General features: G+C 39.9%; 2 protein-coding genes across 2 annotated transcripts; one reads left to right on the top strand and one right to left on the bottom strand.

Moving 5' to 3' along the window:
• Positions 1 to 17,395: 17,395 nt before the first annotated feature.
• Positions 17,396 to 67,207, top strand: STK26 (serine/threonine kinase 26). Its single transcript, XM_070605667.1, has 12 exons — positions 17,396 to 17,616; positions 17,716 to 17,866; positions 45,954 to 46,184; positions 54,164 to 54,220; positions 59,122 to 59,230; positions 59,322 to 59,479; positions 60,800 to 60,985; positions 62,097 to 62,245; positions 63,567 to 63,660; positions 64,107 to 64,169; positions 64,252 to 64,388; positions 65,411 to 67,207. The coding sequence occupies exons 2-12, from the start codon at positions 17,825 to 17,827 to the stop codon at positions 65,433 to 65,435; spliced, it is 1,251 nt and encodes a 416-aa protein (XP_070461768.1). The 5' UTR covers positions 17,396 to 17,616; positions 17,716 to 17,824; the 3' UTR covers positions 65,436 to 67,207.
• A 1,037-nt stretch (positions 67,208 to 68,244) lies between these two features.
• On the bottom strand, positions 68,245 to 92,490 carry FRMD7 (FERM domain containing 7). Its single transcript, XM_070603389.1, has 12 exons — positions 92,175 to 92,490; positions 91,224 to 91,328; positions 90,362 to 90,404; positions 88,403 to 88,436; positions 85,426 to 85,523; positions 77,865 to 77,979; positions 77,527 to 77,674; positions 74,668 to 74,763; positions 72,857 to 73,020; positions 71,486 to 71,554; positions 71,295 to 71,370; positions 68,245 to 70,212 (listed from the first exon to the last, which is right to left on the bottom strand). Exons 1-12 carry the CDS (start codon positions 92,277 to 92,279, stop codon positions 69,118 to 69,120), a joined length of 2,148 nt encoding a protein of 715 aa, XP_070459490.1. The 5' UTR covers positions 92,280 to 92,490; the 3' UTR covers positions 68,245 to 69,117.
• Between the last annotated feature and the right edge of the window lie 49,912 nt (positions 92,491 to 142,402).

Here is a 142,402-nt window from a genome sequence, read left to right on the forward strand (position 1 = left end):
AATTTTTAATATATCTACTTCATACTATACACCATTCACTATGCATAAAAGTTGTACTGTCTCCTCAAATATAGAGATAAAATAATATCTATGTCACAGGACTACTGTTAAAAATTATATAATAGCAGTGACAACACTCTAAAGCACAATACAGACATAGCAGATGAATATTATTGTCATAATTAGAAAAGTCTTTCTTCTAGAAAATAAGAATCATATATACAATAACAATCCGACACATGCATGGGACTGAAAAGTGTTAAGAAGAGGAGTAACATGATCAGAGCTGGGTTTTAGAAAGATTACTTTGGAAGAAATGTGGAGACTGAATTGGCAGGGGATGAGGAGCATGTTAGAGTGGGACCAGGGGAGAAAGAGAAATTGGCCACAGGGAGACCAGTTATTAGGATACTACTAAACAGCTCAGGCAAGAGGTGATGGATTCAAGAGACATTATGGAGGGTAGAATTAATAAGTCTTGGCAGTTAATCAGTGGGTGGGCTGTTGAGGGGAGGTGGATGAGAAGGAAAGGAAAAAATGAATAGTAATTCTTCATGTCTGAGAAGTAAGAATTACTAAATAGTATATACTATAAACCATCACTTTTCTTCCTTCTCTACTTTGGACAATATAGAAATTCAATTGGCTCCTCTGTATATAGCCGTTGGGCAATCAAACTCTTTCCTTTCCATTTTTTTTCCTGTTGCTTCTGAGAGCAGTATCAAGGAGCCACAAATCTCTCAAGTCTGAGTTCTGCTCCCAGGACTTGGTGTATCAGGCCGCTGCCTTCCAGGGGCCTGTGTAAAAGTATTAGGTCCCAGGGAGCAGGTTGGTCCCAGTGGGACACTCATCCGTGAATGCCAACAGCAGTCTAGCCAAGTGGGGAATTTGATTATTGGCCAACGAGGACTGCAAAAAGTTCAAGTTGGAGAAGTAATACCAAGTGCCAGGACCTAGGGTGAGGCAAGGTGGTGAGAGGAAAAATGAGTCACAAGGTCAGAAATTAAAACAGACTGAGGAAGAGTCAGGAAAGAATATGAGATAAGCTGGGGTGAATGGTTCAGGACAGAAGCCATGAATTCTGAAAGAATGAGGGAGGCCTGTTTTCACACAGCGTGGGCAGGTTGGTACAGGCAAATACCTGATAGCTTAAAGGCACTAAACAGGCCCAGACACCCTATGTGGAGTCCCTAATACAAAGTATCTCTGCCTCAAGAGCTAAGGAAACTTACATTCTTATAATTATAGCAGTTTCCTATTTGTGTTTCGGTTTCCTAAAATGTGCCATAGAAATACATATTTCCAATACGTAAGACCACAAGTTCTTTCTCCCCCTTGAAATTCATGGGACAGATGATTTCTAATCCAGAAGTCTAAGTCCAAGGCGATCTTTCTCATTCTATCAGGTTACTATTTTCAAAGACAAATCCTCTCATTTATAAACACAGACTGCTTCATTAACTGTGTTTAACAGGTAGCAGAGGCTTAGTTACTGACAACTGCCAGGCGGTGACTTGGAACACAGCCCTTGGTTTTCAAATTTGCTGTAACATGATACAGAGCACAGAGCACATATTTTACTTCAAGAGAGATGTCTAATTTCGTATCGCTCAACTTTTTGCTCAGGCTGCTATAATCTGTGCTTTCTGCTCTGGGCTCTCCAAGAAGCTCATGTTGACCTTGTGATTGACCAAGAGTAAAACAAGGGAGTAGGAAAAGTGCAAAAGGAAAATACAGTGAATCTGTCCCCCACCCCCCAAAATATAGTCGTTGTAATAAAAGGGATAAAAAGCTTAAGCACAAAAAAGCTTGTGAGGGAAAATCCAAGCTGGGAAAGGCTCAGAAATCACAGCTGTCTCTGATTCTTTCCCGTCTGAGTTTTGCATTTTGTTCTGCTCCAAGGCATCTCCCCAGCCTTCTAGCTGAGGCAGTCATTGCCACCACCATCCCAGGTTTCCAGCAGGCTTCTGATTGCCTTAGCTCTCCTGAACCAGTCGTGGGCAATTCCCCTTGTTATACCAGAACAGGATTGACATTTTTAAGTGGATTTTTACTAAGAAGGAAACAAAAGCAAGGATGGCTAGAACTGGACAGGATTCTTTATTCTGAGACAATGATATGTAAAGTGGGCTCCCAAGATCAACGGTATCAGCAACACCAGGGAACTCATTAGAAACGCAAATTCTCAGACCCCAGCCCAGATCTTCTGAATCAGAGACTCTGGGAATGAGGCCCAGCCATTGTCATTTAACAAGCCCTTTAGGTGATTCTAACACAGGCTCAAGTTTGAAAACTACTGTTCTAAGGAAACTGCAGCCTAGTCTTGGGCAGCCTTGACAGCTCCCCCTGCAGAGCACATTAGCCTCCTCTCTGTTTCCTTGCGTCAACCATGTTTGGTTCTGTTTGCCTATGGCCTGCTCACAAGTGGCTAACTCTACCTTTCAGCCAGTGGACTCCACATTCTGGGCTGGCACATGCACCAAGTATTACTACTACTAATCATTCCAGGACTTCCACAGTTTTTGCCTGTTTCTCACGTGTTCTGCACTGTGAATGTTTCACTTAATCCTCACAACACTTCTATAAGGTGGGCATTATTATCTGCATCTTCCAAATGAGGAAATGCAGACTCACAGAAGGTGACTTGCCCAAGGGATGCCAGGAAATCAGGGGCGGGACCAGAATTCATACCTAGGTGTCTGTGACTCCAAAGCCCACACGCATAACCTTGACTCCATACTGCCTCCACACTGCCACATAGCTCCCATGCAAGGCACCATCATCTAGGCAGCTTCTGTCAAGATAGTGAGCTTGTCAACTCACTGTCTTGGCTAGCTGACTGGTCTCCTTATGCACTGGCCCTTTCACATATCCCAGGACAAGTTACTTAACCTCGCTGAGCTTCAGTTCCCTTTTCTGTAAAATGGAGAAATACTCCTCACCTCAGAGGGTGGCTGTGAGGATCAAGTAAGTAAATGTATACGAAAGTGTTGGCAACTGCAATAGAAATGAAAGGTATTATTATCTCCATTCTCCAGATGAGGAAACATAAGGTCAGTATGGTTGCCCGACTTAGACAAAAACTGTTGGCCTTCCACCTGTTATTTCAGGGTGCAAGGAGGCCCCTCCTCCCAAAATATCTCTACTTGCAACTAGAAGTAGAGAGCCATATTTAATAAGTATTCTCTATTAAGATGAAAATGTTCTCAGACCAGGGTAACAAAATGGGTAGAACACAGATTTTGACCAAGAGGGGTGGGAATGGCCTAGAACCAATGGCCTAGAACATAGGGGAGTACTAGCTTAGCCACTAGCTGCCCAAATGGGCTTTGGGCAGCCAGAGGGCACAGGGTCAGGGTGAGGAAAGTGAAGAGAGGGCAGAGACTCTACTATGAGAAGTAGGAGAGTTCAAAGGGTTGGGCAGCTTCACCATTTTGCTTATGGCCCAATTATCCATATTACCATTTAAATCCACATTTAGTTGTATCTTTTTAAACAATTTTTAAATTGTAGTATAATATACTTCAGAACAATCCTGTCTTTTCATTTGTCCCTTTCCCCTTCCTCTGTTTCTCAGCTTTTCCATTTTTAAAATTTTTCTTTTCATACTTCCTTCCCACAGATAAGGTTAGTAAACTAGACATTCACTCCTACTCTTTCTTCTCTTCTGTTTCTTTTTCAAGATGTACCCAGAGCACATACAATGCTTCAATAAGGTGGAGGTCACCAAGCCAAGTGAGGATATTGGTGCATTTTGTGGAAACTAGCAGTGTTACACCAACAAGACAGAAGAAGCCACAAGCAACACTAGATGGGTCTGTCCTTGGGTTTTGTGAGGATTGCTGTGACAAGAAAAGCACTATGCAAATTTTCATGGGATGGTTTTTACACAGGGAGACTCTTTCAAGCAACCTTCCTGTTTTTCCTTGTATGAAATGTATTTTCTCTGTAATGTAATTTCTTAAAGAAATATGGCCATGAAATAACCCCAAACAAATGCTGACTGGAAGATGGATGTTAAAGGGAAAACCCTCTACCTGTTCTCTTTGTGGCAATTCATTCTTCTGCAAGTAATTTTTAAAAAGATTCCATTTCTACAGGGCAAAGCTTTGCTTTAAACAGGAGTCTGTGTAATTCAGGCTATCAATGAAAACAGATTCAAGCACAGCATAAATTACAACCATATTGAAATATCCACAAGGAATTCAAATACCATTCCTCTACTTATGTCATAATTAAAAAGGAAAAGTCAGACTTGTTCAAATTTCTGGTCCATCCAGCCCAGAATTTTTAGGGGCGGACTGTAGACATGTTGGCAGTAGGAGTGGAGATTGTGTGGTTGTCCTCCTTAATGACAATTTCAAAGGTTAAAGACATTTCTCAAGATTCTCTTAGTAAGCTGTCTTGGTTTTATCTTCTACAAATATAGTTTAAATCTATCTCGAATGTCTTTTCAGCTCAACTTGTACTGTCGCTTGAGGTGGTGAGTTCTGTAGGTTTTACTGCCCACTGTATAAAGTCTCACTTCCTTTTGTTTGTCCTGGACTTGACCCTTTTGAGTTTCAGGGTCTGTGCTGAGCTCTGGCCAGTAAATAGCTTAGATCTCTATTTACTCTGTACACACCCTTTTTGATGCTTTTATAATGAGGGACCTACCATATCGGGTTAACAGGTATTGAATGATTGAGTACATGTCAAGTGCATAGACCTGTGCCAGGCACAGAGTGAGTACTAAGTAAGTGGTGATTATGAGTAGTACAAGTATTAGTATGAACTTCGGCCATTGCCTTTATCTTCATCTTTCTGGGTTAAAGAATCCTAACACTTTGAATCTGTCTCAGCATAGCTCCCTCTCATTCCTTCATTCTTGCTGACCATCTCTACACCTCCTTGAGCTTCATTTTGCCTTTTCTGATTTATGGCTCCCTGAATTAAACATTATGTTCCAGATATGGCCACACTAGGTTTTAATTTTTTTTTTTTTCAAAAATAAGATAATGTGTGGGGCCGGCCCGCTGGCGTAGGGGTTAAGCTTGTATGCTCCACTTCGGCGGCCCGGGGTTCACTGGTTTGGATCCCAGGTGCGGAGCTAAGCACCACTTATCAAGCCATGCTATGGCAGGCTTCCCATATATAAAGTAGAGGAAGATAGGGGCCAGCCCGGTGGCACAGCGGTTAAGTTCACACGTTCCGCTTCTCGGCGGCCCTGGGTTCACCGGTTCGGATCCCGGGTGTGGACATGGCACTGCTTGGCATGCCATGCTGTGGTAGGCGTCCCACATATACAGTAGAGGAAGATGGGCATGGATGTTAGCTCAGGGCCAGGCTTCCTCAGCAAAAAAGAGGAGGACTGGCAGTAGTTAGCTCAGGGCTAATCTTCCTCAAAACAAACAAATAAATAAATAAAGTAGAGGAAGATAGGCATGGATGTTAGCTCAGGGCCAGTCTTCCTCACGAAAAAGAGGAGGATTGGCAGCAGACACTAGCTGAGCCTAATCTTACCCCCAACTCCCGGCCCCCCAAAATAGGATAATGTGGTATCCTGTTTCTAGTTTGTTTTCTACTGATGTACAGCATTTTGTTGACCTTTCCACCCAAAATGGCACAATGAGGTGAAATTGTTCCAGAAATATCTACAACTCCTAGATCTCTTTCCAGAGCCATAAGTAACAACAGATCTTATTATTTGTATTGTATAGTTAGGATTTTTTTTTTCTGTAAATGCTTTACCTTGCTGAGATAATTTATTGTTCCTTTTTTCCCATTCTCCCAATTTTGAGAGATTTTCTTGCCATTTATTCTACCAGCTTGCTATTTCACTACTGAGAAGAGTTTAGTGCCAGCTACAAACACAGGAATACCACCATATATAGCTTATTTTACACCACTTATTACGCTTATACAACCCTGGGACCATGGGAATCTTAATGCTGACAGTTCTCTATCCAGAGAAGCACCTACTTTTTCCTATCCTCCATCTCATTCTGTAAGTTAGCTCACCTTCCATGAGAAAAAGCTTCCCCAAATCCCATAGGGACTCATTTAACAACAACAAAAAATCGACAGTGTGGAAGCTTGTTAAAGGCTTTTTAAAAGTCTATGTAAATTCTATCCCCTGGTTCCTCCTTGTCCATATGTTATTTACTTTCTTGAGGAGCACTAATAGATTAGTCAGACATGATTTTCCCTCACAGAAACCCTGCTGCCTTCCTTCTGAAAGGTCATGTTTGACTGTGACTCTAGATTTATTATTTGGCTATAAAACAATGGTTCAGAGATTTCCAGATTTTGCTTTTTAAGCATTTTTTTCATATAATCATTAAATGTCAGTGCTAGAACGAACCTTAGAGATGGCCCAGTTCTCTTCATTTTACATTGAGGAAACTGAGACCTAAAAAGGCTTCTGACAAAATTGTTTTTCATTTATTAGTCTTTTAACAATTTGAGTAAAATTCTTATTCTGGATTGTGGTAAAATGTTTGGGCATATGCTTTCTCTGATAGCTCAAATGAAATGTATTTTTCTTACCATGGAATACAAAATAGACATAATTTATAGAAGCAAAATATTTTTAAGAACTCTAACATTTTTAAAAAATAAGCTTGTTACATTTAACTTTTTTGTCATATGCTTTAGCTCACAAGTTAGATTTTTATCTTGTTATTCCTATTAAGAATTCTACCCCCAAAACATACCTGCTTTCTTGTTATTGTTAAAATCACATTGTCAAGCTTATACCATGTTTACCATGTGCCAGGCATTGTGCTAAGTGTATTACATAGATCCTCATTTAAAGTTCAAAGGTAGACAATACGAATCCATAATGTTCAAAGACAAGGAAGTGGATCCATTTGGCATCAAGGTGACTTCTGGGGTGCAGGGGGTGTTCTGTTTCTTGATCTGAGTGACAGATACATGAGTGTGTTAACTTTGAGAAAATTCATTGAGCTGTTTGATGCTTATTATTTGCACAACTTTCTGTATATATGTCATACTTCAGTAAACGTTTAATGAAAAAATAACATTCTTTTAAGCCCTTAAATCAACTTGATTACATAGGTATTGTTATTACCTATATTTGACATATGAGGAAACTGAAGTACAGAGAACTAAATACCTTGCTGAAGATCACAGAGCTAGTATGTAAACAAGACTGGGATTTGAACCTAAGTAGTCTCGCTCCACGGTTCATGTTCTTAATTAGCATACTGCATACCACCTCTCAGAATTGATATTTTCAAATACCAATGTTATTTGCTTTCCAATCTTACAATGACTTTGTATTTGACCCTAACTGTACTTACTTTTGTATTTCCTCTCATTATATATCACCACCCCTTGCTTCAGTGAACATGCACACACGTACACACAGAAAAAAATGCTGTAATGACATAATTTCCTTGCTCTTGTCATCTCTTTTCATGCCTGTGTCCCTCAGAGATGTCCACGGTGAGTTTTCCCATGAAACTAAAGTATATAAACCCCAACTTGAAACTCTAAGAACACTCTCAATGTGAAAAAAAAAGCACCCTAAAACTCCTTCTACTAATGTTTAAGAGCAGAAATCATACTGTAGTCTTTTGTTCTAACCTAAACATTTTAGGGATTCAAAAGATAATGGAAGGAAGGAAAACATTTTAGGCACTCTGGGTTCCAATTGACTATACCTCCGATTGCTATGTAACTTCTGGGCAAGTCAAAATGCTTTCATAAATAAGGGTTAGATTTTCAAAGATTCATGAGGGTTGCTGAGAGTAGCAGAGGCTCAGAGGAAGAGGCAAATGGACAGAGGAAAGGAACTCTCACTATTTGTGAAGTGTCATTTCTGTACCAGATATCACATTAGAGCAGTTCATGTTCATTATCTCATTTAATCCTCACCATCACCATTCGAAGGAGGCATTGATAATCCCCGTTTTGCAGATGAGGAAAATGAGGCTCAGACATCAAGTTCACAGAGCTAACAAGGTCTGTCTGGCTCCAAAGCCTATGTTTTTTCCATTCAATTGCACTACCTCTCAAAAAGTAGATGCCCCTTTGCCTGTTTTACAGTAAAAATATCAAAGGAAGAGAGAAGAAAATAGTGTGAGTAAATACACATTTTTCTTTTAAAAAGCTCTTACTAAAAGAAAGCTCTTACTCTTTACAAACAACACAAAGCTGCATTGTGAAGGAAGAGAAAGTTGTTTTGAACAACAGTACTGATCAGTTAATTCCACTCATTACAGTGAATCGCACTTTTTCTTTAATCTCTCTCCTGGGAGAACATTGAAAGAAAAATTATTTCAAAAATGTTACAGATCTTATCACTTTTAAAACAAAAGTTCTCACCAAAGTACTGTGACCAAATGATATTAACTATTGAATTAAAAGAAATTCAAACTTATAGACCTATGATCCTACCAATGAGATATTCATTAGTCATGATTTTTTTCAGTATTCCAGATATAGACAATAAAGCACTCTACTCTCCCTTCCTTATAATCAGTAGAAGTATAGTGGCTAAAAGCATGAATTCTGATGTCACACACCCCGGGTTCAAATTCTGGCTCCACCCCTTAATAACTATATGCCCTTGGCTTGAGGGTTGTCGGATTTAGTAAATAAAAATACAGGAGAGCTAGTTAAATTTGAATTTCGGATACATAAAATTTTGAAAGTATAAGTATGTCTCACATAGAATTATTCATCACTTATCTAAAATTCAAATTTTACTGGGCATCCTGTATTTTCTCTCACAATCCTACTTTGTATGAGTTACTTAATATCTCTGTGCCTCAGTTTTGTCAACTGTAAAACAGGAATGATATTATGATAGTAGTACCTAGCTCATGGAGTTCTGGAGAGGATGACATGAGAATATATGTAAATCACAACCACGCCTGACACAGAGTAAGAACAATATAAATCATAGCTCTTATAATTACCTAATTCCTCCATTTATATTAATATGAGTTTGGCTTGGGCTTTCATTTTAAGAAGGACAACGAAAGAATTACTTTATACCTCATTTACTATGTGCAGAACCAACGCAGAAGAGCGATACTGAAGTGTATTGTTAAGCATACTTACATTGAATACCTCACTTTTTCACTAGGAAACATATTCAACAACTCAGCATTTTACAACCTAGACACAGTTTCTTTTGTTATTGTTCATATAAATTACCTTTCCATACAGCAATAACCTTTTTATGCTTTGGGAGTCTGGAAGAAAATGAGAAAATATCTTTTTTAAGTATATATTTCATGAACTAAATCTATCCTTCACAACACAGTAAGCACTCATTTCTTTATATTTGCATAGCAGGAATCTGTATATTGTCAGATGCAAAAGTAACATGAAAATTTAAGAGCTGATATATTTCAGTTTCTTGTAACACCTGAGAAAAACCCAAACACATAATAAAATGCGTTGTGCAAAACATTTAAAATATAATCTATTTGTATCTGCTTTCATGATCTCAGATTGTAAATGTCTATCACTATTTTCACAATTTATGTGAAAAGCATGATTTATCTATGTTAATTTCAAGTTGGCATTTAGCCATTTGAATGCTTACCTTCACACATGGTAAACTATAGGGATGTGTGAAGTTTCATAACAGGTCAATAGCACAGAAAGAATGGAAGAACCAGAACAGTATGAATTACTCCGAAAAATTGAAGAAATATTAACTAAAGTTGCTGTGCACTTTCACAGCAGGCAAATATCATGACTTTGCCAGTAATCTGTGCTTTAGATTGCAATAAATTGTTCCTGTTTTTCTTTCCATTGTAGAAGACACTAACTTGGCTTCATGAAACCAGGCATGCATGTCATCTCCCACCTCATTTTCTTTTGAGTGTAGGAGGGGAAATATAATACAAACTGCTCTGGTGCACAATAATCTATTTTACAGTTGCATGCAAGAAAACCATCCCAGAAAACCTGGCAACACAGCATGCAGATCTCTTCACATCATTTCTGTCCCTTACTCCATTCCTTTCTTTACTGTCATAATCTTGCATTCAAAGGGCCATCTATGTATGTGGGAACACAGCAGAAATATTTAGTAATACAATCTTATAGACATGAGATTAACAATGATGACTTTGAAGAAAATGGTATGCTTTCTGCAGATAGATATGATGTCAGCAGGCACAGCCAGCATTGACTGGACCAAAACATAGGACAATTATTTAAGAAGTGATTTTCTAAATAAGAAGTGAATGGTTCCAACTTGGTTTCTATTTTTTATGTCCTTTATTGACACCTTGCGGTGAGGTTACAAAGGATTTCTCTCTGCAATTCTCAAATCTATATTTGCAATCTGACCTCTTGTCATTTTCAACTGCCTCTGGACATCTCCACTTAGATGTCATATAAGCACCTCAAACTCAGTGTACCCAAACTGAACTCCTTATCTTTTCCCCAAACCTGGTCCTCTTTCGGTATTCCCTGGCTCAGTTCCAGGCAACAACATTTACCCATTTCCCTAAGCTAGATGTCTCTGACATTTTAAACCTCTCCCTCTGGTCCATATCCAATCAACCAAATTGTTTCTGGAATCTATCCCCTTCTCTTCATTCTCATAGCCATTAATTTAGTTCAGGCCCTCTCCTGTACTTTCACAATGGCCTCTTTATAGGTCCCTCTGCTTCCAGTCGCTCCCATATCCAATCTATCCTCTACACCAGAGTTTGGTGTTGGGTGTTTTGTTTTGTTTTGTTTTGTTTTGTTGAAAATACAAATCTGGAGCAAATTACTCTTTTCCTTAAAACCACTTAGTACTCCCAGGAGCCTACAGGATCAAGTCCAAGGTCTTCAGTATGGCATACAAGGCTCACAGTCTGCCCCTCACTTCTTCCAACCTCATTGGTGGGATGCCTCATGTACTATACGTTTCCGCCTATTAAACCAACTACCAGCTAGTCCTCAAAGAAAGCTTGTCATTTCTCCAAGCTAGTGGTTCATAACCAAGAGGACACATCATAATCATCTTGGGAGTTGTTTTTTTTTAATAAAATGCAAATGCCCTTTCTCCATCTCAGACTTACAAAATCAGAATCTGTACAAATGGAGCACAGTATCTATTTCAATCAGGTCATTAGGTGATAGGGGATACACATGCCTGGCTTAGGCATCTGTTCATGCTCCTCCTTATATCTGGAATGCCCTTTCTTCTCCACTCCCTTTCCCCAATTCTCTACCTGGCAACCTCCTACCCATTTTGCAAGGCTTAGCTCAAATATCACCTCCTTTGTGAAGCCTTCCAGGATCTACACAGGTGAAATGAATTGCTCTCTGGTGCCTGCTATTGTAGCACTTTGTAATATCCTGCTACTATAATCATGGGTCATTTTGAGTGCCCCCTGTTTTTTATGGTGTTCTCCTGCGAGAAAGCAAACTCCTTGCATTTCTTTGTATTCCCAGCACTTAGCAGAGTTCCTGGCACTGTGCTCAAGAAATATGTGAGAAAGAAACGAAGGGAGGAGAAAGGGAAGAAAAAGGGGAAAGGTAGTGTGGCCTAGACTGGCTCTGGGGCCCAAGTGAAAGTATAAAATGACATTCTGTCTTCTGTTTCTCAGCAAAAATTCTGTTACAGTCTACAGTTCAACCCTTGGAGTGGGCCTTATGGTATAAACACACTGAATTTTAACTAATCTTAAAATATTGATTTGGCACAGGAAAAAAATGAGTAGGGTGGGAGCTTTGCTTGTCTACACTGTTGTTTCTGCCCCTAGAAACTTCTGGTGGTGCCTGATAACAGTCCTGCAAGGGGTGCCTGTTAGTCCCTTGCTCTTTTCACGTTCTCTTGAGTACAGCAGCAACAAAACTATGGCAGCTTTTACCACAGAACTTCAGCAAGCGAGTTGAAGGGTGGTAATTTTACACAACTGCCTTTCTTAGAGGTCCTGGCAACAACTTCCTTTTCCTCAGTGTGAGCTGATGGCATAGTCACTTCCTATTTGGTCTCAACTGCCAGTTTTTTTTTTCCTGTTTTTAACTGCCACCTTTGACTAGAACTGGTTTCTTGAGAAGCTTACAAGTTAAAGAACAAATGGTCAATTCAATACATTTTAAAGAGCTAATTCAGAGGGAAAAAGTATCACCCGAATTGGTTGTTTAGCATCATTTTATGGTAACACATGAAGGGTTCTCCTGTGACTAAAAACCACACGCTGGAGAGCAAAGAAGTTACCTGACTTCAACACAAAGAATGTAATGTCCCAAAGAATCTCTCCTAAGAAACTCCCCAGTCTCTTCATGTATCCCTATTGGCAACACAGAACTGTCATTATAGGTGCAGCAAGCAGTGGTTCCATCACCGTTGAGTAGACCGTGAGTGAACGCAGGCTTCTGAGGGCCTTCGCCCTGGGTCCAAGGCAACTAGAGATCAAGCGTGCAATTCTGTGAGAGTTCAGGCAGGCAGCAAAACTGAAACCAGGAAGCTATCTCTTAACATGCCATCTTTTGACTCCCACCTCTACACCTTAATGAAATTGTCTGGGTCACATTTACCCCTCTCGGTTCTGTAACCAATTGGTGAAGGCAAGAAGTAATGAGCTGGATTCTTTTGGTAGCTAAATGCAAATATTTCAAAGTGAGTGAGGGTATATGTAAAGAAATGGTATAAGCAGGAAACCACTTAAGCAGCATCTGCTTCCACCCACCTCCTCTGTTGCTCTATTCCCCTCTGTAGGGTCAGGAAGTAAAGCTTGCAAGAAAATTCAGCTGCGCCGAGTCTTAGATACTAGTTTTTGTTATAAATGATACTATGGTAGAGTACTGTGCAGCCCCAAAAGGTGCAAGCTTATTCAGGAGAATTAAGCAATTACACAGGTTTAATGTTCCCTGACCAAGAATTGATTCAATACGTTTTTCCTTGGGATGCTTTACTGGAACAATAGTGAGGACACAACATCTGCAAAAACTATTATATCCTGCTTTCCAATTTGATACCCACAGAGAGCAAAGAGGAGATTTGAGGTATCACATACGCTTATATATATATATAGGCTCTGAGGATACAGCATATATATATATATATATATATATATGACCCCTGAATGTTATACTTCCAAACATCAGTACAGAGTCTAGTAGCTTGAATCAAAATCTTCCCGTCACTGGATGGTGAGCTTCTAGAATTACCCAGATAACTTCCTTTAGTTTCAAATATTCAGATAATTGAAAGAAATTCAGATAATTGTATCAATGTGTCCTTATACTTTATATATTTTTACACTTTATACATTTAAGTGTAGTTATTAGGCCCAAATGTGAAAGTCCAAAATGTTAAACCCTACCTTTAAATTTTGTGAAATAGAGTTAGAGGTCAAATGTATCTCAATGAGGTAACATATTTGGAGGCTCCCAGGTAATGCCTGGTACCTTAGAACATGCTCCATGACTAAATATTTTTTTAATCAAATCATTAAATTTTTCTTAAAGTTATTTTCTGTTCAATATTATTTTTCATTAGGTGCTATTCATTCTTTTGAGGGAAATGATCTATGGTTTAGTACAAGGTAACATAAAAATACCGCTTTGTTTCCAGTACCCACTTGCTGTGGCCCAATGTCTTGTGGGTTTTTTTTTTTGGTTTCTTTTTTGGCCCCAGCCATCACATTCAACTGAAATCCTCGGGAAACAGTGATTCCCAAGTTAGTAACTTCTATTGCAAAGAGTGTAGAGCATGGTTTCTCAAAGTTTGGCACCACTGACATTTTGGGCTGGGTAATCCTTTGCTCTGAGGGCTGTCCTGCGCATTAGAGTATAGCCAGCAGCATCCCTGGCCTCTACCCCCTACTAGCAGCACCCTTTCCTCCCCATGTGTGACAACCAAAAATGTCTCCAGGAGGCAAAAATGACCGTGGTTGAGAACCATGACCCTAATGTATTACCTCACTGTTGCCTACATTAAAATTTGGCTATTTCTGTCTACTTACACTTTAGCTCTGAACCAGTCCATCCAGTAAATATTTATAAACATGGTTAAAGTCAAATATTTAACATTGAGGGTATGACAAATGTAGGAAATTAAAACCAAAGATCATAAATTTAAATTATTAAACTTTGCGGGGCTCAAGGACACTGTCTAACTTGGAATTCACTGACTTCAGTTAATCTTTATACAATCTCACTTTATTTCTATGGTTATTAAGTATTCATAGCTACTCAGGCCACATCAATCAAGCAGGTACCAAATGCTCCCTGCAGGACTATGTTACATTCTGTGGGGTTACCAAAGAGCATAAGATGTAGTGTCTCCCCTCAAGGAACTTCTTCCATCAAGCTGTGGGAACACCTTGTAATATATTATTATACTCTGGGCTGACATTTGAAGTAAAATATTCAAGTGTCCTTCTTGAGGGGGAGTACCAAAGCACACTTGAATTTCTTAACATGGGGCCAGCCCGGTGGTGCAGCAGTTAAGCGCGCACGTTCCACTTCGGCGGCCCGGGGTTTGCAGGTTCGGATCCCGGGTGCGGACATGGCATCGCATGGCAAGCCATGCTGTGGTAGGCATCCCACGTATAAAGTAGAGGAAGATGGGCACGGATGTTAGCTCAGGGCCAGTCTTCCACAGAAAAAACAAAAAAGAATTTCTTAACATTTTATTTAAATTAGAAAAAATACATATATGAAAAAGCATAAGCAAACCACAAGGAGCTCCATGTAAAAACTCAAGTTATCTCTATCAATAATAGCAACAACAAATAATTTGTTCAATAGCAGTAGGCCTAAATAAGGTCAAAAGTTGCTAAGATCTCAAAGAAGTGTTTTTAAGGAAATGTCTCAATAGATCAGGTCTCAAAATTTAGCATTCAGTCTTCCACACTCTTTCAAAACTCTGGCCCAGAATGATGCCAGGGAAAGTCACTTCAAAGACATACTTAATTTACTTGTTTATTAAAGTTACACAACACACTCTTAGGTAGTTGTGAAATTAAAGCAACTGGAAAGAATTCAGAAGACAAAAAAATGGGAGGTGTAACATGTTATAAAGTGAACAATTTAAAGATTCAGCAAGAGCAGTGCCTAGGGGTTTAACCAGGCAGCAATAAAACATACAGTGTACCCATAGCGTGCCCAGCACTATACCAACCTCAGTGAGGAATTCAAAGGGAATCCATTCATTCATTCACTCAACAAATATCTGTTGAGGGCTTATTACATGCCACATACTGTTCTAGGCTCTGAGGATACAGCAATGAACAAAACAGACAAAAATCTTGCCCTCAGAGAGCTGACATCCTACCTGGATAATCTTCATGTAAGAGAAGCTGGATCTCTGGCCTCAAGCACTCAATAATCTTGTTGGGCAGACTAAACAAATGAAATGCATGAAATAAGAAAAAATTACCATGTGAATGTAATAGGAGAATTTTGAAGGAGGGCTTGGAGCAATGAGGAAGGCTGAGTGGGGGTGGGCCTTGAGATGAGCCTTAAATGATGGAGCTTGATTCAGACCCTTGCTACTCAAAGCATGATCCAAGAATCAGCAGTATTGGCACCATGTGATAAATTGTTAGCAAGGCAGAATCTTGGGCCCACTCCAGACTTCCTAAATCAAAATTCGCACTTTAAGAAGAATCCCAGGGAATTTCTATGGACATTAAAGTTTCGGTGGCACTGCCAGTTTCTGGTTAGGCTGACATTGTGAAGTGTGAGCTGGGCTGGTGGGAAATAGACTGGATTGGGGCCTATCATCAGGTTAGAAGGAGCAAGGGCCTGGAATTGGGGAACCAGGAGTAAGGGAAATGCAATTATATCCTTTATCGTGTGAATGGATAATGAAAATGTGTTGTATATACATGCAATGGAATATTATTCAGCCATAAAAAAGAAGGAAATCCTGCCATTTGTGACAACATGGATGGACCTTGAGGGCATTATGCTAAGTGAAATAAGTCAGAGAAAGACAAATACCACATGATCCCACTCACATGTGGAATCTAAAAAAATACCAAACTTACAGAAACAGAGAGTGGACTGGTGGTTGCCAGGGGCAGGTGATGGAGGAAACAGGTGAAGGTGGTCAAAGGGTACAAACTTCCAGTTAGAAGATGAGCAAGTTTGGGAGATGTAATGTACAGCATGGTGACCATAGTTAACAATACTGTTTTGTATACTTGACAGTTGCTAAGAGAATAGATCTTCAAAGTTAGACGAACCTGGGTTTGAATTCCCAACTCTATCACTTCTTAATTGTGTGATATTTGGGTCAAATTATTTAACTTCACTGAGCCTTTTTCTTCTTGTGTAAAATGAGGGAAAAGCAATACGACCTCAGAGGGCCCTTGTAAAGATTCAATAAGGTAACACACATATAATACTTAGCAGTCCCTGGGCAAAGAAAATGGCATCCGTTAATAACAACAATATTGATAACAGTAATATGTTATCTTTTGAGAAAGATTCAAAAGGAACAAGAGAAATATTTATTGAGCATCTACTAGAGCCCCAGCACTGTGTTGGGTACAGACCTACAGCAACTTGCAAGGTAGGGAACTTCATCCTCATTTTAAAGTGGCACTCGGATATTACATTTTTAAAATCTTATTAACCCCTTGTAGATTCCCAAAGGTGCCTTCACAACGAGATTCCTGTAATTACTATTATTATTATCGTTACTGTTGTTATTATTAGGGTACTCTCAAAGGAGCTTGTCTCCCTCCTGAAGTGGAACTTAAAATGGGGTGGAGGCTGGGAGTTGCCGGAAACATTGCTGTGTATGCTGAGTCCAATAATACGGACTGCTAATGATCCGATCTCATTTCCCATGCCTCTATTATCCTCATTAACTTTTCTGCCGCTATACCAACTGTTTTCCAATTTCCCTCTCTGTTACACGTGCGAACTTGCGGCGAAGAGAAGCCTCAGTCTGGCCGTCCCCCACCAACTGAGAGCCCAAGAGGCAGGTGTAGCCTCAGGTTTAAGTCATCTGAAGCACGTCTGGGGGCAAGGAATCCGGAAAGCAGGACAGTGGCTACGGACCCGCCCAGTGGCGCGCAGCCCTAGATTGAGGAGATTGGACCCCGCGAATGAGCAGGGGTCCACTGACTTGGCGGCTCTCTGTGCCTCCACCCTCGACAAGATCGGGGAGCCAAGAAACACTTCCAACACTCCCCGAGTTTCAACTCAAAACGTCTCCGAGGCTGCGTGTGCCCCAGTCTCGCGCGCCTGCCTGCAACGTGGCCGCGTCCGGGACGCCCTCAAACCCCCAGGGTCACCCAAACTCTTCCATTCTCTCTCCAGGCCGAGCCGTGTTCCAGGTTCCCCAGGCCCCAGGTTCTCATCTCCATGTGCAGGGAGAGTCTCCCCCTTCTCAGGTTCCAGCAACTCCAGCCAAACCCCTTCACTGCGTGGAGCCTTAGTTCTCCTGACACCGCCCGGCTGCGGGGCGGGGGCAGGGCCAACGGCGGAACCGCCCCCAACCGCCTCCCGGGCCAGGCGGGCGGGCGGGTTGCTGGGGCGCCTCCACCTCCTCTTCCTAAAGCGGCGAGGCGCAGACAAGCGGCATCACTGGAGCCCAGGTCCCAGCCACCGCCACACACAGCGCCCCGCATTCAGGAGGAGAAGCGGCAGCGGAGGCGGCGGCAACAGCGCCGGGCGGGCGCCAGAAAGGTAGACTGAGTCCCAGGGAGCCGCGCCGCGAACTGCCCACCTCCCAGCTCGAGCTACGCGCCACCAGCCCGGTAACCCTACTTCTGTGTGTCCTTCCAGGCCCCGGTCGAAAAGCCAGGGAGGGCCGCGGAGCTACCCCCGGAGGAGGAGCCAGTCCGAGCCCAAGGCGCCACCGCCGCCGAAGCAGTGTGGAGCAGCAGTCGCCTTCATGGCCCACTCACCGGTGGCTGTCCAAGTGCCCGGGATGCAGGTGAGGAAGCCCAGGCCTCCCCCGCCGCCCACGTGACGGCCCGGGAGCCCGGTGCGCGCTCCAAGCTGGGCACCGGCGACGAGAGGCGGCCCCAGGGCTCCCCTCAAGGCAGGGCCGGGTGCTCTGGCCAGGTGACCCAGGAAGAGGGCTCTAAGTGTTTCTTGGCGTTTAGGCTAGGTAGTGCCCCGCGCTGGGAAGGCGGGGAGGGACTGGGGCGCGCAATGAGGTGGGAATGGGGGGCGGGGGCTTATAAAAATAGGCCAGAGCGAGACACCTGCGCCTGCTGAGCGTGAAACGATTGGGGATTGGAGTGGGAGGACGTAATTTAGGAGAGATGGAGGTGCCTCGGAATTCGTGGGGTAAAACGCCAGTCGTGCTGCCCCACCACACACACAAGTTGGGCCGGAGCAAGACAAGAGGGTGTCTGTGGTGGCGGCATTGAATTGGGCTCTTCCTGTGTGCGTAGAGCGAAGAGCGAGGTGACTTCTTTTCCCCTTTTGGTGCTGCTTCTGAAGGGCAAAGTTGTATCTCGCTCCCCCACCTGGCCCAGCCCATAGTGTGGCGTGAGAAATGCAGGGTCCTATGTCACAGTCGCCTAGATGATGACTCCCCGGTCCCCTCCCCCTGCCTTTCCCACAAGATGACTGTTGAATGTACTTAAAGAAAGCTTTTTGTCCTGGACAAGGGACTACAGCATGGGACCCAATTTGTTACTCGCGATCTACCCAGCCCCTCATTATATTTTCATTTTACTAAAGAAGAAATAAGCTGTGTCCATACACTTTTTATGCTGTTATGTTTTTAGATCGGTGCATTTCAAGCTATCTACTAAATGTTATCCAAGTCTACTAACTTTTAAGCGTTCACATTTTTTTTCCGTTGCTAGATAGCCTAAACAACCCATTTATGAATAGGTCAGAGGCTAGAAATACTAAAGCCGCAGTCCCTCATTATCTTCTAAAACTGTGAAAGCAAACTTTTCAAGTGCAGAAAAAATGTTTAGAGTAGTAAACAGACAGCTTATGTTTCTAGTAGAAATCAAAGCACTATGCATTAGGGCCTCAATTTACTAACTGATGCATGGAATTCATCCTGTTTTAGCAGTTGGTCACATTTTATGCATGGCCACAAGACAGTGATTTTAAAAATACTTTCCCAAAAAAGGACCATTTGTGTCAGACATATATCTGACCTATGACTCCCGTGTGTCTAAGCACCGGGCCTGTTCGCTGAATATGGGGCAAGTCTGTGTTCAGTCCCAGGAAGTCGGTGTGTATTTAATAAAGAAGAGAGGGGGAAAAGGGGAAATGAGAAATATTAGGGCTTTTTAAAAGGTTAATCCATTCAATTTTTGCAGAATGCCTCAAACTTTTTTCTAAGGCCGCCCCCCTCACCATCCTTTCCTCCCTCTTTCTCCCATCCATCCTGCCCCACACCCCATTCATTCAGCCCTGCCTTTAATTGTATCAAGAGAATTAATAGTTTGCAATAATAACTACAGTTTTGCTCTTTCTGGTGTATAAGAAAGTGCGAAAGTTTTCCCACCGTGCTCTCCATCATGTGGAGAGCAGAACGTTACAGATGTAAAATTTGTCTCTGAGGGTCTCCATGTTTCTCTCTCCATTGTGTACGCGCTCCTGCGTGCATACGTGCAGTGCGTCAGCAGAGTGAGTGCCTCCAGTTCATCAAGTTTGTGGTTCTAGGGAACCTGTGTGTTGAAGAGAAAATGGTTTCTGGTCTTTATTTCATTTGTCTTGACGTTATTTGATTTATATGGTTTCTGGTCCTTATTTGATTTGTTTTATTTGATTTATGGTTTAGGAACTGCTTACTGTTCAGTATTTCTTTTTGCTCCCTGCTTTTTAATTATCTGCGTTCCCTATCACTTGAATTTTTAAATCTTAATTAAGGTGGCTTAGAATGTGAATCACATATTTTAAATGTCAAATTCTGCCTTTTCAGTTTATGCCTTCTCAAAGTTGCGAATACTTCTTCCAACCTAATTTGGGGAGGGCAGTCATCTCAATATTAGCAAAGAAGAAAGGAATATTTGTCATTTTCTCCAACTTAATGAAATGGTAAATTCTTAAATTCTTATTTCCGTTTTCTTAGTAGATGTGGTTCTTAAGCATTTGGTGCAACACAAAAGTTTTCCACAGTTAAAATTGTACAGTACCCTAAAAATAAATTTAATAGCATGCAGTGTGACTCTTGAGCCTAGTCTACTTTTGCTATTTTTTTGTTCAAAAATATAGCAGATGAGATGCAGAAATATACCAAGAGCTTGTAAAATTCTCCTAGAGTTTTCTTAAGGAGTTAGGAGCAACTTTTAGACCTTTTGAGTAGTAAGAAAACTCGAGTTAGCCATGTGTTCTTGAAATTAATGTATAGTATTTCCACAAATCAGGGTGAAGTGGTCGACCAGCCTATAACTTTTTAACAGTTTATTTTAGAGAATTATGAAGATTGATGGAAAAAATGATTTTTCCAGAAATAAAAACAAAATTACTGTACCCACAGTGTTTTTCTCCCCCTGAGGAGAGACGTGAAGTAGAAGCTGAGTTACCTGTTCTATCACTTAAGACTTCCAGCGTTCCTGACTTTCAAACAAAGAAATTTCTGTTGCCACTAGTTTAAAATAGAAAAGAAACTTGGAGTGACGAAAGAAAACCCAGGATTTGGTCCAGTTCAAACTCTTCCTTATGAATTAGTTATTCAAACTCATATTGTTGATATTTCTTAATATTGTGGTAATGAACATTTTTGCCATATTACACCAAATGTTGAGGGTAGGAATTTTTCTTATACTTAATTTGTGCTTACTTCTTTAGTATATAAAGGAATTTTCCATACCAGGAGCTAAACTCTTGAAAAATATTTAAAGCACTAGTTTAAAAAAATAAGCCAATAAACCTGTTTCTTTCCGCTGAAATATTTACTCCTTAATGGTTTAAAACATGTTTTTTTCTTTGAAGTTTTCGGTTATAAATCATACTTGAGTTTAAGATATTTCCCCTTAAAACCTGCATTAGTATTTATGAAGACAGTATTCTAAATAGGTTGTTAAATCTTTCATAAAATGTAGGTGGGAGAACAAAGTTAAATGTTGGAGTACTAAGCATTATTGTTATGCTTTATGTTATGCCTTTTGTGAAATAATTTTTTTAAAGTTCTTACTGAAGAATTTTAAAACTAGCCTTCACATATCTTTAAGTATGATCAAGGTGATAGGTGATACACTTTTTAAATGGTTGTTATTTGAGATGTGAGATGGAAATGAAGTTTAAGGATTAATGAACACTTTATTGAAGACTTTTATCTAAGAGGTGGAAAATATTGCCTTGCATTGGTGAACCTACTTACTGGGTTCTGGGAAGGATGTAGAAGTACACTACATAATCTGTGCCCTTAAAGATCTTAAAATGTTGTTGAGGAGTTAAATCTAGCTCATGAAATATCAAATAATGCAAAATCTGTGATACTCACTCTGTAATAGAATTTTCTGCCTAGAAGAGTTGAAGGCTTACAGAAGGTAAACTGACCCCAAAGGATTGTTAGGCTCCATGTTGGAGAGGGCATTTCCAGGCAGGGAAATGCCCTGAGCAAAGCCATGTGGACAGAGAAGGGCCCACCCACAGGCATGTGTGCACACACAATCTTTGAGAATGGAATAAAATCACTTGGACTTTGATGAAGAATTCCTGTAGAGAAACAGTAGGGGGTAAGATTGGAAAACTTGATTGGGTCCAGATTATGGTCGTTCTTGAATGTTAGGGAGAAATTTTGGCCTTTGGACTAGCCACTAAACATTTCTGAGTAAGGGAGATTTAATGAACAAAGTTCTATTTAGGAAGAAAAATCTCAAGACTGGATGAATGGATGAACTGGAGAACTGAGAGACTTGAGGCAGTTTGATCTACCGAGGCTGTTTCAGTGGGACAATCATATCTGTACAGATGCAATGGACCTTGCACTGAGTGATTGCCTTCTATATGCCTAGTACTGTGAAGAGAAAAATGTAATTATCAGACTTAATAATTAGCTAGTTACAGAAGGAGGACTCAAAGCCTTTGTGGTATTGAATATGGGGAACTGGGAAAATTATGGTACATCTGAAAGAAATTGGAAAGTCAGGGGGAAGAGCCAATTATGGTAGGAAGTTAATGATTTCTAGGCTTGTGAAGTTTGAGGTAGCAATGGGATGACAAAGTGAAAATGTAGAACAGTATGTCTATTACCTTGATTGTAGTGATGGTTTCACAGGTGTATGTGTGTGTCCAAACTCACCTAATAGTGTACATTAAACATGTACAATTTCTTGTTTATCAATATGCCTCAATAAAGTTGCTTGAAAAAATGTCCAGCAAATACTTGAAGACATAGATCTGGAGCTTTAGTCATTCATCAGACATTTAGTGAGCATTTACTATATACCAGTCTCTTTACTTGAAACTGAAGGATGGAAGCCACCAACCAGGGAGAGGTTCATAAAGCCAGAGAGAATATGTGGAAGTGAGGGCCCTCGTGAGACAGGAACATAGATGGAGGATTAGCTTGTAAGAAAAGGAAGGGTGACTTTAAGAGGCGTGGTTGGATGAGAAAATATGTCAGTATCAGGATCTAGAGGGAGTTAACTGGGGGGAATTCTTGAACTGTTTAACTCTCATCGTGAAACCTAAATTGGAGTAGGAATTCAGTTTGGTTCCAGAATATAGTATGTGGAGTTCTTACTTCCTTTATACCTTCTGAAAGGACTAATCAGCTTTGCAATTTGAGGTGGAAAGCATTGCCTTGCATTAATAAACTCAAACCATTGACCTTGTTGGTACGTGATTGATACAGAGATGTTGAATATGCTAATAATAATGGCAGAAGACCAGCTGGAACAGAATAATCAAAGACAACTGTTAGCTGGGAGAGTTGGGGATAGTTGGAAGGTATGGGGTTAGAGGCTAGGGGCTGTAGGGAGAGTAAATAGGAATTGGATATCATAGTGCATGTGCCTTGAAGACTAATGAGGGTCTAGAAATGGCACTTGAGGACAAATGTCCATCATGTCCCACCCTTACTTTAGTCATAGAAAATAAGAGAATGTAATTTAGCTGGTACTTAGGAACCATTGAACATTGTGATACTGTGTTTTTTTATTCTGCCTTTCATTTATTGAGTAACCTTGAGCAAATCATCTACAAAATGGGGAATAATAAAAGCTTCATTTCCTTTGCTTCAATGAGATGTTATTAGGATGAATTAAGTATCATCTGTGGAGTATATTTTGAGCTCCTTTATAAAAGGTGTTATGATGTATATGGGCAATTCATCCTGCAGAACAATGCTAGGCTAATCACGTGAAAACATTGTCATTATCTCACCTCTCTGCTGCTTGATAACCCACATTTTTCTGTTGAAGTCCATCCCCCCTCCACCACACACCCTGCCGCCAGACCCAAAGTCCTCTGCTCAGCTTTCCAGACTTTCTGTTATCTGGCTTCTCTCTACAGATCTAAACTTCGTTATCACTACTACCCACCAAGAAATTTCTTTTGTTGTACCATGCCAGTTACAATTCAATAATCACTGACTAGCCAAATCCTACCTGGTTTTCAATGTCTCCATTTTACTTTCTCTATGAAATTTCTCTGAATGTTCCAGGCTACAGAAATCTCACCCATTTCCAAGCACTTATTATATCTGTTGTCGGTAGCAGACAGTCCAGTCAATTTATTGACTGCCTTAGATTTTCTCTAATTATATATGTTATTCTTGCCTCCCAAACTTAAGTTGTACATTTCTTGAAGGGACCATGTACTTTACTTTTCTTTGTACCATTAAGTATGAATTATATGTAACAGTGTTGGCTAATGAATGTAGTATAAACTAGACTTTTCTAACTTTTTCCCATTGTTTCTTTAAATATATTGTGTAATGCTTTAATTCGTGTAGATCATGAAGGCTAATTTCTGTGTGCACAATGTAGACATTTTATACTTACTAAAATGATTTGAATGCATTATATGTAATATGTCTAACAAAATATACTTGTAACTAATCAGCTGTCTACACACTGAAGCTCTCATTCCCTTGCCTTCCCAGGGTTTTGAGAGAAAAAGGAGCCTCATTGCTTTCCTAGTAACTAGGGCTGACTTCAGACAAATTTGTGTCTTTGGGAGAAATAACCTCTTGTCCCTTCCCTCTGTCCCCACTCTCCCCCCACCAAAAAAACCCAAATAAATAAAAGAAACTTTTTCAGTTCTCTATCCCAGCTATCACACTAAAATGAAACTGATGAATTTCATTCATATTAAGGTGGTTTTGATTAATGCCTCAGTGTGTGACCTCTCCCATGGATGTTCACATTTTACAGGGAATAATGCCTTAAAAAAAGGAAATCTAGTAGTAGAATTTCAGACAGCTTGATAGTTTTTGACTGAGTTGTGTCTCCTGAAAGAGTGGTGGTTTTACATGTTTTATTTGATGCTAGAAAACGGAGTTAGGAGAACAAAAATGAACACTATTACTAGGTGTGATGCAACAAACTCCTTTTCATTTCTCATAATTAAGACCCAAAGAATTTCTGCCACATGTACATATAAAACAATGTCTCTAGAGGAATGCCATGAAGTAACTCACTTTTAAAAGAACAGAAATCAGTAAAATGTGCACAACTAAAATTTTGACTTCATCTTGTGTACATTTCTCATTTGGTCATCTGCTGCCGCTTTAGACTAAGGTGCTATATGGCAGAGACCACATCTTTGAGTTAATGCTTGTAGGAATCAAACATTTTATAAAGATACTAACTAATTCTTCTCAACAATTCTATGAAATCGGAAGAGTTGTCCAATAGGAAAATGCCTTCAAATTTGGATTTAGAAACTCTACCCATCATCCTCTTTATTGTCCCTCCCCCAAATCCCATATAATTCAGGCAGGTCACCTGACATGCACATGCAGAGAAACCCAGAAACCTAGTACAGAGAAGAACCCATACTTCTCTAATCCTGCCTGTTTCCCCATCACCTTTCACCAGCATTTACCTGACTGGGGATAGAGCTACATTCGCCCTCAGCCTTTTCTGGACTTGTTCCAGCATCCCCCTGACAGCAGCCCTCTGGCCTTTCTTTTCCTTCGTTTAGCATATGATCGTGGATTACAATGATCCGTGTCCTAAAATCTCAGATTAGTCGTTAGTATGGCATAGCTTTAGATATTCTAGCAAAATTAGAACAAAATTGTGGTTCATACTTCCTAGGGACTAGAGACAGCTTAAGTGAAAGAGTTAAAAATATTCTAATTATCTTTTATAAGTGCCCACTTTCCTCCTTTTTGGTCAAGTAACTTCAAAAATGTGCTGCTGAGGAAATTCAAGGACTGTGTTTTTGTCTTTTTCTCATGGAAAATGTTTATAGGAAGAGCTTTTCAACCTTTCTTTGTGATCCTTATAACAGAGATTGTGTGTTCTTAGTGGTATTTTTTCCCCTCTCCGTCTTTCACCCGTTTTTAAAAAAGCGGGGAAAAGAAATCTGTAAAACCCTACCAATTTAAAATGTAAAGGACTGAAAAAAGTAGGTTCAAATCAACCATCATTGAATTTTTAAATTTGTTTATCACAGAACAATAGAGTGTCTAGCTGAAGAATAACAGTTGCTTTGAATTATGGAAATAGCTTCCCAGTATCAACTTAATGAAGTTTTACTGGATTTGAAATCCATACCACACTAGATGTGTTAGGGAATTTCTAAGCATACTAGTGAATTACTCTACCAGGTTTCAGTAGTGCCTGGTAACACAATCCTAGCAGTGAATTTTTGGCAAATGGAGGAAATACTTCAAGGACATCTAGACGCATCCAGATTTTTCTTTGAAAATGCATTTTTGAGTTGCTCTGGTAGTGCCTTTTTATCCCCCTCCCCCAGCTTTCCATTAAACCATTGGCTTCGGGACATATCACTTTACAGTATGTTATATTAAGCTAGGACTTTACTGCTTGGTGCACTATAGTGTAAATAACAGCAGTGGGTGATGAGGAAGGGATGGGCAACATAGATAATCAGGTGGGACATAGGTTGTTATTAATGCAAGAAAATTTGGGGGACCTGAGCCAATAGAAACCATAAAGTCATAATTTCTTCAAAAAGCCTCTGCCTCATCATCATTGCTTCCCGCTAGAGCTGGGAAAGTTTCTAGACTCCCTGGTCTCAATTTCCTGCTGCCTGCCTTAACTTTAAGCAGAAGCACAAAAGAAACTAATCAGCAAAGCATGCACACATGCTACTAAGTATGGTGATAGAAAATAGAACTTTGACCTCTTGTGGTTAAAGAGACTATAGTCGGTGTGTCTAGCAGCCTCAGGGAAAGAAGCGTATTTCAGATGTGTGCTTTTTAAGTGCTGCTGACCCCATGGGAAGCACAGTTAGGAAACTCATTAATTAGGATCCTGTTTGCTTCTCTAGCTTTAGTTCAAATCCTTTGTTTGAACTTAGCTCTGAGCCTTCCTATGTGCCTGTCAGTAAATGGTAATATATTGGACTTTCCCAAGTTGGACACTGGTGATCCAGGTTTAATGGTTTTACATACTTAGTCTTCATAAAACAACGAGCTGTGATTTAAGCTAGAAAATTATCAGCAAAGTTTGGAAGGCCCACTTTGTGTAGGACATGGTGCTTGATGCCTGTCTTTGAGATGCAAAAAGTATGAAAGTCTCAGACCTCAAGAAGTTTATGCTGTGACTGGAGAGACTGGACACCTGCACATTTAGGAATCTAAATGCAGAGCAATAGTGATGAATCCTAAATGAGACAGAAACTGCTGTAGTAGCGTCTGAGGCAGACGGAACGAAGGAAGGGAACTATCGTTTACAGAATTCCTTTATGCTAGGCACTCGTGCTTTTGCCACTGCTGTACTTTGCTTCTAGGCAGGGCAGCCCTCAACAGACCCTTAAAGGAGAGTAGGAGACAAGCAGGAGAAAAGGCACAGAGAAGCATGCACAAGGTTCCTTCTATAACAGACGTTTGAGGTAGGTACTTATTGCCATGAACTGTCTTAGGGCCAAATTATAAAAGGCCTTGAATGCCAAACTGAAACTGTTGTTTTTAACCCAGTCTACGAGGAGATTTTCAGCAAGAAAGTGAACTGATGGAAGCAATGACTTGTTTGTTTGTTTTTAGAAGATCACGTTAGACTTTCAACCCACCAGGCTGGGTTGGAGAAGGGGAACACTGAATGTAATAAGTGGATATTGTAATTGCCCAGGCTTTAGTTGATAAGGGTTTGATCTAGGGCAGTGATGGTCAAACTTGAGCAGGTATCAAAACTAACCGGAGAGGGGGCTGGCCCCGTGGCCGAGTGGTTAAGTTCGCGCGCTCCGCTGCAGGCGGCCCAGTGTTTCGGCGGTTCGAATCCTGGGCGCAGACATGGCACTGCTCGTCAGACCACGCTGAGGCAGCGTCCCACATGCCACAACTAGAGGAACCCACAACGAAGAATACACAACTATGTACCGGGGGGCTTTGGGGAGAAAAAGGAAAAAATAAAATCTTTAAAAAAAAAAAAAAAAACTAACCGGAGGGTTTGTTAAAACACAGACTGCCAGGCCCCCCATCTCCAGAGTTTCTGATTTAGTAGGTCTGCAGTGAGGTCTCTGAATTTGCATTTCTGATAAGTTCCCAGCTGCCCTGCTGGTCTGGGGAGCACTCTGAGCACCACTGAAGGAAGACTAACAGACCTTGGGGACTCATTGGATATAGCAAGGGGGGAAACATGATGGGAGAGTAAAGACCCAAAGATATGGCTGAGTTTGGGAGAAAATGGGTTCATTTTTACAAGTGTTCAATTTGAAGCACTGGCCACATATCCAAACAGAAGTAATTAGGAACAGGTTTGTTCAGGAGTGAAGATGGAGATCGGAGGTTCTACATGGAGGTAGATAGTAGATGAAATTGTGAGAAATTAAAATAACATGATTTTCAATTATCCCTCCAAGAGACTGAGCTCAATTTTGTGTTAAGTTCTACAGCTTCCAAAATCTCAGTCACCCATCACTTCTGTTTCCCTTCGTCCAGGTAGGTGTGACAGCTCAGTAAATGCTCTTATCTTCAAATGCAAACACTTTTATTAAGAAAATGAAATCTATTTATGCTTATAGCTGTGAAAATGCAACTTGGCTAAAGTGAAATAAAATGCCAGTAAGTGGTAATATTTCCCCCAATGGTAGATATTTTTAAGACTTTTTCCGATTGTGATACATCTCACCAATTTTTATTGTTCAGAATCCCTTTCCCCCACCCTGTTATTACCCCCTGCAAAAAATCCTATACTTGATAACTCTGAGCTGCTATTATGTCAAAAGTACCCATTTACAGTCATGACATTCCAAAACCAACTCATGTTTACATATGTAAATTCCTGGAGAGGAGAGGAAGTTACTTCTGAATCATTAAGGAAATATCAAACCACTTCCTAAATGGCCTTTCTGACTCCAGCTCCTGCTCTCTAAAATATTCTCTATACCTGTCAGATTAATGTATTACCATTTGCCAACAAGTACCATGTAGGAAAATTCAGAGTTTAGTTCAAACAAAGGATTAGAACTGAAAAGAAGAGAAGCAAATAGGGCCTCCCTAATGAGTTTGCCAACATCAAACAATGTGAGCAAACCTGATCACCCACCTCACTCACTAGCCTTGGATCTAAATCTCTTTTCAATTTCTAAAATGAACACACAACAAAACCGAAAGTATCCTTCAGAGTCAAAGATTTGCCACCAATAAGGGTGTTAAGAAACATGTGTAGAAATGTACCTCTAAACCATTTTAAGCAATGTTTAATTATCATTAGAATAAAGTCTTTGAATCTCTAGGTGGCTTGCTCCCCCTTTAGGGAATACAATTTATTTGGGTGTAAAAATTCTAATATGTTTATCTTATACCTCACACCTCTTATGTGGTAGCTGTCTCGCTTCCTGGCTACTTAATTACTCTTGTGACCCACTTTTCATTTTCTGGATGGTAGATTAAGTTTTTGTTGGGGAAAATTGGTTGGGGGATATATATGCACAGGCAACGTGTATTGTGCGTGAAGTATATTTTGTGTTTGAAAACGCTTTTAATCTATTCAAGAAAGTAAGACTCAACATTTGCCTTTAGTTTTTAATGAATTGTACCAATTTTAGACGTAATTGTTTTTAAGAAGTAGAAAAGTGCATTGTCAAAACAAAAATGGGCAAAAGATAGGACGGTCACTAAGTTCAAGAAGCAGAAAATTATGATTTGGCGATGTCATTTAAGAAGGTCTGCGTATAAAATGAATTCAGTAAAAATTATGTACTCAGTAAAAATCATGGTATCCATGGATTTGCTAAATATTTTTGTTAGACAAAAAATATATAGAATTATTTATTGCCTTTAAAATATCTACTTTAAGGTAAATACATATATGTATATCTACCTATCTCTAAATACCTGAAAGGTTATCAGGATTTTACACGTTGCATTTTTATCATGGCTGGTTCGGTTTGCTGCTTTTAATATTTAAACTATTATTATTATTATTCAAGAAATTGGACTCAGAGCAATCCATTCCATATAGGGTGCAGATCATGGGAAATGACTTTTAATGAAATTCAATACCAGTATTAAGCTGTTTTGGTGAATTAGAATTGAATTGTACATTATGTAGGATTATATTTATCAAGATTCTCAGTTCTCTGCTTAATTTCTTCCATAGAATAGTCTTATAGAGAATCATTGCATCAAAGGAACTGCTTTTGATAAATTTAACCGGTTTACCTGTTAGTAAAATCAGAGGCATGTGGGTAGTGTACAGATGACTTGTAGTTAACAGAAACTTGTGATCATTGTCTAAGCTCTCATTTTGAAGCTAAAATTGTTATAGATATTTTACACTGTAGATTCTAAGGTGATAGAGAATGGAAGGGATGGGACATTGGACCCTGTTTCAGTGACAAGCAGAATCTTGTATGCAGAGAGCTGCTTTTTTTAAAACTATTTATCTCTTCATGAAAAACGGTAACTGTCACCAAAAGATCTTTTTTACTCTTTGACAAGCTTCCCAAAGGGCACATAAAATGAAAACGTGGGATTTGACTAGTTAAATAATGAATCAATTTCAAGGTTTTAGCATAGGTGACACTTCTATGGTCGTCTTTTTGGACTGTGATTTCTGGTAATAGCAAGTGAAAAAAACTCTTACCGCTGTTGCTATGGATCTTCTATCTGCTGAGGTTCAGGCATCGTTTTGGAGGCTGCAGTGTAAACCCTGCTTAGGGAAGGTAGAATTTCATAATACCAGAGGATTACTGCTGCCTCATGAGCAAACAGAAAATGTAGGTGAGGGAAAAGGTGTTGGACTCTGGAAGAAGAGAAAGACAGTATTTCCAAGGAAGGGGAAAAGTAGTCTTTTGCTTGAAAGGTTGAGAATTCTCTCTTTATTTTTTAGAATGGGAAATTTCTCTACTTTCTGCAGAGAGGAGAAAAAGCTAACAGAAAAGGAAATTGGGGAGGTAATAGTAATTCATTTCTTTCTTGTTCCTTATGACTTCTGTGATAAAAGTTACATTTACATAATTGATTTGTTATGGCAAGAAAATGTCAGTAAAGAGTCTTTTGGTTGGGAGAAAGCTTGTGAAAGATCAGGGGGAAGAGCTGACATCAGAGAGATGGTGATTTAAGCTGCTTTGCTGTTTAAGATATGCAATTTTGGTGGCGTGTGTATTGGGCCAATAAATTGTTTCTAGACACTTGGAGTCATTTTGGGTGGCCTTTTTTTTTTCCTCTGTAGGCAAGATGAATACTTTTCATTAACAAGGAAAAGTGCCAGATATCACTGGGTTACAGCTGGCTAATTTGGACTGTTATTTTGGGGGCGGAGGGAGGCTAAAGAGAAGGAATCTTTCTTTCAAATGACTGGACTTAATATTGTTGTTACTTTTCCAGTAGGTTCTGGCCTTAAAACTCTCCCTCAGGGAATGATTAAAACAGTTCTTTGGAGCGTTTCAAGGCTGAGTAGCATCTCAGATTTACTTTAAAATAAGTTTACTTAATGACTTTTTAGCACCACTTGATTTATGTCTCGGCTGAGAGAAGACTTCTAAGTAGTATGTAGTCCAGTTATTTTTTTTCTAAGAATGCTTAGGGATGCTAAATACTGTATTATCCTATTGTTAGCTTTCAACTTTCCAATAGTTTAAAAGGTATAAATATCCTCATACAAAACAAAACAAAACATTGTGTTCTGCTCCCAGGAATGCAGCCCCCTCTCCAGGTTCCTGGCTAGACACAGGTCTCTCCCGTTGTCCATTCACATGCCTGTGTTCTCTGGGAGGGTCCATCTGTGTAACTGTAAGCATTTTAATATGATTGGTCTTGTGTGTATTTTTTGATGACAGTGTGTCATGTAGTTAGAGTGTAAGTATGATCCTGATTGAAAGATCAAGCACATTTTTGGAGGATTTTTTAAAAAACTCCTTTAACTGAAAACTTGATCTGTATATTATGAAAGAATATTCTTGTTTAATATGACCAAGTGGTTCCAGAGCTTGAGAATTTAATTATTTTTTCCTGGTAGGACACTAAATTATTTCCTCCTAACTACTAGAATGAGGAATGCAGTGTATTCTGTTCCTCTATACTATGTAATAATGCCTGCTTGCATCTCCTCAAATGTAAAGTAAGGGGATTGTATAGGGAATCCTTAAGCTCTAAAACTGTGAGCTTTGGGGATTCTGCTCAGGAGTCTGGACTAGGTTATTATTTATGAAAGATAAGGCATACACAACTATTCATATATTGAAGGCATCAGGTACTCATTCCAAGTAAATTTTGAATTAGGTGTAATTAATTTTCTACTGAGGCAATTTGTGTGTAATTGCTTTTCCACTATGTGTAATTAATTTTCTACTAAGAGGTAGTGAAGCTATAATGTTTGGCTTATGCTTTGGACAGAAGGAAAGTTTTGAAATTTTGGATTTTAACTTCTTCCTGGTAAATATTTTTTGACTGCCTGTACTTTTTGAAAATAATAATGATCACCTTCTTTGTTAATCTAATGCAGCCTTTCTCATCCTGGATTGTCATCTGAACCACATAATAAAGCAAATGATTTGAGTTAATGTTTTCTCAATTCTCCCAAGAAGGACAAGTGACTAAGACCATTCTAGATCTACTAGAGAGGAGTTCATTTAGTACATACAATGGATTCCTTACAGCAGCAGTCGGCAAACTGTAGCCAAGGGCCAAATCCAGCCTGCAGCATGTTTTTGTGTAGCCTGCAAAGTAAAAATATTTTTTACATTTTTAAAGAGTTGTTGGAGGCTAAAGAAGAAGAATATGTGACAGAGATTGCAGACTGTACCTGGCCCACTAAGCCTAAGATATTTACCATGTGGCTTTTTACAGAAAAGTTTGCCGACCCCTGTCTTAGGGCATGCAACCACATTGAGAATTGCTGATCTAAAGAAAGGAAGCATTTTATAGCATTTTCTCCAAATTGGGGATACAGTAAGATAATAGGAAAGTTTCTCTTTATTAAGGTAACTGACTTGTATCTTGGTCCCATTATTGTAATGCTTGATTCAAGGAAAGACTCCAGATTATAGCAAAGAGGTAGACATATTTTTGTTTTCTAGACATAGATTTTGATGGTTGAATTATATGGAAAGTTACATTGGTAATAATAATGAATGGTAAATTATGTGTGTGTGTGTTTTTCTTAATTTCTAGAGCAAGAAAATAAAAGTGGGCAAATTTTATACAAGCATGTAAGGGAAGGCATTCATTTCTTTTATCGCTATTTTAAATTGAAGGGCCATGTCTATTAAAGAAGGAGAGTGAATAGAGAATGTTAAGTGTCAGATATAATCACATTTGTTTCCTCCTTGTACTGAATAAGTGTCTTCACCCTACAATTAACATCTCAGGTACTTTGTCAGCAGTAAGAAGAATAGTACTGTAATCAAAAATGCATTAAAATTATTAGATCATAGCATATGAAATAATCAGGCTCCACCAAATGCCACTTAACTACTTGATTTAGTGGGGGAGGTGCCATCAGCCATAAAACATATATTGGTAAATCGCAAAATTATCAAGGAGAAAAAGACCACCAGGCATTATTTGTCATTTGCGGCTGATTTCCTTTATCTCCATGTTCAGTTAATCATGAAGTTCTATCAGTCTTTTTTCCCAGAAAATGTCAGACATCATCCCTTCTTTTATCATGCCGTTCTGGCCTTTGTCACTAGGTAGACTCGAGGCTACTCACAGACATGATGGAGCTGCCTGACACACAGACTTTATTTTTTCACTCATCTGCTGAAATCTTTCAGTGGCTCCCTACTAGCCTGATCAGAAATTCCTGGGGAAGATGAGTTAAGCCAGTCTGCTGAGATGGGCAGGAAAGCCGTCGCTGGGTAGCTGAGCTGGCTTTAAGACTAGTTGGGAAGAAGGGAAAGAAAGGGAAGGAATGAAATTAGCCAAGGCAAGAAAGACACACAGAGTTGTAAGGTGGTATTTTTCAAAATGTTTTGAGTCCTTTTCGGGTGGGAAGTGAGAATTTGTTTGATGAGTGGTACTTTCTCCCTGGTTAGAGCTGTAAAATGATAGGGTACAAGTCAGCTGAAGTTGTAGATCACAGATCATTTTGGGTAGCACACTGTTCAAAGCATTTTAATTACTTTGAATTGCTCATCAAGCTTATTTTGGCGATGGCAATTCAAGAACTAATTAAGGAACTTTGTCATTTGTCTCTATCTTGAGGTTGCTTGTTTGTCATTGCCCTCCCCACCCCATTACCAGCTAGAAATCCCTCATTATAAAATCAGAAAAGCCAAGTATTTTATAAGGGTCGCTTCCAGTTCTAAAATGCTATGACCCTTTAAAGTTCCCAAACAGACTACATAGCAGGTTTTTTTGGAGGAAAATAAATCAGATTTTGTGCATGTATTCAAATTTGGTACTGGATGTTGATTATCCTTATTGGAGAATTATAGTTTTGCTAAGTTGATTGCTAAATGAACAAGGACTATAAATTTCGACTAATAAAATATATTATCCTAGCCATAGTTGTGTGGAGAACATTTAAACAACCTTATGTTTATAATGGTATTTGTTAAAAATTGGAAGATTCAACTCATTTTACTAGATAGCTCATAATTTCACTAGCATTTTCCCCTTCATTTGAACATTTAATTTATCAAATATTTTGCTTTGGTAACATGAACAGATTTCAGCACAGGTCAATGGGGGTAAAAACTGGTCAATCTGTACCTTTAGGAATAGAGATTAGGAAGTTCACAATTGCTATTGACAGTGGGGTGTAGAGTAGGATGGAGATTTATTTGAGAAATTTCAGTTCAGGAAAAGTTGGCGAAGTTCGAGGGAAGATTAATTTATAGCAGAAAGCAGAAGAGTTCTCTAAGCTGAAATTCTTTGGGAAAAGGAAATATAACAATATTTAGGGCATTTTTTTTTTCAAATGAACTGGCACTCCCTATGCAAGGGAAAGGGAATAAGTATAATAAAGTCATCATCAGTGAGGATGTTGGAATCCAGTCCCTGTTTTGTTAATGTAACGAATTTGTTAACGTAAGCTAATTTTTCATATATGTTGGGTGTATCATGGTGCTGAGTACAGAGCTAACTTTTATGCCCATTTATAGTAGTTCTTCTTAGCTTAGGTTTTCAGGACTAACTATCACACACACATCCCATTTTACTTGGTTTCTAAGTGTATTCTTATTTATTAATGCACTGCTCCAAATCTTTTAAAGAAGTAGATAGGGCATAAAAAATAACAACAAGCCTTATTCTTTTAGCCCTTCACCCATAGACACACATAAACATACACACTGATGATGTTTTTTGCTTTGGGTAAATGAAAATACTAGATTGTTGAAACTATTAGAGACCATTCTTTTAGAGTATTCTATAATCTCTCTGCTTCATTCTTAGTGTTTGCCAAGATTAAAATAGTTTTCTATTGACGCCATCGTGCCATCAGTGTCATTGTCTTGGGATCATAGAATGTTAAAGACAGCAGGACCCAAGAGATAATTTTCCTTAGTCCTAAGATTCCAATGGGTAACTCCTTGCAAAGGCTATTTGATTAAATTCGTTCAAAGTATAGATTTGGTTAAAGAGGAAAATGTTGGAGGAAAATTATTCTGCAGCCACTTTCTCATTAAGAATGAAAAGGTAAGTCTACGTAAAATTCCACTTTTTCAATCAGTGTTAATTTTCTAAAAGAACTCATGGTGTTAATAATTTAGTGCTGTGCTTACAAGCTTCAAACCTATTGATTTTAATTGGAGTTCCACATCTAGAAGGAAGATAGGCAGTGAGCAAATCAATTTTGTTTTAATCCAATGCATTTTAATAAGTGTGCTGAAGATTCACCATAACATTACCTGTAATAGTTCGATATTTGCTATGAGTCCTCTGCCTCAGATTCCATCCAAAAGTGTTTATTTCTGAAAGTGCTCGAATGACATCCTTTTATTTTACCTCCAGGATGAATAGCATAAAATAAGGCTGTGTCCATCACGTTAAAGTGCCCTGTGTGGGTTTGATTGAATAATGGCCTGAATAAATTAGGATACCTGTTTTATCATTTACATTTTAGCAGAATCCTTGTCTTCCTTTCATTGTATGGCCTTATCCCCCTTCCCAAATAAATGTTTTATAGTTAGGGCTTGTTATCAATCCCAGGGAATATTTATGTAACATCCTGTCTAGTCAGTAATAATCCCTTTTATTTTAATATTAATGCTTATGGTTAAACCTGATCCCTGATTGAATTGTGTATTTCTATATGTGTTTAGCCCAAAACAATTCAATAAAATTTACAGCAGAGTGATATACAGACTGTGGCTCTTCGAGACTTCTAATCATTGCATTAGAGTCTGAAATCGCCCTAGACTCTCCGGGACATACAGTAGTCACGCGGCTTTGGTTAATAGTGATTGTAGGTATGCTTCCAGAATCAGACTTGCATATACCACTGATAATGCATCCTCGTGTGTATGGCCACTACCAACTCTCCTTTGGTATCCATATTATTCAAGAACTGCTGTTTTGCGACCTAGAGAGCTCTCCAGTAGAAAGAAGAAAAATCTTGAAGTTGTCACTTTGTAAAGTTTTTATTATGTTAATCACATATGAGAATAAGGATTGACTTAGAATTTCGTACCTATTTTAACATCCTTCAGTTTATTGAATGTGATCTCCCTTGCACCAAAAGTCAGAAATCAAACTGCAAATGAAAGGATAACCTTATGCCGAAGATTGCATTGTAGGAGGGCCCCCAGGTAAACACTCTGCAAACATCCAAGGGCCACAGTATACAAAGCACTGTACTGGGTGCTATGAGGGTACCTAGTGTTTAGTGAGACAGAGCCCCCTCCTTATTGAGCTTACTGTTGAAAGCAGAAAGGTCATGGCAATGAAAGAGAATGCAAAGATGATAAAGTGTGTGCAGTAATGGAGGTGCGAACACAGTGGAGGCTGCAGGAGGGCAAAGGAGATAGTAATTGATTCTGTTTGGGTGATCAGGTTCCCCTGGGAGTTGGGAAGGTTGGTGGGTTTTTTCTTTTAAATTAGAGGTACAGGATTTTCAGAGATGGAGGAGAGGTAGGGTATTGTCGACTGAGAAAATGGCATCATTCAAAGGCTCAAAACAAACAAAGTAGATTTTTCCCCAATGAAGCATTACATTTAAGTTTGTGTGTCTAAGCTCCTAATCACTGATGCACTGGGTTTGAGATATGGTAAGATATCCTTGAAATTTTCCCTTTAGGCACCTAGTTTTGTTGGATGTTCTAGTTCTGTATATGGACAAGTATAATTATGTTACTTTCTGAATGCTACTTTACTTTCTGAATGAATTTACTTTACAGTTAAAGAAGAGGAAGACTAATAGAACCTTAAGTCCTGTATGAGCTGAACTCCTGGCTCCCCTTGACTTCCTTGGAGCAGTCACTCATATATAATGGGACATGGCCAGCGTGAGAGGCTAGAGATCAGTCTGGGCAATAACTCTGCTGCTCTTTATCCATCTATCCTTGGCTTCTGAGCCTACTTCATTATAGTATCAGAGAGTTGGGACTTGAATGAAGCCTATGAGTGATTCGAAATTTCTTGCTGGAATAATGGGATAGTACATAGTTTTTGTTTGACTATAGAATTGACCATTTGGCCAGTGCCAGTTCATCTCTTGCCTTAATGATTGCTTCAGAACTAGAGTTGGCAAACTGCTAGTGATAGAAGGAGGGGAACAAAGGGATTTGGCTTCTAGTACTTCACAAATTCACAGTGTCAGAACACTAAGGGATTTAGTGATCATTTAGCCCACCTCTGTCTCTCTCATACAGATGGTGAAGCCAACATTTAATTGCTGATTTCTTGTAATTTCCAGGATAAACAAAATTAAGCCAATTTTGCCTGACCTCTCTGCTCTCTTTACTTCTGTAATACTTATAAGAAACCAGACCTCCCTTTTCCTTTGGAATGGCTGTAAGGTCAGAGAGAAATGAGCTAAATGATGCAATGGAATTTGCATCCAGCATTTATTGTGATGATAGCCTTCGCTTTTGGTTTATTGAAAGAAGAGTGTGATTGTTTGCAGGATGTTTCCTTTCCCTTCCCCATGGATATAATTAAAGATTTAAGGGAATTTCAGATCTGAGAGAGTTAGTCAAAAAGACAAAATTAGTTATTTCATTTAATTTAAGAGCTCTTAGATCCAAAGATGATTTAGCTGGCTGAACAAAATAATCTGACATTTCTACTTTCAATTAAATTTAAAGATCTATCTGGGAAATGGAGCTAATAAAAGTGTTGCCTATTATGACTTTGTTTCTTACTTGAGGATTTCTAAAAGTGGGGGAAGTTATTAAATTTCTTCTCATTCTTTATTTCATTTTTCTTTAGAAAAACGTTATGTGGTAAAATGACAACAGAATCAAATAATTGTTTCATTTTTCTTTACTCGATTGTAAATTCAACTGTCTTACAAACATATGTAAAGAACTGCGTTCTTCACATCCCAGAATGTGTTCTCCTTCCTTCATTGTTCTTTTCCCCTGCCTCCTAACTTGCTGTTCTCTATGATCTGTTGAGTAGGCGGAATTAAGATGAAGGAATATTATCAATTATTCTTTTGTTCTTAAAGAGGAAGTAGATGCAAAATTATTAATCAGGATAAACTCCTCAAATGGCTGTGTTATTCATGCAGCTATGTCAAAACCTTTGTAATAATTTTAATGAAGTTATCCTTTACTAAAATATTTGCATTCTAAGTATTTTTGCTAATGAGGTACATTTAAAAATAGAAATAATAAAATAAAGAGAAGATGAAAAAGTACTTATAAATCTAATTATATATTTGCCTGATGAACACATTTTTCTTGTTGCTAGGCACAATATTGCTGAAAGTTTAAATTGTTGCCTTAAGAGTACAAAATATTACTGCATGAGACCTTTGACTTTATCCTTTGCCATTAAGACCAGGGCTGCTTTGCTGCTCAAAACTGCCTTTTAGGTGAGTGAGTAAAGACAGGAACTCAGCTGTGAGTTGATAAAATGCTGTCTGATGACCACAAGGAAGCCCAGGGTTGTTGTAACTACATTTCTGACTACGTTCATTTATCCCATTGCATATATGTAAAATGAGACAATTTGACTTCCACTTTATGTTGCAAAAGCAGGTTATAATAACCTTTGAGAGAGATGTAAAAATGTGAGTATGCCATAAAAATAGGTAAACTAAGAATATTTTCTTTATGTGCTTAGATAAATATTTTGAGCTCTCATAAACATGGAAATGCAAACTCAAATGACTGACCACCCAAAGAAGTTTGACCTCAAGCCCAATTCTTCATGTTTAATTTGAGACGTATACAGACATAATTATCTTAGTTCTTATTCTGTCATATGCTAAATATAGTGAAGCTAAATATTTTACTTCAGTAATATAAATCACAGAGGTGTCTTAAGAATTCCATAGGGGGCCAGCCCCGTGGCCGAGTGGTTAAGTTCGCGTGTTCTGCTGCAGGCAGCCCAATGTTTCGGCGGTTCGAATCCTGGGCGCAGACATGGCACTGCTCATCAAACCACGCTGAGGCGGCATCCCACATGCTACAACTAGAAGGACCCACAGCTAAGAATATACAACTATGTACCGGGGGGCTTTGGGGACAAAAAGGAAAAAAAATAAAATCTTTAAAAAAAACAAAAAGAATTCCATAAAATTTCATCAGATGCTTGTAATATGAACCTGAGGTTGTACAAAGTGGAGAAATACTCTAACATCACATTCTTCAAAAGTCTCTATGAGTTTGTTTTATCCTTCTCATTGTTAAAGTAATCTGAGTAGTCATACGGTCATTTGAACAATTCTATGCCTATATATAACCTAGCACAGAATTATTATTTTTATTCTTGGACAATTTCATCAATTTGAGAGTCTTTTTTTATGAAGAGAACTGAAAACCTTAGTGTTAAGGGCTACTGAATTCTATAATAAATCACTGATAAAGCTGACATTGGAGCTGTTGGCTTCTGGACATTGGATCCTATGGGAATCATAGTATAGAATACCAGCCCTACCTTGTTTCCCATGCTCTAGAAGCTGGCCCATTCTCGTCTGGTTATTGACATGGACAAAAATGGGCTGAGAATCGTAACTTTGCCAGAAAGGCAAGATTACATGCAGGTCGCTTCTCTGAAAGATTGTAGTATGAAGTATTTGGTAATTGTGCATATATGCAGGGATCAGTCAATTGTGTAGAGGTTCACAAATTATAAGCAATCATAGCATTCAAAGAATAGGAAAGTCCTATTTTGAGTTTTTCAAATGCTTTTGTTTAAACTTTTTCAAATTCAAAAAATTACATTAATAAAATAAATTATAAGAATTCATAGCATTCAAAGAATAGGAAAGTCCTATTTTGAGTTTTTCAAATGCTTTTAAGTTTAAATTTTTTCAAATTCTTTAAATGTAGGGCTATTACTAAGTAGACATTAGACAATTGTATGATCTGTTCATAGTGGAAAATAATCTTGGTTTTATAGCAAAAGAGTAGAGTTTAAGTTACAAATTAACCCAAGTTGTAGTGAAAGAACCTTAGATTTAAGAGTCAGGAGACTTGAGTTCAAGTTTGAGCTTTGCCGCTAGTTAACTGCCGTATATCCTTAAACAATTTATAACCTCTCTGGACTACAGTTTTCTCTCTGTAAAAATAGATTTGTGACCAGATGTTTGCTAAATTCCTGTTCATCTCAAAGATTCTATAATTCTTTTAATTCCAGGATTTCTGCTTCCCTTCTTAACCTCTCCCTACCTCTACCATCACTTTGGCATAAATGGCCTTAAATTTCATGGTTTCCATTAGGTGATATTAACCTAGGACACAGAAGGCATACAATAAATACTTGTTGCTTTATTGGAGTTGGATTAAATGACCTATACATTTCCTTCCAGCTCTAAAAGCCTATGACTGTTGTAGTTCCATCCAGGGAGAAGTCAATTTGTGCTTAGATCATATATGGCACTTTAAAAAGACAGATGGTGTCCTGTGGTCTTTCTTGAACTCAAGCAGTACTAAGAGGTATATGGCTGTTGATTTTTAATATTTTTTTTCTTCTGACAGTATCTTGATTAGGAAGCACTCAACAAACTTTTGAGGCAATGTTCATAGGGCAGTTGAAAAATCTTAACATAGTCAATCATAATAGAACTAATTGAATTTGAAGCTCGTAGATCCACTAGAGAATAACTTATATTTATATGCACCCTACTTGTTAGATGACAGGTAATACTATAGAGATGGAAGTAATCCAGAAAAGCCTTTCCTCTCTAATTTGGGAGAACTAATCTGAGCAATTTAAATAGGTAGCTAACTGGGTATGCCTCTAGTTTTTAGTACATCATTAGGCTAAAGTTTTCAGTTACTCTCTGTGATTGTCAGGGCATCTTGAGTTCACTGCTGTCACTCCTGGTGTTACCGCTTGAGAATTTGAAGAGCGTAAGAGGTCTTCCTTTCTAAGCCTTTATATCATTAGCACATTCTTTGCTCATCATTTCCCATATACCCCTCCTCATCAGTGAGTCACTGAAAGGCCTATACACAGATCAGTCTTTGCAAAGTGCAAAAAGTATCTTTATAGCAAAGAGCATTCATAGTATGGATTTTATTAAGATAGGGAGGCAAGTGCAAAACTTAGAGTTCAACCTTGCTCTTCTTGGTTCTTGGTTCTTGAAGGTCCTTTCACCTGAACTCAACCCTTCCTAGTCAAATCTTCTGAGAAATCTATCGTCTCTTCCCTAAATCTATTATGTGTTCACTCTCGGCTCCAGACTAGAGGTCTTACTTAGCTACTGCAGATTCAAAGAAACTATATTTTTTAACTTTGGTTCTTTCCCACCTTTGGCTCTCCAGGTCTCCATTCTGTTAGAACCTCAAGGCTAATTCTAATTCAGTCTATAATTTTCTTGTTTATCCCGATCACTTATTCCTAATGCCCCCTCATGGGGTTCAGAACACGCTACCCCAAAATATAGCACCTTGGCATATTGAATATTTGAAGCTGAAGGAGTTTGAGAAACTGCAGAAGCACGAAGGTCACTGTCACTCCCCCTCTCTCCCCTGAAGCAGATCCTGAGACCCTCATGTGAGAGGTGCTCTCCCTATACCCAGAGGAAAGGAGCATCCTTGTCTCCAAAGACAACGACACGCCAAGAAGAATCTGAACAAACACACCTCGCTGAGCTTCCCCCGGTTTACTACACTTAGCTCATACTCTTGGCCCTATCACATCTTCCCACGACTTTCCACACTTCATCAAACCTCGCATAAAAACCCACAAGTTTAACCATTTCCTCGAGCCTTCACTTCCTTATGGAGGCTCCCATGTCACATAAAACTTATATTAAATAAATTTATATACTTCTGTCCATCTGTCTCTGTCAGTTTAATTTTCAGACCCGGCCAGGGACACCAAGAGAATCAAGGAAATCTTTTGTCCTCTCCTACATCCCGCTCCATGATTCGTACCTACTTTCTACTGGCTAACTAGGACTAAATTTTCACTCCTTAGCAATGTTGACTGTTACCTCAAAACTGTCATCAATTAAATCTTAACTTGTTATACACCCTATTATTACATAGACTATACTGGGTAAAGAAAATGTTCGAGAATACATAGACAAAGAGTATGGGATCTATTGTGTGTGTTTTGGTACATACTACGTGTCTGGTCATATTTTGAGAGTAGGTACTAACTTCAGAGAGGTGTTCTTAGAAGAAGTATAGCAGACTTAATTTTTAAAATATAGGTATGTATATATAAATACCAAAGTCCTCTTAGTTTTATTTTCCTCTCCAAGTTGTCCACTTACAGTGTGCAGAGTTAGAAGAGAGCCGTGTGCTTGCCTGGGGGAAAATAAGGGTAATGGGTTCCCCGTAATCAACGATACAAATTTCAGATGTGTCTACTCCATGGTTCCTAAATGCTGATCTTAAGACTGGTGCCAAAATGACTACATAGGGAATAGTTTGTAGTACTTTTTTTAAAAAAAAAATACTGATTGCTGGGCCTCAATCTTAGAGATTCTGACTCAGTAATTTTGGAATAAGGCCTAGGTATCTGCATTTTAAAAGTTGTGCTTGTGCTTCTAATTTGCAGCCAGGACTGGAGAGCACTTAGAGAACCTTTAAGAGTTCTTCCAGCCTCTGATTCTGTGAGTGAAGTGTGCAGGAAGTCTTCTTCCATCTGCCCCTGACTTTCCACAGGAGACAAGCAAGAGGATCATCTTGCATTTTTCCATTTTGGACTTCCTAAGAGTATTTCCCTACTGAAAGGTCCTTGTTATTGTTGTTGTTGTTTTAGTGGTAATGATACCTTCTGTCTAAGACTTAAATTTGTAGAGGCCGGCCCCGTGGCCGAGTGGTTAAGTTCGTGTGCTCCGCTTCGGCGGCCCGGGGTTTCACCAGTTCGGATCCTGGGTGCGGACATGGTACCACTCGTCAGGCCACACTGAGGCGGCGTCTCACATGCCACAACCAGAAGGACCCACAACTAAAATATACAACTATGTACTGGGGGGATTTGGGGAGAAAAAGCAGGAAAAAAAAGAAGATTGGCAACTGTTGTTAGCTCAGATGCCAATCTTTAAAAAATAAAAAAAAGGCAAATTTGTAACAGTGTGCTTAGAACTGAAGAGTCCAAATCCAAGCAAAGGAGAGGTAGAGAGTGCGAAGGGCTCGTGAGAATGTCCTGAGGTGACTCTGTCAGGTTTTCATTTTCACGGACATATTTTTGAGGGGCACATATAAATCGTCTACTAATAGTTTGTAAATCAATGTGAAGTGAATTTAGTAATTCCTCCTATTTGTTGCTGCAGAATTTAGAGCTCCTTCCTGGGCTAACTCTTTGAGAAGGCAATGCAAATACAAATATAGTAGTAAACTATAATTTTGCAGTAGAGATAGAAAGATTTGGAAATTTTAATATTCTTCAAAGAATATTTGATTGAGTGGAGAGGGAGCTGACTTGACTTGATTTTCTTAGAGGCTCTGAAGAAGAGTGATGTGGATGATTGGGCAAATCAGGTTCTTTGTATAGGTAGCTTTTAAATTGCATTACTTCGGATGTTTACCGTTTATTTTCTTGACTTTTGCCCTGGTATGAAAAACAGAAAAGAAATCTGTCTTAATAAAGACTTAGGACGCTTTGATTTAAGAAGCTGGTGAGATAATACTTAGGTATTATCTATCCACGATTCAGGAATTGGTAAATAGGGCAGGGACCTATCCCTCAGGTAGTCAAGGAGGCGAGGTTATACTAGTGAACGCTCGTTCTCATGATTCCCTCCATTCTGAAAGTTTGGGTTTTTCATGAGAAGTTTTAGTCCCCAAATAAAAGAGTGGGAAGTGCAAACATTGTGTAAATGATAGATCTTTCTCCAACTTGGTATTCATTGATTTAAAATCTTAAACTATATTGATGAGTTAGGATTCACTTCAGAGTTTCTTTAAAATGCAAAATGTGACTTGATTTTTTAAATCTTTGATTTACATACTTTCAGGAACTCATTTATTGTAGAAAGCAAGAGCAGCTGTGTGCTCCCTGGGGCTGATTGTTTCAGTCAAATCCTTTTAAAACATGAATTATGAACATTAGGATTTAATCTTTGTTTCTTGCAACAAAAATTTCTGGTTTTAAAGTTAACGAAAACACTTCTTAGTCCAGAATGTGTTATCAGAAAGTACGTACTATGTATTTTTTAATCAATGGTATATTTACAACTTTTAGATTTGTAGTTACATGAGAAAAACTGAAAGATTTGATTTTTTTATTTTTCCAAATCCACCGAATTTAATAAGTTATAGGGAGGCAAACTTACCACCAAGCTGTTTGGTGAGTATTTTTGCTGCCAGGTAATAGAAAGACAAGAACCATCACCAAAAGTAGGAAGAGGTAACTTGTGGGTTAGCTACTGTGTAATAGTAATCACAATGAGCTACAATGCCAAGGGAACCAATAATGATGATACTCAAGTTTTGGAGAAGGTATTATAACAAAATGTGAGCATTAAAGAGACATTTGCAACCTACAAGAAGTCTAAATTATTTTTAAAAGCCTATACAGGAAGGTCAAAATGTATTTGCTTCGTGTGGGTGCTCGAGGTAGGTGGGGATAACAAGTGGCTTGCAATATCAGAGACTACTACATAGAAAGTGCATCTTTTAGAAGTGGAAAAAATCCAATCAAGAAGGGGAAGCTTGTAAAGTAAGCAGGTCATGTGCAAATTGTATTTTAGGCAGGTTGAAAAAGAAAGGTTGGTGAAATTCTTTAAAAACAGTCGTAAGTATTTAAGTTACTCAAAGGTGTGCAGTTTACTGGAGTACTAGCGGATCTATTTGGTGATGATGGTACAAAGAACTTGAGAGAAAACTAGTAACCTTTAATGATGTCTTTCTCTAATAAGAGAAGATATAAGGAAACATACTGGTTCTGTAATTATCTCCTGAAATTGAGGACTAGGTAACATTATAGCAAATGAACAGATAATCTAGGTCAGATTGACAGATTAAATATAGACAGCTCACCAAAACTAGATAGCATCCTCCTATATTTTTAAGGAGCTCAAAGTAAAGTTTAAGACGTAGACTAATTAAGCACCTAAGTATAACTTAATAGTGTTCCTATGGGGAGGGAGGTTTGGAAATCTTGTGTTTCTACTTTATCAGTAGCATTTATTCAGCAATATGAGTTTAAGTAAGGATATAAAAATTGTCTTGTGGGAATAAAATTTTAATTCAAAATTGTATAAGACAAAGGATATTTCCAAATCGGGAAAGGACAGTGAATTTGTCAATCTAAGTCATGCCTATACATTTGTTAACCTAAAAACCTATGCTTGATTCCAGATTTTATTGTAGCAAAATTTTGACTTATTATGGATTCCCACTGTGAGATGAGTTGTGGGAGTTCAACATATTACCATTTCCCTCATGAGTACTAGCAATTATGATGAAGCTATAGAATCTTATTTCGGCCATTGATGAGAACATTGCATATGGATAGAATCCCACGTAAAGAAAAAAAGACTTGTAAATTCTCGAGTGTTCTGTGCTGTTTACATGCTGGTTTAGAAGTACAGGTGGGGTGATTGGGATGTCCGAGCTGGAGAGAGAGGAGAGTTAAAGGGTAATGTTTTGATGATAGGATGTTAGGTTCTCTCACTGTCGCTACCATTGCATTGATGTGCAAATTGTGTATTCTTAAAAGTTCCTGTCCATTTTGCAGGCACCAGAGACAACATTTGCTCTGTGGGATTGTTTGTGGTGGTAGGATCAGCTCAACTCAGTTAGTGTGGGCGATTCAGTAGAATATGGACTGGCTGGCTGTTTAGGATTGCAGTTGTTCCAACAAAGCACATGTGCAGAGTCAAGGGAGTTTGTATTCTTTTGAAAAATGTGTGATGTCTTATCTGATTTATTTTCCTTCATTTAAACAAATGTGCTGCAAAACATTCCTTCTCTCCTTTCTTTCTCTCTCCCCCCGGTAGAATAATATAGCCGATCCAGAAGAACTGTTCACAAAATTAGAACGCATTGGGAAAGGCTCCTTTGGAGAAGTTTTCAAAGGAATTGATAACCGTACCCAGCAAGTGGTTGCTATTAAAATCATAGACCTCGAGGAAGCCGAAGATGAAATTGAAGACATTCAGCAAGAAATAACTGTTTTGAGTCAGTGCGACAGCTCATATGTAACAAAATACTATGGATCATATTTAAAGGTAATGTGTGTGCTATATTATTTAAGTCATAAGGTATTTTCATTATAAGTTTTTCTTTGTTTTTTTTTTAAATTCTATTTTTTGAAAGGCAATGTCTTAAATTAGGATTTGGCAGTCTTTGGCCTCCAGGCAGAATCCAGCTCCATTTATAGTGCCAAATAGACTGTTTTTCGATTTAGCAGCTGTATCCTGAATGCATCCCAGTCCTCAGCTGCACCATTTTTCCACACCTGAACTTCTGAGTTGATGGAGGAGCAGAAATGTAGCTGGTCCTTGAGACATATCCTTTGTCAGAAAAGAGCTTTCCCCCTGGGCTTTCATACATTATTCTTGATGATCCAGTCTGTCTCAACCTCAGAATTGATGGAATATGTAAATACTGTATGTCACTTATTCCGCTGAGTTACAGTGGTTATTTACACATCTCTCTGTCCCTCCAGGTTGTGAGCTCCTTGATGGCAGAGAGTTTATAGCTCAACCAGTCTTGGTTTTTACATCACTCAGTATAGGGCATGGCACATCTTAAGCACATAATAAATATTTGTTGAAATGGAATTAAATGGAATAATATCTGTTCCCCACCTCCTCCAAAGAAGAAAAGTTGGATTTTTAGTTTCCGTGGAATTAACAGACATTAAAGTTCCAGCAGATGGAGATGTTTCTGCATAACAATAAACTCTTTGGTTAGTAAAACCCAAGAGTTCTTGGGTTCCAGAGTTCGAAGTCAGGATTGGTATCTATTGAAATGTGAAGAATAAATAGGTAGAAACATCTAGCTTATGTTAGAGTTTAAATTATTTTAAAATAAAAAATTTCTGTGCTTGTGTTGAAATTTTTCAAAGGAAGGCAGTGTTAGTTAGATCCTTGCTTTTCTGGGTTTACAATGGGGGAAGGGCGTTTTGTTTGGTTGGTTTTTGGTTCATCTATCTCTAGGCCAAAAAGGGTGTGTTTATAACTCATCATGCTGTTAGCCTGCATAAAAATTAATTCTATATTTTTACGTTCTGCTGACCAATAAACCCTAGGATAATCTATTTATATTAATCAATACTGATGTAGAAATTCGTCATCAATTTTACTGCCTTTTTATGATGCGTGATTTATTCTAATATTACATGAATTATATTAATGTGGAATGAATGCATAGTAGAATGAATCATTAAACAGCCAGTCACTATGTGTCTTATACTGTACTAGATGCTAGAGATAGAAAAATGAGCAACTCACTCCTGCCATTACGGAGCTCACAGTGCCATAGTGCACTAAAATGGTACAGATTCTGTGATTAAGTATGTATAAGGTACAGATGGGGCACAAATAAGCAAGTAGTCACTTCTGTCATTTTTTGGGGGGTTGTGTGAAGCAAAGGCTTCCAAGAGGAGGTGATACTGCTGGTAATTCTTATCCAATTTACTTCTAAGTATTAGCCGTTACTCTATTTTACTATATACGCAATTATTAGATTCTTTGTGGCGTATTTTGCTTTGGTATTCTTTTCTAAAAACCTTATTTAGTGGATCAGATTCTTCTTTAGGAATCCTATCTATTGTCACCCAGTCTCACTAGTTTTAGGTCCCCCTGCTAATTCCCATAGCAGTCTTGGTTGTAGGCAGCCCCAGGAATTTGTCGTCTCGTGTGTGTGTGTGTGTTTGCTTGTTCTGGTTTACTCTTTCTGGATTAAATCCTGGTAATTCCAGACCCACTCCAGAGCAAACCTGAACCCTTGCTATTTTTAGACACCTGTAACAGATAAGCTATTTTTGGTAACTGACTTAAAATATTAAATAAGCCTATTTAAAATTGGCTATTCTATATTATATTGAAAATGAGTACTGAATGGCATGCCTGTTTGGTTGGTTGCTTATAGCCTTTGTTTATTCATATTCAGTACTCTCATGGAAAATAAATTATAGCTCTGTTTGTATTATTGATTCATAAGATTTCATGTTTAAAAAGAATTCCCCTCATAGTGCGCATGTACCGGTCACCCAATACATACCTGATCTTTAAATGTAAAAGAATGGATAGTTTGTTTTGTCCAAATTTTGATTGCAGAATGTTCTCAGGCCAATCAGTGATATAAAACCATTATCCATGATGTCTTCTTAAAGGATTAAACTGGATTATTTTTATCTGTTTTACCCACGATTAATTAAAGTCCATGATGTGAAAGACTACTTTGAAAAACATGTCATTTCATGATAAATTCTAGAAATTCACAGCTGGCCTATTATTTATCATTTTTATCCTGAATCTGTTTATGTTAAAGTAAACAAATATGTGTTTGTGTATTATCTCTATATGGATGTACACATATATGCACAAAGAAAAATCTTATGCTTTTATAACCTTTTAATACTGTTTATTTAAATTACTTTCTTAAATTGACCAACTTGTTTATTTTCCATTAATATTAAAACATAGGGTGACTTTGTGGGCTTACTTTTTTTTTTGTTAACTAAAATCGTATCAAATATAACAGGGTTCTGTTTAATGCAGTTAATGTAATTCAAGGCTACATCGTCTAAGTGCCATCAGAGAGCTGCATTATCAATCGACTTATGTTCTTACTGTGACCCATCCTTCCGTTTCAGATGACATGGGAGATTTTGTGAGTCGAGTTAATTGAGTAAAGTAGGATATGGGTTTTTCTCAGATTGTCCTTACACAGAATATCATACATAACCAAGACCTCACTGTAAGCTAGAGGAAAGGTTATTGCATTTGAGACTAAATTATATGCTCTCTGAAACTGTATGCACTTGCAGTGATTTCCTTGAAACATGCAAAAATGTACTAGGTATTCATTTTGACTGAGCTCACTGTATAACTTCATTTTTAAAAACAAGAGTAAAAACCAGACAAACACATCAGTATGACCACAGTATTTTCCTTTAATTTTAGTTCACTGCAGATTTTCTTGAGAGACAAAGTTAGTCTTTATGAAGAGGGCTAAAGTAAGCAAACCTTTCCCTTCTGATCTCATGATATTGGAAAAATCTTTTATAATCTTTAAATATTTTTTCTGGTTCGATGTAAATCTTAAAATGAAGCTCACTCAGGCATTGAGTAGAATTTGAATCGTGCCTTTCTTTGCTGCTGAAAATTGCCTTTAGATTTCTGTTCGTGTTAAGGAAATATGCCCCCCTCCACATACCACCACCACTGATATAAATGATTGAAGTAAAATATTTCCAGAATAGAGTCTATACAGTTTTGTAGCCTTCTCATTATTTTTTCTGAGACTTCTGTGTGTGCTTGTTTCTGGTGTATGATGAATGTTTCTGGAATATTCTTTAATTTTTAAAAATTTTGGAGTTTTCTTATAAAACTTGAAGGAAATTGAAGTGGGACACATTTTCTCCTTCTTAGGATGATTTTTCCTCAAAATAAGAATAGCTTTAAAGTTCATATCACACACCTCTAAGAAGCCCCATGTTAGATTCAATTCAGCAGACATTTATTGAATGCCTACTGTGTGTATTCCTCTCATTGTGCGTATTTGGCCTGTCGGTCTCATTCACTTTATTCTGACAACCTCTAAATTCATGTCTCTGTTTCCTGCCTCTCCTCTTAGCCCCAGATAGGTCTATCTAACTTGCCTCATATATGCTTATCTGTAGGTACATCAAGTGGAATAATCCTAAAACTGGTAGCATTTGAACTGGGTCTTGAGTATGATTTTGCTGGGAGTTGGGATGTGAAGGTGGGGTATAGACAAGGCATTCTAGACTAGAGGAAAATGATTCGGAGGTGGTAAAGTATCTGGCAAGATGATCTCTACTGTCCCTTCCAGCTCTATAAAATTTCATATACTGTTTCTTTTTTATTGTGGTAAAATATACATCACAAAATTTACCATTTTAACCATTTTAAGTGTACAGTTCTGTGGCATTAAACACATTCAAGTTGTTGTGCAACCAACAATCACCACTATCCATCTCCAGAACTTTTTCATTTCCCCAACTGAAACTCTATACACCTCAAGCTGTAACTCCTCATTCTCTTCTTACCATAGTTTGGTAGCTACCACTGTACTTTCTGTCTCTATGAATTTCACTCCTCTAGGTTCCTCATATAAGTGGAATCATACAACGTTTGTCCTTTGGTGACTGGCTTATTATACATGCTCGTTTATGTGGTCAGTGTTAAGATTGGCTATTGGATCCACAGACTAGCCCACTTAATTCAACATATACTTGCTATATAGTACAATGATGATCTCTCAAATACATATAATGAGTATTTTAAGTGGCTTTTCTATCAACAAATGAGTTCTAAGTTCTGTAGTAGCATTTCTCCCCGCTTTGGCCAAGTGTCTGTTTTCGCGACCAACAGTGGGATTCAAAGGCCTCATGGGGTGACAGAGTTGATACTTCAGACACCAGTAATTTGTTAACACTAGGCTTCAACTTCTCCTCAGTAAATAGTACAAGTATTTGTTACACTAGATTTGTATAGAGTATGGACAGTCCCTGACTTATAGTGGTTTAACTTACGATTTGTCAACTTTATAATGATGCGAAGGTATTACATGTTGAGTAGAAACCATATTTCTAATTTTGAGTTTTGATCTTTTCCCACACTGACAATATGTGGTACAACGCTCTTGTGTGATGCTGGGCAAAGGCAGCGAGCCGCAGCTCCCAGTCAGCCACGCAATCATGAGAGTAAATGACCGATACAGTGACAACCATTCTGGACTCAGACAACCGTTCTGTTTGTCACTTTTAGTACAGTGTTCAATAAATTACATGAGATGTTCAATGCTTTATTATAAAATAAGCTTTGTGTTAGATGATTTTGCCCAACTGTAGGCTAATGTCGGTGTTCTGAGCATGTTTAAGGTAGGCTAGGCTAAGCTAGGATGTTCGGTAGGTTAGGCCTATTAAACGCATTTTCAACTTACAAAGGGTTTATCAAGATGTAATCCCATCATAAATCAAGGAATGTCTGTACTTACTCTTTAGGCATTCTGAATTTTGGAACAGAGCCATTTCTTAACCCCTAACTGACTACCCATGCTGACGCAGGACTTTAGACTTACTCCTCCAACCCTTTGTTAAAATATGCGGATCATTTTGGAAGTGGAGAAGTGGATTTTTTCCTTTAGGGACTTCCTGTGCTTAAATGTACTGGATGTATGGTTATAGTTTACAGTCACTTGGCTCTTTTGGAAGTGTATGTAGATAAATCATCTTCGCCTTTTAAATTATTTAAAAGCAAACAAAACATACTTATTTGCATTCTCCAACACAAACATCTTTTATCAGAAATCAAAGGTAGAAGTTGTAGTTCCCCCCAAAAATACAAACACAGGGTCTAGGTTTTTTCGTTTTGTTTTGTTTACGATGGGTGTTTTCATCGAGACCTGCGGTGGACAAGGAACTGGTGAGAGGAGCCTCTGTGGGTTAAGCTTCCTTGAGCAGGGAGAAGCCCCACCAGCTCACCATTCCTGCCTGAGCCCACTCAGCCCTTGCTTCAGTCCCAGTGCCTGCCTAGCACTCTTCTGAATGCTCAGATCTATGGCCATCCTCCAGTGAGGCTTATCTCCTGAAGTGGTAATCAGAAGGAAGCAGCCAGAAAAGCTATCAGGCAGGCAGCTCTGGTTCCCTGCCTGTCTCAGAAGAGTCCTAGTTCCACTGAACAGCTTGCTTGCTAGGAGGAAGCCTTCTTTTCAGATCTGGAAGTTGCTTAGTCATAACTTTAATAACATTTTAAGCTTTCTATGAATAATTTTTAGCGAAGAACAGTTGGTAAGTTTCTGTTTTGAATTGGTACCCAAAAAACCCCCACACATTGTTTTTAACTTGGAAAAACCGCAAAACAGGTAAACATGTTTTATAAGACCTTTTTCTTTTAAATGTCAGGTGAATGGGAAGCATTCTAAATTCATAAGGTAGAATACAGTACTTATTAGAAACAAGCTTGTGGCAAAAGAAAAATTCTCAGGCTATATGGCATTGTGAGAAACACTTTTTTCTTCTCTTGAAAAAAGTATAAAGACACATCAGGTTCATAATTCTCTGAGTGCCTAATTTCTATACATAATAACAAGTTACATGAATGATTTCTAGAACTCCTCTTTCCTCCCCACTATTATGGAGATTTATTTCTCTCTTTCCTACTGTAGACATCGCTGCTAGCGAAGACTCTCAGCTCTTTCTTTCCTCAGTTCAAGCTGACCTGCTGTGACAGGAGAGAGTGGATGTGGAGATTAGGGGGAAGGCACATTGTTCCTCTCTTCTCTTATACATCCTACATAGGGGCAGCCTCAAAAAACAAAGGAGGAATCCTTTCACCTTAATTCAACTGAGCCCTCCCTCCTCGGTCCCTAACTTAGGCTACATACCCCATACTACTGCCTAAACACTCATCATGTTGCTGGAGTCCATTCTCTGCCATGATAAAGCCTGAGCCTCATGGAAACACTTGGAAATGTTAAATGGAACTCCTGAGTACTTCCCTGGAATTTTAGAGTTTGAGGCCTACCAGCAGTAGCTTGAGAATCTTCATCACACAGCTGGGGCTATAAAGGTGAGAAATGTGTTCCTGGCATCTCAGGTTGAAGCACAACACTGAATACATTTTTCCCCTAGAAACACTGTTACAGTATAAATAGTAGTTAGTTTCTTTGGTACTCTTTAAGCTGTACTATGGATCCCTTTGTGTTAAATTGTCTTTTGAGGGGGACTACCCCAGGAACCTAGACATTATTTTTATGGAAAAATGCTTGCTTTCCAAATTCCAAACATCTCACTTAAAAATGGACTTTGGAACACAATCCATTCACAACTTGACTACTTGCCAGTATAGTAAAACCAACCATTCCACTTCCAGTCAATTTTGTGGTCCCACAAAAATTCGGAGAATACCGCTCATGAAATGGTATAGAGACGTGTCCCTTGTATTTCAAGCTATAGCTCAAAGAAAAAAAGATTTAATGGTTTATTCCGGTTTTTATCTGATAGAGCTGAATGATGTGTGTGTGTATGTGTGTGTGTGTGTGTGTGTACATCTGTTTTGGGATTCATATACTCCCATGTACTCCCCCATGAGCCTCATTTCCTCGTGCACAACTTACAGTGAAGTTAATTCTACCTGGAGTAATCATATGCTTTTTAAGCTGCACAATCCCTTTCTCTTATCCATTTACCTCGGGCAGTGGGGGTAAGCCAAATTCTTTCTAGGTTCCAAATATGTACCAAAAATGCCCACTAATCATGGCTGATAAAAGTTGTAAAGTACATTTGGGGCCGACCCAGTGGCATAGTAGTTAAGTTTGCACGTTCTGCTTCGGTGGCCCAGGGTTCACCAGTTCGGATCTCAGGTGTGGACCTACATACCACTTGTCAAGCCATGTTGTGACAGGCGTCCCACATATAAAGTAGAAGAAGATGGGCATGGATGTTAGCTCAGGGCCAGTCTTCCTCAGCAAAAAGAGGAGGATTGGCGGCAGATGTTAGCTCAGAGCTAATCTTCCTCAAAAAAAAAAAATGTTGTAAAGTACATTCAAACAAAAGCCAAAAACCGAAAGAAAACAAAATATCCAGTGTCCTCAAACTCTAAAATCACATGGGAAGCATCCAGAAGCCCCATTCAAAATTTCTCCAAGTCTCCATTTACCTCCTCATTTTTTCACGTAACTATCTTTTCTTTTCGATAGCATCATTCAAAATAATCATTTAAAACTATGGTTATTTTTTCTGGGTTATGTAAAAAATGCTAACAGTTTAACAATAAGAAATAATTGTTATTTATTTAGCCGTATCATAGGCTAAATAAGTTTGAGGGAGGGTCAAGACTCAGAATTTTACTTTCATTTGTAATGTTCTATAGAAAAAATATTCTGGTTCCAAACAACTAACTTATAACCTGTATTTTAGAACCAGTACATTAGTATGTCAGATTTAACATTTATGCTCGTATGTTATTTTGCTCGGGTTTCTAATTATGAAATTGTTTCATGGCTTTTACAGGGTTCAAAATTATGGATAATAATGGAATATCTGGGTGGCGGTTCAGCACTGGACCTTGTAAGTATTTTTAAATAATTACAGACACACATCCACATCCATACTTTAACTTTTCTTTTAATTGGAGTAAAGAACAACTTTTGGGCAAGCTAAGTGGTTGCTTTAGTTAATGTGTTCAAAGTAAACTCTTTCTTTAGGACCACCACACTTGTGTTGACCCAGCTGTATTGCAGGATTGAGCATGTTGCTGACATTCTTAGAGCATATAAGAAATGCAAATAGCTTAATAAAATAAAGCCCCCCAAATGAGGAATAAGTGTGTGACGATTGATGTCAGTTTAGAGTTTTACTTTGCAAGTTTATCCCTGAAAAGACTGTGTATTCTTAGATTTTTAAAAATAGATAATTCAGATAACTGTCACCACAAGTGCTTCCTAGGTTCTGACCAAGTAGGTCTACAGACCCAGGGCTCGACAGAGTTCTCTCTGCCTCTCTATAGGTCACTTGGAAATGTGATGGCATTTTTGCTTGTCACAATGTCTTGGAGTGCTCCAGCCATTTTAGTGGGCAGGGATGAGGATGCTAAAATCCTGCAGTGTGTAGGAAAAGTTCCACACAGTGAAGCCGTGTTCACTCACAAAATGATTTTGAGAAACGCTGGTTGTTTTCCTCATGTTAGTGTGATTCTACCAATGTTGTTTTTTTACCCTTTTAAAATCTTTATTAATATGAAAATAAATTGTATTTAAAATTCAATATGAATTATTAGAGGCAACTTTGTGCAGTAGAATGACCACTGGGCTGCCCTATGGGAGTTTGAGGTTTTAGGGCTGGATTTATTCATAACTGAATCTGTGACAGAACCAGACCCATAAATTCCTTGCAATTGGCTGTCCTATAAAACAAAGACGTTTCACTAAGCTATTTCTAAGTTTTCTTCCATCTTGAATATTATATGACATATTAGCTTGCTTCTGCCTTTAAAATTAGAGTATGCTGTTTCTAAAAATAAAATGTTTTGATGAGTAAGATCATCAAGTAATATTTTAATTCTTATTTTTTAAGTGGAGATGAGTTTTCCTAACTGAAAGTGATTATTTTTAAAGGGCGTTAAGCCTGACTGCCAATGACTCCAAAGTTTCAAATGATCCTATGAACAGAAATGACCATAAGAGATTCTCTTTCCTTTAGACAGAACCATACTTAAACCGTTCTGAATAAATGGTAATTAAACTTGATGGAGAGCCTCATCTCCTTCTAGGAATTCATCTTAGTTTAATCAGTTGCTGAGTTAGGTAATCCTTCCTCGTGTCTAATCTAATTCTTGATCCTAAAGCTTGAGCTCATTTTTTCTTTCTCTCTCCTCTCTCGTGAGAGAACACAACTGGAGTTTCTTTGTATAATAATCCTTCATGCATATGGAGTCAGCTCTCATTCTCCTCTTGAAGTTAAGTGATCTCATTTCTATTTGTCTTGTCACGTAGTTTTATTGTACAATAATTTTTACGTTACCTCCACAAAAAGCCTCATAATTGCTCCACGATCCTCCTTTCTCTTTTTAAATATGAAGAGCCCTTTCCAAATTTACCACAGTTACCTTATCTGGTCCCCTGAGGTGCTCACCATGTCTCTTCCCCGTTTTGTAGGCATTGGCAAAGCTAGTCCACTGCTTTCATCAGAATCACTGCTAGCCATGTTAAGCATTGGACACTGGCCCAGTCCTAACTGACACAATCTGTGTCCCCCAGTGGGAGTTTGGTCAGTTTTATGAAGTCTCTGAACGAAATGATTGTAAGATCTTAATCTTATCCTGCCGTTCTGATCTCTGCCTAGGAGAATAGGTACCAAATTAACATAAATTCAACAAACTTAAATGCTCTTAGCACTGTAGTAGCTAAAAATCAGGAGTCCTAGGTCCTAGTCCTGGTTCTGCCAGGCTAGCTGGCTAATTTTGGGCAAGCCATTTAACATCTGTGCCTTAATTTCCTCAGATGTTCAATGAAGAAATTCGATTAGCAATCTTTCTAGTTTTGTTTTTCTAGCTCTAGAATTCAATAATATTGTGATTTAATTATAAACCTCATTTAACTGAACATTGTAGGGAGAGCAAATGATGAGAAAATGTGCTATTTCTTCTCTATGTATAGTTCTGTACAAATAATGCTAGCATTTGGAGGGCCTAAGAAAAGATTAGGCTTAGAGGAGGGCACTGCTACCAGGAACAAGAGAAAACAAGAGGGATACTGATCTGAGAGTGTTTATCACTTTAAACTGGGGCCTGACTAATGGAATATTATTATGACATAATTTATGTCAACATTATATACTGTATATCTTAAGATTCCTTACCATTCTTGAAAAAAAATTAGTTGTATGTGAACAGACTTGGAGCATACTGTATGTTATCGTATTGAATTTATTCTACCTCCCTTCTTTCCAATAAGAGTTGCAGTGGCTTACAATAAAAACACATGTAATGTGGTTAATAGAATAAAACTTGAGTACCAAGGAAAAAAGTTGGAAACAATATGCATAACCATAAGAGAAGGCATAGCATAACATGCTGCATTAGGGACCGGCTGGAAGTCAAAGGAACGTAAGGAAAATCCCCAAGCCCATAAGTATACAATCTTTGAAAGAGCCAATAGTCCTCTCTTGCATATCCTCAGCTGACAGGCAAATTACCCACGGCGGGTAAACTGCCCTGAAGGCAGAGGTATTAGCTCTTGGGGACAAGGCGCAGTCTTCAGTCATTGGAGAGGAGTTCAATTATGCACTCCAAGGACAGTGGACCAAGATCTTGGGATTCTCTCTCCCAACGTTACATTAGAAATTAAAAAAAACAATCTTTGTTCCATCTACTTTACCTTCCTTCTCTTTCCAACTCCCTTTTTTTCGCCTTTTTCTAATAGTTATCAACATGACTAAGGAAACCTTTTTACCACAAGGTTTGGGATAGTTTTCTGTCTGATAATTAATGAGAAAAACCCAACTGTCCCACCATCACATTCCCATTTCCTTGCTATGGAGTCTCCCCTTCCATTCTTCTTCCAGGACCCAGTAAATTGAGGTTTTACTTTTACTGAATTTTAAACTGGACCTAAATATACCAGATAAGCTAATGGGTGTTTAGGACCCCTTTTTTGTTTGTTTTTCCTTAAATACATTTTTAAAATTCTGTATTAGGTAATACACTGGCTTGTCCAGGCCGTTTTAGAAGTCCTTCAGAATGTTAGCTATTACCCCTTATTAAGGACCTTTCCCAATTTCTTAAGTAACTGAGGGTATACCTCCTCTGGTCCTGTCAAAATTTTATGATCACTGATGATAAGTACTAATATTTTTAAGGGAACATCAGTGAGTCTTTTTTTTTCTGTGAGGAAGATTGGCCCTGAGCTAACATCTGTTGCCAATCTTCCTCTTCTTTTTTCTCCCGAAAGCCCCCCAATACATAGCTGTATATCCTAGTTGTAGGTTCTTCTAGTTCTTCCATGTGGGACGCTGCCTCAGCATGGCGTGATAAGGGGTGCTAGGTCTGCGCCCAGGATCCAAACCAGCAAACCCCTTGTTGCCGAAGCAGAGTGCACGAACTTAACCACTTGGCCATGAGTCCGGCCCCATGAAGTACCAATTTTTGGTAGTATGATGTTTGTCTTTCACTTATTTGGTTAGTACCTCAGAATTTCATTGCCAGAATCGATAAAATAACATGCCATTTTCACCTTTTAGAATGACTTTAATCATTACCGTTTAAATAGAAACTTTTGGGGTGGAAGTTGATAGATTTGAGAGTAAATAGATAATGTTACCTAGGAAAGGCACCTATTGAACTACGGATGTCCCTGGAGTCTACTGTATACCCAGACCACAGTTAATATTAAATAGTGAGACCAAAGTATGGGTTCTATTTTAAGCTGTTAAATTTCAACATAAAAGTGCCCTTTATTCAGAATAAATACGGCATTCATGAAAGATGAAATACACAAGGTGCCAAAGAGCTGTGAATCCCTCCCAGTGTGAGGCAGAGTGGGCGATGTTTGATTTTCACCACCTCTTCCCTCCTGCCAGCAAACAGAACTCTACCTCAGCTCTGACTTTAGATTCCCACCCTTTTCCTGTAATAATATTGTACAGTCCACTGTTTGTGCTTTATGAGGTACCAGAATTTTAAAATAACCATGTATTTTAAAGAGAGATTTTCAGATATTCCATTACAAGTTCTCCTGAAACCTAATCATTGCTTTCCTTATATTCCAGTTTGGAACTATTGGCTTCGGTACAGGGATGGGGAAAGAAAGGGAAATGTGTTACAGTTATTTGAAAAACTGTATCCCTCCATGATTTGATAATTTTTTTTTTACAATGAAAGTCTGAATAGTTTAATTATTAAATTCCTGGCTAGATTTTAAATTGGAGCCTCAGAAAAGCTCTATGCTTTCCAATGTTATTGAAATACATAAATTCTAAGAACCGTGTTGCAGTGGACCTACACAATCAAATTGGGTTGCTGCGGAAATCTTATGGACTGTCTGATCTAAAAATCAGTTCACTATAAATATTTAATAGCTTTTAAACAACAAATGCCAAACTTTAAGTAGCTGATTTCTTTTTTCCTATCTGAAGAAGAGAAAGCTAGTCTGTCATTATTTAAGCGTATTTCTTAAATCTTTATGTCAAAGATTTAAGAACCTCAGGATTTGGAGCTAGTATATAGGTGACACTGCTTATATTATCTGTCAAGATTAAATCTAATCATTTAAAAACTCCTTCAGCCCTTTGACTTAACTTTTTTACTCTCTTCCCTCACCTTTTACATTTTTGATCATTTGTTTAAAGATTGGTTTAATAAACAGAACTTCTTCATATATCTAAGTGATTCCCTTATTTCAAAGCTAATATCAAGTTTGAACTTTATTGTTCCAAACATTTATGCGTGTACGTGTGTGTGTTTTTGCCCTAAGCTGCGAGCTGGTCCATTTGATGAGTTCCAGATTGCTACCATGCTAAAGGAAATTTTGAAAGGTCTGGACTATCTGCATTCAGAAAAGAAAATTCACCGAGACATAAAAGGTACACAAACATCTAATATGAACCTGAGAAAAATAGATGCATTCTGAGGAAGCTGAGGGGTAATTTTTGTTTGTTTCCTTTTTCCTCCTAGCCGCCAATGTCTTGCTCTCAGAACAAGGGGATGTTAAACTTGCTGACTTTGGAGTTGCTGGCCAGCTGACAGATACACAAATTAAAAGAAATACCTTTGTGGGAACACCATTTTGGATGGCTCCTGAAGTTATTCAACAGTCGGCTTATGACTCAAAAGTAAAGTGTTGCCTGTACAAACTCTTCTCTTTTTAATAATAAGTTTTATATAGCTTACTATCCTGTTTAATCAACTGCCTTAATTTTCCTTCCTTTTAAAGTATTCTTTTTTTTTAAAGATTGGCACCTGAGCTAACAACTGTTGCCAATCTTTTTTTCCTGCTTTTTCTGCCCAAATCCCCCCTAGTACACAGCTGTATATTTTAGTTGTTGGTCCTTCTAGTTGTGGCATGTGGGACGCCGCCTCAACGTGGCCTGACGAGCGGTGCCATGTCCGTGCCCAGGATCCGAACCGGCTAAACCCTGGGCCATGGCAGCGGAGCATGAACTTAACCACTCGGCCACAGGGCCGGCCCCCTAAAGTATTCTTAAAGCCAGAATTATGTCAGATGTTGCTGCTAAATCATAAGTTCTCTTGATGCTGGTAATATTTGGATTCTATTCCCTTCAGTGGCATTCCATCCCACTTGGAATAAAATCCAAAGTCCGCCCTTTCACATACATGCCTCTCTGTGATCTGGCCCTTGTCTGCCTCTCCAGTCTCATCTCCTATCACTCTCCTCTATATTCTATCTGCTTCAGCCATAGTGGCCTCATTGCTGTTTTGCAAACATAGCAGTACACTCTGGCCTCAGGACCTTTGCACTTGCCCTTCCCTCTGTCTGGAATAACCTTCCTCCCAATCAGGTCTCTGCTTAAACATTACGTACACAGAAGTCTTCCCTAGCCATCCTGTGTAAATATGCAGCCCCTTGACCCCATCATTCATTCCTTTTTTTTTTTTTTTTTGAGGAAGATTAGCCCTGAGCTAACATCCATGCCCATCTTTCTCTACTTTATATGTGGGACGCCTATCCCGGCTTGGCTTGCCAAGTGGTGCCATGTCCGCACCTGGGATCCAAACCGGCGAACCCCGGGTTGCCGAAGCAGAACATGTGCACTTAACCACTGCACCACCGGGCCGGCCCCATTCATTATTCTTTTATCCTGATTTATTTTTTTTTCACAGAACTTAGCACCATCTGACATGATACTGTTTGTTTATTTATGTGTTTCTTCTACTAGAACATAAGCCCCTTGAGAGCAGGGATTTTTGTCTCGTTTATTCACCCCCTGAATCCTCAGTGCCTAGAATGTGGTACCTGGCCCAAAGTAGGGAATTTGATAATTTTTTAAAATAAATGAGTTCTATTAATAAAAATTTAACACCACATTTCTTGAGATGCTTTAATATCACATGACCATTAGATTGCACAGGTTATTTTGTGGCCGGGTGTTGGAACGGAGTTTCAAGGTAATTTTTTCTGTCTCTTGCCTTAGGCTGACATTTGGTCATTGGGAATCACTGCTATTGAGCTAGCCAAGGGAGAGCCGCCTAACTCCGACATGCATCCGATGAGAGTTCTGTTTCTTATTCCGAAAAACAATCCTCCGACTCTCGTCGGAGAATTTACTAAGTCCTTTAAGGAGTTTATTGATGCTTGCCTGAACAAAGATCCGTCATTTGTGAGTATATATTGCTATCACTACTGTTTTCTATTATCCGATCTCCATAGAGCAGATGTGGTTTTTTTCCACAGTGAGGAATTACAGTGCATGTGACAATTCTCCAGGATGCCAGGAACCTGGCTCTTCCCTCTGTATTGCTAATTCTGTTCAGTTCTTCACAACTTCCTTAGTTCCTTTTCTCCTTCCCCTGCATCTCTTTCGTCATCCCTAGCTTCTTCCTTATTCTATTGATCATTTCCTATTTCGAGGGGAAAGAAGTTTGGGAAATAATGTTTATTTTATAGGATATCATGATTAAAGCATATGTGTAACTATTTGCAATGGTTTTTATTCAGCTGTGTTTTCATTTGCACAAAAAGTTTTGTTTGCGTTTCACTATTTTTTCACTTAATGTTTCGGAATTCCAACATGAAGTTGTATACTTTTCCTGAAGTCTAGTGAGCTCCACTCATTTACCTGGCAAATTTGATTATCGTTGTTTTATTGTTTTTAAAATAAAGCTGCCTGGTGACTTCTAGAAAGTAGAAATATACAAGAACTAAGTTTGATGCAACTGTTTTTAAGTCAATAATAAATATTCTAATATTAATAAAATACTAGGGAGAAATATCCCCTGCAGCACCGGGTATAGGCTTTGAGATTCAGTAGGAATGAATGTGTGATAGATGCGGGATGAATCTGAAGATCATAGGATGTGTGCAGATAATAACAAAGTTACAGCCTTGCTAGTTTTCATCTGTTTTTTCAATTTACAGTAAATAAAAATATTTGAAAGTGCTATTTTGAGATGTTTTTAAATTTTTATTTTCAAAATCCTTCCTGTGTTTCTCTGCTTTTGAGAAGGCCCTACCTGCCGATCTGCTGGTACATAGGCCATTTTTTGCCCCTTGGGCTTTAACAAATTGGTACCAAAGTAGTGAATTTAATTTGGTTGCCTTGAGCCACTTCAAAAATAGGATTAGCTATTGTCCTACAGCATTTTAGTTTTTCTTATGTCTACAGACATACTTTTTCGCCTTTCAGCTGAATAACTGAAATGATTTCTCATTACCCCTAGTAATCACAAAGAGCCTAGAAATATTCATGCATCCTTCGTTGTTTTCCTCAGCGTCCTACAGCTAAAGAGCTTCTGAAACACAAATTCATTGTAAAAAATTCAAAGAAGACTTCTTATCTGACTGAACTGATAGATCGATTTAAGAGATGGAAGGCCGAAGGACACAGTGACGATGAATCTGATTCTGAGGGCTCTGATTCGTATGTACAAATTATTTCATTTTTATGTAGGTAGCCCATTTTAATATTGCATCTCTTTTAACTATGATCCAATATGCTTTCTCTAGTATAAAATATAAACCATATCCTAAAGTTTCACTTTCGAAACGGAAAATGTTTTAAAATTATAGTCTGTTAAATACAATGAATTTGGAAACATGTTTTTCTTAGAAGTGAACTGCTCTAGTTTTAAATGGTCTTGGTCTAACCCCTAGTGGATACTTGAGTATATTACAAAATTTTGGAACAAGGTTTGATTAAAGGTGTTATATTAGTTTGCCCAAAGTGATAAGGGGCTATGTCTTCTCATACTTCGGTGGCAACCTGCAAAATCCCTCTGGAGAACTGACTGCCAGGTCTTTCCCACATCTTGGCCATGTACCAAACCATGATCAGACTGGTACATTTAAATATTCATTTATATATGATTTGTACCTGCTTAAAAATTGCACCAGTTTTTTGTTTGTTTGTTTTTTGCTGAGGAAGATTAGCTCTGAGCTAACATCTGTTGCCAATATTCCTCCTTTTTTTTTTTTTTTGCTTGGGGAAGATTAGCCCTGAGCTAACATCTGTGCCAGTCTTCCTCTATTTTATACGTGGGTTGCCACCACAGTGTTGCTGACAAATGGTGTAGGTCCGCACCCAGGGTCCAAACCTACGAACCCAGGCTGCTGAAGCAGAGTGCACTGAACTTAACCACTAGGCCACAGGGCTGGCCTCTGCACTGTTTTTTAATTGTAGCATTTACATTAACATTTTAGCCTCTAAATCCATAACTTAATGCAAATGTGGAAAGTCTGTAGGCTATACTAGAATTTACTCCTCCACTGGCTGAATTGGCACAAAGGCAATACCAAATTTCTTTACATGATACTCTCAGAGTCCTGCATTTATGAGAAATTGCCCAACTTTTAAAAGGGATAAAAAAATATCAGGATAGTTTTCTACCCTGTTCTAATACTTATTGGCCTTAGCTGCCCATGAGAGTTGCCCATGAAGCCTTAATAAAATCACAAGCTGTACTACGAGAGATTCTGGTCCAGTCAGTGGGGAGGGGCGGGTCAGGGCTTTATATATAAGAGGCCTCCACATGTGATTCTGATGCACACTTAGAGTTGAGAACCACTGCTCCTCTTCAGTAAAATGTAATATCTACCTGAAACTAAGATCAAATGCTTTTTATACTATGATTTTTTATACATTGGGGCAGTTCTCTCTTCAGAGTCTGGCTGCATTGATTTGGTATTTTCACCAAGCTGAATTGTTTAGGAACTTATAGAAATATCTTTGGGAATCTCTTTAGGGAATCCACCAGCAGGGAAAATAGTACTCATCCTGAATGGAGCTTCACCACCGTGCGAAAGAAGCCTGATCCAAAGAAACTACAGAATGGGGCAGTACGTACATGGAGATGATCACTTCCTCTTGACAGACTGTTTTGAACTACATAGTGATATTATGATGGCCTAAAATTGTTAGAATTGAATAACCCTAAATGCCTGTCTACCTCGTTGTGTCCATAGGATGCTTCATTTGCCATTTTTTGAGCTAATTACGAAAAGGTCATAGAATTCATTTAAGTGGCCATTGGTGTATTTTTAAATGATTTTACCAAGAGATACATAAACCCAGTGGAATCATGAGTGTATGTTGTAATCCTACAAGTTAGAGGCCTTCTGGATGATGGATGGGAATTAGCAAGGGGAAGAAAGCGTGGAGACTTGCCTTATATTGAGTCTTTTGGCGAGGAGGATTCAAATTAGTGCACATTTGTTATAGAATAACTAAGAAAAATATGAATGACTTTTAAATTCATGTGTATAACTATACTATTTGTTCAAAGGAGCAAGATCTTGTGCAAACCCTGAGCTGCTTGTCTATGATAATCACACCTGCGTTTGCTGAAGTAAGTACAGATTCATTAGGTTTGTACATCTATTTTAAGAAGTATAGTCATTTTAAATGTTATAGCTATTGATCTTTCTCAGCTTAAACAGCAGGATGAGAATAATGCTAGCAGGAATCAGGCAATTGAAGAACTCGAGAAAAGTATCGCTGTGGCTGAAGCCGCCTGTCCTGGCATCACAGATAAAATGGTGAAGAAATTAATTGAAAAATTTCAGAAGTAAGCTTGAAATGTCATTTTTAAAATTTATTTTGACGTTTTCTGTTGGATGTTAATTTATAATGCAATATAATTACCTTGATTCAGTCATTTCAATTATTCCCAGCAAATTAACTTCTTAATGGTTGTATGCTTGAAAACTGTTTTGCTTGTTGCCCATCTTAAACATTAGCTTTTGGAATAATTACCTTCAGGTATTACAAGGTACTTTTCCATGGAATGAAATGGCTTTTTTTTCCTTTCCCTGCTAGTAGGAGTATAGACAAAAGGTCACGGAGCATGGTCTTATTTGGGCCCTCATAAACACCACTGAGGAATGCTTTCATTCTTGCCACTACTCTCATCACACCACTATTCATGTAATTTCCAGTGCTCAAGTTCATAAGTTTAACCCCCATAAGAAAAGGAAAGGATTTTAGGTAGAGGAACTCAATAAATTGAGACTATAAACATTCCTTGACTTCAATTTCTATAATGTCTGGTGAACTATTAATTTAACTTCGTTCATATTCAATAAAGTTCTCACATTTTGTTTTAAAAATTCTCTTTTTAAACAAGACTTTAGTATGCATACACAAACATACACACAACTTTTTAGCTCAGGCAAGTTATAAAGCAATACTGATCTTAGCCTTATTCCCATTATATCACTTCTCAGTACATCTTTATATTTCTTTGTATTTGTGACACCACTGGGATCAAGACTGTCAAATCACACACTCTCATAGGTCTTCCTATCTGATAAAGCCTACTTGCACTTATAAACTAAAGCCCCTTTTAAAATCCGTTAGGTTTTAATGGAAAACTCCCCTCTCTTTTCCAATTTGCAAACAAATCAATTGGAAGTTGTAAAATCAGGTGCAGAAGGGATTTTTTTTAACATCTTTATATTTTAACATCTACATGATGAGACTCAATAGAAAGAATTTAGTTTGCTGAATCAGTTCCTTCATTGCAGAGTTCATACAGACGAGAAATATAAACATGCATAGTTGTATATCAAGTTTTTCTTAATTTCCTAGGTGTTCAGCAGATGAATCTCCCTAAGAAACTTCTTCTTATTGGCTTCTATTTCGTATGGACCCAGAGAAACCCACCAAAGCCACTTCAAGCTTAACAATGCTTAATTCATGAGCTCCATGTGCCTTTTGGATCTTTGCAACATTGAAGATTTGGAAGAAGCTATTGAACTATTTTGTGATGGTCTTTATCATTTTGTATTTTAAAGAGATTATTTTGTAAGGAATAACTTTTAATACTATAGTTTCCTCAGTATTCTGGTAAATGTTGAGCTACAGTTTGGCTTTTAGGTATCATTATTACTTAAGTTCCTAGGATGAATGCCTTTCATGTTTTCATCTTTAGTTAACTGTACATTCATGAAACATACAGGTCTTTCAAAGTCATCCTAAGTATTCAACATTTGTAGATCATCAAGCCTCAAAAAGCTTTTTTTTTTTTTTTAACACAAGCATGTTCTAAAAATGACTGTTGGTGTAGAGGTGGAAACAAGTCATATCTTCTTAAAACAGAAGTTTTTAATAGGCTCTTGGAAATGAAACCTTGAAAAGTATTGACTCTCCTGCCAAGTTGGTGTGATATTCCAGGCAGCTCAATGACGATCACATTTGAGAGCCCTGTGATTGAAGCATTTATCGGCAACATGTAGCAACAGAGGTCCCTGTTGGTGTGCAGTATTTACCTTGTCTTTTTAGAAGAGGCAATTAACCCTTATTTAACATGGTTGGAAATTTAAAGCAGCACCCGTTAGCCAAGGATGAGTTTTTGGTAATACTGGGGGAATTAGTCAGGCTTCATTTTAAAAATCTTCAAGTGAAATCGTATATTATATGCTTGGATTTGGGGAGCTTAAAAAACCTGATCATCATGTGATTAAATACCTGATCAACAGGTATGAATAGAATTTACACCAGCATATTTTTGTCATGGTAGTAAAATGTCCTATAAATTATTTATACATTTTTGTTCTTCATAATTATCCAATACATAAGCATCATTTGTTCATTTTTAAAGGGTATTTAAATAAGCATTTTCTAGTTCATAAGAAAATAACCATAGTACAGGATGATTTCTGTCCGTACAAAGGTAAGTTAGACTGTACAGCTAATTTTCAGTTATATTTATGGTACTGTTATGTGGGTAATACTTTTTTCTTTTAAGCCCAGTATATATATATTATGCCTGCCTGAGTTCTGAACTGGGGCTATTTCGGTAGTTGTAGAATTATTGATATCAGTTAGCTTTGATAGTTAATGTTTTATTGTTTGGATCTGCACAATTTGGTTTTTGCACAGAAGTCATTTTTAAAAATCTGAATAATTGCCAAATATTAGAAGAAAATGTTCTTCAAGTAAAGAATGCAGTTTTTAGTCAAAGTGCCCATTACCTCCTCTGTTTTTGTAATAATACAGATATGTGAATAAGTTGTCATATCATATGCCAAGAAATTCTTTTCATTGGTGCCTGTACTGTAACAATTACTTTTAACATATTATATTTTGAAGTAATGGTCCAGTTAAAATTTTCACCTGCTGTCTAACTGAAATTCCATTACAGTTTATGATCTGTAAAGGTCTGGAAATAATTTTGCAACTCATCATTGATTAAATGAATATTTTTGTAAAAGTCAAAGCAACAGATTTATAAATTGATTATTTGAAACTTGACGACACAACTGTATCATGGATAGAAATTGTATTGCTTATTCATTGTAGTTAGTAGTCCTGTAAAGTGTTTCTAGGTGAAGCATACTCCAGTGTTTTGGGGGGTTTAAAAATAAATTCTTAAATTTCATGGTCTTCAATGTTTGTTTTCTTGAGCGGGGTATGGTATAGTATTTTAATTGTTTCAAATTATTTCTCCTTTGCCCTTTGATCTATTGTTGGAACTTTAACACCAATGTTTCTGTTGAAAACTGGAAGATATTCTTCACATTTTATTAAGCATTGATTGTAGCTACAGTGAACGTCTGTCCTCATTTCTGCCCCATCCTGACAAAACTATTATTAGATTCCTATATTTCACTCAAAAATGTCCAAGGTTGGACAATAAATTATATGATCACCCTAATTATAGTTTTATTTGGAAATCTTTTACAGATTGGAACCCTATAGTTCCCTGGGGCAAACAAATTTCACAAAGGTTTCCAGAAATTCATATGAGAAATAGCATAAGCCTGAAGGAATTTGAGATTTTCCTAGAGAAAAGGTCAAAGATGAACTTAACATAGCTTTGAGGATCTATAGGATTGATATATAGGTGATTGGGCTTCGATATAGTCTTATTATTAAATATTCTAGTCTGTGAGTTACTAGATACGATTCCAGGGACAGGAAGGAAAGTGGTAGAATGTGGGGAAGGAGTAGAGTGAGGTATATTAAAAGGGATTTTTCTGATGTTAGGACTAAGAGAATAAGGAAACTATTCCATCCATCTTTTCTCACTGAAGTCATAGATAAAAATAGCTTGCCTATATGATTGCATCATTTCTTTGAAGTTAGTACCTAACATTATCTTGTAAATATGTTGTACTTAACATTAAAATCAATAAACAAAATAAAGTTCTCAAATAGAATGCTATAACTTCCACGGGGAGTGGTAGAGAAATTCTGAATGGGTCAAGAATAGAATTTTGGTTCATTAACTCAGTCTGGTTTTAGTACTCTCCTTTTTCATTTCAGCTACCCCAATTTACCGCTTCTCCATCCCTTACTAGGCATTTTCACATGCCTCCCTCTTTTCCTTGTTCTCTAACTGTCCCTTCCCTTAGTAATAGGCTAGAACCAACCACTTCTGAAATTGATTAAAACAAAAGGAAGATCATACTTACAAATTATTTTTTAAATAAATGGATTTCCATTGCTCTTTATTAAAATACTATTCATCTCATTCCCTTGCCTACATTACATACATGCAAGAAGATATAGCAAAAAATCAATTCTCGCAGGAGAGATTAAACACCATGTTAACTTTTATCTTTCGCTACATATAATAGATAGTTAAGAATAGAGAAGTAATAAGTCAAACATCATAATATCTTCATCAGGCATATATCTGGCTTTAGCAATTGATTAATTCATGAATTTTTGAGGTTTAGAATTCTGCCAGTTCCTAGATGAGTTATAGACTTGTGTTGTGTTGAGAGGATCTATGCCACTGTCTTGTTCCTGAGATATAGGAGGGCCATGCTCCCCCTAGTATATGTTATAAAAATTAAAGTTCTTAACATATAACAGGACCATTTTTACCAGGCCCCACGCAAATAATGAGGACTGAAACCTTTAGTCATAGTATTAAGAACAAAATGACCAACACAGTCACAATCTACTAAATCACTAAATGACATCAGAAGCCAATTCTATATGCCAACCCCTACTGTCACCATTCTTCAGTGTTGAAGAGCCTGACTTTCATTTATAATGTCTCTATGGAGAAATGTATAATGGAGATGACAAATACCCACCTCACCCCGCCACAGTGCTGGTGAGGAGAGGGCATGGTCCAGAGACCCTTCAGAGGGAACAAAAGAGTGGAGCTTGAGGATCGAGGCAGCAGCTGGATATTTCATAAGCTAGGTGCCCAAACTTAGAGGATTCCATTAATACCAAGGAATACTAACTAAAAAAGTGGTTTATGCAGAAGGTTCCTAATTTTTTACCTAAGTTGGTAACATGGAACTGGCCCAGGAATGTCCGTAGAGTTCACATTTTTAAGTTAAAAAGTAATTACACGGTTTTAGCAAAGTCCTGTCTTCAGCAGTTGGTGTAGTGAAAGAAACATCTTCATCTTCTTCGTCTAGCTGTAGACTACCAGAAGACAAGCGGATTCTGGCCATGGGTGACCTTATTCCTTTGCCATACAAAGAGTAGTAGTCTGGTTTAAGAATCTCTGATTCAGAATCACTGGATTCACTGGCTACATATCTTTCTGCTGCTCCCTGATCCATTAGAACTGTTGGAAAGTCCTGCTCTGCAAACATATATGTAAACAGGTCAGCTTTACGACTCAGAGCAGGACAAGGCCCTAAAGGTCTAAATTCTGACCCAAAAGGAAAACGGATAGTTTTCATGTCTGATTGGCTCTGGGATCGTTTAGGGGTTTGCTCTTGAATGTTACTTGCAAATGCATCCTCTAAATTTGGGTCTTCCTCTTCTGGATCTACATTGATGTTGCTCCTACCACTAGTCCTGGCCATAGCTTCTTGGAGTTCTTGAAAGTCTTGCTGAAAGCTCTTCATTCTGACATTCCTTGGGCTTTTTTTGGCCGGCTTCATTGCAGTGGGCTCTAGACAGTTATCTTGCCTTTCCCTTTCCTCTGCCATGATTGGAGACCGTCGGGGCACCTGGGGTGGTCTGTCCACATAAAAAAAGACTTGAGGAGGCATGATATCAACCTGCTGACCAGTACAAGGGATATAGGGCACATCTGTGTAAGTTAGCTGCCTTGCTGGACTCACTTTGCTTGTCAGGCCAGAAGATGTGCTCATGTGATTGTCAGCAAACTTACAGCTTGTTCGGAAGGAGCTTAGGGGACTCCTTTCCTCAAAGTAGTCTCTGGGATCAGTGGCAGGATCGGGGTCAGTTTTAAAGACAGGGTCTGTATAAATAAAAGGGAAAGAGGAACTGCTTTGGGACTGATGTAATGATGTGGGATCCGCTTCTGGTTTGGAACGCTCCAGCTCGGCTGCAAACGTCACCTCCACTGCAGAATTTCTCCTCCGACTGTCTAGCACCGGCTCAGATGCGTGCACTCCATTCACATTTCGGTAGTACCCACCGCCGTATGCTAGTCTCAAATCTTCCACCTGGAGAGAAAGGACATATTATTGGTGAAAGAAGGAAAAAGCCATTTGGTTGGGGTCGGGGCAGGGATCTAAATTAGCCTTGAATTTTGCAAAGGTAGTTTTTCAAGAAGTCATTTCAATCCATATTCTATTCCAGGGTTGATGAATATGTAACAGAAGGGTAATAACTTCTACCATATCCCAACTCATGTGATAAAAAATACCTATGACGCGATCCTTTCTCAATGCCATCCCACTCCCAGCCTCCGAGTTCTCTATGTCGTTCAGCCAGCATTGTGCTTCAAGCAGTATGGTTTAGTAGTTGTATCAATGAGCCAGGAGTGCTTCCTTTTGTCCTGGCTCTGCCTTTGACTAGCTGTGTGGCCTTAGGCAAGTCTCCTAACCTCCCTGTTCCAGCCTCCTCCCCATTTTCTGTAAAATGGTGGGGAGGAGGGCTATGAATGGCATGAGAGTGTCATGTCTTAGATGGCATCTTCCAGCATTATATCTCTGTGATGCCTTTCAGATAAAAACTGCCTGTGACTTGCATGAAGACGTGAGTTTATGAGACCTATAATTAATTTTTTTGTAGAGAGAGCAAAAGAAAAATGATTAACATGGTTCATACTATAAAACTCAAGTGAAGCCTTCATCTCACAGTTCCAGGAGAATAGCACTTTGTTCCTAAATTAAGTTACCAAATTACACAGCAAAAGTACTTTAAAACCTTAACCCAAGACCTTATAGCTTCCTCTACGCCTTAAGATTTTCATAGGTAAAAAAGCAGAGCTTTTAGTTTTAAAAATACGAAGCCATAGAAATTCATTTGCATCTGCATTTTGCAAGATGTTAGCAATTCAGGTTGCAATTTAAAGATGTGCCAGATGCTTCCAGTCTATAGGGTACACACTGCTGGTAGTTTACTAAATAGTCTTCTATTGGCTGGAAAGACTGAGCTAACAGACCTCCCCAGGAGGCCGACCTACTTGAACAGAGTAACCTTTTTACACACTGGGAGATTCTGGCAGAATCAATTCTTGGGAGCATTTGGAATGTGGGCACATTACATTTATCTGAAGAAGAAGGAATTTTCAGAAACCTACTTGTTTTGACACATCAGAGAGGAGGTCTGGCGAGGACCTGCACTGCCGTTCATGGTACTGAGATGGATAATGTTTCCTGAAATCCCCAAACAGAGAAGGAATTGAAACAGTCTTCGTGTGAATACAGGATACATATAAATCTCCAAATTCAACTTAAAATCAACATGAGAGGGAGAAACAAAACTATGTACCTTTCAAATGGCAAGCTCTTCAACCTTCCTTTTTTTCCATATTCCAAAAGTTGCCTTTGGGTTCTTCCACTATTATAAGAACGAGATAATCATTTTATTAATGCTGGCAGTAAGCCAGGAGGCTACTAAAACTTGATGGCCTCATTTGTTGTTGACAAAAAAGAGTTTGGATGAATGACGTATGTCATGAATCTTTGGCCATCACATGAATGATAATACTTATCCAAGGACCAGGCATAGCGCAGTCTTAACTACTCAGAACCCAGAAACTTTTAAAAGCCTCTGAGCAGGGCTATACAACAGTTAAAAATTCTGGCCTTGAAAACTCATGTACTTTTCTTTCAAGGCCTTTTCCTTACCTCTGCATTTACACACAATTTCTAGTGAGGCTATTTATCCGGTTTCCCAATCCATGGCAGAAGACAAACAGCTAACCAGACAGTAGAATCTCCAGTCAGACACACACTGGCCAAGAAAGCCAGCTGACTGCCAGGAGAAACACAAGAGCCCAAAAAGAAATCATGGAATGATAAAATCCAAAAAGTCTGGGCCATTTATCACTGAGGTGCAGGGTCTGACATGCCTCCCCCACCCTGAGGCCATTGCTGCTACAGCTGCCTACAGAGGATAATAAGCGATGTTTCTAATAACTCAGGTCATTAAGAAAAGGGCAAAATATGCTCAGTATCATCTGTTTAAGAAGGCAAGGATTTGTAGAATACATTTTAGAAAGATTCCATCAAAAATAAGTACGTTTTTAAAATCTCAGTTCTTACTGGGGTAGGCTTCCATTGTTTGAAAAATTTCTTATGGGAAGCATTTGATTAGAATTTTTTTATCTTAGCTAAGAGTTTTGAAAGCTTCTTCCAAAGAATCCCTAAGCTGGTGTGTTCAAGTGAAAACAAGATCTCATTTCGACCTCGTTTCCATTCCTCCAAAGTGTTACCTATAGTAAGGAGCCTCTACTGCAACATTGCTCAACCTTTCCAATCCCTTAGCCCCTCCAGTGCTTTCTCACACATCTTTTGCCTAACCACTACCAAACGGATGTTGTTGAGCTTTCCTTTTCATGGGTTGCATATAAGAAAAACAATAGGTTCGTTGAATATGTTTTCTCAAGCTGCATATGTCCCCCACCCTTGCCGAGATTCCGATCTAACCTCTTAAGTAGGGTGCTCCCCTCCCCCGGCCTCCCAGTTAGGAAATATGTACTTAATGCGTCAAACAGAGAATGAGCAGTAAAGGGCAACATCCTTTGAGTGATTGAAATGGATTCATTATTGCTTCTAGAACTCAAGCTCCTCTTACTGCCTTTCATGTTATTGAAAAGAAGTTGTGTGTGTAGTTTGCCTGTGTGCAATATTTAATTACCTATAGCGGAAACTGGAACCTTTGCTGCAGAGTAGGGTTTTGGGCTTTGATTTGGGCTCTTCGGAAAGTCGGAAGAAAGCATGGTACTCCACACAAGTCTTCCAGAAAGCCTTGCAGGCATCTCGGCTGGCCATGGTGAACTCCAAGGTGTCCTTGCACAACACCTGTATAAACCAATTTCCATCAAGCAAAACACCCTTCAAGAATATCAAAGACCTGAAATCCCAACGCCTTCCAAACTACTGGCCCAGGGGCCCATGCAGCTTCTGATTTTCCACTTGGCTCCCTATAGGCTTCACACCTACTGAAACCAAATGATCGGCAACCTTCTGAGGAAGAGACAGGGCCCCTGCTCAAAAACAGAGCCTTCTCTAAAAAGCAAACCTTGCTTTGCACACCCCCCCCACCTCCAATGCTTTTTTACCCCCTCTTCTCTGCCAGGAACGTTTTCATAAAGTTGTAAATTAGGTCAAAATGAACATCAAAAGGCATCCTTTCAAGGTGACAAGAAGTTATAAATGACCAACAGGAAAGGAGCGGGAGGAGATTTCCTTACAGATGGTAGGATTTATAGGATGATTACACGTACATGAGTCTTTTTAACATGCCACCTAGAAACACTTCTTCCTTTCTACACTCCCTTGTTTCTCTGATGCTCTGTATTGCTCGTTTAGCATAGTCTAATTTGCTCCAGGGGAGCTTAGCCTGTCAGATCTAAAGTTCAAGTTTTCCCCATCCCCCGACTCACTATATAGCCCCATTTGCCCATGGATGCATGTAGCCCTGTTTTCAACAGCCGCACCAACCCACTCTGCTGCCCTCCCACCTTCTCTCATTCCTTTCCAGGTTCCTGTATGCAGCCCTGGGACTCTTCATGAGCTTACACTGGACAGTCTCCTAAACTGCTCAAATGAAAACTTTTTTTTGGTGAAGATGATTGGCCCTGAGGTAACACCCATTGCCAATCCTCCTCTTTTTGCTTGAGGAAGATTCTTGTTGAGCTAACATCTGTGCCAATCCTCCTCCATTTTGTACGTGGGACGCTGCCACAGCATGGCTTGATGAGCAGTGTGCAGGTCTGTGCTGGGGATCCAAACCCCTGAACCCTGGGCCACCGAAGTGGAGATCACAAACTTAACCACTACTCCACCAGGCCAGCCCCGTGAATACTTTTATATAAGGCTAAGATCCAGAGAACGAAGCCCAAACTACTGGATCTTCTGTAGTTGACAAACGTCTTGATAAATACTTTTCATGATAAACATTTTTCATTTCCTTTATAGTCACAAAAGAACATCCTTTCTAGTACCTTTGTCTTACTCCGTACAACACAGCCTTGACCAATAATTGCTTCTTTTGCTTACAATACACTCACTGCCCCCCCCCCCCACATCCTGCTTTGGCATATAGTAGGTGTTGAATTATTTTTGCTTAAGGAAAGAAGATAAAAAGACTTCATAAAATGGAGCAGATAACATCAGATGAATATGTCAATACTCCTGGATGTAGTCACTTCCATTTGATTCATCAAATCCCTGAAAAATGGTTTCTAAGGAGACTTGTCTTTCATCCCAGCCACCCCATTTTCCTATTTCTTCATTCATTCGGAACTGCCAATAGGATTTCTTAGTGTTTTGCCTTGAGTAAAAATATGACTAAAGCTCTGTTTTATTTATGTAGAGGCAAAAGAGGGAGCCCATCCCCCCTCGGGGCCAGCCAGCTTTCACCACTCCTATTCAAACCATTTGCAGGAACAACCAAGAAATCTCAAGTGTGCAGAAAGTAAAAGAATTTATTAGAAAAATACTTACCAAGATGTTGGCATGAAGTTTGATGAGAAAATGCTTTCTCTTAAAACTCAACTTGCGGATTTTAGCCCAGTTGAAAGTATTGATCTTTGTATTTCCCTATAATGAACCACATGGCAAATTTCAGGATGAACATTAGCACAAGCTTGTTTGTAAGACAATGTAAACCTGTTTAAAAATGTACTTCATGAACAGGACTATCCTTGATCTAGCGCTCGCACAGACTGAGCTTGTCATAGTAGGTAGAAGTCATGGCCCAAAGAAGGCACTCCAGGCGGGACACAAGGCTGCTCTGAAATGCAAGAAGGCGTATGCCTGGGAAAAGTTTCTAACCAGGATCGAGAGATCACAATAGAAAAAGATTACTGTAATAGCTTCTGTAATCTCACCACTTCCCATATTTCCAGATTCAACTACTTAAAAAACTCCTATTTATCCTGCCACCCCATTGACTCAAATTCTTTCCATAACTCTTCGCTGTCTGCATCATGGATTTTCTTACCCCAATTACATTGACTATCTAACCTTATATCTCACTGCTCCTAGAAAACACCCAACTCTGCACCTTCCCTCCCATAGGTCTCCTCATTCTCCTTACCCAGAAGGCCTTCCCCACAGTTAGGCCTTCTTGCCAGCTCTGGTAGCAACCCTTCTAGGATATTCTATATAATTACTGCAGGCTGCACCCATTTCTAACTCTTCCGAACTCCTCTGGCTCTCCTGGACTGCCCAAACAGTTTTGCTCTTTTGGCTGGTTGGCTGGTTGGCTGGTTGGTAGTTGTTTGTTCACCTGGTCCAAAAATCAAAGGTGTACAAAAATATATATATTGGGAAGTCTTACTCCCACCACTGCCACTCCTACCTCTGTCCCCATATAGCCATTCTCCACAGGTAACCACATTTATTAGTTTGTTGTGTATACTTGTTGTGCAACTATGAGTTAATATGATAGATTACCTTTGATTACTTACTATCTGATATTGATCACTATTTTTCTGGTCTCTCCAAGTAAATTGTGAGTATCTTAATGACAGGAGCCATGTGTCATGCTTAATGTTAGTTTCTTGATTATGCCATCCTTTATGCTTCTCAGGGCCTTTGTGTTGTGCCTTTTCTCTGGCACACATTCCCTCATCTGCCAACCCTACCCCTTTGGTCTGGATAACCTCCTCAGGTCTCAGCTTAAATGTTAAGCCCCTTTTACACGTGTGACCTTAGCACCTCATACTTCCAGCTCAAAGCACATCACATTTGTTTATAATTACTTGTTGAATTGTCTATCCTCCCCCTATTAGAATGCAAGTTCCATGAAGTCAGAATCATTCCTGTTTACCTCTGTAGCTCTAGAGCTTGGCCCAACTCTGTAAATATACTCAAACCCATTGAATTGTACAGTTAAAACAGATGAATTTTATGGTATGAAAATCATATCTTAATAAAGCTGATTTTTTTTTAAAGATTTTATTTTTTCCTTTTTCTCCCCAAAGCCCCCCAGTACATAGTTGTATATTCTTCGTTGTGGGTCCTTCTAGTTGTGGCATGTGGGACGCTGCCTCAGCGTGGTCCGACAAGCAGTGCCATGTCCGCGCCCAGGATTCGAACCAACGAAACACTGGGCCGCCTGCAGCGGAGCGCGCGAACTTAACCACTCGGCCACGGGGCCAGCCCCCCAAGCTGATGTTTTTTTTAAAGAAGGAATAATACAATGAAGAAGACATAGAATGAACTCAATACTTAAGTATTCTTTGACTGGATTTGGGGTAGGACAAAACATGCCAGCTATATTGTTTCCAACTGCCCGTAGTATTCACACCAAAAGAGATAACAACTAACATGATGGCCTTGCTCCCTTACTCTCCTCATCTTCTCTATGAGATAGGAAATGGCAAGGATCAGGGCTTAGAGTGGAATGGGTAAAAATTTCCTCCTAGGTGAACAGGTATGCCTGTGATCCATAGGGCCTTTTGTCCATCAATGTGACTCTCACGCTGTAAAGTTTACAACCAAATAAATGAGAAGATCAAGATTCTTTTAGTCAAGTCTGCACCTGACCTGCTTTGTGACTTACCTCGGCACTGTAATTCAGTCCTGGGAGTCATTGGGTCTAAGGTCACCCCTTCCTCTCTCACAAGTAATTCATTTGCAAACCGGTCTAGGTATCTGCCCATCATTTTGAAGATTAGGCAAGTGTTCTCGAACTTCAACTTGGATCTAAATTCATTGAATGTTTACAGATGTGAGGAGATGGACTGATAATGGACTGAAAAACTGCTGACAAAATAGCCTCTGGCCAAGTTCCTTGGAGGAGGATTAATAATGATGGAGGATCAGAGAGCCCTGAGTTGGTTTCTAACCCGGAAAACAAAGTCCTTGGGAAAGGATGAGCCAGTAAACAGCAACAATTGCTGGCGGGGTTGGTCACTAATTCCCTACCAGCTGGCACTGGGCACCTCCAATGAAACCAGTAACTGAACGAGAACACCACATTTTGGACCCTTCAGGTTGTTTCTGCTGGATTTGAACAGGTTGAATGCCCTGTGTGTCAGAGCCTAAGCTTTTACAATGCCAAAATCCATATTCTTATTTAGGTCTAAAATTTCCAAAGACCCTCTTGACTTCGTCTCTCCACCATGCTGGCCTGATCTAACGTGTGAGCTCCTCAGAACCAGAAGAGTCAGTTACAGACTGTAAATGGAAGCAAAGCACACTGAAGGGAGAGAACTTATCCAAAACACTTCCAAGTATCACCTCCCTTTCTGGCTGGTGGTAAGACTGATGGGTGAAGTCACCTTGGAGTGGATACCCAAGTTTGAGCCAAGATAACCCCCAAAGGTGAAGGATTTTAAAGGAAAGAGTTGTTACCCGTAACACCAGTACGCCCATGTGAGCAACAGCCAGGTGGATCTGCATCCCTTCGCCATCACTGGCAGGGTGAGGCCTGATGCCATACATATCCAACTTCCTCGCTATGTCCAGTAGCAGAATGTCAGATTCAGCTGGGCTCCTGCCACTGCAAGAGGAAGGAATTTATGAGCCTAATAAATGCAGCCAGAATGACACCTTCGCCCTGAGAGCTCCATGAGGAGCTCAGTGTTTTCCTGAGCCTGAAGCTTCTCTGACTTAAGGGCTTGCTTTTAAGAGTCTGTCCCCAGCTTTAGTGTTCTCCGCTGGTGGAAGCAGGTGCCAGTTAAAGTACTTACATGTGCTTCTGATGAAAGTGCGTGATCTTGCTCTCTAAACAGTCTTGGTTCGGTAAGTACCGGGTTCGTGCCAGATGTTTTCTATCTGTTTCTTCGTGAAAGTCTCCCAGTTCTGCTACATGACAGAAAAGTGACATTTTTCACACTACCATTGAGGAGTTAAGTAACAGAGCACCCAGCAGACTCTCTGACCTCCCCCAAACAGCCCTTTTTTTGGTAGCCAGTGCAGCCCTAGGCCTCCCATCCATACTTTATGTGTATTTATGTTTTAGTATATGGGGAGGAGCTAACTGGTTCTTTTTCAAATCAGGAGCAGTGGGCTATGAAGTCTCAGTATAGTAAGTCACAGACACAGTGTAGGTCTGAAAGACTCCAGGACCACAGGTGAATATTTTGTTATTTTTTTCTCCCACACTCTGTTTATGATCTCTTCTACTTCTGATCAGTCCCTGGTATGGGCTGAATTGTATCCCCCCTTCTCAAATGCATATGTAGAAGTCCTAACCTCCAGCACTTCAAAATGTGACTGTCTTTAGAGATAGGGCCTATAAAAGAGATTACGTTAAAATGAGGCAGTAGGGTGGGCCCTAATTCAATCTGCTGGTGTCCTCATGAGAAGAGGAAATTTGGATACACAGGGAGACACCAGGAATGCAGGTGCACAGAGGAAAGACCAGGTGAGGACGCTTCAAGAGGGCAACACTCAGAAAGCCAAGGGAGAGGCCTCTGAAGAAACCAAAACTGCTGACACTTCAATCTTGGATGCCTACCCTCCATAATTGTGAGAAAATCAATTTCTGTCATTTAAGCCATCTAATCTGTGGTATTTTGTTGTGGCAGCCCTAGCAAACTAACACAGCCCCCTAACCTTACTCCACTCTGATCATACATTATCAAGAAAGGAGAATAAAATGCCAACTACAATGCCAGCCAGTCACAGCCATTCATCATTCTGTACATCGAGAATCTAGTAAAACCCCAGCTATCTGGAATCCTCACTATATGAACCATTCTGAAAATCATTCTGGCTGTTGCAAATCACTGGCGGTTTATCCTTGATCATAATCGATTCTTTTCTAGATGTCTCCAGTTTATTGTTATAAATATCTGTTATAGCACTATGCCTACAAAGGCAATTGAAGTATATAGGATCATCTGCCCCTACAGTAAATGGCTTCAAACTGTTTCAATTTTTGAACTCTTATGTCTTCTTTATAATTTTTGTGCTTTCTCCCTCTCTGTCAGATTGATACAAATCATTTCTTGGTCATTGAAAAGGTCTCCACTTGGTTCTAAATTGTGACTTCTAATCTACCATAAACAGGGAACTCACAACAATTTTTACAATTAAAATTCACATTTTAACATGCAAAAAAAAAAAGGGAACCCAGATATTCGAACCTGTTAGCATTTTATGAATTGTATGAGTAAACAGACTTTCCACGGAATCCTGTGTTGCTCTCTTATTGAGTTAAACACATAGACACAGGGGAACTGATTTTAAGTGCTGAAAAGCTGTTATTTTCTCTTTTATCTTGATTTTCTAATGTGTTTTAAACAGATGGCATGCTCATTTTTAGACAAGTGAGGTGTATATATATATTTGAAAAACCACGTTATAATGAAAATATCCATATAACAAGCTTTTAAAAAAATCAATGGCTCTTTTATTTATTTTTTGCCAAAATTGATAAATGTATGAATCTCATTAAAACTCAATCAAGCCCATATGGTTTCACTGCTGAATTCTGTCAAATATTCAAACAAGATATAAACACTAATCTCTCAAAACTCTTCCAGAAAATAGAGGAAAGGATACTTACCAACTCATTCTAAGAGGCCAGTATTACTCTGATACCAAAACCAGCCCAAGAAATCACAAGAAAAGAAAACTACAGAACAACATCCCTCATGAATACAGAGGCAAAAATCCTCAACAAAATCTTAGTAAACTGAATCCAGCAACATATAAAAAAGGATTATACATCATGACCAAGTGGGATTTATCCCAGGATTGCAAAATCAGTTCAGCATGTGAAGATTAATTAATGCAATATACTATGTTAATAGAATAAAGGACAAAAAATTATCATCTCAATAGATGCAGAAAAAGCATTGGGCAAAATCCAACACCAATTTATGATGAAAACCTTCAACAAACACGACATAGAAAGGAACATTTTCAATCTGATAAAGATTATCTATGAAAAGCCTATAGCCAACATCATAATCGTACTAAATGGTGAGAAACTGAATGCTTTCCCTTAAAACCAGAAACAAGACAAGAATGTCTGCTCTTGCCACTTCTCTCCAACATTGTACTGGTGGTTCCAGTGCAATCAGGCAACAAGAAGAAATATAAAGAATTTGTACTGAAAAGGAAGAGATAAAACTGTCTTTACTTGCAGTCAACATGGTCCTGTCTGTAGAAACTCCTAAAGAATTCACAAAAAAACCCTACTAGAAGTAATATATGAGTTAATCAAGGTAGCAAGATAAAAGATCAATATACAAAAAGTAACTGTCTAGCAATGAACCATCAAAAAATGAAACCAGGAAAACAATTTCAAGTATAATAGCTTATAAAAAATGCTTAGGAATAGATTTAATTGAAGATGTATAAGACTTGTATACTGAAAATTACAAAACATTGCTGAGAGAATTTCTTTAAAGGTCTATATAAATGAAGAGACACTTTAGGTTCACTGATTAGAAGACTCAATAGTGTTCAGATGATTAATCTGCCAAAATAGATCTATAAATTCAATGCAATTCCCACTAAATATTTTTGTAGAAATTGACAAACGATGTTAAAATTCACATGGAAATCCACAGGTGCAAAATAACCAAAACAATTTTGAAAAAGAAGAACAAAGTTGGAAGATGTACATCCCTGTTACAAAGCTTAATCCAAAGCCACAGTAAACAAGACAGTATGGTACTGCTATAAGGATTTATAGATCAAGGAATCATAGTTGAGAATCAAGGAATAAGCCCTTACATTTATGGTCAGTTGGTTTCTGACAAGGGTGCCAAGACAATTCAATGGGGAAATAACAGTCTTTTCAATAAATGGGACAAATAAACACCCACATGCAAAAAATGAAGTTGGACTTTTACCTCACAACATACATCATACAAACATACAAAAAATAATTCAAAATGGATCATAGGCCTTAACCTAAGAGGTAAACCTATAAAAGTTCTAGAAGAAAACTTAGGAGAAACTCTTTGTGACCTTAGGTTAGGCAAAGAGTTCTTAGATACAACACCAAAAGCATGATCCACTAAAACATATTGAGAAAATAGAATTCCATCAAATTAAAAATCGTTGCACTCCAAAAGACAGCATTAAGAAAATGAAAAGTTAAGCTGCAGATTGGGAGAAAATTTGCAAATTACATATCTCTTAAAGGACTTTTAATCAGAATATATAAAAATCTCAAAATTCAATTAGAAGACAACCCATTTTTAAATGAAAAAAGATTTAAATAGGCATTTTACCAAAGAAAACATAGGAATGGTTATTAAGCAGATGAGAAGGTACTCAACATCATTAGTCATTAGGAAAATGCTAATTATGATTGCAGTGAGATACTTCTTCATATCCACTAGAATGGCCATAATCAAAAAGTTAGACAATACCAAGTGTTGGTGAAGATGTGGAGAAATTGGAAACCTCATACATTTCTGGTTTTATTGTACCAATTTTTTTTTGAAGAAGAAGATAAGCCCTGAGCTAACATCTGCTACGAATCCCCCTCTTTTTGCTGAGGAAGACTGGCCCTGAGCTAACATCTGTGCCCATCTTCCTCTACTTTGTATGTGGGATGCCTGCCACAGCATGGCTTTTGCCAAGCAGTGCCATGTCCACGCCCGGGATCCGAACCGGCGAACCCCAGGCTGCCGAAGCGGAACATGCGAACTTAACGGCTGCACCACCCAGCCGGCCCCCATTGTACCAATTTGAAGAACAGTTTGGCAATTTCTTAAAATGTTCAACATAAATTTACCTTAAGGTGAAGAAATTACACTCCTGGGAATCTACCCAAGAGAAATGAAAACGTGTGTCCACATAGAGACTTACACATAAATGTTCATAACATTATTTAAAACAGCTAAACTGGAAACAATCCAAATGTCCATGACCAGGTAAACAGAGAAACAAAATGTGGTATATCCATAAAATGGAATACTACTCAGCAACAGAAAGGAACAGACTGTTGTGATTCGTGCTGGAACGTGAATGAATTTCAAAAACATTATGCTGAGTGAAAAAAGCCAGATACAAAGGGCCACATAGTGGATCATTGCAATTACGTGAAATGTCCAGAAAAGGTAAATGTATAGAAATAGAAGTAAATTAGTGGTTGCTGGGACTGAGCTTGGGAGCAGGGAGTGACTGCAAATGGGTGTGAGAGATTTCTTTTGGTGTGATGGAAATTTTCTAAAACTGGACTGTGGTGAAGGTTGCACAACTCTGTAAATTTACTAAAAACCATTGAGTTGTGGACTTAAAATGGGTGAATTTTATCGTATGTAGATTATACCTCAATGGAGCTGGTTTTAAAAATAAATTAGAAACACACACACAGACACACACACAGACTAATCTTCCTGTTTATTAAGCACAAGACTGTACGTCGACCCTCAGGAAAAATCTAAGAACACATACGACCATGCTTGTTTTTCTCTCCACGCAAGACTATGACAATCTAGGGAGAGACCTACGACATACAAATGAGTAAATATCATCAGTAACAGAAGATAGCAAATGTTAGCATCTTCACTGATACCACGCTGGTCCAAACTACCATCATCTCTCTCTCCTGCAATAGCCTCTTTCTGGTCTCCCCACCTTCCACCATTCCCTCATAAGGTCTATTTTCTTTCTCTTACTTTTACTGAATAAATTTCAATAATGACATGTAACATTGTGTAAATGTAAGGTGTACTATGTGTTACTTTGATACATTTATACATTCTAATACAATTGCCATTGTAGTGATATTTATCACATTACATCATTATGGTACAATATTATGGTCTGTATTCATTGTATTGTACAATAGATCTCTATGGCCTATTTACTACTCATTACAAGTTTCTATTTTCACCACAGCAGCCAATATAATCTTGTTAAAACCTAACTCAGATCATTTCACTCTTCTGCTTCAAATGCTTCAATGCCTTCCCATCTCACTTATAGTAATGTTCTAGGTCTTTTACATGCTTTTAAGGCCTTCCATGATTACTCTCTCCCGCTCTCAGTCAGTTCCAGCCAGCCACAAAGCCTGTTCAATGTTTCTTGAACACTCCGGGCACACTCTCGTCTCAGGCCCTTTGCACTGGATCTTCTCTCTGCCTGGAACTCCCTTCACCATATCTCTGCATGGTTTGCTCTCTTACCTCCTTCAAATCTTTGTTCATCTGTCACCTTCACAGTGAAGCCTACCTTGACCACCTTATTTAAAAATTCAGTACCCATCCCCAGAATTCCCCCATCTCCCTTCCACACTTCATTTTCTCCAATGCAGTTAGCACCGTCTCACATACAGTATACATTTCCTTATTTTGGTTATTATCAGATTCACCTCCACTGCCAAAACATGAGCTTCATGAGAGCAAGGATTTTTGTCTGTTTAGTTCACTGCTATGTTCCCAGTGCCTATAATAGTACCTTGGCATGTAGTAAGTACTCAATAAATTTTTGTTGAATGAATGACAAAGAAGAGTTACTAAGGGTATTCATAAAAGAGAGGTTTCATTTGGAATGCACAAATCATGTTTGGGAGGCAGTGTCTGGCTAGAGTCATGGGGGGTATAAGAGAGACTTAAGCAGACGAGAAGGTTCGAATGCGGAGGTTCTTGAATGCCTAGAACATAGATATTGGATGAGTGAAGAAATGAGTGAATGAATGAGCAGCCTGGTTGTGTTCTGCACACTGCCTTAGCACGCAGAGAAATAGTCTGAACTGGATGGATTGGGAAGAGCTGACTCATTGGAACAACAGCTTTTTGCTATGGAAAGAGCTTCTATTGACAAAATATCCTCCGGAAAAGCTGAAGTGCTCTATGCTATGCCGGAAATGGCCACTAGGGAATGCCCAAATCCATAATGCTGAATCATTAAGAACGAAATTGGGCTCCGCCATCAGAGGCTGTCCCGGGACCCCCAATCCCCTCAGTGCTGACTTAACAGGTAGCTAAGAAGGCTAAGTCTTCCAAAATTGTTTTCTCTATCTGTCTTACCCCATGCCCTCCAGCAAGCCAAGCACAATACTGGAAATATGGTTGGTGTTCTTGGCATTCAAGGCCCTTTAAAATGATGCTTACTTTTCTGCTCTCTCTCCTAAACAGACCCTATGCTTGAGCTGCACTTGAGTATATACTTCTTCCTGTCCCACCACCAGTTTTTTTCATGCTATTTTCTCTGCCTAGTACTATTATCCAATTCCTGTGAGTCCCTCTAAGGCCCAGCACGAAAGCCATCTCCTCCCTAAGCTTTCCCTGATTACTACTGATCCCATTGCTCACTGCCTCCCTGAGATCCGAGGGCTCACGTCACCTGTCCCAGTCAGGAGTCATTTGGTAAATACTGATTCACACACTGTTCCTACCCAAGCACTTCATTCTAGAGTTCCCAGTGAAATCAGAAATCTACCACTTCTGGACCGTCAGGAAGGTAAGGGATAGAGATAAAAAATGAACTTACAAAATAAAATAAAATGCAGTCATGATCCTGTAGGAATAGTGAGGAACGGCCTATTCTTGTAACGACTCACTAGAAGAGAGAGAAAGTCCAGCCAGCCCTAGAAGAAGACATACTTTCTCTAGCTGCCTCGATTCTGCCCTTAGGGATACAGAAGCAACCTGGCCAGCCCGGCAAGCCCCCACTGATCCACAGGCCTCCCTCTCCCTGTCTTCATTATTCAGCCTAGTCCAACTACTTGGCTGCTAGGATACAGGGAACTCTAATAGATGCCTGGGGCCTTTTTCCCTTTTAGCCTCTCCCCACCTGCTGTACTCTGTGCTTTGTTCTCTGGAATCATGATAAAGAACAACACAGAAATCACATCAAACGTGACAGTCTGCTGCAGAAAGCACGTACCAGAAACGTAACCTGGGGTAAGCAGAGGGAGTGGGGGCCTGCCTGGCAAAGTCCATGCTCAGATTAGTCCAAACCAGCTCCTGGACAGCAAGCCGCGGGCAGCGAGAGGGGAAAGTTAAACTGAGATAGAAGAAAATTAGCATCTACTTTTAATCTACATGACACTCTGTGAGAAGGTATTCTTGTCACTATTTTAAAGACTAGGAAACTCAGGGACTTCACCCAAGGCTACAGCAGTTAGAACATAGTAGAGACAGGATTTGAATCCAAATCTCAATGACTACAATGACCAGCCTGTTTCTACTGGACCATGCTATTTCTATGTATCTTATCCAGGCTTTCTCTCCTCTGTAAGTCCTAACACAGTGATGGACATGTTGGAGGTGCTCAGCTCCTTTGCTTGGTTCTCTGCCTGGCTGATAGGCCCCAAAGCCAACATTTGCTACTTACATTGTAAGATGTGAGATACCATCAACGCTGTACAGTTGTCACTGCACGGAAGCCTTCCTAGAGCCAAATCCTTCTTTATTTGAAGAGTAAAAAGATACCTGCAAAGAAGTTGGGAAAAATCTCTTGAGAAGAAACAGGAACAAGAAAGAAGAATTTCCCTTCTCCCCGATCCAAGATATTTCAAGAAAGAAACGGCGCCCCCAGTCAGTGAGATGCCTTTTTGAGGTGGTGAGTAATGCACAGGCTTTGCTTCAGCCCCAAACCAGCACTAGACCACAACTCGGCTGATCCAGCACTTTGGCAGGCCTCATAGCCATTAGGAATCACCCCGGCCAAATCCTCCCGCCAACTTCAGAGAGTTGGCCAATCATCCTCTGCTGGTTTCTGCCACGTCGCAAAGCCACATACCCAGCCAGAGAGAAAGGGAGATTTAGCAAGAATAAGCCCACTCAGGAGGCCAGTACTGCTGTTTATAAAATGTGAACAAGTAGTCACTATCGTAACAACGTAGGAGGTTGGCCAGGCAGGAGCAATCACCCCATTTTACAATTACGGAAAGACAGAGGTTAGGTATTTGGCAAGGTCATATCATCCAAAGGTAGTGAAAGTGTGACCAGATCTCAGGTCTGCCGCTGAAATTAGGCTGCCTCCTATACAAAAGATTATGTTTCAGAAATAAAAAACTTGAGACCATGCTTCTGCCCCTTTGCCTGGACCACCTTCTCTATCACCAGAGCCCAGCCCAGGGCTTTGCTCAGAGCGAGAATGGAACTACTGTGTACTGAATGGAACGAAGCCAGACTGCCCTTTTTCTTATCAACGGCTCATCAGGGACCCATAAAGTGCAAGTTGGTATCGAGAGCTTTGCCAAACAGATAGCATTTGTCCCACACTTTTAAGGCCTCATCAAAAGAGGATCAATTTTTGAAAAGATGTGTATAATTAAAATTCAATCACTGACTGCTTTCTTCCATGGTCCAAAATTGGTTCCAATATTTTATTTTATACATTAAAACATTTATTGAGGGGCCTGCCCAGTGGCGTAGTGGTTAAGTTCATGTGCTCTGCTTCACTGTTCATGGGTTCACGGCTTCAGATCCCGGGTGTGGGCCTCGCACTCCTCATCAAGCCAGGCCAGGGCGGCATCCGATGTAAAATAGAGGAAGATTGGCACAGATGGTTAGCTCAGGACCAATCTTCCTCACACACACACAAAAGTTATTGAGTATCTACTGTGAGCATTTCCCTGTATAAGACATGATTCTCAAAATAAAGTTCTATCTGGATTTTTTTTTAAACCAATTAAGCCTTGAAGGCAATGTGGTGAATCAAAATCAATTGCAGGTGATAGAGGAACAGCTAGATTAGAAAAAAAAAATCAGGCAAATTAGTAGGTGATTATTCAATTTACAAAAGCATTCATTATTATAATCCTTCAAATTATGAGCTCCCCTAATGGATTAGAAACGATTCAATTAGAAAAATTGTATTTGCACATCACTGTCAGAAACTCACGTATTGGCCCCAAACAAAGTATCCTTATAAAGACAACTACAGTTAAATATTCATAAATGGGCCAATGGGGAAAAAATAAAGGAATTCTAACCTTTGCCATTGCCTGCTTTCAAATATAGATGTAAATGAGAATAATCAGCCTCAGTTGCTAAAGGGAAAGTAAATTTCAGTTTGCTCCTAGCAAGAAAGAAAGGAAACTTCTTGTCATTTGACACGTTCCTTGCAGTTAAGAAGGCAGCTGCCTGCTACAAATACTAAATCCTTGCTCCGAACAGCTGATGAATCATTTATCATCACATTGATTTTCTCTTTTTTTTTCCAGAGAAAGTTTATCTCCATCAAAATTGGTCACAACTTGAGATTCAACTGAAATGGGTTAGCAAATGCAAACTAATATAGATACCAAGATATCAAGTTGTCTGGGAAAGCGGCCTACAAGTCACAAATGTGGAGAGAATTGGGAGAGAGAGAGACCGTCTTGTGAAAAGTGACTTCTGCAAAGACCCCTCAGGAAAAAAGTCCCCCTATACCAAAGGGATGAAGAAGAACCGGCCATGGACCACACCGGGGTGGGGGGGGGACTTCAGGGAGAATAACTGCCAGCACTCTGTGATCTTGGCCGAGTCACTCTAGCTCCCAGGACCGGTTTCTCATCCGTAAACCAAGAGGGCTGGACCAGATTCTCTCTTATTCCCTCTAGATGTCAGAGTCTAAAGTCTACAAAGCAGAGTAAGGCATTGGGGAGTGTTATGTTGACAATGTATTTTTGAAGAAGTAGGTTTACATTGTAATTTTAAAGGACATTTTTTACAAGTATAAAAATGCTTTCTAAAATGTTTTGTACTTTTTGTCCTTTTCCTTTTTTATTTTTACAAGTATAAAATACTTTTACTTATATAAAATTATCAATAATTTGATTATAAAATTATCCATAATTTATAATTATTAATTATAATAAAATTATAAATAATTTATAGTTATACATTGCAAATAATTTACAAATATTATCTTTTATACTTTAGTTTTTAAATTTTTTATTAGTATATGTCATCATCCTTTCTACTGATGGGATACATACAGACACACAGCGTTTTCAATATCCATGGACATTAGCTGGCATCATACTTGTGCTGACAAGCTGCCGTCGGATTGGAACACAGATGCAACGAAGGCAAGCACTCTTATTGTTGTAGCAGTTTGTGGCATAACCCCTAAGTGGGCACCCAGACTGGCTACCACTTCTAGAATACCACCCCCCACTTCTCCCCAAAGTCCCCACCCTTTGGAAGATTAACATTTTGGGGACCAGCCAGGCCCTCCTTCTCTTCAGCTTCTTGTCATCTCCCAGAGAGCAACTGAGAGCCAAGCTTTCCAAAGAAGGCTAGAAGCCCATTCCCTGATAAATGAAGAATACTTATTCATAAGTAACATCATGCAGCAGACACACAGGTAAGTACTATACCTTGTAAGCTCTTCTCGTAGATGTCCAGGGTCCACTGGGAAAAATTTCACCATAAATTTGAAAACAACCTCCTTAGGATCTTAAAACACAATATCTTCATAAGTTTTATTTAAATGTCCATCACAACAGTTATAGGTCTTCACACACACACTCCCCTCTCCTCTTCCCATGACTCCCTCCCACAGACTTCTGAATTTCAATTGCTCACATTTGTAAGATGCTGCTATTTCTCTGATTGTGTCTCTATGTGGATAGCGATTGGGAAAGTTCTCCTGCCCCGCTTTCTACCCTCTCGCCCTTTGAGTTTCTTTTTATAAGGATGTGCCCGTTTGGGTGTCCTCTCTTAAGAAGTGTCCCATTTAGAAAAATATACTACTTGTTACTTGGGATTCTGCATTCCTGGCCAAGAGAAGAGGGCAGCTTTAGAGGCAAGCGAATACCACCTGCCTCAAGGATGTCATAAAGGGAACTAGAAGCAGTATGGACCGATGCCTCTATGTATCTTAAATTTTACATTAAGAAAACATATCTACTTGCCTTCACTTCTCCTTGCATTTGAAAATAAGAAACTTTTTGCATCAAAAGCAAACACATACATGTAGCATTAGCACCACTCATTCAGTAAATATTTGCTGAGTGCCTATTATATGCCAAGCATTGTACTAGGTAGGTACTGGGAATAAAAAGACAATTAAGCACTCATAGTCTGTTAGAAGAGACAGACATCTAGACAAACAAGCACACCACCACAAAGTGTGATAAGCAATGAGTAGTGGGGAAGCACAAGAGAGAGAAAAGAGTTTGAAGGAAGTCAAGGAAGCCTTCCTAGAGGAGTTGACACCTGAGTAGGGCTGCCAAATTTAGCAAATAAAAATACAGGACTCCCAGTTAAATTTGAATTTCAGATAAACAACGCATGCATGGGACATACTTATACAAAGAAAATATTCTATGTTTATACGAAATTCCAATTTAGTTGGACATCCTCTATTTTATCTAAGAAGCCTACGCTTGAGGTTAATATTGTCAAAGTCAGGAGAGGTAAAAATATGAAGTGGTCAGTAGCAGAGGTAAGGCTGGAAAGGCAGTCAGAGTCTATTGCTCAGTGGATCATGCTAACGAGTTTGGACTTTATTTTAAGGCAATAGGGAGCCATGGAAGCATTTTAAGCAGGACAGTGATGTGGTCAGGTTTGTATTTGCAATAGTTCCCTTTGGGAGTAGTGTAAATGATGGATTGGGGGAGTCAGTTAGGAAGTTAGTGGAATAATGTACAGATTATCATTACGCTGTGGGAACAGACAGAACTGTGGGAAGCATCAACATGTAAAGAGCATGTCGGGGGAGAGACACTAAAACAGCATTTCTCAAAGTGTTGGCTGAAATCCACACGCATCAGAAACACCCATGGAATTTGTTAAAAATGCACGGTACTGGCCCCCAACCTGGAATGAGGCCCAGGAATCTGCATTTTAACAACAGCTCCTAGTGATCCTAATTGCGAACCACCACACTAGATTGTGAAATATGGGCTGGGAGGATATTTCATACATAGTAAGGCACTCAAATAAGAACTGAAACAAATGGACAATGTCTGTGACAGTATAAAACAAAAACATCTTCAGGCGGAAGGTGAATGGCATTGCAGACTGACATAGAGGATGTTTGAAGCTTTGAGTGCTAGAGCCTGTGATATATTCCCAGAGCCAATCCACAGAGTGCTGTAATTACTAGGGTTCTTCAAACCTATTCAAAGATCCAGCAGCATGATTTTCTTCATCTTGGGCAAAGTTAAACGATTTTTTTAAATTGCTAAATTCACTGGATGTATGAAGGATTAAAATAATACATCAAAGCCCATTTCTCCCCTTATATTAAGGTGAGGAATAGTATGGTGTTGCTGAAACATTTTCAAGTTGTAACTGGGAATTATATTCCTTAAGTGATTTTCCATACGTACTTTTTACTTGCTTTGTAATGGGCTTCAGAAGTTCCAACCAGACCTGTAACAACATTAATGAAAAAATTGGTAGAACATGGCATTGAGTGCAGGGTTTTTTGGTTTTTTTTTTTTTTGGTAACAGATAAAAGTCAACATGAAATAAACAAATAGCAAGATTATTTAGACTTCTAAAGATAGTTGGAAACAGCAATGTCAAAGAGATGATGTACCTCCACCACACTCACTGTGCCCCCTTCTGTTTTCCTAATGACAGTGAACATTGGTAATCTATAAGCTCTTTGCTGTTGACATTTGAATCACTGCTCCCCTGCCTTAGTAGGATGACAGAGGTGTCACATACAAGGCTCATTAGTTGCTACAAAGACTAATGAAGGCATTTGGCTCCACATTTGAATCCTACAGGCCCCAAAAGCCACCTTACTAGTCATAAGGAGCTTTTCTGGGAAGGTGCCAGATAGCAGACATGCCAAGCCAGGACACAGCGGGAAGAGCATCAGGAATGTTAGGACCTGAGAGCGGGAAAGGAGAGTCCTCTGAGTTCTCGTTGGTGAGGTTAAGAGTCTTAATTCTGGAAATTGAGGTCCAGACTCTGGAAAGTCAGACTAGATAAAGCATAGATGGCTGCTCACAGGATGACGAAAGAGGAGCATGGGGTAGAAGAGATTGTGTTTGGCAAACTGAGGTGACTTAACGGACAGGGAGGGAGGAGGGAAAAAGAGTTATTAAATTCAGTCATTTTGCAAGGCTTTAAATGGTTTTTCATCTTTCCAATCAGGGGTTTGAGCCCTAAATACCTAACTACAAACTGCATTTAGAAGCAATTCTAGACACAAAGCACCCTATAATGAAATCAACTTACATTATTTCCAGAATGGCTACAGAATTCTAATCCAAAATATTCCTTTTCAGCAAGATTTAGATGGCTGCAACTCAGGTTAAACAGCGCCTTCCCGGATGACTTTTGCTAAACAAAACAAAGAGATCATAGCACAGTTTGCGTTCCTAACCTGATATTGTTACTGCAGTGTGGAATAAAGGGTAGAAGCAACAAGACTTTTTAAACACTGTTTACTTTGAGCACTGTTTAGAGGCCCTGCATCCTCTCAAATGACGTTGAGTTTTAGAGAGAAATACATGCATCTATCTGTAGATCGCTTTAGGGGTACTCCTTAAAAAGCCTCAGACTGATGACAAGCCCTCTTGGAAAAAGAGAGCCTTGCACTTAACTATAGCTAGAACTGCAAATCTACCCTTTCAATGGAATTCTTTAATCAATTCATCCCACAGGCAAGTTGAATGATTTGCCCCAAACTGACAGATAGTTTAATCAAGATGCAAATCTGACCTGCTTAAAACCTTTCAGTGGCTCCCCCCAGGATGAAGTCTATACTCCTTAACTCAGGAGGCTCGACCCTCTCTCCCACATGTGGCCCTACCTGCCCCTCCAGTCTCATCTCTTGCCCCACCCCTTCTCTGACACTTTCCCTTATAATAATCGAAGCCAGCTCAGTTCCCCACACATGTCAAGTAGTTTCATGCCTCCTTGCCTCTGCTCCTGTCATTCCTTCTACGCAGACCGCCCTTCCCACCTTTCTTTGGTTTGGCTTCCTCCTATTCATCTCAGATGTCATCTCCCTGGGAGAGCCTTCTCTGATCCTTAACAGCAGCAGTTGAGCCAAGGGCAACCTCCGTGCTCCCAAATACCCTGGCTTACCTCAAACATGGCACTTCTCACATGGGATGTCTATCTTCCCCATTAGACTGAATTCCTTTACAGCAGGGACCTTGCTTTACTTTTCTTGTTACTCACCAGGTCTAACTCAGAGCCTGGCACATAGTAGGTGCTCTTGAATGTTTGTTGATCCAACATGAAATTGACCAAATTACTCTTAGGAGCTCCATGAGTAGATTTCATTTTGCAGCTTTCCCCACCAAATCTGCATATAGCATACTCCGTTCACATAAGATCACACATATTTTTTATCTTCATAAAGCCCACCCACACTGAGAACAAAACAGTCCCTTCCTTACGCTCCTCTGAGAACAGGAACTTTGAAGAGCTCTCTGTGAAAATCTCTTTGAGCTGAGTATGACTGGGGCTGATCTTCAGCCGCCACCATTGCGGAACCTGAGGGCTGCTGTCGCAGGGAGAACTGCGATGGGAAAATTGAGCCCTGGCTGATAGGCACAAAGACATGCTGCTGACAACTGCTAGTTAAATACAAGTCATGCGGTGCCTGCAGTGCTGCAAAGGAAGCCGGGCTCAGGGAAATGTAGCTGGAAATCACCGACCCATAGAATTAACGGCAACCTTGAGAGGTCAGAGAGTCCAGCCACCCTCCTCCCACCCCCTACCCTCTCCCTCAAGGCAGAGCCCACATCTGGGATTTAATAGCTTCCAGGAAGGCGGCCTACCCCACCCCCTTCCTCCAATGACCAAAAATACTCCCCTCTGCCCTGGACTTCTTTCCACTTGGTTACACCGTCCAAAGCTCCACCAACTCGAGGTTCGAGTGGGTTAACCAGGGTCCTATTTTTAAATGCAAATAGGGCGCCAAGGGTGAAACCTACTGCAGCCCTCACACCTGGAGAGAGAGCTGAAGGAAAGGGGGGTTGATTTTATGTGGGAGGTCACATTGGAGCTGTAGTCCAGGAAAAGGGGGTCAGCCCACTGTTGAGAGGAGGAGGATGCGGGGCATGAAGAGCACTGGGGGGCAGTCGGGGAGGGGGTGTCTGGTAGGGAGAAGGGAGGGGGAGTTTTGTCTGTGTGGCAACCTTGCCTAGGGCAAGTGCTGACACAGACCATTCCAGACAGATGAAATCGCTCCTATTTTTAAAGTCCTCCAGACAAGTTGCTGCCACGGGATTTTTATAATGAAAAAAAAGAATTTCTAAAGAGAGAGAGATATGACAGCAATACTTTTTCCAACACCAAAGAAACATTTCAGTCATGAGGACCAAATTCCATCATAGACTCCAGTTTTTTTTTTTTTTGCAAACGTTTAAGAAACTCAAGATTTTCCTTTTTTCTCCTCATTTTTTTATTCTTTTTTTCCATCAGGTTGCTTAATCCTCCCCATCAATGCTGCCACATTCCACGTGTTTGTATATTTAAATGTTTCTGCAATCACAAAGAATATATAGCCATTATTGTAAGGTTTCCAATCAAGGCTTCCTTTTTGCTCCCTTTTGTAAGATCCCATACCATGTTTATAAGAACAATCTCCCGATTCTTCCGTCCCTGTACATGGTGCCAACTGCCTCTAAAAGCCTTTGGCATTTACGCATTTGGAGGTCAGGCGCTCATGTGGCTCAGGCTCTCCGCCCCCATCTCCAGGAGAGGCATTTATTTCCCTTCAGTCCTCCATAGTGTACGTTGGAATTGGCCAACCTTATGGAATGTGTTGCATAATAGGTAAGGTCTTGGTTCTGTCTCAACACGCAGCTTTTAACTTTTTCCACCACTATGATCCAATTCCTCAATCTTTATTTTATGATTATTTTTCTCATAATATCTCTTTATATACAGTTTTCCTATTTTCTCTTTGCTGGACTTCTGATTCCTTTTTCGATTGCTTGTTCTTGTTTAAGCTGACACTTTTCAACATTTTAATCAAGCTCCTAAGTGGATCTAAATTCTTTACCACAGTCCTTCCACTCCAGGAATTGGAACTCCAGTCCTGAATCCTGTCTTATCCTCATCTCTCCTATCTCCCTTGGGTTCCAGTAGAGCAATGTTTGCCTTAAAAAAAATATATATATATATATATAAAATTTAAAACTTTTCAGAACTTGTATTTATAATCTCCAATTTACAAACACGGTCTTAACCATTGGACACTGATTTCCGGGGCCTCCAAACTCATCTTCTCATGGAAACAATAAGTATCCAAGGTGGCTACCTCTAAAACCAATCTACCAAATCTTCTCTGCACCCACAGCGTCATATAACAATTTGTTAAAACAAACCTGGTTTGTAATCCTGCTCCATCCGCTTACTAATTGGATGATTCGGGGTAAATCTTTTAGCTTAGCAACTGACCTACCTTTCCCGGGTACCCAAAGACAGAAACCATGTGTTTGAATAGTTGGCATTAAGTAGAGTGACTGGCAAAGAGTGGACATTCAATAAATGTTTACTGAATAAATAGATGAATGAATCCAAACATTTAACTTGATTCATGTACATTAGTAAGACAGTCCTCTCAGGAGGAAGAACAAATTAGTCACTATGTGATCTAGGGCAAATTACTGAACCTTTCTGAGCCTCGGTTTACTCATCTGTAAAATGGAGATTATAGTAGTATTCTCTCATAGAGTTGTTATGTGTATTAAACAAGATAATTCACATCAAAGTTTCAAGTACAGTGCTTGGCACATCGTATGACTTAAGCAATGCACATGTATAGGTAAATGCATAGAAGACTCTGGAAGGATACACACCAAACTGTAAACAGCATTATTCTTGGAGAAGGGATTAGATTAAAGAGAACTTTAGCTTTCTACTCTGTACATATCTGGATTTTGCTTTTTAACGAGCAAGGGCAGTGGATACTCAACCACTCAACAATGTACAGAGAGTGTTTTCCACTTTGAAACATTTCCCTCTTTGAAACATTGATAGATGCCTATGTCATGATGAAAACTCACAGCTAGTGGCTACTCTAATACTATGGTGCACTTTAACAACCATTGATTAAGTTCGATGCTTAATAATAACTATTTTCTTGAACACATTTTTGGCAATTCTACTCGTTATTGTATTTACACAATTTAATTAAATTGTATAGAAATAAAAAGAATCATGGTCACTAAAAGCCAGAGCTGTTTCTATGATAACTAAGTCAATCACTTTGCAAAAAATAAGGGGGTAATCACAAAAATTATGCTGTCAAATTAGTTTTGGATATGACAGCAGTAAAATATTAGGGGAGAAAAATCTGGAAGGTATTCTATACTCAAATTGCTTTGAAAGCATCTACATTCTTGTTCCACATTAAATAAGCAAATGCTGGAAATCATAGATGATGCATTATGGGTATGATTTATGGCAGAAAGACAAAGAGAACACCAATCAGAAGTCCTTACTCAAAAAGGCCTTGACTCTACATCAAAAGATCGGCATATAAATCTAAATGTGTATGTTCTATGTCAAAATAAAGCTTACGGTGTTTGTGTGCGTATGTATATATTAATTATGACTTTCTGCTTCAGCAAATTTTATCAACTAAATGACCAACAACCACCTTTGACACATTAGATAAAGGAGATTCTCATGTATCCACATACTGATTGTGTACTTTAAAAAATATAGACTATACAATTAAGGGTTCAGCAAAGGATAAACTGGAACAAAATGTAGCATATTATTAATAGCAGCATAATGGGTTATTTCTACTTTTTACTTATACTTGTTATATTTTACAGAGAAATGCAGCAGACATTGTAAAATTTAAAGTCATAGTGCCATGCAAAGAGTCTTATAGACGCTTCTCCTTTTTCCAATGCTGATTTCCACATTCAAAGTATTTCTGGGGGCTGGCCCAGTGGTGTACTGGTTAAGTTCGAAAGCTCTGCTTCAGTGGCCCGGGTGTTCACAGGTTCGGATCCTGGCATGGAGCTAGCACCGCTCATCAAGACATGCTGTGGCGGCATCCCACATAAAGTCGAGGAAGATTGGCACAGCTGTTACCTCAGTGACAATCTTCCTCACAAAATACATATTTATATCTTTCTCATGCTCCTCTTAGAAAATTGTTCTTGAAGACCCAGGTAATAATCACTCATTGTCTTGACTTTATGAGTATGCCTCATTTTTTATCCCAAAATATGATTGTATTGCTCCAGCTGCCATAACAAAATACCACCGACTGTGTGGCTTAAACAACAGGAATTTATTTCTCACAGTTGCAGAGGCTGGAAGTCTGAGATCAGGGTGCTAGCATGTTTGGGTTTTGGCGAGGGTTTCCTTCCTCACTTGCAAATGGCCTCGTTGTGTCCTCACACGGCAGAGAGAGACAGATACCTCTCTCTTCCACTTCTTAGAAGGCCACCAATCCTGTCAGATTAGGGTCCTACCCTTATGGCCTAATTTAACCTTAATTACTTCCTAAAGCCCTATCTCCAAGCATAGTCACGTTAGTCACATGGGAGGTTAGAGGTTCAACATATGAATTCAGGGGAGAACACAATTCAGTCCATTGCATGACCCAGCTTGATAGCTGACTTTAGTTACCATATTTGCTCTTTATGACTTTTGGCTCTTTCCAAACATTAAATCTACCTCAATTAATGAAGATTTGTGAGGCATTTTGGAAAGAATGTGCCCAGTTACAAAAGGCCAAAAAAGATTTCCAAGAATGTGCTGAGTACCTGCAATAAATTTGGGGAGGCAACACACCATGGCAGCTAAGAACGTGGGCTCCAGAGCCAGACACACCTGGGTCTAGTTCTGACCCCTCTACCTGTGAGAGGGGTGATCTTGGGTGGGCTGTTTAATCTCTCTGAGCCTCAGTTTCCTCAACTATAAAATAAGACTGTCAGAAGCCAAACACAAAAGGCCACATATTATATGATTCCATTTATATGAAATGTCCAGAACAGGCAAATCCACAGAGACAGAAAGCAGATTGGTGGTTGCCAGGGGCTGCGGGGAGGGGGAAATGGGCAGTGATTGCTAATTAGTATGGGATTTTGGCAGGGGGGAGATAGAAATATTCCGGAATTAGATAGTTGTGATGGTTGCACAACAGTGAATATACTGAAAACCACTGACTTTTACATTTTAAAAGGGTGAATCTTATGGGCTTTGAATTTTATCTCAATTTTTAAAAAGAATCAGAGTGAGCATCTAATGAGAATATTCATGTCAAGTTCTTTACACGGTGTCTGGTCCACAGAAAGAGCTCAAGAAGTGTTGACTATAGGGTGATCAGATAATTATTCATCCAAACTGGGACATTTTTGAGGGTTGATGGGGATGCTAGTAATTATTATATTGTCACAACAGGTGTAAACCAGAACTGTCCTTGACAAACCCTGATGTATGGTTACCTAGCTATTAGCGTTTGGATCACCCAAAGGGTCTGTTTTGACAAGAGCAGCATTTATTTGAATATTCAAGATGTGGAATATTAAGGATCACATACCTGAGTTTCCCTTCATAGAAACCAGTGTCTGTTGATCACTCCTTCACCAGCAAGTGAATGAGCTGCCTTTCAGTCACAGTAACCCTCTCATTCCACATTTTCATAGATAAGGCTCCATCACCACAGCCACACAAAAAGACAGGAGCAGAGAACTGCTTCATCAGTCTTAACCTTCTCCTTAAAAGCCAATCCCTTGCTTCTCCTTTAGCATGTTTTTCTCCATTCTTTATTCTCTTTTTCCAATTCTTTTTTGTTGTTCTGTTGTAATTTTCCCTTGCCCAAACTCCAGGCTTACTTTCCATGCACTTGCCTTTGTCCTTCTGTATATGCCTTTACCCTTTTGAGACCCTGTTCTCCAGCCATCCCTTTGATTCAACACATTATTGTGCACCTGTTCTGTGCCAGGTGCTCTCCTGGGCTCCAGGAATACTGACGTGAACAAGACACAGGCATTATCACCAAGGAATACATAGGCTGGTCGGCAAGACAGGCACATCAATACGTAATCACAGTAATTGGGGCTAAATGCCCTTGTGGAAGCATGTATGCAGGGGGTCATGTGAGACCACACCCAAAGGGCACCTAACCCAGAAAGATGGATAAGGCTGTAGCACAATGGATTTTTAACAGAGGGGACACCTAATTCAAGATGAGCAGCAAGATTTGGAGTTAGCCAGGTGAAGAGGAGAACAGGAGAAGGATGTCAGAGGCAGAGGAGATAGAAGAACTGGTGTGAACAGTGAGACTGCAAACAGTGTGGTGTTCCTAAAGGAGCAAGCGAGATACAGTGACTGGAAAAGTGGGCAGGAGCCTTAGCAAGACGGGCCTTTTGCGCCATGTGAAGCCATATACCTGAAGACAGAGTAGGCGTAGCTGGATGAATTTAAGCAGGAAATCAACACGGTCAGAGTTGAGTTTTAGAAACACCATCCTGGCAGCAGTTAGGGCAGAGCCTCCCAAACTGTAAAGTGCATATGAATCACCTGGGGATCTTATTTAAAATGCAGATACAGGGGCCGGCTCCGTGGCCGAGTGGTTAAGTTCGCGCGCTCCGCTGCGGCGGCACAGGGTTCGCATCCTGGGCGCGGACACAGCACCGCTCATCAGGCCATGTTGAGGCGGCGTCCCACATCCCACAACTAGAAGGACCTGCAACTAAGATATACAACTATGTACAGTAGGGGTTTGGGGAGATAAAGCAGAAAAAAAAAAAAAGATTGGCAACAGTTGTTAGTCCAGGTGCCAATCTTTAAAAAATAAATAAATAAAATAAAATAAAATGCAGATACAGATTCAATAGGTGGAGTGGGGCCTGAGAATCTACATTTCTCACAAGCTCCCAGGTGAGACTGATGCTGCTGCTCTGTGAACTACACTTTGAGGAACAAGGGTATAAAGAATGAATGGAGGAGGGGACAAAACAGGTGACAGGCAGACCAGGTGGGGTTACTGCAGCAGTTCAGGTGAGAGAAGATGGTAGCGTGGACAATGGCAGTGGTAGTGAGACTAGGAAGAGGTGAGCTGTGAGACACATCTCCGTGGTAGTGCAATTGGACTTGGGGAAGTGAGAGAGAAGGGGAGGCCTGGAGATCCTGGTATTCTCTTTGCTTGCTCCCCTTTTGCAGTTTCCCCCTTTTGGCCAGGGTCAGGGTTTGCACACACGGTGGCAGACCTTAGGCTATGTTTTGCTGTCTTGCATTCACCTTTGTGCATCGCTTTGCTCATCCTTGACATTTGTTTCTTTACCAGTTGGCCCACCAACCACATGTAAAGCAAGGGGCTACCCAAGCAGCTGATCTTACTTCCCACCACCCCTTATTGCTGAATTCTTCCCACTCCCACCTATCTGAGAGTGGGGATGCTTGGAACATTCCTCACCAATGTCTGCACATATTTGAGCCCCTCCTTTGACACTCCCTATCCTTTGCGTAGGTCTGGAAAGAAAATCACAGCTTGTCGTATCCAAGGCTTTCTGCTGACATAAACATAAAATATCTTTTTGACACCTCATCTCTGATGTGTTCGCTGATTCCTTTTAAAGTTGCCTAGCTGGAATTTTCTTTCTGGTCTTTTACGGTGCATCTGAGAGCTTCCTTGTGTATTATTCCATTTGCAACTTACCCCAATCACCCGTTCTGGCAATGATCCAGAATCAGTTCCACCCAGAATAGTATAAGCACATTGCCACTCAGCATCTTTATGGGGACAATTGTGAACTAGTCCTTTCTGGCTGCCCTGATGGCTAATTTCCATATCTCCTTTTACTCTTCATATCCTGAATGGCATTTTGGAAGCCAGAACCAAGCAGAGTGCACTATGAGAGGATCTGACTTGTGCTGAGTGGAATAGAAGTCTGGAGGTATTTCTGCATTTTGGTACCATTTGGTGCAGTTCCAGGCTAAGCGTGTTTTCACTGACCCTGATTTAATTTTGGCCACGTATGGAAATCTTATTCTGCATTTAGGGCTATGCTCCTTCACCTCAATCCTGATCTCTGTTTATAAGCAGCAATAGGCGTGCACCTCATTTACAGTTTGGACTCCTCCGAAGGTAAGTCTTTCTCCTTTCTTATCATCTACAGGCTACATCCAGAAATCTCAGAACCCCTTAGGGATTAACCCCTGGGACTGCTCCTTTTAAAGGGCTGTTTTACTTTTCATTAAAAATGCAAATATCGTGACATTGCAAAAAAATAATCAGGCACATAGCCTACACATTTACCAATACGAGATCAGACGCAGCCAGTTTTCTAAGAAAGGAGTTGGACATAATTTCAAAGTTTGCGCTGGGTAAACCGCCCAGGGAACTAGGAATCATAATGCCTTCAGAGCAGGGCAGAAGAAATTATTGGCCAAGCTGTAACCCTTCTGGGGGTTGGACTGACTCTTGGTAAAAAGAGAGCTGCTGAGAGCGCTGAGAGGCTAATTACCAGGTAGCAGCAGTTCACTCTAAAATGGAGCCCTCTCTGCAGGCAGTCTAATCTTCTAGCATCTGGTGGAGAGCAAGGTGCAGTTAGACACATCAAAGAACAAAGAATAAGTAGAAAGTCAACTGAGGCCCTTTCCCCAGAGCCCATAGGACTCAGCAATAAACCCCGGAGGGAAGCACAGTTTAACTGGGTACTTAAGATTTCCTGGTGGCAGTAAGCAGAGAGAACAACCCTTGTAGTTGCTTGTGCACGTGTGAAAGTCACACCAAATTACAACTGGTTTTTATTTTATTTCTGAAAACATAAAGCAGTTCAAAGGACTACATGTGTGATAGATGGAAGGCCTAAGGTTGCTTAGGATTAACTGCTCAGAAAGATTTCCAGCCCACGTGGCTGTCCTTGGGGGGTCTGGGGGAATCAAACTGAGCAGCTGCCCAACCACCACCCTCTGTATCTGCAGCCATATTGATACTGACTGAAAACTAAGTTTGGAAAAGAACTCTGGAATCAGAGAGCTAATCAAGTATCTGATAGATACCTTCTGGCAGACACCTTTTTAAGGTTACAAGGGAATGATTATGTCACTGCCTGAGGCCTCATGTAGCCCTGGCAATGACCTGGACAGGTTGCATCTGATTCACACTCTTTGCTAGATGGTATCTAAGAGACTCTCATTGCTCAGAGTTACCCTTCATACTAAAGAAAAAAAAAACAAGATTATCACCCTAATAGCAATCTTGCCCCCACTCATGGGACATTGAAATTACCATGCCTATATTGGAAAGGCTCTTGAAAAGTGACAGTGTAATAATAGCATTCTCAACACAGTGCTCCCAAGTCTTGTCTAAATTACTAGCTACTCTGGGTAATTAAAACAATTATAATTGTTTGTTTCCACGTAATGCTTTAGCACTAAATCCGTGTGGTATGCATGATGCACAACCAGATTCCAAATGGTAGTTGGAATTTTCTTTTAAACTTGAAGTTGGTAAATCATTCTGTACATATCTAGCAATATAGACATTCAGGACACAACAGAGACCATTAGATGTCGTGTAGTCCAGCACCATCATTTTTTAATTGGGGAGGTTTAGATCCAGAGCAGAGAACGACTTGCCCAAGGTCTTTCAGCAAGTTAATAGCAGAACTGGGACTGCCACCCAGGTCTTCTGGCCTCCAGTAATGGGCTCATTTCATTGCACCAGGCTGTCCTTAAATGTAAAATGAAAACTAATATCTAGGTGTATGAAGGACAGGAAAGAGAGAAACGTCTGAAACTTGTTCCTTTGATTCACTTTTTCCTTTCATAGTCACTCTGTTTTATCCTAACTTGATTATCTTTTCTCAACTTTTGACTGTCCTATTGACTCACTTTTCTCTTCTTTTGCTTATGACTCCAATGTCTCTCCTTCTTAGCCTTCCTTTCCTCACTTGCTTTCCATTCCTCTCTCTTCTTTCCTAGAATCAGTTTTACTCCATTTATAAAGAGTGCTCACTGTGTTACCCAGCGCGGCTGTGAGCAGGTTGGAAGCCACTCTGTTCTGACAGGTTGTGAATTTCACAGAAACTCTATAAAGAAGTCATTAAAGGATAATGCCTTTGAAAATGTCTACTTAATAAGAGGCCATGAAACCCAACGTATTAGGGTTACTGTGGAGAATCTGTGCTGACTGAACAGAAAATCTTTTAAAAATATATTCACAAAACCCAAACTAAATAGAATGGTGGAAGCACATGTGGAGTTTAGGGATCCATAAGAAAGTAGCATTTCAATGTATAAAATATACACCAAAATGTTGAAATCTGGGTGGCAGGATTATAGTTGAATTTCATTTTCTTCTTTTTGTTACCAGAATTTTCTACTCTTTCTATAATGAATTTACGTTCTATCATATATTGAAACTGGAATTGAGAATTTAAAAAAAATAATGAGCCTCTAAGGGCTTCTGATTAGCAAAATGAGGGGTCGTGTGAGCTATCACTCAGGCTAATCTCCTGTCACAAAGTGCCTCATTCCCCCACCCTTTTAACACCCCCACATTAGCCAGGTGTGCTTGCTTGTCGTCACCTGTGGACTGCACTAAGGGACCAGCTCTGCCCTGCAGCAAGAAGCCTAGAAGGGGCCCTTGCCACAGTCTCGACTTGGCTTCTTGCCAAGCTCTACCCCTGCAGAAGTCACTCAGGACGAGTTATTTCATTCTTCTTTCAATACCCAGACGTTTGCCTGAGTTCCTGACTCATGTTCACCTAGTTTCTTCACTTGGCTTCCTGCTCTTTGGTGCTGGCTTGGACTCACAATGGCAGCCAGCTAGGCTCCACTAAGCTCTGCTCTCCTCCTGACTGATCTTCACCTATATTGTGCACACGGTAGGTGCTTCGTGAAGATTTGCTGCACCTGTGGCTCAGCAGCTTAACTCCTGGGTCTGCTTTCAGCTTTCTACCTCTTCCCTCCTAGCCCACGCTGGCATGCAGCCGTTCAAGTCCTGAGTGCTAACTCACTGACACGGGCCTTGGGGTGACCTGGGCTCTACAACGCGAAGCCTAGAGATTATATATTTTTCTCAGTCTGGCTCAGTCTGGGGCCGACCCCAGGTTTGCAGACCTTTGCCGTCCCCCGTCCTCAAGGTTCTTTCAATATGGCGGCTCTATTGGTAGGGTGTGCAACATAACTCAAAACAGTTGTCTGGGATTGTCTAACTGTACCCAGGTACAAACACAGCCAAGCCCAGGACATTTTTAATTTGTATGTTGCTTTTCAATACTACACACCTAAAATTCTAACGTACAAGAAAGAAAAAGAAAGCATGATTTAACTTGCAAAAGGTGGAATTGTGGGAACCTGGGAGGGGGTAGTGGAAGGAATTGTTACTTATTAGCAAGCTTTAGTGGGAAACTGGATCCCAAGAGATACTAACCTCTGTCTTAAAATTAGTTGCACACTCCAAATGCAAGCTTTTCCAATACCTTTCTCCTTTAATTGCTTAGGTGGAATTATTTGTGCAGAAGGATCTGGTTAAGATGACTCATTGCTATTTATAAATCAAAACCAAAGATATTCCTCCCTTCTGAATGTTAAACTTGACATTTGCCTGTGCCAGCTTAGGAGGCTCTAATCCACATTCCTCTCAATGCAGAAACGAACAAACACGTTCATGGTAACATCCACACACAGACTTGGGGAGCCTTTGTAGATTTTTAGGAGTAGAGATGACCTCTCCTTTGCTGAACTTTAGTGAAGCCTAAGTCGGGGTATTTCTCATCTCTGGCAACACCATTCCAAACAGTCAGCGAGGGTTTACCGTGACCACACAATTTTATATGGGTACAGGGCTGGTCCAGGGACATTTTGTGACTGTAATATGTGAAATGTTTGTGCCACATCTTCCCTGATTTAAGATTTGACTTCCTAGAGTGACATTTTGTCAGTTAACTCATTGGAGCAGAGATTAGCTGCCTGGCAGCAGAAGAGAATTCATTCATTCCTTGCTTCAAAGATAGTTATTGAGCATCTCCTATGCTTCAGGTTAAGTGCTGACTATACTATAGACAGTCGCTGACTTCACTGAATTAAGAAACCCCTCTGTGTCCTTTCAGATGCGTAACTGCCCCCAATGTGCACGAAGAATGACCTATCCTTTTTAGCCTCATGCAATTCTCAGACACCCTATACCCTATCTTTCTAAGCCTGTCCATTTCTCTGCACCATTTCCATTGTCCATCTGGCCTGTGAGAGCTTCCTCACAGCTCTTGCATGTCCTGCTTACCCTAAGTCAGTTTTTCCCTGAAACCACTGACCCTGTTTTCCACATCAAGACAAGCCTTAAAGAAGTTCCCAGCTTGCTCAAGTTGCATTGTTTGTTTCTTGTCTTATTTTTCTTTGAGACTTTGACTTAAATACTAAAATGTTTAATTTTTCATGTAAAATTTTAATTAAGTACTGAAATGCAAACTGTGGGAAAGATTCATGACAGTGATTGCCCTCGCTTGGTAAAGCAGGGAAAGGATTTTATGAATGCAAACTTCCTACTGGGTATGAGAAGTTGGGAGGCAGCAGGCTGTAGGGGAAAGACTTGGGGCTCTGGCATCAACACATCTACTTTTTTTGATTTTTTAAAGATTGGCACCTGAGCTAACATCTGTTGCCAATGTTTTTTGTTTCTCCCCGAAGCCCCCAGTTACATAGTTGTGTATTCTAGTTGTAAGTCCTTCTAGTTGTGGCATGTGGGACACTGCCTCAGCATGGCCTGATGAGCGGTGCCATGTCCACGCCTGGATCCGAACCAGTGAAACCCTGGGCCGCTGAAGCAGAGCGCGCAAACTCAACCACGAGGCCATGGGGCCGGCCCCAACACATCTACTTTTAATTGCTGGCTCAAGTACTTACTTGCAGTTGTATGACCTTGGGCTCATATTTAACCTTGCTGAACCTTAATTTCTTCATATGAATAATCTCTTTTATGACTTGGCCCATGCTTGTTTCTTCTATCTCATCTCTCAGTCTCTCACCATTCTCAAAACACTCTCTGCCCTCAATTTTAAGATCCAATCACATTGAGCTACTCTTCAGGCCTTTCCCTAGGTTTCTACCTTTGTCTGGACCAATCTTCAACTCTGCTCCCTCCTATTCCCCCAACTCCCCATATCTAAATAACTAGTACTGCTCATTAGGGCTCAGGCTAGGCGTCACCTCCCTCAAGAAAACCTGTCTGACAATCCCCTCAACACACACGGGTCAGTCTGGGTTAAGTGCCCCTGCTGGGTTGTGCTGTTAAAAAACTATCCTTGCCACTGTTATTTGTATACATCATACTATAGTGTACATGCCTGTTTAAGTTTCTGATTCTCCACTAGACTATGAGGTCATTGAGGTCAGGTACCATTTTTTATTTTTGTCTGCATCCTCAGTAGCCAACACAGTGCATGAGAGCAGTGAAAGCTCATAAGAACCTGTTAAATGAGTGATGAATGAATGAAGTAGTATAATCATACCGATTTAACAAACTTATTAACTAACGATTGTATGAAATAATATAAGTGGAAATGCTTGGAACATAATTAGGTCAGGAAATGGTATCTCATAGTGCTAAAGGCAATGGAGAGTAACTTTGTGACAGATCTCTTGCAATCACTTAAGATGTTCTGAGTGTGAAATTCTGGAGAACCTTGGTCTTTGTTTAAGTCTGTTGAAAGGTGAATTTCGTCATCATCGAAGGAATCTCAGAGGACAAAGGACCTCTTGTTTAAGACAGCTAAGCCCAGCGATTAGTGGTGAGGCGCCATGCCTAAGTGCTTCCAGGGCCTGGGGTCAGCTCACTCAGACAGACCTGCCCTCTCTGGCCCCACACCTTGGACCCAGAAGAGAAGGAGGAAGTAGGTAAAGTAGAGAAGGAATAAATAAAAGGGAGCTGGAATAAGATTCTGTGGGGGTAATAATTGTAGCTTTTGCACAGCAGCTGTGTTTAGAGCAGACTATCCATCAGAGAGTTCCACAGCTGCCAGAGAAGTGCCTCCTGGATGCCTGTCACCTTCCCATCTTCCTGAGCTTTGCAGCCTTCGGCAGGTCTTCCCCGTTGTGCCTTGCCCTGGCCCCTCATTGGCCAATTCCCCACTACTTCCTGTGGGGCAAATGATCTGTTAAGGGTGGATCTCTCAGCAGTAGAACCAGTCTAACCAAATGTTTTCCAGTGTTGACAGTCTAGCACAAAACTGCTTAGCGGCACCTGGTATCACAACAGGCAGCACTGCTCTCTGCTGCTGGGAGGGCAGGCTCCAGGTTCTTTAAGGAAATTGCTGGGTCAGTCTGGCCACCTCCCAGGTGGTTCTGCCCCTCAGGCCATACCCTTTTGACCCCAAGACATTGGACTCAGCTCAGTCAATTTGAAGAATTTCTGTCTCGAAGTTGTAATTGACAACTTCATTGTCTTAAAGCATAAGTTAAGACTCAGCTCTTATTAGTGTGATATATTTGTATTTGCGACACATCAAACAATGATGCAAATACAGGGTAAATGACATGTAAAAGAAAGAGAGAAACTTGTTAATATAGAATTCAGAAGAATCTCACCACCCTTTAGCAAGTTTCACTCAGAGAGAAGCTCCGCCTTGAGATCCAGCTGCAGCTAGTCCTCCCCAGTGCCCAGGCAGCAGGCGGGGCCCCGCACTGTGATGAAAGGTGAAGGGGTGGCAAGGCCCCAACTAACTGAAACTCTTCACAGAGATTCCCACGAGTGCAGACTTGAACAAACACCCAACTGCCACCCACCCAGCTCCAAAGACAGTTCTCCAGTCCCCACCCCCAGCGCCTCAAATGTTCCTGTGTTCAGGTTCCCTCCTCCTTCCAGCTGTGGGGAAGAGAAGAGGTGGGGGGGGAGCGGTGGGAAGACTTGAGTCCAGGCCTCTCCTGAGCTGAGCATCAGGAGGGCAGCCTGGCAGCCAGGTGACAGCAGAAGCTATGGGGCCCCTAGAAGGGTGGGACAGGAGGCACCTAAACCACACTTGGCCTGCTTCTCAGCCTGGCCCCAAGCCAGACAAAGCACAAGCACTTTCTTTCTTTTTCCGTTCAATTTATTCTCTGAATCAACAAACCTTAGGCTATGAGGGGCAAAGCAAACTCAGTAGTTTAAACAAAGGCATTCATCAGGCAGCCGGGGCCCCTTGCAATGACAAATAAATCCCTGGCAAAGAGGCTGGGACATTATGATTCCAGGATGATTTTTCCGACATGGTTTAGAAGCTCCTTCTCTTGGAGTTCCTTGTACAGGCAGGAGGTGGTAAGTTGATATGGTCTGTCTATTGGTCAGCCTGTCATCAAACACTGATTGCGCCTCTAGTGTGGGGCAGGCTGCCTGGAACTAGAGAATATGTCATGAAGTCCTGGAAAACCAGGAAGCTGGGAGCCAGCCTGGTGGTGTACTGGGTAAGTTCGGTGAGCTCTGCTTTGGCCACCTGGGTGTGGAGCTATGCCACTCATCAGGCCATGCTGTGGCGGCATCCCACATGCTAAATAGAGGAAGATGGGCACAGATGTTAGCTCAGGGCCACTCTTCCTCAAGTAAAATGAGGAGGATCGGCAACAGGTGTGAGCTCAGGGCCAATTTTCCTCACCATAAAAAAAAAGAAAAGAAAACCAGGAAGCTTCACAACACATGCAGCAATCCCAGTTGAGTCATAAGCCTACCACCTAACCAAGGCCCAGCCATGGTTTTGAAGCTAGACAGACTGGGGCTTGGACCCCAGCTCACTCATTAACTTAAAGAGCAATGTGACCGTGGATAAGTCAAACTCTCTGCACCTCAGGTTACATGCCTGTAAAATAGAGATAAAAATAACATTCCAGGCCTCATCAGCTTGGAATACTGCTGCTTGGACATAAGCATCAGGACTTGTGTTCATCATCTAAACTTGGAGCCAAATTCCACATGGCATCAGCATAGCAAACACTTTTATAGCACTTACTGGCACTGTTCTGTGTTTTACATATATTAATTCATTTAACCTTCATAACAATCTTATGAAATGAGTACTAATATTATCCACATTTTGCAGATGAGAAAACCCAAGGCACAGAAAGGTTATATAACTACCCTAGATAGTGCCACTCGCTTATCCGACTTACGTGAATATTACATAAGATAGTGTATGCAAAATACACCTGGAACGCAGGCTGTCAATAAATACTATCTATGATTATTAGTCAGTAATATCGTTGTCATTATTATTAACTGTGTTGGCATTACTGAGTAGTTACCACAGAGTAACTTAAGATGTAGTTAAACACAAAGGGTTTGGCTATTTCCACCTGCTTCCTTAAAGGAAGCTCAACATTATTTTAGGTAACTCTAGACAGTTATTGCGGACCTTCCTAGGATTAATCACTCCAGGGGGAAGAACAAATCCGCCGGGGCTGCTGACTAAGCATAGGGCGAACCGCTCCGAAAGGCGGGAAGCCCCAGATGAAGGGCAGACCTGGGGAAACACACGTTCTTTTGCCTGGAGGTGGGCTGCAACATCAAGTGTTATCAAAAGATACTCCAAACTTAGGGTTAAAGACTATTCTACGTTGGTTTGCAAAGTGTAAAATAGAGGTCTGCAAGCAAGGGAAAAGGGAATGAACATGCCCTGAGTACCTACTGTGTGTCAGGAACCTTAGCTCTGGTACTTCATTTACCTTCACGATGACTTTATGAGGTAGTGCTATGATTATCCCAATTTTAGTGATAAGGGCACAGGCTGAGAAAGGTGAAATGTGGAACCTAAGGTTCCACATCTTAGCATTGTTGGAGCTGGGACCAGAACTCAGGTCTGCCCAACTCCAGATGCATTTCTCTTTCCATAATCCCGTTTATAAATCCACAACAAAACTTGTTATCGCCCAACCTAAACTTGCTCCTTTTATTCTGTTCTCTGTTTGTGAACAGAGGTCACCATCCAACCAGTCACCTCAGCCAGAAATTTGAAGGTCATATAGATTCCTTGTCACTTATCTCCCATATTCAGACTGGCGTCAAATGCTTCTAGAAATTCTACCTCATTAACGTCTCTTGTATCCATGCTTCCTGTCTGTCTCTACCATTCCCTATCAGGCTGCAATATTGATGTTTGGGCATATGTGTTAGGACATGGGTTCACTATGTAAAATCGGAGCCACTGAACTTGAAGCTATTATCCAGATTCTACCTGGCATCTCCAGCACTTAGAACATCTATTTCGTTAAATATTGGCTGAGTGAATGAATGCATAAATTGAGTAAGCAGATGCTAATATCCCCATTTTGAGCTTCTTAAACTTTTTAGTGATTCTCTATCACCTTCAGGATAAAGCCCAAACTTCATATATAAACTACATGTCCCAAATGATCGAGCTGCTGACTACCTCTGCCGCAGCTTGATTTCCAGCTCCTCCCCATCTGCCTTGCAGGCCTCCACTCTTCATCAGATTGACCTTTTTTTCCCTGAAAGGGCCATGTTCTATTTTGTATATTGGCCTTCAATCTTTCCTTTGTGTAGACCGCCCTACATCCCCCTAGCTCCCACGCTTCTCCTCCTTAGTTCCTACTCAGCAACTTAAATGTTTTATTCTTTGGAAAGTTTTTCCTGACACCCCAGGTCCAAGTTTTTAGAGTTGACAGAACTACCTCTGAGAGAGGCTAAGTGACTTGCCCAGGGCCACACAGATTGTAAGTGGCAGACTCAAATTTGTCCTGCTTTATCAGACTCCACGTGTGCATTACATCATTTATATTACTCCTCACAACAACTCAGGGAGCTAAGGGGTTAAGTGACTGGCCCAAGATTACACAACTAAAATGGTGCAGTTTTTGTAGCCCCAAATCCAGGTACATTCTACTACACGAGAGCAATTCCATCTCATTGGAGTTTGCCTTATAAATGGGAGGGGTATTATTTCACTATCGACAAAACTGCAAAAGATCCCTCATCATTATAAATTGAAAAACCAGCTTCTGGACAGACATTCCAAGGATAAATACTACTACCAATAAAAAAAAATCACTGGGCCAGTTCTTTGCTTTCTTGTTTAGCTGGAATAGTGCTCAATCCTGGCACTGCCTCCCCTCTGCCTCTTTTAGAAAATGAGTACTCGTGGCTTTATGACGGGCTCCTAAGAGAATGGGGTAAGCTGTCTCACTATATCCACTCACTGGGCAAGCCACTCGGTACCCACTGCACTGGCCAATTCAGTCACCTAGCAATCAGGTAAATGTAAGATTTGAGATGTTTCAAACCTCTTATTTTGGCTCTAGGCTCCAGAAATCATCAAAATGAAGTGTGCTTTTTGAAAATTCACAAACAACAGCTGGTCATCCCCCCGCTATGCTTCTACAGAGCCAGACCTGCAGCAGGAAGGGGGATGTCAGACAGAACTGTGTCAAATATGGTGATGGGATTATTGTTTTGAAAACTGTCCATGTAAACCCGAGATAAGCAAACAGTCCAGGCTTAAAACGACGTCACTCTCCAACAACACTCATTGCTGCTACTGGTATGTGTGAGCTCTGGGAGGACTCACAGTGATGCTAGAAACTTGACCTTCTCTACTCCTTCTAAGAGCTCAGAAGCTTTAGCTTTGGTCTTAGCCTCCCTTTTTCTATCAAGAAAAGTCCCAGTCCCCATGTTGAAGAGGTGAAATGGAATTTACACTAAAATCGGCAATTATTTTTTAAACGATTGCTTTATTCCATTTCTCCTCCTGCCTACCCACTCCCATCATCATTCTAGAAAGACCCCCTTGATTATCTAAGGATATTCAGCCCAGGATAAGTGCAACATTAGGGATGATGTTGATATTTGACAACGATCAATTTTATTAAATAAACATGAGACCTCAAAAAGTAAGATGAGATTTTCACTAAATACGTTTTCTTCATTGGACTACACTTTAGTAGGCACATTCCAGCAATTCTGCAGTTCCATATCTATCCTGCATCCCCCAAATACTCTTGGAAATTCTGGAAGGAAAAAGCTGACTAATATTCTCAGAGAGTTCATCTATAAAATCAATACATGGTTTCTCAGAGCGCAGATATGCAAAGAAACTTCAAAAAACCAGGCCCTCTCTAGCCACTCTTCCCAGTAACCTAACTGAAGGCATTAACAAGTTAAAGACAGGTCACTCACAAAGGGAGTTTGTCAACCATGCAATGAGAGAAAAGGGAGTCACTGAAGCCAAAGTTGGTAGCTCCCAGCTGGCACTGTCCAAGCAAGGGTGTGACCTTGCTCAAGAAGTTTACCTACCCATATGGTAGAGTCTACTGAGCCCAGAACAGAGCCTGAAACACATTAGGACCTCAATAATAATTCGTTACTGAAATGACTAAATGAATGAATGAGTGACTCATTGTCTCGATGACAAGGCCTTTGTGCAGATGGATGCATTATCAGGCCATCAAATATTCAGATCATACGTCTAATTCCTTTAAATCTGATTCTTTTGACATTTAGCAGCTGATATAACTGATGAGAGGATCCTAGTGTCCCCAATCCTACTGTAAATGGTGACGCTAGCATCCTGATTTTAATTATCAGTCTCTCACTTCAGTTCTTGTGGAGTGCTGACAGCTAAGGCTTCTGAGTCTGTAGGCCTGAGCCAGATCTTGGACACCAGTAAATTCACCAAAATAATGCTACTCGGGGTGGAGTAAATGGTTCTGGACATCAATTAGCCTTACCCTGGAGATATTATTCTTCTCTGACCATGTGCCCTTTTCATATTTCTACTCCTGTACTTTCCGTAAAATCAACACCAATGCCCAAGACTCCATTGTTTTTCCCATGCAGCCAATTGTTTTCTTAAATTTTATCTTGAAGAACAATTCTCCCTGGGACTGATCCATGCCTCCTGAGACTTCAGTCAATTTTGGTATCAAAAGCTCCTCCATGTGGCTTTCCTTAGCTGCTAATGATTCTCTTAATTATGGTTCCAAGCATTTATTCATCCTGTTTAAGATATTAGTATTAGTAAAAGAAGATATGTTTAGGTTGCTTTTTTTTTCCTATCCTTGTCTGAAGTCCCCCAAAATGTGGCACTGGTGTGCATTTTAACGAATTATTAACAGATCCAAGGGACCTTTTTATGCTTTTGAATCAATGAAAAGATTCACCCCCTGCTCTCCCTGACCTCTAGGAACTACTTTCTCGTATAACTCCTCATCCACGGATACAGAAAGAAGGAACTACTAATTGGTGCACAATAGTCATCAGAGGCTTGCTGTACACCAAGTTCTGTGCCCTTTGAAGGCAACAGAAAATAATGTGCAAGAGCACTATTAAAGAACTAGAAGGCTACTGACAAATGAGTCTTCTGGATACATTGTACATGGAGTAGTGGGGAGAGTTCTGGATTGCAAGCCCCAGCTCTGCATTTATATGCTGTGTAACCCTGCACAAGTCACATAAGCTCCCTGAGCCCCTATCTCTTAATTCGTAAAATGGGAAAAGAGTGGAACGGAGGATCAAATGAACTAATGGATGTGAAATTGCTTTGTAAATTTCAAAGTGTTATCCATTGGTGATTACTACTATAGCTATCATTATCATCATCATTTTCCTTGTCATTATCCTCCTCCCTCATCATCAGTCTATGGTTTTTAAGGAGAGAAGATACTGTTGGATGACTGGATGCTAAGTTAAGGTTCCATTTCCCTCAGGTCAAAGCTGCTCGCGGGACTGCAGTCAGTGCTATTGCCATTCTTGGTAACGCCACGATTGCTACTTACAGAGCAGCCTTCCACAGAGCAAAGGGATCAGATGCTGTGACATCTGAATTGCTGGGTATCAAATCTCTCCCATTATCTTCCTAAGGAACACAATGTGTTGCAGCTGGAAAGAGACAATCTGACTTGAAGCCAAAGCTTGCTGGCTTCGAGTTGCTGGAATTGGCTCCTCAGAAGGTAAATTTTGTGAAGCTATGGTACTGTGCCTCCCACCCCTCATTTAATTGGATCTGAATTTGAACTGCACATTCAGAAAGCTCTTCTGTCACTTTTTGTCAAAGAATTCTCTTTGAGTCGCTTGAAATATCTATTAAAAACTTAGCCTAAAGCAGTGTCTTTTGAATACCCAGCTCACTAATTCAGGTACCGGAGCACTGTGAGCACACCACCAGCCTGCAAATGGATAAACTACTCAAAAGACATTTTCCACCCCTTAAATATAGTTCCAAGAAAGAATAGGAAATGCCTCATACCTCTAATGGAAGCTATTTGCTACAAAAACAAATCATTCAGGTCCGTGGACCTAGAAATGCCTTTTGCAAATAAAAGTCAAAGGAAGAGACAGCCAAACAGCAGCTGAAGCCATGAAGTCATCACCAGAAAGCACATGATTCAAATAAAAATGAAATACTTGTTTGAAAAATGGGTTACCCACACACCCAACAGCAGTTGTCAGTTTATGTATAAAAGAAAACAACCAGCATTTTGTATGAATTTCAAAGAAAATGAACTATTTGTTCCTTGTTAGTAGCTAATGTAAATATCAGAGCAAATAGCTTTTTTTGTTCCAAGAAAATCGTAGAACATTTCAAAGTGCTCATACATAAATCCTGACATCAAAATGTACAATCTTAAGATACAGGAAGATGAGCCCCAAATGATGTACTTAATACATTTGTTCTTTCTTGAAGAGATGAGGTATAATTGTACGCAATCATTTCGTAGCTAGGAATTATATTAAGAACCCTGAACTATAAGTACTAAATCAAACTAAATAGTCTCTTATCCTATTTTTCTCTTTCATACTTGTCATTACTTCCTGAAGTTCTCATTACAACTGCATAATTCTAAACGCCCCCCTCAACCCCGCAGGTTTTCTTCAGAAAAGGAAGGTAGCTTTCCCCCTCTCTTTTCCCTCAGAACCACAGTTTTCTCCCCACAAATGCTCATGGGGTGAGACTCAGACAAATTATTTCAATGAGCCATAATACCTTTTTGGGTAGGACAACTAAGTTATTGCTGCTTTGTCTTTTCATAAATATTTAGCGTATCTTTAAAACTTGCTTTTGTTGTCCCTTGAGAAAAGAGAAGCTGTTCTAGAAGAAAGGTTAATGGGAAGACATGAGCTACATTGTGATATTAAATACAGATTTCTTTTTCCAAAGCTAAAAACCACAGTCCTCCTTCATTTGGTCCTAAAGAAGACATAACATTGCTGGCTAATGGGCTGTCCACAAATGACCATTATTGAATGAATAATAAACGAATAATAGCAATGTGATTTCCACTTACATCAACCACAAAAATCTTCTGGGAATCATCCAAAAACTGCACTTTTAAATGTAGCATTCTCGGAGAGGCTGTTGGGCTGCGAGCAGGATCAGAGTGCTGTGGGTGCTGTGACAGGAAAGGGGCTTTCTCAAGGAATTTCACTCTCAGCTGGATGCAGTGTGCTCGGGTCCCGCCACCCCCACCCAGGCACCCCCACCCTCAGCAGGGCACACTTCTGTTTGCTTGAAGTGATGCACACCCAAGGGCGTTTGTGCTGCTGAATGCTGGTGATCAATAGCATCTGGACAATCTCCTATGCAGTCAACGTCAAATCCAGCTGGACTCTCTCTGGCCCTCTTAAACTCAGTTCCTTTCTTCAAAGGAAAATAAAAAGAAAGAAAGCATTTGCAACCCCTGGGTATTTTCTTTATTTCACAAGAGCACGATTTGAAATCCCTAAATGAAGCTTTGATAAACTGAAAATAGCCATTCTCAAAAGTAAAAGGATCAGTCTCAAGTAAAAGAGTCTCATATTGTACTAGAAATTTCATGGCCAAACTAGGAAGCTTTACAGTAATTTTAGTTGTTTTGAATTTACATGATTTAGAAATGAAAACTACATAAAAAGGAATATATGAAAAGCCTCACTTCCACTTCTGCCCCCTCTGTGCTGTGTCCCCATCGCATCCCTATCAGTAAGCAATTTCATTAGTTTTTTTGTTATTACTTAGCCTTCAGTGTTTCTTTATGCAAATACTGAACAAGCAAATATGAATGTGTTTCTTATATGTAGATAGCACACTGTTACACTGTTTCGTGTCTTCCTTTCCTTACTCTACATTGTAATATCTCTTCACCATTGTGATATCTCTTCAACTGTGCATGGAGAGCGTCCTCATTTCTTTTTACAGCTGCATAATTTTGCACTGTGTGGGTGAAACATAGTTTACTCTAATAGTCTCCAGTTGGTGGACATGGGTTGTTTCCAACGTTTTGCTATCATAAACAAGGTTGAAATGAATATCCCCATACATATGTCATTTTATATGTGCACAGGTATAGTTGTAAAGTAGATTTCCAGAAGTGGAATTGCTGGTCAAGTGTAACGTATTGGTAATTTTGGTAACTATTTCTAAATTCCACCCCATAAAGATTGTTATGGGATGAATTGTGTCCCCCAAAATTCATGTAAGTCTTAACCCCTGGGTAATCAGAATGTGACTGTATTTGGAGATAGGGCCTACACAGAGGCAATTAAGTTGAAATGAGGTCATTGAGGTGGGCCCTAATCCAATACGACTGGTGTGCTTATAAGTAGAGGAAAATAAGACACAGACAAGCACAGAGGGGAGATCATGTGAAGATACAGGGAAGAGAAAATGGCCACATACAGGCCAAGGAGAGAGGCCTCAGGAGGAACCAACTCCACCAGCATGTTAATCTCAGACTTCTAGCCTCCAAAATTGTGAGAAAATAAATTTCTGTTCTTATAAGCCACCCAATCTCTGGTACTTTTTTATGGCAGGCCTATCGAACTAAGATAAGAGTTGTACCAATTTGTAGTCCCACCAACAATGTATAAGAGTGCCTATTTTCTCCAGGCTCACCAACAGAGTGTGGTGTCAAACTTTTGGATTTTCACAAAATTGGTAAGTGAGAAGAATCTCAAGGTAGTTTTAAATGTTTCATATTATGAGAGAAGTTGAGTGACTTTTCAGATAATTAAGGGTCATTTGGATTTCTTTTTTTGTGATGTATCTATTCATGTAGTTGCACACCCCCTTTTTATAATATTAGTTATTATCCTTTCTCCTCAATCTTTAGAAACTCTTTAAAAGTTAGGCAAATTGGTCCTTCATCTGTGATATGAGTTACAGATATTTTCCCCCATTTGTCCTTTGTCTTTTGACTTTGCTTATGGTGTATGTGTGTGTTGTTGTTTGCCACAAGAAGGTTTAATTTTTGTGTAGTGAAATTAGTCAATCATTTTTTAAATGGCCTCTAGATTTTGAGTCATAGTTAGAAAAGCCTTCTTCGCTTCAAGATTTTCTTATAGCACTTTTATGGTTTCATTTTTTAAAATTTAAATCTCTGATCTATTTGGATTTTATCTTGATATATGGTGTGAATTATGGATCAAATTTAATCTTTTTCTAAGCGGATACCTCGTTGTCCCGATGTCATTGATTAGAAAGTTTATTTTTACTCTCATTGATTTGAGAAGCTCCCTTTATCATACATTGAATTGCCATACGCATTTGGGTCTGTTTTTGGATTTTTATTCTCTTCTATTCATGCACCAATTCCACACTGTTTTAATTTTGGAAGCTCTAGAGTATATATATATTTTTTTTTTTTTTTTTTTTTAAAGATTTTATTTTTTCCTTTTTCTCCCCAAAGCCCCCCGGTACATAGTTGTGTATTCTTCGTCGTGGGTTCTTCTAGTTGTGGCATGTGGGACGCTGCCTCAGCGTGGTCTGATGAGCAGTGCCATGTCCGCGCCCAGGATTCGAACCAACGAAACACTGGGCCACCTGCAGTGGAGCGCGCGAACTTAACCACTCGGCCACGGGGCCAGCCCCCTCTAGAGTATATTTTAATATCGTAAAGCTGCTGCACACAACATTGCCCTTTATTTACAGAGTTTTCCTGGTTATTCTTGTTTACTTACATTTCTATATAAGCTTGTTCAGTTCCAGGAAAGGAATGTAGGTATATTTATTGGGATGTGTTAAAAATTATAAATTTACTTATGGAAAATTGATATCTTTCTGATGGTTAGTCTTCTTATGATGGGGCATCTGTGTCAACTTGTTCAGGTCTACTTTTATGTCCTTCTCTTCCGGAATGTTGTACTTAATATACAATAGAATTAAAGAGTTTAGTACAATGAGCTCCCGTATGCTCATCATCTAGATTAAATAGTGTTATGAGATGAACTGTGTTCCCCCAAAATTCCTATATTGAAGCCCTAACCTCCAGTACCTCAGAATGTGACTGTATTTGGAGAGAGGGCCTTTAAAGACATAATTAAGTTAAAATGAGCCCTTTATGATGGACCCTAATCCAATCGGATTGGTGTCAGAAATACAGAAAACACAGAGAGATACAGGGATGCATGAGCACAGAGGAAAGACCAATTATATCTTCTAACTGGAAGCTGTTTGCACACATGAAGGGTGTTTTTATACGTTAATTTTATATCTTACTAACATACTGAACTTTCTTCAATGTTTGTAGTAGTTCTTTATTTGACTCTTGGATTTTCAGGTATAAGACGATTATATTATTAGTGAATAGAAATGGTGTCATTGTTTCCTTTCCAATTCTTATACGCTAACTTCTTTCTTTTTTGTGATTGAGTTGGCTAATACCTCTGATGAAATGTTAAATAATAGTGGCCATGGTGAGCATCCTCTTCTTTATCCTGACTTTAGCAGGAATGCTTCCAGTGTTTCCCCCTTAAGTAAAACAGTGGCTTTCGAAGCAGATATTTTAAAAAGTACATTTCAACCTGATTGGGCAAGAAGCCCCAAACACCACCCTTTGTCTATATTGAACCAAATTATTCTATGTCACTAAATAAATAGTGTGGAAAAATTAGACCAATGAAATGCTGTCGTCTGATGGACAAGAGTGCAGACCTTTGATAATATTTTGACAGCTCACAGCACAGTCTCCACAACAACTCCAAGTGGAGAGGCAGCTGCGAGGCTGGTGGAAAAAGCAGTGGCTCTCGTGAGCAAAGAATCTATTTTAAATCTTACCGGCAATGTGACCTGAGGCGAGTCACTTCAACTCCCTGTGCCTCAGTTGCCTAACCTATAAAGTAAAGTAACAATTCTAATTCATAGAGTTGTTACGAGAAATAAAAACTCTAGATATGTGAAATCATATATTTCAGTGCCTGGAAAACAGTAGGCACTGAATAAATGTTTGCTGAATATGTGAATATTAACAAAATAAATATGAATAAATTACTTTCTGCTGAAGTTTAAAATGGTAAATAAAGACTGAATTCTCTCTCTTCCTCTCTCTTTTTCCACCTAAACTTTATTCCTTCAGTTATTACTGGCAAAATATTACTAATAGACTGTGATCGAAAACAGGAAACCGTCCTAAAGGAAATTTTCATATTCTACTTTAAAGTAAAAATCCAAAGTTGAGCTCACTCTTGGAAAAATTAGCCTGGCTGGTCTGTCTTTACTTAGTCCCTCTACACACAGGGAGGTGGAGAGGGAGAGCTGGGCAGGAGGCCAAATAGGAGCAAAAGGAGATTGAGGAACGGATTCCAGGGTCTGTGAGCTAGGACGGAAATAGAAGAGTATGCTACAGAGCTTTTACCATTATCACTTAAAAATAAGTAAAATAAACCTAAACCAAGAATGAAAAGCACCACACAACTGTTTGTTCCTAAGATTCAAAGAGTGATCTGTAGTATGACTTGAGGGATAAGAGTTAAGAATTCTGACCAAAATTATGGCCCCAGTTCCTGGCATTTCATCATTAGTGCCTAATTTCTTTGAGGTTAAAGATTGTTCTTTTTCAAGGGTCCCTTATTTTTTCCAGCTTTATTGAGATATAATTGACATATAACGTTATGTAAGTTTAGGTTCAACATGATGATCTGATACACACATATTGTTAAATGATTACCTCGGTAGAGTTAAACACCTCCATTACCTCATGTAATTACCATTTCTTTTTTGTGATGGGAACATTTAAGATCTACTCTCTTAGCAACTTTCAGGTACAGTCAGGCATTGCTTAAGGATGAACATATGTTCTGAGAAATGCATCGTTATGCAATGCTGTGTGAACATCATAGAGAGAACTTACAGTCACCTAGATGGTGTGGTACTAATCTTATGGGATCACCGTCATATGTGGTCCCTCATTGACCGAAATGCAGCAGCGTATGATTGTATATTATACAATATTGTTAACTATAGTCACCATGCTGTGCTAGATTCTCAAAACTTATTGATCTTATAACTGGAAGTTGGCACCCTTTGACCAACAATTTCCCCATTTTTCTCACCTCCCCAGCCCCTCGAAACCACCATTTTACTCTGTTTCTGTGAGTTCAGCTTTTTCAAATTCTACATATAAGCAATATCATACAGTATTTGTCTTTCTATGTCTGACTTATTTCACTTACAATAATGCCCTCAAGATCCATCCATGTTATCGCAAATGGTAGGATTTCCTTCCTTCTCATGGCTCAATAATATTCCCTTCTATCTAGACACCACATCTTCTTTATGCATTCATCTGTGGACTGACACTTAGGTTGTTTTCACATCTTTGTTATTGTGAATAATGCTGCAATGAGCCTGGGAGTGCAGTATCTCTTTGAGATCTTGATTTCATTTCCTTTGGATATATACCCAGAAGTGGGATTGCTGCATCATATGGTAGTTCTATTTTTAATTTTTTGAGGAACCTCCATACTGTTTTCTGTAGTGTTTGCTCCAACTCACATTTCCACCGATAGTGCACCAGGGATCCCTTTTCTCCACATCCTCGCCAACACTTGTTATCTCTTGTCTTTCTTACAATAGCCATTCTAACGGGTGTGAGGTAATATCTCATTGTGGTTTTGATTTTCATTTCCCTGATGATTAGTGATATTGAGCATCTTTTCATGAACCTGTCGACCATCTGTATATCTTCTTTGGAAATAAATCACTCAGTTCCTCTGCCAATTTTTAAATCAGATTGTTTGGGAGCGTTTTTGCTACTGAGTTGTATGAGTCCCTTATATATTTTGGATATTAACCCCTTATCAAATATATGATTTGTAAATATTCTTTGTCCATTTCATAGGTTGCCTTTTTATTTTATTAAATTGTTTCTTTTGCTGTGCGGAAACTTTTTAGTTTGATGTAGCCCCCCTTATTTATTTTTGCTTTTGTTGCTTGTGCTTATGGTATCATTGCCAAGACCCACGAGGAGGAGCTTTTTCCCTATGTATTCTTCTAGGAGTTTTATGGTTTCGGGTCTTAAGTTTAATTCTTTAATTCATTTCTTTTTTTTATTGAGGTAAAATTGGTAGATAGCATTATATAAGTTTCAGGTGTACAACATTATAATTCAACATCTGTATACACATTTGGTGATCACCATTAAAATCTAGTTACCATCTATCACCATGTTTTCTGCTAGGAGTTTTATGGTTTCAGGTTTATGTTTAATTCTTTTATTTATTTTCAGTTATTTTTTGTGAGTGGCAAGATAAGGGTGCATTTCATGCTTCTGCATGTGATTATCCAGTTTTCTCAACACCATTTATTGAAGAGACTATCTTTTCCCCATTGAGTATTCTTGACTCCGTTGCCAACTGTAAGTTGACTGTATAGGCAAGGGATTATTTCCGGGCTCTTGATTCTGTTCATTTGGACTATGTGTCTGTTTTTATGCCATCATCACACTGTTTTGATTACTATAGCTTTGTAGTATAGTTTGAGATCAGGTTGTATGATATCTCCTGCTTTGTTCTTCCTTCTCAGAATTACTTTGGTTACTCAGGGTCTTTTGTGGTTCCATACAAATTTTAGAATTGTTTTTTCTATTTCTGTGAAAAATGCCATTGGAATTTTGATAGGGATTGCACTGAATCTGTTGTTGACCTTGGGTAGTATGGACATTTTAACAATATTAATTCCTCTAATACATGAACATGGGATATATTTCCATTTATTTGTGTCCTCTTCAATTTGTTTATTCAATGTATTATAGTTTTCAGTATGTAGATGTTCAACTCCTCAGTTAAATTTATTCTTAAGTATTTTATTGTTTTTAATGCTATTGTGAATGTAATTATTTTCTTCATTTCTTTTCCAGGTATTTCATTGTGATTGTATAGAAATGCAACTGCTTTCTGTATGATTTTGTTTCCTGCAACTTTACTGAATTCATTGATTAGTTCTAATGGTTTTTTGGTGCAGTCTTCAGGATTTTCTATATATAAGATCATATCATCTGCAAACAGTGACAATTTTACTTCTTCCATTCTGATTTGGATGCTTTATTTCTTTTTCTTGCCTGACTGCTCTGGCTGGGACATCCTGTCCTATGTTGATAAGGAGCAATGAGAGTGGGCCCCTTGTCTTGTTCTTGATCTTAGAGGAAAAGCTTTCAACCTTTCACCGCTGAGTATAATGTTAGCCGTGGGCTTGTCATATATGGCCTTTTAATATGTTATTACAGTCCTTCTGTACCCAATTTGTTGAGAATTTTTATCATGAGAGGATGTTGTATTTTGTCAAATGCTTTTTCTGCATCTGTTGAGATGATTATATGATTTTTATCTTTTATTTTATTAATGTGGTGTATCACATTTATGGATTTGAGTATGTTGAACTATCCTTGCATCCTAGGGTTAAATTCCACTTAAGCACAGTGTGTGATTCTTTTATTGCACTGGTGAATTCATTTTGCTATTACTTTGTTGAGAATTTTTGTATCTATATTCATTGGGGTTATTGGCCTGGGTTTTCTTTTCTTGTAGTGTCCTTATCTGGCTGTGGTATCAGCATAACGCTGGCCTCATAAAATGAGTCTGGGCGTATTCTCCCCTCTTCAATTTCTTAGAAGAGTTTGAGAAGAATTGGCATTAATTCTTTAAAATTTTGGTAAAATTTCCAGGGAAATCACCTGGTCCTGGGCTTTTGTTGGGAGATTTTTGATTACTGATTCAATCTCTTTACTTGTTATTGGTTTCTTCAGATTTTCTATGTATTCATGATTCAATCTTGGGAAGTTGTATGTTTCTGGAATTATCCACTTCTTCTAGGTTATCCAATTTGTTCTTGTATAATTGTTCATAGTAGTCTCTTAGGATCTGTTGTATTTCTGTGGTGTTAGTTGTAATATCGCCCCTTTATTTCTGATTTTGAGTCTTCTCTCTTATTTTATTTAGTCTAGCTAAGTTTTCTCAATTTTGTTTATCTTTTAAAAATCCAGCTCTTAGATTCATTAATCTTTTCTATTGTTTTTCTAGTCTGTATTTCATTTATTTCTCCTCTGATCTTTATTTCCTTCCTTTTACTAGATTTGGGCTTAGTTTGTTCTTTTTCTGGTTTCTTGAGGTATAAAGTTAGGTTGTTTATTCGAGATCTTTCTTTTTTCTTAATGTAAATGTTTATTACTATAAACAGCATCTACTTCTAAGCAGCATCCCATAAGTTTCGGTATGTAGTGTTTCCATTTTTGTTTATCTCAAGATATTTTTTAATTTTCTTGTTTATTTCATCTTTGACCATTGGTTGTTCAGGAGTGTGTTATTTAATTTCCACATATTTGTGAATTTTCTGGTTTTCTTTCTGTTACTGGTTTCTAGTTTCATACCATTGTGTTCAGAAAAGATACTTGGTATGATTTCAGTCTTCTTAAATTTTCTAAGACTTGTTTTGTGAACTGCCATATTATCTATCTTGGAGAACATTCCATGAGAGCTTAGAAGAATATATATTCTGCTGTTATGGGATAGAGTGTTCTGTATATGTCTGTTAGGCCCATTTGGTTTAAAGTATGATTCAAGTCCAGCATTTCCTTATAGATTTTCTGCCTAGATGATCTATTCATTGTTGAAAGTGGGGTATTAAACTCCCCTACTATTATTGTATTGTTGTCTATTTCTCCCTTCAGATCAGTTAGCATTTGCCTAATATATTTAAGTGGTCTAAGGTTGAGTGCATATAAATTTATGATTATTATACTCTCTTGATGAATTGACCCCTTTTTCATTATATACCAACCTTCTTTGTCTCTTGCTACAGTTTTTGACTTAAAGTCTATTTTGTCTCATGTAAGTATAGCTACCCCTGCTTTCTTTTGGTTTCCATTTGCATAGAATATCTTTTTCTATCCTCTCACTTTGAGCCTATGTGTGTCCTTATAGCTGAAGTGAGTCTCTTGTAAGCAGCATATTGTTTGGTCTTGCTTTTTAATCCATTCAGCCACACTATGCCTTTTGAATGGAAAATTTAATACATTTACATTTAGAGTAATTATTGATAGGTAAAGACATAGTAATGCCATCTTACTAATTATTTTCTCACTGTTTTATATTTCCCTTCTTCAGGGGTCCCTTATATAAGGGCCAATAGTCTTGGAAGTTAATTAATTTTATTACAATGGATTTAGTAGAATTCAGCGCCAAAAAGAGCTTTCTTAGGTATATTGGTTTATTCATTTTCTGTATCTCCTATGAAAATAGTTTTTTAATGATCATATAAAAAAATGTTCATTTTTTTAATAGTTTGGCAACACAAACATATAAAGAAGGAATTAGTCATCTGAATTTAACCCAACAAACCTGAAATAATCACTATTAACATCTTGGTGACCATCTTTAAAAAATTACAGTAGCAATCTTGGTACTATAATTTGCTAACTGAGTGACTTCTGATAGGTTGTTCTCTAAACCTGTTTCCTCACCGTAAAACAGGGATAGCCAAATATTGTCAGTCAGTGCTTTGCCCAGATCCTCTCAGATGCCTTTCACTATTTTTCTGTGCCCATCTTCCCAGCTTCTATGTATTTTGCCTTTAACAGCCAGCACTTGCAACTCTTCTTAAGAGGACTGTCCTTGGGTGATTGGAGCCACTTTTCCTAAAACAACAGATAATCACAAAGTCTTGGGTGTTTGCATCCATCCAGTGTAGCCCTTAGCCAATGGTTGATGCAGAAGTATGTAAGTCTAGCTCTGATGTGTAATTTACATGCCAGAGCTCCCCTGAAGAATAAAACTAAGGCTGGGACTTAGCCCAAAATTGCACCCTTTTTTGGCTTCTTCTCCTTCTGTATCCCACCTTCCCCACTCTTTCCAGTTCTTCCAGGAGCAATTGCTTAATAAACCACGTGCACACGAAGCTTCATCTCAGTGCCTGCTGGGGAGCCCAGCCTAGGACACTCTGGTTGCTTACTTCACAGGTTGTTGTCAAGATAACTCAAGAAAGTGAAATTGGCTAACCTTGCTAGCTCGAGGACCCTCCCACAACCATCCTTTCTGCTTTCCTCTTCTAGAATGAGTTCTACATAGGACTGACTCTCGGGATCCATGCAGAACCACCTCTCTAGAAGTGAGTCTCTGCCCATGCTTAGAATTGAAGAAACTGCCACTCCTAGCACATTCTTTCTTTCCAGGCATGTTAATCCAAGAATACTAATAATTACAACTCCTATATGTCAAACTCTTACCATATTCAGAAGGTTTGACTATGTTATCACATTTTATCCTCACAACTGCCTCCTGAAGTAGGAATTTTTATTATCATCCCCATTTTACAGATGAGAAAATGAAAGTCCAGAAAAAATAAGTATCAGCAAGTGCCAGTGCTGGGATTTTAACTCAGGTCACAAATTCATGACTTTAGTGCCTAACTCGACCAGTATGTGTACATACTGCCTCCACTTTTTACCTACCTCTCACTCATGGAACTCAGGAATCCTGTTTTTTCTTCCCATGTATGCATCAGAACCTCACCACTTAAAACATGCCTTCATTAGATCTCAGCAATCGCACCTGATCAAGTCTCTGAATTTGTGCAGTATTCATCCTGGAATTTTGCTTTGGGACTTCTATATAAAAGTTTATCTTTAAATGACTGTTCTGAGACTTCTGGGAAAATGAACTTTTATTGAGTGTTCATTATGAGTTAGGCACTTTGCTAATCAGCTAATTAGCTCATTTAATTTCCACACAAACCTATGATGTGGGTACTATTTTCATCAGATAAAACATGAAGATTATTTTGCAGATGGAAAAACTGAGGATCAGACTGGTCTTACCCAAAGATCACCCAAGCAACTACTGGCAAACCCGTAATCTGAGGCCTGTTGACTCAAAAGTTTGAATCTGTTCTTTTTCCATCAGGCTGCCTGTTAACTTTATTTGTCCAAATCTCAAATTTGACTTGTTGACTACAGAGCTAAGTGTGTTGCCTTCTGTTCTTATTGATGCACTATTACTGAAGACGGTATTTGCTTAATTGTGGCACATATTTGTTTTTCACCACGTGCTCAGTCTGATTATTGCAAGCTGTGTTATTTGTCCAGGGGTTTTTGAGAAGGTGGGAAAGAAGTGATGAGGGCAAAGTCACTGTCTGGTGTCTTTTGGTTCCCTGCACAGCCAGTCTCCCATGACACACCTAACCATCCAAGGAGAAGACTAGCAAGAGGGATGACAAAATAGGTGGGTGACAAGTGAGGGCATGATTCTTCTCAAGGTGGAAGTTCTTATTCTCACACCAACAATATGTCGCTCAATTTCCTGCAGGGTTTTACTTGAGTAAGAGACATTAGGATTTTCTTGGGTGCCAGTCTTCTTCGTATGCGATTCATTCATCATTCATTCAAAAATATCTGTTGAGCCCTGTTAATGTAAGACATTGTTGTAGCCATTGTAGATGCAGGAATGAACAAAATAGGGAAAATATATGCTGCTCTAGAGCTTACATTCTAGTGGAAAGCAAATAAAATCTTGCTTTTCTTCCCCCAGCTACAGCCCCAGCCCCAGCTCCAACCCTTGCATCTTTCCTTTTATTTATTTAGTATGTAGGGAGTTGAAGTGAGAATTCATTTGAGAAAAGAACCCCTGCAGCCTGGAAAACAAAGTTGAGTAAGATCACTCTAAACAAATCAGATAATTAGATCTAAAGTGGATCCATAACTTAAACACAATCTTTTGGATCGTTAAAACCCGCTTTTGTTAGGAACTAAATAGCTGCTTTTTTCAGAGAACATCATTCTAAGTATGAATCAGTTCTGAGTAAGGGCTTTCGGCTTAGACAGCAAGAAAGAGATTTGAACTCTTTTATTGTCGAAACTGCAACAAAACACCAAATAAATTAAAATATTGCATTTTAAAATTACCAAGTGAGAGTTAATTACAACAACATTGCTTTCTTATTTAATTTTCATTGCAACTGCGTAAAGTAGCTGCTATGATCATCCCATTTTGCAGATAAGGGAATGAAAGCTTGGAGAGATTGACTTACTTGCTGCTAGGGAGCAGAAGTAGCAGGGCTTGCGTGAAGATGTGTCTGTGTTTCATCCACACAGCCCGTATCTGAGAGAGCTGGGATTTTAATCAAAGTCTGTTTAACTCCAAAGCCCAGAGACTTTTTACTTGAGCAGATACTCTCTTCTAGAACTGAACATGGCTGTTCTGCTCTCTACACTGATACTAATGAAAGACAGTGTTCAAGAGACATCACTAATGCTTTGGCTAAAAACAAGGAAAAGCAGTGTGGATCCCACAGCATGTATCTCGGCTGGTCTTCCTAGGGGATCGCTTGATCAGAGGCCCCTGGGATTGACCATGCCAGGGAGGGCCTGCATTTGAAGAAAGGCAGTTTTGCCTCCTGTCAGATTCCAGGGATTGGAGTTCAACAGGCTATGAAGGAAAGGACAGCCATTTATTAGTTCCTTTCCACTCCTTGAAAATTCCCTGTGATCCCTGCAAAGATGATCCAGGTTTATGGAGGTGCAAGGAAACTTTTTAAGAGAAGGGGGACAGGGGGCACATCGTGCTGCCAAGAAAAGCCAACCAAGCAGTACATATCCAGCTGATTGTGTTCCAAGATTTCAGCTCACAAGCATGAAGCATAGTACATTCTTCCATATTTGCCCCTCAACTCCGGCTTCCTCAAATACCAATCTCAGAGTCAGTGTACAGCTGAAACACTTAGTAAGTCATGGATGCCCTCAATTGGTAGAACACAGCCAGGTCTTTGAGAGCAGATACAGTGAAATCCACCAGATGGTGATGTTTCCAAACAAGGTGATGTGGAGCGTGACTTGGAACTGCTCGGGAGGTCTGAAGTGTTTACTGATGGCAAACTAAAAGAACACTTTACATGTTGCTCAAAAGTCAAAGGGCATCTCTAAAAGCCATGAAGGTGATGGGTCCATGCAGAGGGTAAAAAACAACTTGGGGCCAGGAATCAATCATTCGCTCTCTAGACAAGGAACCCTTTAGCTTAATGGGGACTAGGCTTACCCTCTCCAGGGCCCCCAGTACTTTATGTCTTGGAGAAAGAGATACATGACTAAAAATTAGGGCTGATGTCAGACATTTCAGCAAGAAAGCAAGCTCCAATGTCTGTCCTAAGATCAGCCCAGATGAGGCCCCATGTCCCACATGATCTATATCAGTGGTTGGCAAACTTTCAGAAAAGGCAGGCCACAGCTTTATTTAGCCCCACTAATTTAAGGTTGTGCATGCCAGGAATACATTTGAGCATTTGAGGTCTCTTGACTCAACCCTTCACATATGTACAGCAAATATGATTCCTAAGTGTTGGAGGACCTCCTTTTAAAATTCGGCTGCAGTGGCGATTTGGCCACTTTTGTGTGATTTCCTTCTCTTGACTATTCCTTGCAGAATATCTTCATGGATGATTTAATCTACCTTGACAAAATGTAGCCCCCAGCAGTCATCTGGCCTGTGCCACCCTGCATTGTAATCTCCCAGGGGATTAGAGGACTTGTTTCCAAAGGGCAAGCCACTGGTATTCTCTTCTCCCTGGCCCTCAAGGCCCTTCTCTCTGAACTGCAGAGCATGCAGTGCTTCTCTGTAGGCGGCCTCAATTCCTGCTAGAAATGTTGTCCAGCAGGCTGAGCACCCGAGACATATTAGAGACCGCCAAAGCATCCTGGGTTCTCTCACCTCCTCCTCTTTCTCTTAGCCCTCTTCTCCAAGCTAATTTACTCATTCTCCACGTCACGGCTTAAATGTCACTGTTGGAGCGGAGATGTCTTGCCTGATTACCTGGACTAGAATTGATTTCCCTCTTAAGCATGCTCATGAGCCCCTTTGTAGCACTAATCACAACTTTACTGTACTACACTGTAAGATCCATGGGGGCAAGAGGAAGTATCTATTTTGTTCACCATCATATTCCCAGTGGGTAATAAAGTTAATAATTATAATATTCACTAATAACAAGCATTTGTATGTGCCAGACATTGTTCTATGTGCTTATGTGTGTGTCCTGTGTATTAATTCATTTAATCCTCACAAAAATCTGATAACGTGTGCACTATTATTATCACTGTTTTCGAGGTGAGGAAATTGAAGCATGGAGAGGTTAAGCAGCTTGCCTAAGGTCACATAGCTAAGACATGACAGAGCTGGCATTTAAACTCAGGTAATAGGGCTTCAGGGTCCATGTTCTTAACCATTACACTCCAGTGCCTCTGCCCGAGACTAATACATGAGTAGAAATGAGTAAAATGAAATGATCCACCTCTAGCATATTCCTCAGTTATGATCAAAAGTACTGCTCTTCTTGGACTTCAGAAATGGCCTTTTGAGTTTGAAACTAGAAGTGAGCACACATTTATTGACAATCTCCGTTTAGAGGGGTCCATCCAAGTAGAATTGTCCTCTGCCGGGCTAGCGAGAGAATACCTGGGGCTCAATTTGCTTTATATCCCACACTGAAAAATACATTCTTAAGAGTCAAACAGGGATTTGGGAAGACCTTATCTTTAAGACAAGGCAGAGAAGGCTGAATAATACTGTATTATTGGGATTACGTTCAGTTACATGCAATAGAAAATCCCCAAACAACAGAAGTTCATTTCTCTTCCATGTTCAATAAGTCCCAAGGTCATCAGTCTAAGACCGAGGCATATAGTGTTTTATAGTGACAGGGGCTGTGGATGGAGATGCAAATCAAGAAGCGAGAAATAAGTGACTGGAGTTCAGGGCAAAGGTCAGAGTTGGTTATACCAAATAGAAAGTCATCATCATAGAGGTGGTAACCGAAACTCTACGAGTTGGAGCAAAAGTTCTTTCTTTTTGCTCTGCCATGTGTATCTTCCATTCTCACAAGCTGTGCGACAATTCAGGAACCACCTTTTCAACACTGGGAACATATTTCTGCATTTATTTTCAAACTGAAAGTTCACTTTTGAAATAAAGTTTCATTTACCTATGGAATTCTGAAGGTTTTACATATTTATAAAGAAATGGCTTAGGTTGTAGAAATCTCCTTTAGAATCTTAGAGGAGGGCCGGCCCTGTGGTGCAGTGGTTAAGTGTGCACGTTCCACTTTGGCAGCCCGGGGTTCACTGGTTAGGATCCTGGGTGCGGACATGGCACCGCGTGGCAAGCCATGCTGTGGTAGACGTCCCACATATAAAGTAGAGGAAGATGGGCACGGATCTTAGCTCAGGGCCAGTCTAGAAGTGAGCACACATTAGCTCAGGGCCAGTCTTCCTCAGCAAAAAGAGGAGGATTGGCAGCAGATGTTAGCTCAGGGCTGATCTTCCTCAAAAAAAAAAAAAAAGAAAGAAAAAAAGAATCTTAGAGGAGTCAATTTTCTAGCTTTTATTTTAAGCTATTTATTCCTGAAAGGTTTATTTTCTTTTTTTTTGAAGATTTTATTTTTTCCTTTTTCTCCCCAAAGCCCCCCAGTACATAGTTGTATATTCTTCGTTGTGAGTCCTTCTAGGTGTGGCACGTGGGATGCCGCCTCAGTGTGGTTTGATGAGCAGTGCCATGTCCAGGCCCAGGATTCGAACTGACAAAACACTGGGCCACCTGCAGTGGAGCGTGCGAACTTAACCACTCGGCCACGGGGCCAGCCCCAAAAGGTTTATTTTCTGAAACAACAATGAGATGCCACTACACGTCTGTTAGAATGGCTAAAATACAAAACACTGACAACATCAAATGCTGACAAGAATGTGGAGCAACAGTAACTCTCCTTCATTGCTGGTGGGAATGCAAAATGGTACAGCCACTTTGGAAGACTGTTTGCAGTTTCCTACAAAATCAAGCATACTCGTACCATGTGATGCAGCAATTGTACTCCTTGGTATTTACCCCAATGAATTGAAAAATTGCATCCACACAAAAACCCACACGTGAATTTTTACAGCAGCTTTATTTATAACTTCCAAAACTTGAAAGTAACCAAGATGTCCTTTGATAGGTAAATGGATAAACAAACTGGTGTGTCCAAACAATAGAATATTATTCAGCACTAAAAAGAAATGAGCTTGCCACAACTAGGAGGACTCACAACTAAAAATACACAACTATGTGCTGGGGGGATTTGGGGAGGAAAAAAAGAGAAATGAGCTATCAAACTATTAAAAGACATTGAAGAACCTTAAACACATATTGCTAAATGAAAGAAGCCAATCTGAAAAGGCTACTTACTATATGATTCCATCTATACAACATTCTGGAAAAAGGAAACCACAGAGACAGTAAAAAGATCAGTGGTTGCCAGAGGTTCCAACGAAGGAAGGATCAATGAGAGGAGCATAGGGGATTTTCAGGGCAGTGAAATTATTCCATATGATACTGTGATGGTGGACATATGACATTATCCATTATCAACACTCACAGAATTGTACAACATAGAGTGCACTCTAATGTAAACTATGGACTTTAGTTAATAATAATGTATTGATAGTGTTGGATCCATTGTAACATGAATCACACTAGTGCAAGATGTTAATAATAGGGGAAACTGTGTGCAGGGTTGGGAGTGGAGGAGTGGAGAGGCTGGGTATATGGGAACTCTGTGCTTTCTGCTCAATTTTTCTGTAGTAAACCTAAAACTGTTCTAGAAATAAAGTCTATTAATGAAAAAAGAAAGGCAAATACAAAGGTCATGCACCCACACAAAGGTTTATTTCCCTTTTACATATTTTGTGGTTATTGTTATTTATTATCACTACAATGATACTAGCTTGACTAAAAATCTGGATTTGATTTGTGAAAAGCCACCCAAAACAAAGACATAAATTTTGATTTCCAGTTCCAACTTTAGAAATTATGGACCAAGGTAGCTTAAACCTCTCCAAGAGCGAAAGATCGTCCAAAATCCTTGGAATGGCACCAAGATTCTCATCACTCTTTGCAGCTTGTCAATTCTATCAAGTACCCAGAGATTTCGATCTGAATAGGATCTTTACAGTAATCCCTCTTGTGAGAGCTTATTCTCTTGCCTGGAAGCTTGTTCCTGGAGCAATGGTCTTCTTTTATACTTGTTAACTGTATTTGTTTCTGAGGGCCACCCTAAAAATTACCACAAGCTGGATGACTTGAAACAACAGAAATTGATTCTCTCTTAGTTCTCGAGACTAGAAGTCTAAAATCAAGGCATCAGCAGGACCTTACTCCCTCTGAGACTCTGGGCAGAATCCTTCCTCAACTGTTCCCAGCTTTTGGTGATATCCACCAATCCTTAGCGTTCCTTGGATTAAAGCTTCATCACCCACTCTCTGCGTCTGTCATCACATAGCATTGTCCCTTTGTATCTCTCTGGATCTTTTCTACTCTTATAAGGACACCAGTCATATTGGATTAAGGGCCCACCCTACTCTACTCCGACCTCATCCTAACTTGATTATATCTGCAACAACCTTATTTCCAAATAGGGTCACATTCGGAAGTATTAGGGGTTAGAACTTCAACATATCTCTTGGGGGAATGCAATTCACTATAATACTAACAGAATAGTAAGGTCAAGTTGTGGGCATGTTTTGACCCTTGGCCTGAAGCAAGGACTTCTCAGAAATGACACCTTCTACTTAGAATAGCCTTGGGACTCTAGATAGACCAAAAGTCTAACTCTTACAACCTAGTCATGCTTCCTCAGAAACCAGGCTGAACTTTCATTCAGGGGTTCTTTACCTAGGTCAGGAACTCTAAAGAGGCTTTTTTTTTTTTTTTGAGGAAGATTAGCCCTGAGCTAACTACTGCCAATCTTCCTCTTTTTGCTGAGGAAGACTGGCCCTGAGCTAACATATGTGCCCGTCTTCCTCTGCTTTATATGTGGGACGCCTACTACGGCGTGGCTTTTGCCAAGCGGTGCCATGTCTGTACCTGGGATCCGAACCGGCGAACCCCGGGCCACCAAGAAGCGGAAGTGCGAACTTAACTGCTGTGCCACCGGGCCGGCCTCTAAAGAGGCTTTTCTTATCAGCCTCATTGGGCAGGATTGTGCAGCTCCTTGAAGCCACTGAGCCTGCCAGTGCAGACCACAAAGGTAGCACCTCCCCCAAACAGACCTCTAACCCCTATATTGTTCGCAGCCTTAGTTCTGAACTTCCTACCCTAGCCATTCTTCCTTATTTCTGATTCTTTTATCTGCTGAGCTCATGATTCCTTTTACTGATTATGGTTATACCTGTCCTTTGGACCTGATATTCAGCACCACTTCTCTGGCTTTGACCAATATCTTCCTTCCTGTACCCCAACTTACCAAAGACCGTATTATAATCATGCCTTGTGTGCAAATACTCTACAATGTCCATCCATATGCTAGCACGGTCATCCACAGATAGCGCTTCCATTGGACCGCACCACACTCATGAACCAGAGCCAAACATTAAAGCCATGACCTCTAAGATTCTACAACATCTCTTGTGCTGCCAAGAAATATTTGACCCAGACAGAACTCTCATTTTTTCACTGGGAACATATTTTTGCATTTATTTTCAAAACTGAAAGTACATTTTTGAAATAAAGGTATATTTGCCCACGGAATTCTGAAGCTTTTATATAGTTATGAAGGAATCTTAGGATGTAGAAATTTCCTTCATACTCTTAATGGTGTCAATCTTCTGCACTCACATCATCCCTTGAACAGGACCCTAGGAAAGGTCCCTAATAGACTCCTAATTATTACATTCGATCAATTTTTTTCAGCCCTCACACCGCTTGACTTCACAGTGCCATCTGACGCTATTGACCATTCTCCATTTCTCAAAAATATGCTCTCTCTTGACTTAAGAGATATAACCTCTGCTTTTTTCTCCAACTTCAGTGATCACTCCTTCACAATCCCTTTGCTCTCTCCTCTTCCTCTGACCGTTCTTTAATCATTGGTAATTTCCCAGGCTCTCTCCTTAGCTTTCTGTTGTCAGGCTACACCCTCAGTGAGTGATCCCATTTACTATCACAGCTTTAGTTATATGTTGATGATTTCCAAATCTACATCTCCAGCCTTCACTTCTTTTCTGGGCTCCAGACCAGTGTATCCAATTAGTGACTGGACACCTTTTCTAAGATAATCTTCAGGCAGCTCAAATTGCACGTGTCCAAACAAATCTCACTTTTTGCCTATATTGCCTACCTCAGTGGAAGGACCATCAGCCTAGATTAGTCTCTCTTCTTCACCGTTCACATCTCATTTACAGGTTCTGCCTCTCTTAATTGACTCCTCCTCTGTACTCACTACCTTTACCCTAGTTTGAGCCTTTATTATACTGTTCTGGGCTATTTTAATAGACTTTTGCAGGGTTTATCTCTCACTCAGAACCATTCTCCACCTGGCATTCAGAACGAAAATGTCACAGCATGAAACAGTCCAGTCGCCGTCCATTGCCTACAGGATAAAGTTCAGTTTCCTTAGTGAGACATTCAAGAGATGGCCTTTTGCACTTTGAACCTCACCTTTTGGTTTGCTACCCCTCCTCCCCAGAGCTTCAGTCATATCAAACTACTTGTAGGATCCCAATGTGTATTATTGTTTTATGCCTTTTCTTAAACTTTTCTCTCTGCCTGGAAGGCTCCCCTTTCTCTACCCCCAACAGCTTAGAAAAAGCTCAGGGCCAGAGCTCCTGTCTGAAAATGAGACAAGAAAGGTGACCCTATGTGAGAGCTTACCCACTGTGGGAAGTCCCAGAAGACACTGTTGGGCAATTGCTGCCTTTGCATTGGGGCCCTGGAACACTACCGCAAAGTGACCTTGGATCCCTGCCAGAAGCTGCAGGGCAGAGACAACTTCTGTGGTGGACTCTTCCGGATGTGTGTCAGTTCCGGGTAAAGCTTTGAGGCTGCCAAGTTCTCAGGCTGGATCTCCTGTTGGCAGGTTGACAGTTTCTCCATGCCCTAGGTGCCAGCATTGTGAAGGTTTCTGCTGGGGGGCTCCAGTATTCCACAGTTGCACAGACAACTACACCTACACTGGTCTTAGAGCCTGACTCAAAAGCAGATGGGTAAATGGAACTGTTCCCATCCCCACTGGCTCCTGGGTTGCGTTGTGGCCAGCCCACAGTATCCAACCTGCAAGGGGCCTCTTTCTCTAAATAACTTATAGGCTACTCTCTCTCTCATTCTCTCTCTCTCTCTCCTAGCATTTATTCAATCAACCAGTATTTATTGACTGAGAACTATACACCAAATACTCTACTAAATAACGAGGCCACAGCAATGTACAAAAAACAGGCACAATTACCAGGGGAACAGGGGTGGGGGGTGGGCACAGGGGGTGAAGGGGAGCACTTGTGTGGTGACAGACAAGAAATAATGTACAACTGAAATTTCACAATGATGTAAACTATTATGAACTCAATAAAAAATACATGCACAAAAAAGATCACTGCCTTCTTTGAGTCTACAGTCCAGTGTAGAAGACAGACACTAAATACAAAGACATGCAAACATTTTCTTAATAACAATTGTGAAGGAAAAAGTGCAGTGAAGGACAAATGCAGGATTCTATGAAGCAACTGGCTCTTTACCAGCCTGATTTGTTAGAGAAATGACATTCCTCAAATGAGTATAAAGCAATTGCTTTTCTCTTGCAGTTTTAAGTTTTTCTTCTCTATTTGTATGAGTTTTCATACATTAAAGCTATTAACCCCTTGTCTATCATTTTTCTTACAAATATTTTCCAAGTTTTTAAAATTTAGTTAAATCTAAAAATCTGATACATTTGAACATTGCAGGCCAGTTATGTAGGCATCTCCCATTTGAGTTTGTCTAATGTTTCCTCAGCATTTGGGGCACAATTGTCACATATGTGATGCTTTGGACTTTTCATTGCATCCTATCAGGGGCGGGGAGTGCATGTGATTTCATTGTGTTGTGTTACTGATCATATTCACTTTGATCACTTGGGTAAGGTGGTGTCTGACAGTCTTTTCCGCTGTGAAGTTACTCCTTTTCCCTTTGTCTTATTATTTTGTGGACTCGTTCTTCACCCTGCATGGACTGCAGCATCCCACACCAGGCTGCCCCTCCATGGATGCTTTCATCACCCAGGAACGGACAACCTCCTCACCTGGTCAGGCTCTGGCACCCCATGCTGGGCCATTCCCAGGTGTGGATGCCTTCACACCCCACGTCTGGCCGTCCTTCCACGTGGATGCCCTTTCTTACCCTGCTCTGACTCTGATGCTGAGCTTTCCCCCTTCATGGAGGCCCTTGTCCCCCACTTAGGTTCCAACATCCTATAGCACGTGCCCATCTCGCAGAGGAACACCCTCCATTTGGGCTTGGACGTCTCCTGCTGGGTCTTCTCCTGCATGGGCATCCTGCCCACACTGTTCAGACTCTGACATTCTGCACCTGCTAGGCATCTGACTGCACAAATGCTGGGGTTCTGTGGGGACACCCTTCTCACCATGCTCTGACTCTGACTTCTCACTCCAAGCTGCGTTTTGCTCCATCCCCCTTAATGGCAAGGGGACTGAATTGCTCAGGAAGGGAAGGAAAGTGGAAGTACTAGAGCTCCATGTCCTTAAAAAGCTCTCCCCACTCTGCTACCTCCAGGGTCTAAAGCCACCGTCACCTCTCACCGGGATTACCTGAATTACTTTGAAAACCGCCACCTTTTTAAAGGGTCCGTTTAAATGACATCTCCTTATGAAGCATTTCCTTATCAATTCATCCAACTATAAGTGATCTCCCCCCTTACTGAGAACATTCTGAACTCCTACACTTTCATTCATTCAACAAACATTTATTGAGTGCCGACTCTAGTGCCAGGCATTGTGCTGGACTTTGAAGATACTGTCGTGAGAAACACCCCAGCCCTGATGGAATTTACAGTGTAGTTAGGAAGACAGGGAACAGGGAATAATAAAGTGTGGTAAGTGCTCTGATGAGAGGAATGCAGAGTCTGCAGAGAATGAAGGGGGAGTGGAGAAATGAGGATGAAGAGGTAGGCGAGGCCAGATCATGTAGAGGCTTTTCAGCTATTCATTCAACATACACTGATATGGAATTTACTATGTGTCAGCCACGGTTCTGGGCACGGGGAATACAGTTGTACAAAAGAGAAAAAACTTTACCCTTGTGTAGTTCATATTCTAGTGGGAGGAGACAGCTGATGAACAAACTAAATAAGTGAGTCATATAGGACATCGCATGGTTTTAACTACTATGGAGAAAAATAAAACAGGGAAGGGGATAGGGAGCACCAGCTGGAGGCAGGGAAATTAGCAGGAGGGGGTAGTTCGGTTATAATTTTAAGTAGGGTCGTCAGGGAAGGCATCACCGTTAAGATGGTATTTTACTTCCTTCATTGAAGTAAGTGCAGGAATGACATGGGCATTAGACATGGGCATTCTAACCAGAGAGAAGGGCAAGCATAAAGGCCCCGAGGCAGAAGCGAGGAAGAACAAGGCTACCATGCTGGAACAGAGAAAGGAGGGGTAGTGGGAAATCAGGTCAGAGGCTGATAGGAAGCCAGCACCCTGAAGGCCGCGTAGGCCCACATACAGGCTTTGGATTTTGTTCTATTCTGTATGGAATAGAAAATCATCATAGAGTTTTGAGAAGCATGGCAAGGTGTGGCTTAAGCTGTAGAAGAATAAGAACAGCGGTTGTGCTGCGAATAGACCGCAGAGGAGGAGGGCCTGGGTGGTGGGCGGGAGACTGGTCAGGGGTCTACTGCAGTAATCCAGGGGAGAGGTGATGACGGCTTTCTGCTCTGGAGGCAACAGAGGAGGTTTGGAGAAAGAGCCAATAGGATTACTGATAGACTGTATGGGGGATCAGGCACTGGATGGGGAAAGAGAGGACTCCGGGATGTCTCCAAGTCATGTTAGGGAGCTAGGACTGTATGATGAAGACAATGGAGAGTCACCGAAGGGATTTAAACAGGAAAGTGATACGTGCTTTACATTTTTAAAACACCCCTCTAGCCACTAGGTGGAAGATGGATCAGGGGAGTCAATTTTGAATGTAGAGAGACCAGTTAAAGGATTATTCCAGTAGTGTAGGCAAGAGATGAGCTTGTCCTGTATTAGACTGGTGGCAAGGGAGACGAGGAGAAGCTGCAGATACAGAATACACGATGGAGGCAAACCTGACAGGAGCAGCTAATGGATTGGATGTGAGATGGAAAGAGAAGAATCAAGAATGACCCAGGCTTTTGGCTGCAGCACCTGAATGGTGCCAATAACTGATATGGGAAAGCCTGGAAGAGAGACAGGTTAGGGTAGAAGGAGAAAATCGAGAATTCTGTTTCAGCAAGAATAAATTTTGAATTCTGTTAGATATTCATGTGGAGATGTTAACTAGGCAGCTGGATATATGTCTTCGAAGCTCAGAGGAGAGCGCTCCATCTCTGAAACTTCTCATTCTGAGACTCCCCTCCTTTCCTAATCACAATCTCCCATCCTAATAAACTTGTTTTTCAGTTTCATCAAGACCTCAATTCCTATCCTCCATTTTCGTTTTCCAAGTCTAGCAGCTACCTTCTAGCTTCATTAGTTTTCTCTCCAACCCAAACTCAATGGTCTGCTCTGTCAAGCATTCCAGTCGAAATTTGCTCTGCTTTGTAATTTCTGTCATATCTGTCTTGCTAATCCTCAATTCTAGACAAACACAGTCATGTTTCTTTCTTTCCTGTTCCTGTTCCATTTATGGGTTTCATAACCTGGGGTCCAAAGATGGACTCCATAAATCCTCTGACTTGCATAAAAATTTTCCATATATATATGGTATGTGCATTTATCTGTAACAGACAACCCATTGTATTGACATTTCCAAAAGGATTTGGAGCCTTAAAAAAGAGAACTATTGGTGGCCGGTCAAGGGGCACAGCAGTTAAGTGCACACATTCTGCTTCGGCAGCCCGGGGTTCATTGGTTTGGATCCTGGGTGCGGACATGGCACTGCTTGGCACACCATGCTGTGGTAGGCGTCCCACATATAAAGTAGAGGAAGATGGGCACGGATGTTAGCTCAGGGCCAGGCTTCCTCAGCAAAAGGAGGATTGGCAGCAGTTAGCTCAGGGCTAATCTTCCTCAAAAAAAAAAAAAAAAGAGAACTATTGCATTAAATGATACTGTAAATATTAAAATCAAACAACAATAATTAGTCTCATTGTAAATTCATGTTATGGGAGCTCGGCTGATTCTTTAATGTCACTTAGTGATGATTTTTACTCTTTACTCCTGTTATGAGCTCAGGGGTTGAAGAAATTTGAGGATAAAAATACAAAATTATATTTGAGGTTGATTCTTTCAGTTATAGATGCTTCTCAGGCATAGTGGATTTTCGTCTAGGCAGGGTAGAGCAGAAAGAGCATGGAATCAGGAGACCCAAGGTCTAATTCCATGTCTGCCCAAAACTAGTAGTGTGTCTTTGGGTAACTTGACCATCCCTAGGCATCAGTTTCCTCATCTGTAAACAGAGATAATAATATCTCACAAAGTTTCGTTTCTTTGTTTTGGGTTTGGTTTTTTTTTGAGGAAGATTGGCCCTGAGCTAACATCTGTTGCCAATTTCTTCTTTTTTCCTTCCCAAAGCCCCAGTACACAGTTGTATGTCCTAGTTGTAAGTCCTTCTAGTTCTTCCAGGTGGGACGCTGCCACAGCATGGCTGGATGAGCAGTGTGTAGGTCCGCGCCCAGGATCCAAACTTGCGAACCCCATGCCACCGAAGTGGAGCACGCAAACTCAACCATTAAGCCACTGGGCCAGCCCCCTCACAAAGTTTTTTAAGGGTCAAAATTGTAAGCAACATATGCGGATGCATTTTGTACATATCTTCACTAGAAACCACATGTTGAGGACGAGAAATGGCCGAATTTTCAGAAGTGTGGCATTTCTTCTTTTGAAACAAATTGAGTGGAAGAGTCACAGGGCAAAGGCCTGGAAGCAATATGAAGTGGACAGAGAATTCATAATTAGCAATTGATTCAGTGTGTTTTGATATAAACATACTCCTGGAAATATTTTGAAAATCTTCAGCTGTAAATCTCCAGGCACTGAGCTGAGCCAAACAGGGAGGGGTTCTCCTTGAGTGGAATGATGAAATCCAGGATGTGTCTTTTTGGGCCCCCTTCATGCATCCCCACCCCCACCCTCCATCCCCGCCCCTAGTGCCCCCGCTGGCAGAGTCAGAAAGTATCTCACTCTGCAGAAATGTGGGAACATGGAACAGCCTGAGGGCAGAAAGGGGCTGAGCGAAGGCAAGCCATCATTCCTGCCAATTTCCCCTCCCTTTGCCTCTTGCCAAAAAGAAGTCACGTCTCCACCTGGCTCTCTCCCTCTCTGTCAACTTCCTTTCTACCAGTGAGCTTTGTAGTTTCTTAAGGAACTCTTGAAGACCCATAATTTTTCCGGACCCCAGTGAAGGAATCTTTCATGGTATCATTCTAGGCACTGCAACAGTATGTGGAAACAATACCTTCTCAGCACATTGATAACCCGGCCCAATATTTGCCTTTCAGTCTTCCTACTCTGAAGATCAGCCTTGGTGACAGAAAAGAGGGCTACAAGTCTTGAAAGTTCTAGTCAAAGCTTCTCTTCCAAGAATCATGAGTCACCAGGGTCGTTGGCCTAGCTAATGAACAAATATTGAAGCACTGGCTTCTTGTTGAATCCTCGTGGTTAATAATTCTTCAAAAATAGATAACCTGAAGTGGTGCCATATTGCAAATGCCACTGAAATTATGATGTAATGCAGTGGTGCTCAACGCAGGGCACACACTGGAATCTACTGATGGAGGGGATTATTGGAATTAACTAGAAACCAGCCCCAGGGAGTATGATTCATTTGTCAGAAGGATGATTGGGTGGGCAGGGCACTAGCATTTTCTAAAAATTCCCCAGGTAAAACAGTCTAGCAGTTCCTTAAATGATTAAATATAGAGTTACCATATGATGCAGCAATTCCACTGGTAGGCATATACCAAGAGAAGTGAAAACATATATCCACACAAACAATTGTACACGAATGGTTTAAAGTAGCTCTATTCAAATAGCCAAAAAATGGAAACAACAACAAATGTCTATTAATGGATGAAGAGAGAAACAAAATGTGGTATATACATACAATGGAGTATTATTCAGCCATAAAAAGGAAGGATGGACTAATACAAGCTACAATTTGGATGAACCTTGAAAACACTGTGTTAAGTGAAAGAAGCCAGTCACAAAAGTTCAAATATTATATGATTCCATTCATATGAAAGTCCAGAACAGGGAGATCTCTAAAAACAGCAGGTAGATCAATGGTTGCTTAGGGCCAGGTTGGAGTTTGGGAGGATAGCAGGGTGATAGCTAATGGGTGTGGGATTTCTTTTTGAGGTGATGAAAATAGTCTAAGATTGACTGTGGTGATGATCGCACATACCTGTGAATATACTAAAGTCATGGAAATGAGTGAATCGTATGGTATCAATTATCTCAATAAAGCTGTTTAAAAGAGAAAGAGAAAAAAATACTCCCCAGGTGATTTTAATGTGCAGCGAGCTTGAGAACCACTGTCTTTGAAGGAGCATGCCCTTGAAGTTAGACAGACTGGAACAAAACCACCGTGTCATTAGATGACCCAGCTGTGGCTCTCTTAGCTTCACTTTCCTCATCTGGAGAATGAGGATAATAATATCTGTCTCATAAGCTTGGAAAGAGGATTTAGTGTGGAAAACAAATGAAAGTATGTGTAGAGTCTGACACTTAGTGAGCTGGCACTCTATTAAAGGAAGCTATTGCCGTCATTGTTTTTCTTTTCTGCCTGAAGGCTTGGAAGGCCAGCCTTAGAAATATCAGTTCTCACTGCACAAGCTGGGAGAAGGCAATCTGAAGAGTGGAGGGGACCAAGCCAAATGCATTATCTGAATGTAGACTCAATAAATGTTCTCTGTGCTGGTAATAATTTTTTTGGCCCCATCACAAAACCCACATTCTTCCCATGAGTAAGACTGCAGCGTCATTGTTGACTAAGGAGAAGTGTTGGAGTTTTTTTTTTTTTTTTTTTTTTTTTTGCTTTTAAAGCTTATAGAAGACCAAATACAGGCCCACAGTGGGATCTACTGATATTCTCTTGCTTTTCATAATATATTTGCCATCAAGTTCTGTCAAATATACCACTGTAATAAGCTTCTTAAATCCACTCACTTAATCTACTTCCACTGCTACTACCCGAGACCAGGCCACCAATACTTCTTGCTTAATGATTGCAACATCCTCCTTAGCTGCCTCCACTCCTTTCCCCTCCACCTCCTTCTCCACACCGCAGCCAGAGTGATCTTTGTGACACGCCATTCTGATGGGATCTCTCTTGTTTAAAGACCTTTCAATGGCTTAAGACCTTTCAACAGTTCCCTATAGTTCTTAAAGTCCAATCTCTGTCTAACCCTTCAGCCTTATCTCTTGCTACTCCCAGCCTCCTAAATCTCTTTTACAATCGTCCATTTCTCTCCAGCTCCACTCTGTCGCCATATTTAATATGCAGTCTTGCATAGCCTGCTAACAGGTCTCCTTGGCTTCAGCCATGCTTCCTTTCAATCTACCTTCCACAGAGCAGCCAGTATGACTCCTTTGCTTAAAACTCTTTTATGCCTCCCAATTTTTCTGAAGATAAAGATCAAGCTTCTTGGCAGAGCTACAAGAACTTCCATGATCTTATCCTGCCAACTTTCCCCCTTCATGTTTCCTCACTGCCAATGCCTGAACTACTACAGTTCTTCGCATACATCACTTTTTCCTACCCCTGCACCTTTGTGAACATCCTTGTTTTCTCCTGGAATTTCCTGCCTCTGTCCTTGTGTGTCCAATTCCCATAGAGCCTTCAAGGCGCGGTTTAAATGATATCTCATTCAGGACCTCTCTCCCGACTCCCCGCAAGAGCAGTGCTTCCTGGCTTTTCAGAATCCTCGTTATACATTGTTTCTGTCTTTGTCTCACCACTTTCTTATTTAGTTTGTCATTCTATCTAGGATGCATCTCTCTACCTCAGCTGTAAGATGGTTGAGGTTTAACTACAAGTTCCTATTCGAGGCTCAAATAAGAAAGCAGGAGACCTGGGCAGTCCCTGAAGATGCTTTGACAGGAACGGCTGTGCAAGTGTGAATGGTAATGAGCCTAGAGATATAAACTCCTTGGGTTACTGAAATGGATTAGTCACCCCTGCTAGCTGGGTCTGTGTGTGAATTTAGATTGAGGGAGTTAGGTCAAAAAGAGAGGAGTTGTTATAGAGTTGAAAAATGGGATCAAGATTCTTGGCAAAGGACCAGCTCTAA

This window comes from Equus przewalskii, chromosome X (genome assembly GCF_037783145.1).
Source record: "Equus przewalskii isolate Varuska chromosome X, EquPr2, whole genome shotgun sequence".
Lineage (NCBI taxonomy): Eukaryota > Metazoa > Chordata > Mammalia > Perissodactyla > Equidae > Equus > Equus przewalskii.

Coding starts and splice junctions, on each gene's coding strand:
- STK26 (XM_070605667.1), top strand. CDS start 17,825: ATGGCCCACTCACCGGTGGCTGTCCAAGTGCCCGGGATGCAG. Junction 59,231..59,321: donor AATTCACCGAGACATAAAAG/GTACACAAACAT, acceptor TTTTCCTCCTAG/CCGCCAATGTCTTGCTCTCA. Junction 62,246..63,566: donor GATTCTGAGGGCTCTGATTC/GTATGTACAAAT, acceptor GAATCTCTTTAG/GGAATCCACCAGCAGGGAAA.
- FRMD7 (XM_070603389.1), bottom strand. CDS start 92,279: ATGAAATCTACTCATGGAGCTCCTAAGAGTAATTTGGTCAATTTCATG. Junction 77,980..85,425: donor GGTATCTCACATCTTACAAT/GTAAGTAGCAAA, acceptor TCTGTCATGTAG/CAGAACTGGGAGACTTTCAC. Junction 70,213..71,294: donor TCTCTGATGTGTCAAAACAA/GTAGGTTTCTGA, acceptor CTTTCTCTCCAG/GTGGAAGATTTGAGACTAGC.